The sequence below is a fragment of the Gavia stellata genome, chromosome 1 (assembly GCF_030936135.1).
Source record: "Gavia stellata isolate bGavSte3 chromosome 1, bGavSte3.hap2, whole genome shotgun sequence".
In the NCBI taxonomy this organism is placed as follows: domain Eukaryota; kingdom Metazoa; phylum Chordata; class Aves; order Gaviiformes; family Gaviidae; genus Gavia; species Gavia stellata.
Window position 1 is genome coordinate 132,737,985 of NC_082594.1, and position 104,869 is coordinate 132,842,853.

General features: G+C 43.2%; 2 protein-coding genes across 2 annotated transcripts; both read right to left on the reverse strand.

Annotated features, from left to right (window-relative positions):
* Positions 1-13,218: 13,218 nt before the first annotated feature.
* CLCN1 (chloride voltage-gated channel 1) lies at positions 13,219-85,342 on the reverse strand. The gene is made up of 25 exons (XM_059823958.1): positions 85,330-85,342; positions 83,308-83,395; positions 55,385-55,616; positions 48,699-48,852; positions 48,048-48,179; positions 46,269-46,397; positions 46,033-46,166; positions 45,612-45,689; positions 41,043-41,121; positions 38,102-38,227; positions 31,144-31,228; positions 28,574-28,675; positions 26,698-26,782; positions 26,123-26,272; positions 23,357-23,426; positions 21,634-21,744; positions 21,291-21,504; positions 20,424-20,557; positions 19,675-19,901; positions 19,448-19,553; positions 17,669-17,751; positions 16,879-16,917; positions 16,114-16,218; positions 14,106-14,192; positions 13,219-13,617 (listed from the first exon to the last, which is right to left on the reverse strand). The coding sequence occupies exons 1-25, from the start codon at positions 85,340-85,342 to the stop codon at positions 13,219-13,221; spliced, it is 3,162 nt and encodes a 1,053-aa protein (XP_059679941.1).
* Positions 85,343-87,328: 1,986 nt separating this feature from the next.
* On the reverse strand, positions 87,329-104,533 carry CASP2 (caspase 2). The gene is made up of 10 exons (XM_059818683.1): positions 104,384-104,533; positions 98,781-98,948; positions 97,655-97,730; positions 96,077-96,171; positions 94,393-94,569; positions 93,049-93,177; positions 92,494-92,584; positions 88,673-88,822; positions 88,475-88,584; positions 87,329-87,861 (listed from the first exon to the last, which is right to left on the reverse strand). The coding sequence occupies exons 1-10, from the start codon at positions 104,531-104,533 to the stop codon at positions 87,727-87,729; spliced, it is 1,281 nt and encodes a 426-aa protein (XP_059674666.1). The 3' UTR covers positions 87,329-87,726.
* Between the last annotated feature and the right edge of the window lie 336 nt (positions 104,534-104,869).

Sequence of the window (104,869 nt, forward strand, 5' to 3'; positions counted from 1 at the left end):
AGTAATATCATCAAGTGTCAGAGTTCAGACAGCTCCGGGCAAGCAAAGCAGATGATGTCCAGGATTTACGAAAAGTACAAATGGGACTCTCAGGTAGAACTTTACCCCACTCAGCTTTCTCCCACTTACACAGGCAGCTGCATGAAGAGGGTCCTCTGTGAACGCCCAAGTCTTTCCAGCCAAGTCCACTTCAAGCGGATCTGTCTTCCCTCTCCATTGCACCTCTAAAGGAAAGACCTTTGGGATATTTAAGTAAGACTGGTAATTTGGTGTAGGTAAGAGATAAAAATTTTTGTGACCACCTTTTTTTTACCCATTTGCTTGGGCTTGCTTACATCTCTCTAAGGAGGTGGCTCTTCTCCTGAATGATGCCCTTTCAAAATCTCTTTAAAGATGTTTACGCATTCAGGTGCTAACCTCCCCTGGGCAGGAGGGCTTGATAAAGATGATCTCCTACAGTTCTTGCAGGGCCAGTGCTAGCTCATTGTCCTGAACTGGTTTGGGTCTAGCCATGGAGCAGGGCCTAGGAAATCACACTAGCCAGAACAGGGAGACGGGGCAAGTGCCAAGAGCACCTCAGCAGATGATTAATGAGTAAGTGTTAACCTTTTCTTATTTCTTTTTTAAAAAGCCTTCAGGGAAACAAAAATGGTCAGTTATGTTCCTTTGTGGGAGAAGATTTGGGTGGCTTGTTGCTTTTTTCTCCAAACCGTTTTGTTCCCACGTGCCTCTCCAGGACCAGTCTGGATGTTTACAATAACTTTCAGAGTGGCTTTGAATGATCCCTCCATCTTGTTTACAGGATTGGGACAAGTGGGTCAACTTGTCCAGGGCTTCTTTTTCTTTTAATGTGGACATGTGATACATTTACTAAGATGTCCATTCGATGTCTAAAAGATGTACATTATCTCCATGCAAGGCAGTGACATGGAATTATCTACATGGGAAAAAGTGTGAAAAAAAATTGACTTTGCAGAAAAATCTATAGAGTTCAACAGGAAAAGAAAATGTATATCTGTAGAGTTTTCTAACCTCTGTGGAATGGGATAGAGAATTATACCCTGCTTTATAATTCCATAGCCTGATCTCTAGAAACCTGGAGATAGACTCTCACTCCCTGTGAATTCTGACTGGTTTGAAGACTACTCTCTATATAAACTTTCAAGCTTACTAAGTTCTATAAAACTTTTTCATAAAGGTCTTGACTTTCTGTGAACAATAAAAATTCAGCCTTTTTCTGAAAAAAAGAAAAAGGCTAATTTCCATGACCTCTCCACAATCCAAAAGAGAAATGTATCTGTCTCTACAGTTGCCAGGAGCTTGACTGGAGAGAACAGGTCTGCCCATCAACACTTCCGACCTGAGTGAGCATCCTGAGCTGAACTGGAAAGGCAGTTTGAATCTCTTTGAAAATGGAAAATGGTTTGTATAACCTGGCCTTTTCTTATGTAACAGGCCTGCTGCTTGTGTGTATCCAATATCAGAGAGAGGGACCTGGAACCTACTGTACTTTTCCCAGAAAAGCTGTTACTATATAGCTACACCTATTCAAGCATACGGACAGCACAGGTGCTCTGTGAGCAAAATTTGGCCTGCAGTTCCTTTATCCTGGTGAGGAGGGATGAGTAGGAGAGAGGCCAGCCAAATACTCAGAGCCCAAATTGAATTTGTAAAGCTGAAAATAAGCAGGAAAGGTAAGCTCAGTATCCCTGATCTACAGTTACTAAGAAACGGAGCCCTGCTGTTCATTTACACAAATCCTTTGTAGAGCAGAGCTGCACTACATAAAAATTTTGGATTTTCTTGAAGCAGCGGAGGTAGAAGATTCCCATCTTCCCCCCTGCCGCCAGCCTGTGTCTTCAATAGGAACTTGTTGAAGTTAGTGTGCTGAACACGTATGAAAGCTTAAACACAAATGACCCTAATTGAAAAAGATCTCAGATTCCACTGCAAGAAAATTCTTTCTTGGCCCTTTCCCCATGATTGCTCATATGTGATTAGTTACACTATTTCATAAGTTTTTCTTTTATATAAATGTTAAGCTTTCTTTACAAGCCTTGTGAGTTCTCTTCAACTCCATTACCTCAGGCTCTGGGATGGAGAAGTCAATCTGCTTCTTTCAGTTTCTGTGCCTCTAAATCATCTTCTTCTGGGAAGCTGCTGACAAGTCACCCACTTGTTTTTCTCCACTGAAAACTTTAACATCGCCGTTCATGATAGGCTTGCAGCAGAGAACAGAGTTTAGCCATACCTCTAAGCTGATCGAATGGTGAGGTGCTGTGAAGGAGGCAGCCCTCTGCCCTGACCGTGCTCACCTCCCACAATCCTTGTGCAGATGCTGACGCACAGCCGACCCTACAGCAGGCCAGTGCACTTTCACCCTACTATAAAAGTGAAGAGAGAACAGTTGTGAGCAGAGGGAGGGAGAGCACTATTCTTAGCAGCTGGCCTTCATATCAGGTTAGGGAAACTGTGAAAGTGCACTTCGAAATGGCATCTTCATGATGAGTCTAAGCTGCTAAAAGGAGCTGCCATGCCTCCTCCCTTCCGTGACCACCAGCTGTATGCTGCTTCTGCCTAAGAAGCGCCAGTGCTAACACTCATTTGGCTGCACAGGAACTGGCCCCATTGAAAACTAAGCCAGTCGCCTATCAAAATAAGGGTTTCCGTGGGATCAGCTCCTTGCATTGTTTCACCTGGTGAGGCAAGCATCACTGAGGGCTGGTGAAACATGCAGATGGTCACACTGAAGAATATTTCTTTTGTTGCAGACGCAACTTAAATTGGCTTAAGCTGATTGTGAGATAACTGTCTGAGTAGAATAAACCCAGCTGGGGTACCAGGGAGGATATATTCCCCCCCTTCCTTCCCGAGTGTTTTCCTTAGAATTTCTAGTATGCTCTTAGCTGATTTGGCTTTTGTTGTTACTTAATGCCCTGTTATTTCCCTCACTATTCCCTCCCCTTCCACAGGCTCCTTTGAGATAATCCCTTCCAATCAGGCAGGAGGAGATGAGTAACTTGATATATGCATGGAATTAGTAAAACTAACATGTACAAATCTCATATGCACTCAGTGATTACACTCCACGGCAGCTAAGGATACTAATAACTCTTCTTCTGTAATTGCAAGAGGCAGAGCCTTGTGCAGGAGTGAAGCACACAGCTGTTGAAGTGAGGTTTATCTCTGTCTTTAAGCCAGTTCCAATCTAGCGTGAGATCCAGAATGGCACTTCAGACCTAGGCAGAGTCTGTGCATGATGTACTGTGTACAACAACAACTGAAAAATACTAGTTGTAGGCCCAGAGAAGAGAACTGGAGAGAAGGAAACTGTTCTCTTCATTTGACAGAGGTATGAGGCATGGTGGTGAGGCAAGGCAGTGTGCGACAGTACAGGCTTGTGGACAGCTGTGTACGCTCTATGCAGTAGCAAGGAGAAGTCTAGCTAGAGGGGGAAAGATGTTGAGAAAGGCTTGGGAAAAAGATCAAGAAAAGCTTGAAGTCTTATGTTCACACAACACAGGTAGGAAACTTCATGGCAGACTCCAGGCAGAATGGGCTCAGGCAGAGAATTGCTACACAAGCTGTACCGCCAGGATTGGTGCAGCTTATGGTACTCCTTAGTCCCAGCCACACTTCTTTCTGTAAGACAGAGTGATAGGAAAGAGACCTCCCTGAATTCGGGCACCTGCTGGCTGCTGCTTCATCATCTTCAGACGACAGTTCACAATAGGCTTAATTCTTCAGGGGAATCATATAAGAAATATGTCAAATGAGAACTTAGTCATTGTCCAGATGAACTTAATGTGAGTTCTGTTCTCATTGGAAACCCAAAATACCTAAATTTAGTTCAGTTTGCCTTAACTGTTGTATTGGTAATTGCCTAGAAAGAGAAACAAACTAAAATAAATCCATGTTGTTGTGGAGAGCAGAGCAACGTTGGCATACTCTAAGCTCTTCCTTCTAACTTCTCCCAGATGGAATTTCCCTTGTTCAGACAACTCTAAACAATCTGGCATTTCCCTTAAACTAACTGTTTGACTTTTTTCCAAAAGAAAAAGGAAAAGAAAGGAAAGAAATCCATTCTAATATAGAGATTGTCACCCGCTGGTACCCTTACATCTAGAATAATATAAATAAGTAACAGTTTCATCTTTGATTTCCTTCTCCTGTAGCAACCTGACAGGGAAAGATTTCTATGCCATGGCTCAGGTAAAGGAAAAATAAACAGGGAAAATGTGAGTAAAGTAGTGCCTATCAGAACTAAATATATGGGTAGCACAGCCTACAGTCATTAAAGCACAGTCTCACATATGAATGCAAGCTGTAATGTCAATGTCAGATGCCTCTTTTGTATCGTAGGCTTTTCCCAGGCTAAGTAGTAAACCTGCACAGGAGCAGAAGAGAACAGCTGGACGTTGGTGCCAGAACAATGTCTCTCTTCATCTCAGAACGCATCATGGAGCCTGGGCAAGACTGTTGGGGACACTATGCTCTCTCAGCAGCACAGCCAGCTTCATGAATTGACTGGGGTTAGGGATGGAGACAAGTCATCGTTATGCTAACAAATGGACATGGAGGACCTGCACTTAGAACATTAGGGTCTGTTTGCATCCTTGCACCGACTTTTTTCCCCAGCACAGACAGAACAAAGAGTTATCTTTTCCTTGGAAATCAAGAGCAGCTCTGTGATTGTCAGTGTTGGTCTGTGCAAAAGAAAATATGTGATATATTTTTCCAGTGCAGCCACACATTGTTGGAAGAGGAAAAATTTAGTCCGGCCAGGACTCTCTGAGACAGAGTATGTTTACTAAAACTGTAGAGACTTGTTCAGGAATGTTCTCAGTGCAGATATCAGAGAATCATAGAATGGTTTGGGTTGGAAGGGACCTTAAAGATCATGTAGTTCCAACCCCCCTGCCACAGGCAGGACTTACCTACTGATGAGTAGTAGCTGCTGTCTTCTAGGAAGAGAGGGGTTGCAGTGCTCTGTGGAGAGAATGCTACTGAGGATCTTCCTTATCTCCTTTGACTGGGGACATTTTAAATGCCCTCTGAAAGCTAGTCTTGCTTTTGCTTTCCCATAAGGGATCAAATGTCCATGCTAGCAAGACAAAAACATCTAAAAATGCTTTTCTCCAAAAAGGAGACAAGACTGTGCACCAAGATTTACTTCTAATAAGATAAAAGCATCTAGTCCAAATTCACTGGCCTTCTGTATTCATTTTCATTGGGCATGGAAATCCAGTCATGAGTTGGAGGTCCAAAGGTTAAGAAGCCTCTTCCAGAGCTCCGCTAAGCTCCCAGGAGGCAAGTACCCGTGGACTTCCCTTCTTTTCAGATACTGCATGTGTGAGCAATGTAGCAAACCAAAAGCTCTTTTGCAGGTATATGTTCTTGTTTGGCTTCAATTTTTTCTTCTCTGATTTGTGGACGTTGTGCATGATTGGAGGTCTCTGGGAATCCCTACACTCTAAAATTGGGACTCAAAAGTAATTTTACAGTGAACAGCATTTCTCTTGTTTCAGCTCTTTTCAGATGGGCGGGGGGGTACAGACTGAGGATTTGGGAGGTACAAGGGTGGTGGATGGGAGTCTCAGGGGTGGCATGCGGAATGGATTCCTGCAGCATGTTTAAAAGTAACTAAAGGCTCGGGTCTTCAAATGTTGTATTCTCAGTATCTGAAACTGCTTTAGCATAAGCGTATGGGACAACAGAGGTTGCCACAAAGCAATTTTAAAGAGCTTCCCCCAAGCCTGTACACATTTTCTGTAGGGGGAGGCTGCATGGTGATTATATGTATTCTTTCAAGCTAGAGGTGCATTGATGTTTGGGGGAAAGTACTGAATGGAAGTAAAACAAAAAGGGAAAGGGACCCACTATTGAAAGCTTTCATCCTTACCGTGTCCCACACTAGCCCTTAATAACTAAAATGAGTCTGATTTGCCTTTGGTCTTCCAGCTCCAAAACATGTTTGCCTGAAAATTTTTGTTGGATATACTTCGCATGTTTTGATAATGTGACTTATGAGATAACACTTCTACAAAGATATATATAAATACATACATGTACAACCACATACATACATGTACACACATTACATATAGTCTTAGGAAACTATATGGCACTATACACCTCCATGCCTGTATGTGGCAGCAACCACAATAAAGGAGGGGAGGTAGCTAAAAATAGCATGTACAGTCCTTTATGGAGTTGTTATTAAACAGAATGTGGTCTTGCCGTTCTGGCTGGTGGAAGTGTTTTATTTCTGTGGGACTGGTTCCAGGGGAGTTGCGTCTGAGGAAGGAGGATCCTAGGAAGAGGGGGTGGGTCTCAATGAGATAGTCTGATGGAGGACATTGAAAAGGATCCACGGTGGCTTGGAGAAGCATCCCAGCGTAGAAAGTATATGATATGCTATTTCTCGTTAAGAAAATAAGAACATCACATGTTCGACTATACAGGGCTAAAATCTTGGGTGTGCCTTTGGCAACCACGACACAAATCCCAGGCCATTGTGGCAGATTTGATGATAGACAGCATCACATCCACAGGACCCTCTAGTTTAGTGTAGAGTGAGTTTTCCTGTTCCACTGAAACAGCATTTTCTGGATGATACATGCAAGTCTTGTCCCGAGATCGGTGCCATGCAAACACATCTGGTATGGAGTTGCACAGAAGTTTCATAACAGCAGATGGGGACACAAAGAGGAGTCTGATGCTGGCGTTGTAAAAGGCACTGACACTGGGTAGCAAGACTCCGGTTTCACGTTGCAGTTTTAAATCGGCACTTCTCAGCCTGCTGTCCTCATAGCAGGTTCGGGAATTGGTTGACCCAGAGGGAAAGGAGCATCTCTGCACTTCCAACATTGTTGTATCATCTGCTTCTGATTTAGGACCTTAGGCCAAATCCCGTAGCGCTTTGTTTACCATGTGAGAATTTTAAGTTCTAGACATAAAAGATACCTATCTCCTTGTGAAGATACTTGCACTTTTCCAATGGTTCTTACAGGGGCTAAGCAGTGTCACTTGCCCTGCTTAAGGCATAGTGTATTTCACAATCAGGGCTATTTACCTGGTCTTCGCTTTCCGTGTTCTATTTGAAGTTAATCTGCTTCCTTCCAGTTTACCTGCATTGCTTCTGAATAGATTCCCACCCACCCCTTGGTATGTATGTCTGTATAACTATGTTCATATAATTAGTTGTGACTTACAGAAGACACACATATTTAACTCCTTTAGGTTTTGCGGTCTTTTTGTTAATCCTGTAAGTCCCCTAGTACTTGCTCCTGTTTGGTTCCCCCCCCCCCCCCCCCCCCCAAATGGCCTCTAAATTGCCACTGTTTTTTTTTGAAATATAGCATGTCAGATGAAATCAGTTATTCCACATATGTGGAATTCCATATATGGAAAAATAACATGTCTCTGTGCCTGGAAGTCGTAAATAGGAAAATATCTTTTTTTCTTAATTTTACATTGTGCTGCAAAGATGGTGTTCAGCTGCTGAGTGCTTCATGTAACAGAACTCTTTTACCATCATACTAGTCTAGATTTATCCCTCAGCTAAGTACATCTCCTCTGGACTTAGCTGCTTAGCCTCAACATGACCCTCATTCTGTGGTATCTGCCCCAGTCTCTGATCTCCACTTTCTGCTTATTTCTCTGTTTAGACTAGATGGCAAACCTACCATATGTTTCTCCCATGTTACTGTCTTACAAGCTCTCATATGTTACTTCCTTATTCAAGTCACTAATGAAAACAGTACATAAAAAGGGCATAAGACCATTCTTGCTGCACACCTCACTGGCTCTGCACTTTGCCTGCTGCAAGGGTATTTTCTATACAGTCAGTTTGTATCTTCTGTGCTAGAGAAACTGCAAATTTGATTTAAGCATAAGATTTTGTGACATGTTTGGTCATAATCCAGCCATCTCACAGCTCCCATTGCCTTTCACAGCCCATTTGCTTAAGTGCACTATAGAAGTTTGAGGGGGAGAAAAAAGCAGATGAATATTTTTTGGCAAATGTATTCCTCATAAACCTTCCATTACTGTCTTTTGCACTTGTTTCTGTGTGGAAAAGCTGAAAAGCTTCTAACTTGAGTTTGTGTGACTTTAATTCTGAACATATCTTAGTAGGTCTTGTACTTTTACCTTCTGTTCTTCAAACTAAGTAAGTAGCTATTCAGTAAATAGATAGATAGAGGTAGATATTAGCAGTCTTTAGAGTGTTGTTCTTATAAAGCAGCCAATTCACGTTTTCATTTCTCTACATTCTGTTTCCTTTGTAAATTTCCTACTGGACTTTTCTTCAACATACTTTGTTGTCCATATCAGGTGCAATCCTTCAAGTTGGCTAGATACGTTTCAGTAACTGGTTTTACTTCAGAGCACAAGGTGTTTGCACAGGCAGCACACCAAAACTACTGGGATGTGAGAAAATGCTTGTTTGAAATGCCAACGCTTGAACTAGTAACAGGTTTGGCTGAGACTGGTTTCGTTTAGCTAGCACACTTATCCCAGCAGTGTCCACAGCAGAGTCTTTAGCACCGTGAGGCTGCATCAGGACTCACTGACTTCCAGCAAGCTGAGGGAGGGGGAGATGGGGCTCAAAGCACAGGCAACACGATTGCAGACCTATCTACTATGGCACACCCGTGATCTGAAAAAGGTGATGCTTGTGTGTGTCTGTGAGTACATGTGCACAGGGTTGTCTGTCCAGTATGGGGGGCACACAATGAGAGCCTGCGGCTTACGGTCAGGACCAGTTCAAGCTTGCCTCCTGCAAATAAAGCCTTAAAAAGTTTTGCATCACATGGCTTAAGATAAAAAAAGTATTTTTCTCTATTTGAGAATACTAATGCTCAGGCATGACTTTTGTGCAGAAATATTAATTATGGGTCTTCAGTGTTGATTAAATTGTTACGAGAGCTGTGCCCAGATCATTGCTTATGTGGCCATGAACAACTTTGTGCTTGTTGTGACAGTATTTTTAATAGTGTGTTTTTAATTATAACCTTCCTGGGATTGGACTAATCTGGCAAAGAGGCATCTTTACTTGCTCAGCTGGTTATTGCTCTGTCTTGTACTCTTTGGCCACAAAACACACACTTTATACCGTGTTTGCGTAACTGGGGAGAGGGGGGAGCTATTTTTTATGAACTCCTGATTCTGTCTGTCTCTCTATTCCTTCTTGTACTAAGTGGTTTTGTCCATAGAGTTAGGAAACTAAATTTTTTTTTAGTCTGAAATAATTTGCCAACCAAAAAAAGTTACATTGTCAAGGCAAATTTTTCTCGTTGTCCAGTAGTCCATCTCTATGTGTTTTCTCCATCATCCAAATCATGACCAAGTCTCTTAGCCTTGTCATAACGACCCAAAACCCTATCTGTTGTCTTGTCAATCTTAAGCCTTCCTTATTTTTTCACTTCTTTATATTGGTGAGTTTAAAAATAAGACTTCTGCTTTCACATTTAAATGCTATGTAAAAGGAAGAGTTCAACTTTGTGCTAGATGAAAATTTAATAGATAACTTCTTACTTTCATTAACTGAATATCAGTAAACTGGCCATTAGTTGAGATTAAGACTACATTTATCTTGAGAATACAAGGTCAAAGGAATTTTTTTTAGGGTTTTTTTGTTGTTGTTGTTGTTGATAGTGGTGTTCTCCCAAAATTTTCTGCTCTGATGGAAATTTTTCACTATCGTGTTCTTCTCAGAGTATTTCCTAACATGTTGGGTACCAAATGTAGTTCAGCAGGTGCTTGGAGTTGAAAATGCTGAACAAGATCAGCTCTATTTTAGTGCTTTGAGTGGTAGTGACAAGCCTGGTGTGACATGAATCTCTGCCCAAAACAATGATTCTAAGCAACTGCACATGCTACTTAGGAGAAAATCAAGCTTCTGTGGTTCAAAACAGCCTCAGAGCTTCTTGGTTCTCAAGGCTTGTGCTTGGATTTTTGGGGGCAGATCTGGGGTTTGACTTTCTAGCTGAATAGGAAGGCCTCAGTGCTGATAGAAATTCTGGGTATATTTTGGGTTGGGGAAAAAATTATTTTTGTGTGTAGGTAGCCAAGTCTGTGCTACTTGGCTAGGATGAGAGATGCAGGTTTTAGAATGCCAGATCAGTGTGACTTTGTTTGCCGGACAAAGGTTTCAAGTTTAAACTTTGAGGGGGGCATACTGGGATTACCTGAGAGGGTGCAAGCTTAGAGTTCTCTTGACAAAGGTTCAGTGTCAGTTTACTGCACGTTTCACACCTACTAAAGTACTTGGCATCAGCGCAGAGAAGATTTTATTGGTAAAATGGAAGTGGAAACATCTTCAGCCATTGCAAACCATCTTTGCAGTATGTTTTTTTGTCCCCTCCTGGCTTCCTATACACATTCATGTATGCATACTTTTTCCCTGGTGAGAAAATGGTGCAGATGAATGCTGCTTCGGCTCAAAGGGTGGGGTCATACCTGGAATGGCTCTTGAGTAATCCCTCCGGAGAGCAGCAGTAACACCCACCTTTCTGCTTCCCCACAGAGAGCAGTCCAGCTCCTCATGGTAACTCTGGGACAGCTAAAGGCACTAGGAATGGAGAGATACATGTGTGCATGTGTGGGCACACGTGTGTGCGCTTTTGTACCCTCAGGTGACAAACCTCAAGAAACTTTCCGTGTTAGCTTGTGTCTTACTCTGAGCCCCCCAAGCCTCGCCATGTGCATCAGTCTTGTTCCAGCTTCATCTCCCCCAGCTCACAATCTGTCTGTCATGACTCACACGCTCTCTGGCTTTGGTTTAGACTCCATCTGCTTTCTCAGCCAGTCAGATCGCCGTTCTTCTGTAACACACCGTAGGAGAAGTGTGGGACTGGAGCAGAACATATATCTGTATTCGGGAGAGAGGAGGGGGAGGCGTATTGACTCCAGCCTCAAAGTTTCTCCCTGTCTCATCTGTCTCAGTGCAAGCGTTTGGCTAAGCTGCAAAATGTAAGTCTGTACTTGCCAGTAATAAGGCTGGGGCTGACTTGGAGAAACTTGTCTTTCCTGAGGGTGTGTGGACCCTCAGATCAGATTTGGTCTCAGTGTTGCCACTCACCGCACATTTGTGGGATTTTAAAAGGAATGTCCTTTCTCCTCTGCTTATTTAAAGGACTATCACAGTTCCTTGAGAAAAAATAGCAGTTGTTTTGCCTCTTCTCTGCAGGTAGGGCAAGGTGACACAAAGGTAGCAGGCAGGCTGTGTGCTAATGCCTGGCAGCCAGAAATGTGCCACAAGCCTCTGGTGGAGGCAAGCAGCTGGTGTGCGCAAGAGACTCACCCTCAGATCACCACTGTCTTCTCACAAGGACAGGGTGACCTTCGGAGGACTGAAGATCACTTTGGCAGGGAAAGGCTGTCCCCAGTTAGCTTATAGAGGGCAATCACCTGTCAAAGACAATACGGAGCTGGTGGGGTCTGAATTCCTGACAACAAAAATCTCTCCCTCTTCAAGAGACTAGCTGGGGAGATTTCCCTCTGCTATTAGCTTGTCACAGACTCCTCCACCCATGAGCACGATCAGAGAGGAATTGGTGCAAGGTCAATCCTTGGAATGAAAGCCAGGAGGGAATTTTCCTAGGGAGACTGGGTTAGAGGCAACCATATTTTTGACTTGCTCCTGAGACAGCTTATGGAAAAGCACCTGTTAAGGTGAAACTGGTCACTCAAAGTTAGATAATGCTTTACGAGTATCAGGAAGGGGCATGTGGACCAACATCTGGGAGAATACCCCCCAGCACATATTCTCAGAGCCTGGATTTCTTCTCTGTTGCTGATAAATGGAAACACATCCAATAGGCTGCTTGGATCAAAAATATGATAGAAAGGGATGTAGAATGTTAGAGGAAAGCTGCAGAATACACAGAATTTGATTTTGCCTATTTACTGAGAAAACCTCACAAGGACAGTGAGTTAAACAGAGCAGCATCTTATCTTCGGATGCTAAGGTTTTGCATGCATGACACGAACTGACAAGACATCTTTTTGCAAGATACAGATCGAGATCTGCTCCAGATTTAGAACTGGAATAGAGAGGGATGCTGCAGACAAGGGTTGAGGTCTCTACTGTTAGTCACAACGGAGACAAGCTGGCAAAAGTGAGAGCTGGAATTCTCAGATCTGAGGTATGCAGAAATACGTGGAAAGTGGGCAGGGTAGAATTACCAGGAAGGAGAGCAGCAGTTTTCAGAGAGAAACCTGTTTTTCAAAGTGTAGAAAATGTGCCTTCCCTCTGCTGTATTTCTTGGCAGCCTGCTAACACTCCATGAGTTGTTATATTTTAAGACTATAACTTTGTAAAAATTGTGAACAGTGATGCAGAGACAAACACAAGTACTTGAAATACAGGTGCATACATGCTGTTTTACTCCTCTCCTTCCAACACTGAGGATGCCCCCACTTAAGATTTTCCCATTCTATTTAAAAATTCCAGAGATGATGGGAAAACAAAGAGGCTTTCCTCCCTTCCAGTGCTTTTCTTAGAGCCCTAGCTAAATTCAAGACAGGAGACATAGACCGAATATTTTCCTCCCACCTGGTTTTAGGGCACGGCTCAGCTAAAGAGGAGAAGCTCCTAATTGCACCCCCATCCAGGAAAATCCCAGAGTAAAAATTGAGAAAGAGGAAAAATATTCTACATGGGAATGTTGGGGGGGGGATGCAAGACAAGAGCTAATGAAAAGGAGCTGCAGCAACATGGACAGGACTGTAGTCAGAAGCAGCAATATGCCTCTAGGCTGGAGGTCTGGCTGGGTTTATGCTGGTGCACGCCGGCCAGGTGTGACTGGAAGGATGACACCAATGGAGAATGAGAAGAGCTGCTCCTTCTCCGCTTTCCATGTGGCAGATTGACCCAGAGCATCCTGACTGTGTCCAGCAGTATTCACGTCCTGTTATAATCCCTTCTGCCACGTTACGTAGACATGGCAGAAGCCGAAGCATTATGAGCCTGCCCTTAGTCACCTTGCAGTCCACATCTGACTCCTGCACACACCCGTATTGTCCAACAGCCTAACAGTCTTTGCACAGAAAGAAAGCAGCAGAAGAAAGGGTCAGTCAGATGCCCCTTCTCCCAGCTGAATCAATCCTCTGTGGGGATTGCAAAGAACATCCAAAAGCTTCTCTTTGAGGAGCAAACACAAGAAGACTGGCTCAACTGAAGAGTGTGATGGACTTCTCCCCTCACACCAGCTATAGAGGGACATCCTCATCCTCATCTTCATCCTCATCCAGGTCAGTGGAGCGTAGGCTTATGTCCTTGAGGATGTCTGAGATGTTTTCAGCAACTGGCCCTGTCAGCTCCATCTCTTCCAACTCAGTATCAGTGGCGTAAGTGGAGCACAGGACTTCCCCCTCTGCATGCAAGCGTGAGGGCTGGGGGGAGTGTGAGCAGGGAGGCAGTGGGCTCTCTCTGCCCAAGTCCGCTGCTTGCTGTGCTGCCACCATGCAGTTGTCCTGCCGGCTCCACACCTGAGTGGCCTGGCTGACCTTGTCACTGCTGATGGAAGTCCGGTTGGTGTCGCGGAAACTGGCAAGGGGTGGGCGGAGCCGAACCCCCGAGCGTGTGGAGCCCTCTATTGCCTTCTGAAGCTATGAGAAGAGAAAAAGTTCAGAAAAAACGGATGAAAGGGAGGCTGACCCAGCCCCACCCAGCAGAAGTTCATCTACTCTCCAGGGTAAAGGGATCACAAATAGAGAGAGAGTCAGGGCTCTACAGCTGGGGCCTGTGGAGATCATCTTTTACACTGCTGTTGTAATTTTCCATTCCACGGTAAATAACAAATTCCACACCACTTTCAGAGACAGTAACAGCCACTCAGTTAAGAGCCCTACGTTCATGGAAAGGACGAACCATCTAACATCCCTGTAAACAACACCTGCTGCCTCCTCTGAAATGCGGTCATCCATTCCTCTACATGGCTTCCAAAGAGTTGACTCAGAATTCAACACCAGATTGAAAATGTAGTGATTGCAGTTATATATATTCCCAGCTGGATCCTCCAACACCCATAAGTTATTGCAATGATCCACAGGACATTTGCAGTTGATTAGGAGGAGATGAAAGGATTTGTACTTACCTCTTCCAAAGCCAACACTCCCTTCAGCTTCCCCATACTGGTTACATAGGCATGGCTGAGGCCCAGTAATGAGAACAATGTATGTGTCTGTGAGCAAAAACACCAAAGACCATGTCAGGGACTTCGGAAACTGGTAACATGATACTTGTTGCTAGAGCTGGGACTTGGGATTTAGAAATGGGAAGCACAAAGGCGCACAAGTCTGCAGTCATCCCAGTGAGAAACTACCTCTTCCCTTCCCCTTTTGTAGCTAGCAAACACTACCCCTTGGTCCTTCTGCTGTGCAGCCATAGTTGGGAGCGTGTTGATGATGGAGAGCACATTCTCAAGGTCACTCCCATCCTGCATCTGGCAAACAGAGATTCACAGGCATCGCCCTGTGTATTCGGGGACTTAGGCAGATCCTATTTCATTTTGGTGCTGGAAATTGAACTACCATATAGTAATGTGCAAAGTCAGAACCTGCTTAGGTTATTATTTATTCCAGTGCGTTCCTTAACACTAGAAGATTTCTTTTTTCCTGTTCCAGAATATTTCCTGTCAAAACTTAAGCTTGTTGCTGCTTATCCAGTGCAGTGGGAACACTGAGAAAAAGTTATTCCCTTTCTCTTACAAAGCCTTCTTAAAAGGACAGTTATCACATCATTGCTATCAGTCTTTTCTTCAGCCTAAATATACCACATTATTTTACTGTTCTTCATAGATCAGGTTTTCAAAAACTTTCAGCGTTCTCAGTGCTCATCTGTGGGGTATTTCCAGCCTCCAAGTTCTTTAAGCTGAGCTCTAGCTGCACTTTACCTGTGGCCTTACAATAAGTCATTCTTTCACAGCTGGTGCTTGACTTTTTTTTAACATCACATGAGATAGTGAATGTGATGGTCAAGTGTAAACTAAGGAAAATATCATTTCTCAGGAACAAGACACTTTATCCTAATGTAAAAGAAAATCAGACTGGTTAAATAAAATTTGATCATGGTAAGTTGTGATAGTCTTGCCATTGTCAGTAGTCTCACATTTAACGCTAACTATGCATACCTCAGATAGTTTGATTATTTATTGCTGCATTTTTTGTGTATCCAAGTTAAGTTGACTTTTCTGTTACTTCAGAGTTTCTCATTTGTTATTTTTTACAAGAAGTATGAAACTTACCCATATGCAATCTTCAGGTATAATTTCTTGTAACCGCTATATTCTCAAAGATAAATGCTAGTGGTTTTCAGATTCCTTCAGCCAGCCTTTTAGAAAACACCAAACTCATCTGAAGTATATGCTAACCTGTTCTTATTTTGCTCAAGGCTGAGATCTTACCCCTTTGATAACAGTAATTAATTAACTTTGTGCAAGCCATATGCTGACCATTTATGTTGAATGAGTATTGATAAAAACATGCGCCGTGCACTTTTGCTTCAGTAGACTGCTTTCCGTTTCCATTGAGTGAAAGTCTGGTCCTCTCTTACTCCTGATAGACAATGATTGCTTTTATCCCCAGTCATCCTGTGCTAACTCTAGAAGTTTTATGATCCAACTTCCTCTTTCCTTGTGCTTCAGTTCGATGAAGAGCTTACGATACAGGGTGGTTTCAGGCAACTCTTCTCATGCACTGAGGCAGACTCCACAGCCTGACAGAAACACCCTGAGAAATCCAAGAATACTCATGCCGGTGCTGCACACTGACAAAGCAGGGTGTAAATCTCAGTGTAATGCCCCAGCAGCAAGGCATACAATGCTTCTGTTAATGCAGTGGCAGGAAAATCCTATGCGGTGTCCAAAAGCTATTTTAATAAAAGCACTTAGACGTCTTATCATGTAGCCTTTCATTTTGCAGGAGGTTGGAGGTACATGCAGAAGGTTATAGGAACAAACTGACTTATGTAGCTGGATGTGAAAGTAGCAGGTGATAGTAGTTGTAGGTGAAGACAAGGAGAAGAAATAAGTCATAGACTAGACTTGGAATGATAGATAGGGTGGAGAAAAACAGTGTATGCCTCAGAGAGACATATGGACCCACCTTGTGCAGGGGAGTTCTCTCCACCAGTTGGAAAGGGGACGGGTCTATGCGGCAGCTGTCAAAGCACACATTCTTGTTCAGCTCTTCCTGTTCCCAAGCATCTATCTGACACAGGAAAGAAGAGGAATCACTCTTACAGTAATCAGCAGTATTGCTGTCTTGTGTACCCAAACTAGTCCCATTCTCCTGTTAATGCTTCTTCCTTCCTATGTAGATCATTCATCTTGCCTGTTATATCACACCCCTCAGGTTTCCCATCCCTTCCTTGCCAGATGTCAAGTCCTTATGGAAACAGAGCAGTTCCAGTACCTCAGGGGTTTTCTGAGAAGATGAGGTTTTGCTCCTTCCTGCTTAAAGAGGGAGTGAATATCTTAGCTTTCCTTTCTGAGTGCATCTTCCCCTTATCGTTGCAAGATCATAGTTGCTTTGTGTGTAAAGAATGAAGGAACAACATAGACCCACAGAAAGATTTAGGTGAGGGGGGACCTGTGGAGGTCTCGAGTCCAAAACCCTGCTCACAGCAGGGCTGACTTCAAAGCTAGATCAGATTAGTCAGAGACTTAGTCAGCACATCTAGCAGAACAGTCTCTTCTCTTATTGGGTGAGACTTGCCTACTGTGCAACTCTTAAGAAGAAAATGGCTTTAACTATGGCTTTATGTGGCAATCACTGAGGCTGTCGGAGTTCAGGAAGTATTGCAAGTGATAGGAAACGGGCAAAAGAAGCACTCAGTTAACCTCCCTCCCTTTCTGCACCCTGTCTTACCTCTTCTGGCCTCATTGTGTCAACAACTTCCACCGGATCCTGTAGGAGAAAACACTGTTCAGGACAGACAAAGAACCCACAGTTTCACAGAGTACAGAAAGGAAAAATTTGCACAGCCTCCTCACCCCATGTGGTCCCCTTTTTGTTCCAAATAGTATATTACTGAGTGTTTAGATTTTCTTCGTACTCATGCATTATAAGGTGTACTCTGTACTTGCTGTGCTTCCCTTGCCAATGAAGATGGAAGGCTGGTGGAGCAATTCAGGGGCCTAAACATGGTCATCTAGTACTGCTTTAGATGCTCTCAGATATCCCACATGGGGTCCAACCACTGCCCTAGAGTGGATGGGTCTCCCATAGGCTCAGTATGATATCCACCAACCCTGTGCAGATATGTCAGATACCCAAGGGCATCTAACAGGGCACAAGGCAAAAGCATTTTTTCATTTTTATCAGGCCAAAACTGTTTGCCAAATGGACTAGAACTACACTTTATTCCAGGTTAGCTAAAATAGCATTAAGTTATTCACTGAGAAAAAGATGTCCACACTCAGTCACGATGGTAGCCTTGACACCTGAGCACAGATGGCTCCTTAGGAAGATGCACACTCCTTTACAGTAATCACACCCTTTCTCCTTGGAGAGAGTTCCCCACTGATGCTGTCAGAGTTCAGGACCATAAGCGTGTCCACACTTTGGCCAAATGCTGAATGGCTCTGAGTAGTAGGTTCTATTTCCATTGCGTTCCCTTCCCTCTTCAGGGTACTACTGGGCTCTCTGTATCCCTAACCTGGACGGCACTCTCTGTTTCAAGTGGACGGTTGTAATGGCACAAGAGGTGCTGGATCAGTTGCCTCAAACTCCTGAAATTGCCTGAAGGATGAAAACAAACACATGGATAAGAGAGAAGAACAAGCGAGAGACAAAAATACAAAGCCTCGTGCCCAATCTCCCTGCCCGAGGCAGCCTGGGAAATAACATGAGGGACATAGTAGATGGTATATGAGAGGGCCGAGCCAGTCACAGTCCAGCATTCACTTTGTAAAGCAGTGTCTGGGACATGCCAGAATAAATATTCCCATGTAATATCTTTTCCTCAAGGAGAGGAAACAAACCATTACAAAGTAGCCCTTGCAGATAATATTCATAGATCAGTGTCCCTGAAGAAAAAAACCCACCAAAACCAGAAGCAAGACTACTAACACAGCAAACAATCTGATAGAAGGGATAAACTGCTGTGACTAGAGGTTTCTGCAGCCCACAAAGAGAATGCGGTTTGGAGGATGAGTATGGAAAGGGGAGGTGAGAATTTGGAAATTACTTCAAAGACGAAACATATCAACAGCCTGAATGTGACAGGTACAAAGGGCTGAGGAGTCCATGGGTTGTACCAGCAGTGTAATGGTGGGAATGAAAAAGACTGCAGAATTATTCTCCCAGGCAGGGCAGTCAGGAATTAGCAAAGAGGAGGAGATAGGGTTTGGTGCTGTTGTGAAGTGAACAAGTCTCTGGAGGAAGGTTGGTCAGAAACAATGACATCTGTGAGCCAAACCAAAAACTATGGCAGGGAAAGCCTCGTGAAGTCACCCCTGCTCCGCTTCCTCTTGTCGCTCCTGGATCACTCAGTACTAGCTTCATGTAGAATGTCTCACACACTGTCCTTGTTTTGATGTGATTCTTCTGATTTGGTAAGGAAGGTGGATGGCTGTCCCACCACTCTACTGCCCTGGAAGCGTAAAGTGGATTTTCCTATGCCTTAGAGGTTTAGTCATACGTGTGGTGTTAAGCAACCAGAATGTGCTCTATGCTATATTGCATGCTAACCTTTGAGTGCCTAAAAGCACGAGCCAGAGTCCTATCCTCTGTGTTCATTCTCAAGATTGGGTTACACCTCTGTGCTTACTCACTCTCTGCATATTTCAAGACATGTAAAGGAAAAAAAACCCCACCATCCTGCATCAAATATACATGGTATATGTATCAGAAATGAGCTATGAGTACAGTCTTGGAAGCAAAGCTAATATGGGCTGGGGTGGCACACAAAGAACACAATACCTCAGTATTTGTCCATCATATTAATGTAGCTGCATCAGAGAGATGCGTGTGCAGGGGAGGAGCTGTTCAGTTTTGGAGATGGCTGAGCAACAGCCTAAGCTACTCAAAACCCAAGTACGGATGTTTAGCTCTTGGGCTGCTTTTCCCAGAGAAATTCATTCACGGGGTGAAGGAGGCCAGAGATGGGACCCTTCCATGCAGACTCTCCAGAAAACGCCTGAGGACATGTTATTGCAAAGGATGGAGTGGGGAGTAGTGACAGAGAGAGAGCAGCCCGAGCAGGCCTACTTTTGCCATGCTGTCTGAGGTGTCACAACAAGAAGATATGTCCAGGTACGTTACACTGATGTTGAGGTGCATGAACAAAGTTCCTTTAATGCAGGAACAGCAGAGAAAGCGCCTTCTCTCAGTCTCTGGGAAATCAGCACCTTGCACAGGCATGTACACACAGTTAGCATGAAAGCTTCCACAAGCTGGCGAGGATGTGGCTGAGGCATGCCAGAAATTACCATACCTGGGAGCTGCTGTGGCTCCGAAGTTTCAGGCATTTGTTTGAGAGGACTTGTTGGGCCATTGGGCTCCTCTGCGTAACTGGGAGTGGGACTTGGGGGCCGAGGCAGCTGCTAGGGAAAGGAGAGAAAATAAAGTCTACCCTGTGCCATTTCTTTCTCAGCCTCTCCAGATGCCTTACTGATTCTCAAGCAGACTCTGTGTTGCAGTCTCTCCATTTCTCTCCCTCACCTCTCCCTTCTCATCTGTATCCTCATCCTCATCAACATAAGCAAAAGATTCATGCTTCAGCTTTGGCAGGGTTGCCCATGGGCCCTTGCTGTGCCCGTCGTAGGGTGCTTCAGACAGTTTCTGCTGCATTTCTCTGTTGAGGAGCCGTCGCCGTTCTGGGCTTATATGTCTCTGGAGGAGAGCCTGCAGTTCAGATCGTTCTACAGACCCCAGAAGGATCATGGTCTCTGCATAACACAGAGCAGAGAAGCCATTAAGCTGCTTCAAGGTTTTGAATGTCCCCTGCCACACACCCTCCCTTCCTCCCTCCAACCTCTTGAAAGCGCTCGGACTCACACTATCCAGAGCTATACAAGAGTTGTTGACCAGCCCTGCGAGTTGCTGCTAATACACTGTGGGGCTGTGGGAAGCTCACCGTCCCTGAGTTGTGCCTCTCTTCAGCACCATGTCATAAGCAGGCTCTTCAGTTATGCAAGACGCCTCCCTGTTGTCACAGTTCAGACCTCAGAATTCCCACACACCTCCCTTACCTGCTACATCTGCTTCACTGCCCACACTCCAGCTTACCTGTCTGACCAGCTGAAACAGCCTTCTGTCATACATCACCCGCAGTGGAAGGTTTTTAGGGTGATTTTTTTATGTAGTGGGTCACACCGTCTCCTTCACGGCATGTAATTTGAAAGCTAGTTTCTCCGGCTCTTTAAGCCAAGACAGTCTTCAGGAAGGACAAGTTTCTCCCCATTGCTTACCTGGTGAGTCCACCAAAGGCAAAGTCTTAACAGTGGTGCTTTGGAGTAGAGTTTGCAAGTCTCGGTATTTACAGTTGGAGGAGACAAATTTCACATCTTGGACCATGATATCCTCAACAAAGATATTGTATTTGCTGTGAATTTATGGACAATAGGGTGAGGAGTTAGCATATTAAAAATGTCTAGCAGATAAGTTCCTTAAAGAAATACATAAATGACCACTTCTTTAAGAAGTGTTCTCAGTACAGTTACTAAATATAATCTTCTGTGAGAGTAACCAAAGAGGGCTTTCCAACAGGATCAGCACAGATTAACTGGATTTTCATTACAGTTGTATTCCACTCCATTACCCCTCACCATAAAAATACACTCTCATATAAACATATATGTATAGATGTTTAATATTTACATACCTATGTATATTCTATATACTAGAGAGAGGAAGAAATGTATTTGATTAGCTGAATTTTGTTTTAAGCAAAATATCCAAATAAAATGGTATTTCAAACATTTGCTGGAGGAAAAAATCCAAACCCCACTGAATTCAGGAAAAAAGTGGAAAATGAGACACTTGATTTTTAAATTTTAAACTGAAGCAATTTGGTAATATTAATACAAATTCAGTAACATTGCAGATTATTCAAACCTGTCCTTTCAGTGAAAAAAAGAAGAGGACTTTTCTCCATTTCTGCGTATGAACCCTAATTCTACTCCACCACTTGTTTTTTCTCGCTCCAGGCCTATTCTGCCTTTTTTTTCTTTGTGGTACTATCCCCTTTTCATGACGTTTTATTCTGCCATGGTCTCATCCTCTTCTGCTTTATTTCTTTGCTACTCCCCACTTCCACCTCTGTTTTACTGCTATACCTTATGTGATTCCAGCCCAGGTCTGGCAGGTAGGGCAACTTCTTCACCTGGATGATGCTATCGTAGAGGCTGGGCTGCAGGCTCTGGGCCACCATGTTGGCAAGAATGACAGCCACCATCATGGGGAGGATGTGAGAGATCTGGCCTGTCAGCTCGAAGCAGATCACAGCAGTGGAGACGGTGTGGCTCACTGCTCCTGTCAGAGCTGCTGCACCTTTCCCAGGTAGGGTGGAAAAGGAATAGGGAGAGAAGACGACTGTCATATACAAACAGCATGTCATGTCAACCAGGAAAGTCACGGGGATGGGACCAGGCGAAGAAGAAGAAAGCCCTGGAGACTCACCAATGACAGCATACCCTCCAGGTAAGATTTGATAAACCATACCATCAAAGACGATCCCGTTGGGAAAAAGGGATGCCATGATTTCCCCAATAAGACGCCCAAATGCAGCACCTGGAAAATATCACTGACAATTATGGAATTAACACCTAAGGGACACCCAGCCTGTGCTGTGCAGCTATGCTGGGCAATCACTTGAGTATTTTCTAAGAGAAACAAAATGAGACCTTACATTAAAATGACACTGGGGACTAAAGAGTAGTTCTCAGTTACAAAATGTAGAAGTTAGACTCCAAGAGGAGAAAAAGGCACTAAGATATGTAAACACAGTTGACCCCTCATTCTTCCACTTAGGCACACCAGGCACAGTGGTTATTTGTGATTCCCAGGTAGGAGGAAATATTTTCAGAGTATGTACAATGTCAGTCCGGATCACAGTTGAGGCCCTTCACGCACTCCTTCGATGAATGTCCAGACACTAGACTCACAGCTTGCAGAAGAGTTTAGGCGGGAAGGGATTTTTGGAGGCCTTGTTCTGACCCCTGCTCACAACAGGGCTAATTTCAAAGTCCTATCAAGTCACCCAGGGCCTTGTCCAGACAAGCTTTAAAAATCTGCTAGGATGGAGATTCTCCAGCCTTTCTGAGCACCTTAACCAAGGAAACAATTTTTTTCTTATGTCCCATCAGAATTTCCCCTGCTGCAACTTGTGCCTTTACCTGCTATTTACTCTGTGTCTCTAAGGGGAGTCTTTCTATCCTCTCTATCTACTGCCACATGAGGTGGTGAAGGCCACGGTTAGAGCCCCTCTTGGCCTTCTCTTCTGCTGGCAGAACAACCCCAGCTTCCTCAGGGTCTCCTTGTTTGTGCTGTGCTCCAGCTCCCCAACAATCTCGGTGTCCTCCACTGGACTCCTCGCTCTTTGTCAAAATCTCTTGTATTGGTGGACATGGAATGGCACAATATTCCAGACTTGTGTCCAAAATGCTGAATGCAGGGAAATAACCAATTTCTTTGCCTTGCTGGCTAGGATTTTCCTAATATGGCCTTGTTTGCGGTTAGCCTTCATCACTGCAAGGGTGTGCTACTGACTCATGTTTAGTCGCTGCCTACCAGAACCCCGAGGTCCTCAGCGCACACCATCTCATTTAAGAGCTGTGGATACTTCATGCTGAACTTCATGAGCTCGTATGCTTTAATCTAACGTAGCCTCTCTTTCTTAACATTAGCATCATATTCTTTTTATTTTTTGGTCTTGGAATTAAAACCGGTTAAAGAAAAATGAACTCCCATATGTTACCATATTTCAGTCAGAAGAAATGAGTAAGTGATGGATCACATTGCAGGTACTAGTTTTGAGGTTTTCTCTTCCAGTTGGCCTTCAAGGGCAAAAGGAGCAACTACTACTAATTGTAGAATGAGAGTTTCTTTGTAGGTGAAGAGGCAGAGAAATTAGAAGGCCATGGCTCAGCATGCCTCCCCACAGCATGGCTTTCCTCATGCAAAAGGACAGGGATTTCCTCCTCAGCATTTGGGTTTGAGGGGTGGGAAAATAACAAAAGCAGAGCCTCAGAGGCTGGTATATGGACTGTTAACCAAGCTTGTCATAGACGTCAAGTGATGACTCCTCATCCACTAGAAGAAACCTACCGGGTCCGTACGCAACGTCTCTCTCCTCCTCTGCACCTGTCAGACCTATATACTGCAATAAAAAATTGAAACTCACCTAGAACAAAAACAGGCATGAAGCCTCCACAGGGGATTGGCATCGTGGTAGCAATGACAGACATCCAGAACTAGAACAGAGCAGAGGGTGCGGTTGTTACTTAGCAGCGACAACATTTCCTGCGGCCCCACTCTACTGCCCAGCCCGTGAATCCGTGAGGAGACATGTTCTGAGGGATCTGGTAGTTCAGCCAGAAAGTGAAGGGTAAAGGAGCCGTGGGGTGTGAGGGAGAGCTGGAGGAACTCTGGCACCACACCAACACTGACGCAGAGGACCTCTGGGCATCTGCTGTGGTGGCAGGGAAGCTGAATCACCACGGGGATGGATGAACACGAGAACTCCTTTGCCTTGGACCTCAGAAGTTGGGATTTCCTACTGCTCCAAACAGCTTAGCTTTTCATAGAGCAAAGTTACCAAAATTTCACAGACTCAGAAAGATTTCAGTACGAAGGGAAGTCCGGAGGTCTCTCCCCCAACTCCCTGCTCCCAGAAGGGCTAGTTCCTAAGTTAGATCAGGTTGCTCAGGGCCTTGTCCAGGTGTGTTCTGACCATCTCGAAGGGCGGAGATTCCCCAGCTTTTCTGGGCATTTGTGCCACTGCTGGCCCACGCTCCTGGGAGAATTTTTCCTGAAGTCCAACTGTCATAAGTTTCCTTTATTATAGCTTGTGTCTGTTGCTTCTTGTCCTATCGTATGTTGGGCAAAATGATGAAATCCGTCCTGGTAGTGCTAAGGCCAATTCAAATGCTGACTTAGCCCAGCACATACAGACTTCTTCTGCAGGCAACAGCCTAATCTTACAAACACCTCAAAGGCCAATATGCTCAGACTTTCTCAGGCAATGTGACAAGAGATTTCCACAGTTGAGGGAAACACAGAGAATGCTGCTGCTGTTTCAAAAGCTGATACAAAGAAGTGTATGGCAAGATGTCTCTTGCTGCAGCAGTGTCATCCACAGGAGAGAGACAACCATGGTCCAGAACATCAAGAGCAATACTTGCAGGTATTTCAGGACCATATTCTCCTCAGACTGGGCAAATCCTTCCTGTTCAAGGTCCACCTCTGAGGAGGTGATGCCTCTGCAGACATTGTTGTAGCTGTAGACGAGATACTAATCTGTAGACAGTCAGTTTGGTGAGGGGAAATTCACCCAAGACAGTTTTTCTGCTGTAACTCTCATAGGATGGTTGGCATAAAGGGGAAAATGAAGCCAGGATGTAGCCTTCCATTTAGGAAATCCCTCTACAAAGGTAAGAAAGAGCCAGCAGAACAGCATCTCTCAGCCCCTGGTAGAGGAACATGCTGTTAGGATGGGTTGGACCATCCTGGCTTGGAGCCATCCTGGGTTGGACCATCATACTGGCTGTCGCTCTTCCTTCCATAAGCCATTTGAATATTCCAGAGGAGAAGTTCCTGGCTGGCTAGAGGCCAGCAAGCTGCAGAAGCAGAGTACTGCTAACTCAGCTCTGCCTTTGCAGTACCGAACCCAGGCCAAATACAGCTGAGAATTGGGACTACAGTGCAGTGGAGAATCAGGCCAAGTCTTTGCCCAGAGTCGAAACAGCAGTTTCTTTTTTATGTGGCCTATCCCAACTCTGAATATATCCAGAAGAAAATAAACTGCTTGGAGCAGTTATCTAGTGAGCTGAGAAAACCTTTAGTTAATGAAAAAGGTCAATGAATCTAGTGTCTGAGGATACTACTCTTCCAAAGGAGAACAGATGGACTCAGGAGAGATACACCATGTAGTCCATCCCCCTTTTATTCAGGTAAATGAGACCTTATCTGCTTGGTACAGTATAATCAGAATTATCACAAAAGCAGAAAAGCAGAACCCTTAACTGCCTGTCAGAAGTTCGATATAGTGTTTTACTTTAGGTGCAATCAGCTGTGTCAATCAATCACTGATGTCCATTCCTGATTTACTGAAATGTGCAACTGATATTGCAAGGTGGCCTCAGCTCTTTTGCTCCTTTGCAGCAACAAAAAAAAAAAATCAACATTTCTATGATATTTTTACACTTTTATCTTTTTTCTTCCCCCCCCTTAGGAAAACCTCTTTCTTGCTACTTGCATTTTGAACACTGGAATATAGTGTTTTCTTCTTTCAAATCTCTTCTCTTGCTCAGTCATGTATCAGTTACACAGCTGATCCTTTCAGAGGCTGAACAGTTGCTGACCACGTCAGCTCAGAACATTTAATCCGCTGTTGCTTTCCAAGAAGTGAGCAAAACTGTTTTAAGCTGCATATCTCCATCAAGTTACGGTACTGCTAACAAATCCTTGAGCCTCACGCAACTATAGATTGTGCTTGCATATTCTTATTTGTCTCCTATCTGTAGTCCGGAATATCAAGTAGACTGTATCAGACCTTATTTAGACCAAATATAAATTATCTGAGAGCTTTTTACTCAATTACTTATTTTTCTGGAACTTGAGAAATCTTTCCTGACATAGTCCTGCCTACCAACTACTACACAGTGGGTACCGAAGGTCATTCAGCAGGTTGCATGAGGAAGATGACCTAGGGAGCAGTGAAGGAGGTCACTATATTAAGGCCAGGAAACTGTCCCCTAATAATTTTTGTTAATCTTGCATTCAAGGTGGGAAAAAAAAAAAACTTCAAAAGATATAAGGCCCCATTTCAGTTGTAGTGCTTCATTCAATATCCAGCAAGTCCTCACTGGCAGTTCACAAACTATTTTACAAAGGATCAAGAACATTCACTCCTGAGTGGAGAAGGGTTATGGTGAGCTGGGTTTCCTACCTTCATGAGGAAGAAAAGCAGGATGATGATGAAGACACTGACTTTGGGATGGATCCAGGCAGCAGATTTCCCTAGGATCTGAGGGTCACCCGTGTATTTTGCCCAGGTATAGTTATCAAAGAGAGAGCTGATGGCTTCCCGTGGCATCAACTAAATAGCAAAAAAACCAGGCATGAGCCATGAGATTAGATGGAGTAAATATTCTACCTCTGTTCCAAGAAAGCAGAGGAGATTTTTACTTCGGTAATTCATGATTATGAGACTTAATTCACATTTTTAATATTCAGGAAGAGAGACGGGTCTTTACCTGAACTGGTGAAAGGAAAACTACTTTCACACATGGGGTAACATCTTCCTTGTTACTTGCTTAAGAGAGTGGACCTTTTTCAAATTTTACGTGAAGGAGATCGCAGAGATCGTAAGTCTCAGAATACAGTCCCTGCTCAGTACAACCCCCTCCCACATCTTTCTTCCCCTTTCCTTGACATAAAACCTTATGGTTTACTGGGGCACAGTGTAAGGGGAGGCTGTTTTACAGAACTGCACAGAATTACAAATACACATCCCACTCTCACCTCTCCTGCCATGAACTGCCCAAATCCTGGAGGAAAGGTCACAGTTGCTATAAGGAAGGTTATAATCCCAGGGTATATGAGGCGGCTGAAAAGAAAGAAAAGTTTTTTAAAATACAACCTCACATTCTTTTCTTGTAGCACTATCACTTCAGGACTATGAATGCTATTTTGGTGAAAGCCCTCTGCCACATCTGTAACCATTGCTTTGGAGTTCTGTTTCTGTCAACTGAATGCCCTACTCCACTGATCATCATCATTCATAGAGAGTTCAACTGTCAGCAAAGCCATTTTCCCCATCAGAATTAATGTAATGGGAGGGATGGAGGGGGAGAGGGATGTGCAAGAGGCACGGACTTGAATACACAAGGGGGATGTGTATTTACAGTGATGTGTTGACCTATTGTCAAAAGGCAGCACCTCCTCCATTTGTCCTGATTATACCAGTCCTACCTCTTCATCCCCCATGCAATGCATCCTGTCCTAGTTTATGTAAATGTAGGGGTTTTTTATACATTTTTGCATGCATCCCCCATTGCATTAATTCTTACGCGAAAAACTGCTTTTCTTTCCGCTGAATTGTGGACCGTCACGATTTTTGGGAAGATGTCCTTGGTGGCTAGTGGGTCTAGCTGTGCTGGGCCAGTGGGGCATAGCTGGACAGCAGACTGAAGCCACCTGGGTTTTCCTGCTGCTGTGTCCAATCCCAGGATGGGTTTCTGGGTACACTGTGACACTTCATGAGCCTAAGCTGCTGCCACATGCTGGACTAATCCTGTCAGGCTTTCCCTGACAAATTGCTGTGTTTCCTACAGGAAGTTCTGGCTGAGATGCTGTGGTATTCAGGAAGACAAAACACGACCTTTAATTTCTTTCAGTCTAAGGACCTACAAAATTCTGAGAAATTAGTCAAAAGTTTAAAGTAAATTCCTGCTTCTCAGGCTTTGCTCCATTAACTTTTGCTTTATTAACTTTCTCTGATGGCTCTGCTGGTGCTTGTGGCTAATGCTACATAATGAAGAAAGACAATATTTCTTCCACATAATAAATTAAGTTAGTTTGACCTTCTTTTTAACTAGTAGTTTTCTTCTGCTCAGATCTGCAACTTGCTAAGAAATGTTCCTCTCAAGTTAAAAATTTCTCATAGCACCAGATTTCTTCTGTAAAGAGACTGAAGACATTTACAGTTAGCCACCTTTTCTTCAGGTTATAACTTTGGAGGTTATAACTTTATTAGAGAGGGAAAAAAAGTATCTTCAAGTGCTCTGTAAAACCTTTATTGCTAAGATTTCTATTTTGTTTTGCGTTTTTCTTCCATGCTGCAATTCACACCATTTGGTTACTATCAGTTTCAGCTTCTGGTTCGTAAGTATGCAGTAATTGCAATACTGCAGCACATTCTTTACGGTTTTGCCTACATTTTGGTTAAAAAATGCTAGATTTTAAAGACATAGTTAGATTTCGGTTGTATTTAATTTTCTTAAATATAAATGATGTTGAATTTATTCTTTACAGATTCTAAAAACAATAGTCAGAAGCAGCATGATCTTAAGAAGCATGATCATTGATTTTCTAATTAGAAACATTTTCTGTCCAACCAGTAGCTTCCCTTGTCCTCTTAATGAATATTACAGAGTCTCCCTCTTAAATCAAGAAGCTATTTGAAACTATTGGGGCTCGTCAAGAAGAAAATCCAGCTCAGAACAAATTCTCTTGATGTTTGCAGATATCTTATTCTCACATAATTTCAGTTTCTCATATTCTTGCTATCTTACACCTGAAATAGTTCTACTAGCTTCCAGAAAGCATTTGTTACTATCCAATACCAGTAGGGTATAAAAATCTGGTCCCTAAAGAGAATATCTTCAAAGGCACTCACTATTTGGTGAGAAACTGGCTCAGAGCTGTGTGACGTCGGATGCATAGGACCACTTGGCGATTGAGATAAACAAAAAATGCTCCAAGGAATCCAGAACATATCCTAAAGTGGGGAAAATGAAATAAAATGATACTAAACAACACACAAACCATCAACCAAGAAACTGAGTTTAAGTGTTTTTCATCTTCAGCTGTTTATGAAGTCTTTTAAATGTCACCCGGAGGGTTAGCCCTACAGCAACTCACTTGAAGACATTGACTCCCTGATGAAAGGGGAGAGATTATTTTGGACATCTTTGTCACACACACTGATGTTCTACCACTTAAATTTTCTCTTGCTTAGAGGGGGAAATCTCATCTATAAAAACTTATAAAATAATCTATAAAAAAGGACTGACAGACCTCAGCGGGGGCTGGAGAAGAGCAACTGGATGAAAACCAGTATTGCCAGAACTTAGACATCAGGTTGGAACAGGAAATAGTAAAAATGAAGGGAGTTTAACTCTGATTCTATTCCTACATGAAATATTAAAAGTAATAGCAACTCTTGTGCCTAAAGCAAAGTATGTCGTCTCTATGATCCTAATCACTTAGGCCTATGTTCCTGATCCTAATAATGCCAAAAAAGTAGAGCTGTCTAAGGACTGGCCTTGATCCTTGTGCTCTCCAGCTTAATAAGACCTGGGTAAATAGGGCCTCATACTCAAACGTGAAGTAAAATAAAAAAGAGCAAAAAAAGAGTGCATTTAGAATTGGAAAGGGGAAGTATTGTTTTATGTGGCAAATAATTAACTCACAGAATACTCAGGATAAACAGATAATGTTTTCATTGTATTAATTTTTAAAATTAATGGTATTTTCCTTTGTTATATGTTAAGCAGGCCTTTGCCAAATCTCATTCAAAGGTTAATTTAGCTTACTTAAAAGGTTGTATGTTGAAAAAATTCTGCTTGATCATTTAAAAATTGCATAGAAACAAGTTTAAACTCAATATAAAGCTGTTCACAGAAAAACATGTTCAATGGGTTTCTCATAAATATTTTAAGCCAGCACTGTTTAGCACTACTGTTAAAATAGACCAGTCCCTTAGGCAATATAACCCTAAGAGCTGCACAGTAAACTGAGTTTCTTTATGATACTTTGTATTAAAAACCAGATTCCTCCGTTCCTGCCTATCAATTGTCAATAAAATAGAAGTGCTCCTCCTGTATACTTTTTGCAAATTAACAACATTTGCGGACCCAGAAGAACAAGATCTACCTGTTGATAGTACTTGGGCTGGCTCAGTTTTTTTGTCCTATCTGAAAGTGAAGAAATATTTGGATAGAAAGAGGTTCAACTTTGAGACTTAATGCTAAGAGAATCTGGAGCATTCCAAGTTGGCATCAGGACTTTATCCAAGACTATCCAAGTCTTTAGTTGTTTTTTTTAAACTACCACATTGGGCACCCAGGCATTTGAGAACATTTCACAGTTGTCATATACTCCTTTCCTAGCCTATGCGCAGTACTGCAAAAAACCAGCTCTGCCAACTCCGTTCAAAACAGGATGACAAGAAGTTTTGCATTCTATCAGCTGTAAATCATAAGGATTACCTTTGTCCTTGCCAGTTTAAACAAATAGATTCCCCCCGAGTTCAGCATGCAAGTCTATTTAAGGAGAAGAACAAAGTGGACACATAACACTAGCAAAAGCTCCTCTATATTAATAGATTTACAACATATTTGATGTCTTCAAAAAAATCACATAGTCAAGTAAATGAATATGAGAGCAGCCTTCTAAAAGGAACTGGAAAACCTCAACTATCTTTCTGGTCTTGGATCCAGGGTTTGCAACCGAATACGTTCACAGTGCCAGCACAGGTATTGGTTCCTACGGTGTATTCCCCTCTACTGCTCTGCAGTGATTTCCCTGGAGACTCTCTAAAGCTCTAGACTTTTCACAGCAGTTCCAAACTCAGTTTTTCTCTAGTATCTCCCAATTCTCTTCTCATTTTTCTTAAGGTCATTCTTTCTTTTCCCAAAATTTCCTCCACAAATGAAACCAACTCAGATATCTCCATAAATACAATAAAACTGACACTAATCTTAATAAATTAACTGTTTTTCTCACTGGATCCAATTACGGTTCAGTTACCCTTGCCACCATGTCGAGTGTACCAACCTCTCTTGAAAAGGATAACCATTCTGACCTTGTAAAAGGGAAACTTCCTGGTTAAATCTTTTGTCCCATTTTTGTCAAGTGAAAAGGCCATACTTGTTGGGTCAGTTCATTTGGGGATGCCATCAATGTGGTTAAAGGGCCACTCAGTAAATCTGTACCCAGAACCCAGACCAAGTTAGACTTACTTTTTTTTCCAGAACTTAATTTCTGAAAAACGTATAGGGAAAGGAAATAACGAACAGCTTGATAATACCCACATTTCCTTCCTTACCCATTGCGCTACATGGGCACCATTTCTGAAGGAGGAATCCCAACAAGCAGAGGCCTTAATTGTGACAATCACTCTGTTTAAAAGAGCTGTAACTGATAACCTTTGTAGAGCAAGGAGCCAGACTCCTGGAAACTTACCCTATCACAGCAAATGCCGGCAGCTCTTGTAGATCAAAGGGGAAATCCATGCGAAAGTTCGTTCTGAACAGGGCTGTGATGGTAACTGTGAGAGAAGAAAGAGGTAGAGGAGGAAAGAAAATAATGAGGTGAGAAGTTAAATGCCATAAAAGCTAGGGGTACGGACAGGGGAACTAGTTATATACATGCTCCTGTGTGGTTTCATGACATTATATGCAATATTGCAGATTGGCAGCCTGCTCTGATTTTAGTAGTGCTTATTTTTGAGCACTTGCAACCCTAGCACTCTAGATGGTATAGGTTTGTTTTGAGAGAATGTCTGTATTTCTTTAGCTACAATCCCAGATTTTTAAAGGGTTTTCTTTTCTTTCTTTTCTTCTACCATCTGCTCTTTAGGAAATATAAACTCTTCCCACTATACTCACTGACTCTCAAAGCTCCCTTTGCCGAAGCAGGCAGCGCTTACATATCTGGAGAAGCTGTGTCACGCACAGTTGCGATTGCCTTCTAGAAAGAAAACTCAGATTGTCTCTGAAGTTATATCTGCAAAATTTTTGACTGGTACCAAAAGAATGGAAGTCTTAGAAATCAGAGATGGAAAAGATCAGCTAAGCCCCATCTTCTCCAGCTCATCTCTCCTGGTAGTGTTGCACTGCTAAAATGACTCAGATGTTGAAACTTGTCCTGCTTTTACCTGGAGGTACCTAATTATGTGGAAACAGTAAATATCTGTATGCCAATAGGTGAAGTACAAATTACCTATCTAGTCCAGCGTGGAAATGCAGCTGAAAGAGAATGGATATAAACCCTAACTTGCCCTGGATGAAGGAATTATTTACACAACAAGGAAAGAAAAGAAACAGTGAAAATCTAGCATTAATGACAATTACAGGAGGCATTAATTACTTGTTAGCTGGTCAGACAGGACCAGGTTTAGAGCAATGATTTAATCAGATCTCTGTGGGTTACATTACCTAAGATAGCTAAGCCTGTCTAACAGCATGCTACTATCCAAAATGGGAAGATCTTACTCCCTGTCTCTTCACCCCATTCCTTCTCTCCTGGCTGCACTGTTCTCCCCTCCTGTCAGGCCCACTCTGAGACATGTCAAAGCCTTCATGGAGTTCTTTCACCTCATTAACACCTACCAGAAAACCTATCCGCTCTTTTCCTGGATTAGCCCTCTGCCAGGGAAGTGAGTTCAATGTAGGGGTCCAATGAACACAGAGATAGTCCAAGGGATGGGTGGAAGAACAGTCGGGGAGGGAAGATGGTGAAAAGTGGGTTGAAAAAAGGAAGAAAAGCTTTTTTGTTAGATCAGCCCAAGAAAGGGATCATCTCAATTTAGTTTTAGGAAACAGATAGTCCAAGCCACTAAATGACAATGCATTAACTGTGTAGTAGGGCTCACTTTCAAAGAGTTTTGCCACAGGGCAGCAAAGGTGACCAGAGCAAAGGGAAACAGTCACAGCACTTAGTCTGACGCTTTCTAGGTTCCCTCTCTATTCCCCCAAGACAGAAAGATTCATCCCACCTATCTTCGTCCTATTTCCTGAGTGACTAAGCCATCCTGAAACTGCATGGCTAAGCCCTTTTCTCTCCATTGGCTATAAACTCTACTAGTTCAGAGTAGTGTCCAACTCTTACAAGGTGAAAGTTAAAAGAAATGAGAAAGTCTAGTTAATGGGGAAGTCTACTTAAAAAGGCTTTGAACTGTAAAATACCACCGAGCCATGTGTAAAAGTGATCAGAAAGAGCAGGAGGATGGCAATGAAGATGAAAGCTCAGGACATGGTAAAACAGAAATCCTGCAAATTGAAGAACTCCAGTCTTCCGTGATTAGCAAACAGGGGCCTAAGTTGCAGCAGCCAACCAGAATGGGCCAGATGTTATTTGGAAAGTACAGATAATGGTGTGAAGCCAGCCAACAAAGCCATCAGTATCCAGAAGCCAGCAAACATTTTTGCGGATCTAAGAAAGAAAAGAATTTTGGTGAGATGCTACACAACTCATTTGCACCTGTCTACTCTGATGTGATTTCTTCCCTACCTGTGACTTCCTGGTAGCAGGACCCCTTCCTGCAGCTTGGAGGTAAAAAATGACAATAAATGAGGTGTTAAACAAGCTGCAGACTTGAAAAGCATTAAGATCTGAGGCAGATTAGGAATGAGGTGGATGAGCTATTTAAAAAAATAATTCACCCTCTCTAACAAGCACGAGGGCTTCCAGAGACTGGAGGGGGACTGATGGGTAGCTTATGTGTTTAAGAATGTTGTGGAGCAATGTGGTACAGTGCAAAGAGAGTTGTGCATTAGTACCTGGCAAATTGGTTAAATACGTACAGATTTTTATCCTGTCAGACATGTAATGACACACGTCATAGTACACATGCATCAGGAGCTGCTGCTTGTCTTGAGGCCCTGTGGTGTTGAATGGCTTTCTTCAGAGGTCAATATTGGAGCTGTTTCTGTTTAACATCTGCATCAATGTCCTGGATGACAGGATGGAACTCACTCATCAGTGACCATACTGAACTGGGGAGGGAGAAGAAGGGGGTGGTTTGTCACCTGGAGGGCTTCATTCAGAGTGGCTTCCACAAACCAGAGGATCTGACCAGTAGGAACATCATAAATGCAACAAAGACAAATATTTAGTCCTGCACCTGGAATGGTAGGTGCGTTGGTACAGTCTGGTGGCCTAGTGAACAGGAAAAGCTCTGCTTTCGTGCCGGCTGGTCCTGGTGGATACGATGCTTAATTTGTGGGTCCTTGTGGCAATGAAAGCTAACCACATACTGTGGGCCACATCAGCAAAAGCCCAACCAGCCGGTTGATGGTGGTGATTATTTCCTTTTATATGGCACTGAAGAAGCCACGTCTAGAAAACCCAGTGCAAACGGAATGTTACAAAACTGGAGAGAGTCCAGTGGCGAGCCCCAAGGTGGTCCAGGGCATGGGCACAGGGAGAGGCTGCAGGAACTAGCTCTACTCAGCCTGGAAACGAGAGGGCCCAAGGGGGTTCTAACAGCAGTGTCCTCTACCTCATGGGGAAGTTGTAAAGACACAGTGAAAGAAACAGAAGTAATAGACACAACTTCCAACAAGGGAATTTTGCCTGTATATAATGACCAAATGCTGCTTTTTGGAAGAGTGGTTCAGCACTGGAACAGATGCCCAGAGAGGCAGTGGAAAGTTGTCCCTGCGGTAAGCAGGAGTTTGGAGTAGAGAGCTCCAGGGGTCTCTTCCAAACTAAATCTTTCTATGATTCTATGATTATGAATTTACTGAGGAAGACAGAAAAATCTGCACATGATACTGAATCCATTTACCCTGGTTGGAAGCAGAGACGACTGCATGAGAAAGGCAATGTTCTGTATTGATGAATGCAAAGTAATACGAGGGGGGGAGGTTATTGATACATTAGAAAGGAATCTAATTTAATGATAGTATTTCAAGAAAGAGAGTTGGATCAATGTAGACAGCTCTAAGAAAATGTTCTTTTTACATTTTTCCTAACTGTGGCTGCTAGAAATATGTAAAAGCCGCATAAAAATGGTATCATAATGCACAGTATTGCATTGCGGTATTGTAATGCTTTTCAATAAATCCATTTGATAGCCACATCTCCTTGGAATTCTGATCACTTTATCTCAAAAATATTCTGGAAGAAGATGACAAATGCTTGCCTAATCAGAAAAGTTAGTTCATATGTTATGTATGAATTTGCAATAGTTTACATGTTCCACATTAACATTGCAGGTAGATGTGCATAGTGCACATTAAGGGAAGCAGTTTCTTCCACTTTCAAGTACATTAACACACCTCACACAAAGGCTTCTTTACAGTGTGATAATAGTAGCCATACAGGAAACTAGCACAAAGACATCCGCTTATCTACCAAGTGCCTTACTTCTGGGAGTAGACAAGACTTTAGAGATTGTGAAGACATCAGAGAGGGAGCCTAAGAAAAAACCGTTGCATGAACAAAGACTGAAAAGACTGGGCTTGTAACTTTCAGAAGGAAATGAGCAAGAAAAGACATGAAAGACAAGTTAGAGCTGGCATGATAAAAGATCATAAAATAATGAATGACTTAGCTAGACAAAAGTTTCTAGTTCCTTAATACAAGGACAAGGAGACTAGCAACACAGACAAAGAAAATTCAGAACTATGAAAAGGAACTATTTTTCATAGCCAATTTGATCATGGAACTTTTTAACCCAGACAGTCAATGAACCAGAATGTAAGGAGCCATTAATGTGGGTATTAAAGCTGTCTGGATGATTTTGAAGCAGGGACAGCAATTAAGATGTTTCAGGATTAAGCTGATTTCTAACGATTTGAGAAATCAGCAAGGAAGCTAAGTAGGTAAAGTGAAGGATAGGAGATTTATATCCTGTCATCGGTCTTTGAATTTCTTATATTTTCCTCTGGAAAGAACAGAAAGATGTGTTTTTGTGATAGAGCTGATGGTTGAATACCCCTCAATATGAGGTACTGTTTCACAGACAAAGGTGTAGTCACTTTCTACATTTAAGAGAATATTCAAGCCAAATAATGTTTTAGCACAAAAAAAGTCCAACCCTGTGAGGTGAAGAGAGACATAAGTTATAGCAGTATTAAGTAAGGGAACTGCCCACGTGGAGCTCAGATCAATAAAATAGATAAAACTCCAAGAATAAAAGATAAAGACATTATAAGCAAGCAGTTTACAAAGAAATGGCAGTCTTCTGCCAGTATCTGAAATCAGAATAGAATAGAATAGAATAGAACAGAACAGAACAGAATAATTTCAGTTGGAACAGACCAACGAAGATGATCTAGCCCAACTGCCTGACCAACTCAGGACCGACCAAGCTAAAGCATATTATTAAGGGCATTTTCCAAATGCCTCTTAAACACTGACAGGCTTGGGGCATCAACCACCTCTCTAGGAAGCCTGTTTGAGTGTTGACCACCCTCTTGGTAAAGAAATGCTTCCTAATGTCCAGTCTAAAACTCCCCTGAGGCAGCTTTGAACCATTCCACGCATCCTATCCCTGGATCCCATGGAGAAGAGATCAGCACCTCCTTCTCCACTTCCCCTCCTCAGGAAGCTGTAGAGAGCAATGAGGTCACCCCTCAGCCTCCTTTTCTCCAAACTAGACAGACCCAGAGTCCTTGGCCGCTCCTCATAGGACATGCCTTCCAGCCCTTTCACCAGCTTTGTTGCCCTCCTCTGGATGCATTCAAGGACCTTAACATCCTTCTTCAAGTGTGAGGCAGAACAGCACACAGTGCTCAAGGTGAGGCCTCACCAATGCTGAATACAGTGGGATAATCACCTCTTTTGACCAGTTGGTTTTGCTGTGTTTGATGCACCCCAGGATGCGGTTTGCCCTGTTGGCTGCCAGGGCACACTGCTGACTCATACTGACCCTGCTGCCGACCAGCGCCCCCAGATCCCTTTCTGCAGGGCTGCTCTCCAGCCACTCCTCCCCCAGTTTATGCTTGTGTCCGGCATTCCTCCGTCCCAGGTGCAGAATCCAGCATTTGTTCTTGTTGAATTTCATCCCATTAATCATAGCCCAATGCTCCAATCTATCCAGATCTCTCTGTAAGGCCTCTTGTCCCTCAAGAGTGTCAACAGTACCTCCCAGTTTGGTATCATCAGCAAACTTGCTAATGGTGCATTCAGCTCCTGCATCCAGATAGTTGTTAAAAATATTGAACAGAACTGGCCCTAGAATTGAGCCCTGAGGAACACCACTGTTGACCGGTCACCAGCCAGATGTAGCCCCATTCACTACAACCCTTTGAGCTCTGCTGTTCAGCCAGTTCTTCACCCAGCGCACCATGTACCTGCTCATCTCACAGCTGGACAACTTGTCCAGAAGGATGTTGTGAGGGACAGTATCAACAACCTTACTAAAGTCCAGAAAAAGTATATCCACTGCCTTCCCTTCATCTACCAGGCAGGTGACCTTATCATAGAAGGATATCACATTAGCTAGACAGGACTTTCCCTTTGTGAACCCATGTTAACTGTGCTTGATGATGGCATTATTCTTTAAATGCCTTTCAGTTGTACTCAGTATAATCTTCTCCATAATTTTTCCAGGAACTGAAATTACACTAACAGGTTTGTAGTTCCCTGGGTCTTCCCTCACACCCTCTTTGTAGATTGGAATAACACTGGCTAGCTTCCAGTGAGAGGGACCTCCCCAGGCTCCCAAGACCTTTGATAGATGACCGAGAGGGGTCCTGCCATAACATCCACTAGCTCCTTCAGTACTCTGGGATAAATCCCATCAGGCCCCATGGACTTGTGAACATTCAGCTGATATAGCTGGTCCCTTGCAATTTCCACGATTGGAAAGTCACTGTTCCCACACTCAGTCCTGCTAATGGTCTCCTGAACAAGCTTGTTCTGTGCTATTTCTGTCTGCACAAATGTTGCACTCGTGCTTTTCAGGTGCTTGAGACAGTTATTTTTTTTAGGACCTTCAGTCACACCCTACCAGCCCGGTAGCCTCCTAATCATTTTATCATCTCAATTTTCTAGACTATTTGTTTTTTATGTTTCTAGTCAAGAGATGACCACAGCAGACTATGGCATTTCCAGATTGCAGCATCACACCCTATACTATGTATTACATCCCCTGGGATGGGACACCTCTATGTTTGCAGCCTTGATATTATGCTGAGTAGAGGCAAAAATCCCACCTCAGGGGCCCTCTTACTTGCCAAGGACTCACGTTCAGTCATTTTTCAGTCATATCCCCAGCACACCTATGAACAGGTTGGGTTGTACAATTGATGACATAAGATACTTCCCTGTCTCTTTCCTTCTGTACTGCTGGAAGTCACATGTCATGGCAGAAGTTTCAAACATCATACAAGGTTTTGAGGAAGATGGAAAATAATAAATTAATAGAGCAACTTCTGTACAAAGAGAGTAGGAATGGTTCTTAGCTTACCTGCATCCTTGTTCCAAACAGCAAGGACTCGGAAAATGAAGGCACTAAAGGTAGCTGCAAAGAAACCTCTCCAATAATTGCGCACAGCAAAGTACGTAGAAGTGACCTCAATGCTGAAAAGGACCCCTAGAAAGAGTTGGAAAGGGGGCAAAGTTAAAATCGGAACTGTAACACTAGAAGCATGAAAGAGGCTTCTAAATAGTCTTCTAGAGCAGTGGTCTCCAAAATTTTTTGATTGTGCACCTTTATCAATTACAAATTTTTGAGCACGTACCCCCCAATACATGTGTATTTATTTAAAAATTATATACATGTACTACTGTGCTAATATATGAGGTAAAACATAAAACATACACAAAAAATAGAAATTAAAAAAGAATGAGATAAAGAGGAAATAAACAAAATTTTAAAAATAATTTGTTTTATTTATTAATGGAACAAAAAGATTTTGTTCTCATTAAAAATATTGATATTCTTTATTTTTAGAATCTTGGTTTAACACTTTGTGATACAGTGATTCAAAGGTCCGGTTCTATGTTTGGTTTATTTCGATACTTGGTCTTAATGGCTGTCATAGCTGAAAAAGATATCTCGCAAAGATACATAGATCCAAATGCAAGAAATGCATCATTGGCTCTGCTTACTAAATCATGACACTATTTTTTTCAGTCCCATCCACCACTTATGCAAAGACTTTTGTAGAAATTTGGAAAGTAAATTTCCATCTTCCCTGATGTCAATCAGTTGTTCTTGCAAACTAATCAGAAGGTGTTGAATTTTTATATCTTTAACAAATGGGTTCAAAAGCTACTGAAACTCTTTATCTGGAAGATTTTTAAGATGTTAGAAAGTTCCAATTTTTTTAAGTGTACATGTATGAGAGTTTTTGTAGGTGACACACTTACATTGTATTTGGCAACACATTCACAAAATCTCCACAAGTTCCTTTTGACAAGCAGTTACTTTTTCACACACTGGTAGAACATCCCTTTCACCTTGAAGGGATACATCAAGTATGTTTATTTTTTTGAAAATAACTGCTAGGTAGCATGCTACTGACAGACACTTGTCATCACAGAAAATCAGTTCCTTAATACATCAGCAAATTCAGAACAATTGTCTTTTTGTAGAAGAAAAATGTGTAACTGGTCTTTAATTTCAGCAACTCTTTTAAAAGGCTGTTGCCACGAGATAACCAGCAAATGTCTGTATGGTACAAAGGATTTTCATGGTCACTCCCCATCTCGTTGTGAAGTATAGTGAAGATTCTACTATTTCAAGGTCTTGTTTTTATGAAATTAACCACATCGATGACAGCCTGTATCACTTTGTGCACGTCTGGCTCCCATGTCTTCGCTGCAATAGCTTGCCTATGAACAACGCAGTGAATGAATATCAGGTGTGGTGCTATCTGTGTATCCTTACCACGCAACCCTTTTCTTGGTCAAAGCAGCCGCTCCACTGGTCATTACACTTGCACAGCTTTTCCATAAAACGTTTTTATTAAAGAAGTAATTTACTGTTGAGAATATAGCTTCTCTGTTAGATCTTTCCTTTAGTGGCTCACAGAAAGTGGTTCTTCATGTATTTGACTACCAAAACAGAATCTAGCAAATACCATAAGCTGAGACACATTAGAAACACCTGTACTTTCATCCAGCTGCATAACAAGCCTCTCACACTGTGTAATTTGTACTGATACGTGTTTCTTCTAATCTTCAGCAATGTTTTCTATGCATCTTCCAACAGTGTTTGCTGACAAAGGAATGCATTTCGGTTTGCCGCTGTATTGCTTTCTGTGTATTATTTCAGCCATTTTTACCGTGGCAGGAAGAACAAGTGTTTCCCCAGCAGTATGTGGCTTTTTGTCTTTTGCTATGAAGTAAGAAGCCTCAAAGGAGGCTTCTACACATTTCTCGTTAAGTTGAGTGAAATTTTGTAAAGTACTGGATTGAATATCACACAGCCTGAAACATTGCTGAAAAAACTGTAGAGGTTTGCCTTCATGTTCTGGATGCTTAGTTTTTAAATGTCTTGCTAGTTCCGATGGCCTTATACCATCATTAGCTCATTTCTCAAAGCACAATATACACTTAGGGTGAGGTTCATCGTTAATGATAGCAGATGTAAATCCACACTTCACAAAGTCTTTGATAATTTTTATTTTTTTGACCAACTTCTTGTCAGACCTGATTAGCTGGTCATTGTTTTTACCTCATAATGTGGCTGTTTAAGAGCTTATACTAGGAGTAGGAGAAGTGTCAGCTCTGCCATTTTCTTGTAATTTATCTGCATTATTAGTATTATCTTCAATCCATGGTCTCTTTGCAGGAATCTTTTTAAGGCACTTTGTGAGAGTTAGTTTAGTTAACACTAGATAATGTAATCTGTAAATCCACTTAACTGGGCATACATTGATTGCAATACACTGCAATATGCTGACAGCAAGCAAATGAGTGAGGGCACACTGTCAACCCTCCACGTTGTGAGCAACTCTACACCCAGGATACTTCATGCACTGTTTGTGGCAAGAGGCCATCTGACATACAGACCGAGTGAGGGCACCAGTGCCAATACGTATACTGAATATTAGTAAAACTTAATTTATTTCTTTTCTTTTTAGATTAAAAAAAATAGAAATTCCAATATTTTCTTCCCACACCCCAATGGATCATCTTGCGCACCCCCTGGGGTATGCACACCCCGGTTTGGAGACCACTGTTCTAGAGAGCCTTCCCCTCTTGCCTCCAGAAGGCTGACAACATGTGGAAAAAAGACTGTGTCAGAGATGCTGGGGAGGTTGGTAACGTTAAAGGTAAGCTCCTTTGTTCAAGGTAGATGACAGATCAAAAATAAGGCGCAGGAAAGGGGGAGAGGAGAAGAGGACTAGGCAGGAGAGGATTTAGGTACCTGAGAGAAAGGAAACAGAACAGCCACTTGCCTCCAAGTGGTGTCCCAAAGCAGCAGCCGACTCCCACAGCGCAACCCACGGTCAGGACATCCGTGTAATAATATGGCTGCTACTGGTGAAAGAGACAAAGAGAGACAGACAAGCAGAAGAAAGAAGGAAAGAAAGCAGAGAGTGAGTAACAGAATTGGCAGGTACGGCCACATGCTGTCACCCAGCTCTGGCACCAGTCTTAGAGTTACAGCTATATTTACTTTACTTCTCCCTTCTGGATGGCTTCAGAATATTCAAAAGACAAGGCCTGGCACAAGACAGGCATATACCTGGAGTCACATTTTCAAGACATGTGAAAAAGGCAGCATCTCATCTTTCATGGAAACATGCACATTTCTGTCACTGTAGAAGAAATGTCTTGTGGAAAATGCTCCAGAGGGTGAAGGGCACATATGTATGTTTTACTCCATCTCTTTTACTTTGGCAGGGAATCTCAGGATGCACGTGTGCCAGAGAGTGCCTCAAAAAACCCACCCTGGGAGTGGACGATCACCCAGTGATCACCTGGTTGTCCTGTACGTGCCGCGTGATGGCACTCAAGATGATCTGCTCCATAACCTTCCCTGGCACCGAGGTCAGGCTGACAGGCCTGTAGTTCCCTGGATCCTCCTTCCAGCCCTTCTTGTAGATGGGTGTCACATTTGCTCACCTCCAGTCCGCTGGGACCTTCCCAGTTAGCCAGGACTGCTGGTAGATGTTGGAAAGTGGCTCGGTGAGCACTTCCGCCAGCTCCCTCAGTGCCCTTGGGTGGATCCCGTCTGGTCCCATAGACTTGTGTGTGTCTAAGTGGTGCAGCAGGTCACTAACCATTTTCCCTTGGATTGTAGGGGCTTCATTCTGCTCCCCATCCCTATCTTCCAGCTCAGGGGGCTGGGTACCCAGAGGACAACTGGTCTTACTATTAAAGACTGAAGCAAAGAAGACATGAAGTATCGCAGCCTTTTTCTCATCCTTGGTCACTATATTTCAGTTCACAGTGTCTGGAATAGTGGGAGGGTTGTGTTATAGCCCACCAGCATGGTGATTAACACCTTGAAACTTGAGGGTATATGTGACATGGCATACAGTATGGCAAGAGGTAATTAGAATTGCTTGAATGTGCAAAGCCTGATGGGACACTGCTGAAAAACAGTATGAGATAGAGAGACCTATAGCAACCACTGGGAACAGCGTGTGGCATATGGCATCTCCCAGGACCCAGCACTGTGTCAGTGCTGGCGCTGCGTAGCAGGACAGGAGTAGTCAGATAGACCAAAACAAATAGACAAGCAAAGAGTACCAGAGTGCACTCAGAAAAAGTAGTCTGGGCACCTTTTTCTTGTCAAGGGCTAAAATGGCTTTTCAAATCCTTTTTGAGGGCTCCTTATTAATACATAGGGTGGTGTTCACCAGCAACAACACCAAGAAGTTTTATACACCATGGGCACTACGATCTGAAGTTGCAAACTATATCCTGGACTAAGGTCAGCTACAAATTACATGACTCCCAGGTAATGGAAATCACATTCGGCAGTTTGGTGTGAATCCATAAAAGGAACCCAACTAGGGCTACAAAAGCTATGATAACTTTCAGTTTGTTCCCATACCATGTTATCATCGCAGACTCACAGCAAGTTTTAGTCTGGAAGGTACCTCTGTAGGATTCTTCTCCAACTCCCAGCTCAGAGCTGGGCTAAACCCAAGGCTAGATCAGGGTGTTCAGGATCTTGTTGAGGTGAGCCCTGAGCACTCCAAGTGTGGAGATTCCCCAGCCTCTCTTGACACCTGTGCCACCCTGAACCACCTTTGGGGCAAGGGGAGAATTTTTTTTAATGCATAGATAGAATTTCCATTCTTGCAAGCTGTGCCTGTTGTCTCTTGTCGTTTCACTGTTCTCTGAGAAGAGTTTGGTATTTTGACTAACATCTCCTTTAGCTACAGAAGCAATTAGACTACTCCCCTTTTAGCCTTCTTTTTTCTTCTCTAGCCTCTCCTAGTGAACTATATATAATGTGTCCTGCAGTCTCTGAGACTATATTAATTCCAGGTACAGAAAAAGAAACAAGAACTCTAGACTGTGTTATGGAAGGTTTTTCGGTTTTGTTTTTTTTGCATTTTTTTTTTTTACCATTAAGAGAGATACACTGTTCTCCTGTATACTACCGATGGTTCCACCTGACTATGGTCTAATCCTGGGTTCTGAACCTGCTTTCTCTCAAGGTTTTTGGCAGACTTACAAGTTTTGCCTTGAAGCCTCAGGCTTCAGCTCAGGCTGCCTCCATCTTGCTATATTGCCCACATATACACAGCTCTCAGCCTGTCTCCTACTGAATCTGATTTTCTTCCTGGCACATCTTTTCTCAGGTTATCAACTGAAGAACCTCTGATTTGTAGCTGACAAACTATGTTCCTTCCTTTTTTTTAATAGCAAACCAGAGCAAAGATCATTATTATTGTTGATGCAAGACCATGCTGTATTTGTCAGCTAACTAATCCATTTGAAGACTAACAGGGAAGTAGTGCATGGAAAAAATAAAGTCAACATAGAAAAAACATCACATTTCAAAAACTCCTTAAACTTCTGGGCACAATAACCATGGAGAGAGGTTTGGGGCAGTGCATGGGGGGAAAGTGAAATGAAGGCACAAAAAAGAATGCAGAGCATTTTAAGACAAGTGATTTATGAATACATTTCCACTGCTTTAGGAGGAAGTTACCATGTGCCTCTGGCACATGGTCTGTTTAAAGGAATTCTGTGAATCAGAAGACTAGTATAAATGTGAGGGGACAGAGATAAATTTCCACATTTCTCCTCCCAGCAGGATCATAGAAATTTGGGAAGGGACCACTGGAGGTGTCTCCTCCAACTCCCTGCTCAGATTTGTGCTAATTCCAAGGCTAGATCAGGTTCTTGTCCAGGTGAGTCCTGAACATTTCCAAGGGTGGAGATTCCACGAACTCTCTGGGCATCTGTGCCAGTGCTGAACCACCCTTGGGTGAGGGGGACATATTTTCCTTATACACGGTCAGAATTTCCCTTGTGCAAGTTGTGCCCGTTGCCTCTTGCACTGTGCCCCTCTGAAAAGAGCCTGGATCAATCTTCACTAAAATCCCCCTTTAGATGATTGATGACATCAGTTAGACCATCCCCCTTTAGCCTGTTCTGCCTTAGGCTGAGCAAACGCAGCCTCCTCAGCCTCTCCTCATATACCATTACTCCAACCTCCCAACCATCTTACTGGCCCTTCGCATCTCTCATATGGGGAGCCCAAAACTTCACACACTGTTATTTCTGTTCTCCAGTCCACTAATGAAGTATTCATATAGTAGTTTCCTGTTCACATTGTCAATTCCTGTCATACTTGCCATCATCTCCTGCCCTTAGATGTTGCTACTCCTTACATGATGTTTTTTTAACTTCTGTCTGCTACTTGATCCTTATGGATTTTCTGGACAGACCTTGGTGCTCTCCAGGTTGAACAATGTCTATGGCCGGCAGGGACTGAGCAAGCTGCATCATTAGAAATCAGCACATGAATAGGTGTCACTTTCCCTATGACCTTCCCTTTCTTTCACTGCCACCAGTTACACGAGGGAAAAAAGAACTCGTGTTGCTAGAGTGGAGAGGTATCTGTGGAGAACCTGCTTGAGAGCAGGAGATCTCACAGCAAGAGGCTAAATGAGTCGTACATTAAATGTCACATATAGGAAGACACTTGCCTCCAAGAGGAGCCCCGAAGCAACATCCAACTCCAACTGCGCAAGCCGCCACCAGGAGGTCGAACTGCCTATGCACATTCTGGAACAGAGAGTGCAGCCAGAGAAGGGCATGCTGGGGTTAGAGGGAGCAAAGCCAAGGGGTTAGGATCCAGAACAATGAAACAAAGCAACAGCCAGCAGCAGATTCAGCCCTTGCTATTACAAATAGCAGGCTCTACACACTTTAGTGCGGTCTTTAGTACTGTCAGCTGGTCTTCAGCAGTGACATCTGGCCCTTACGCACAGGCAGGATCTACTCAAGTAGAACAGCACCTCCCATTGTTGTATTACACAGCCAGTTTCTGCTAGGAGCCTGCATGTAAAGCAGTCCCTACATTTAGCTATATACGCAGTTAATAGATTTTTTTATACAACCAGTCAATACAGTGATCAGCCTGCAGAGGCTGTTCTGCAACAGCAAAAGCCTAGAGACAGTGTCAGTGTCTATAATTAGCAATGCTGTATAAATCTGGCTTGAAGACAAGTTGATCTTTGTCTGCAGCTACTGTTTTATACAGGCAATGATCACGGTGGAAAGGTATCGGCATCATGAGATTGAAAACTTGTCAAATGCATATTCCTAACCAGCCTCTGTGTAATTGGTAGGTAACATTGGTGGTCCTGCACAGTTATTTGACTATATATCTGGCCTCCCACTATCGTTTTCTTTGGCTTGTATTTTACTGCTCTACAGCGGTACGGTGAACTTTGATCCATGTTTCCTCTGTGTTGTGTGGCCTACCAATACTATCCTATGTGTCTTAGGAGTTCAACCTGTAGAATAGGTGTATGCAGAGACATGTGCCTTACCTCATACACACCACAGAAGATTGACATGAACTTGCTGAGTACTGCAGCACAGATACTGGCAATATGCACGAAAGGACCCTGCAAGAGAAGAGGAGGAGAAAATCAGAGAGGGTTACTGACAACCATTGAGCCATTGCAGATCTCATAATTTCTCTTCGGCCATCTCAGCCAGTCCTCCAATCGGTTTTTTTTTTGTTGTTGTTTTTTTTCCCCTCTTAGCGACTACCTGGCTTGAGTTCTTTGATATTTTCTATATCAAGCCTTTCAAAGTAGAAGGAAAATGGCCAATGGAAAGATCAGAGCTTTGAGAAGAGGAATGGTGGCAAAAGAAAGAAAACGTTTATAGACTCTTCTTCCACAGACAACTCCTCTCACCTCCCAGACCCTGGCCACTATTGCACATAAAACCAGCAACATTTACCTCTTTCCCTACAGGCATGCCACTTCCAAGCCCAGCTGTGAGGCCCACAACTTTGGCCACAAAAGCTTTGAGGGTGAGATATTCCTTGAGGACCACTCCCCTCATAATGGTCTTGAGCTCTGGGATCCCAGACCCTGAAAACAACAGCAGAGCAGAGGATGTACAAAACCTGCAGGCAAATGGAATAAGAAAAAGAGACAGACAGAAACAGATCTTGCCATGCCTTCTGCCCTCACCAACAGCCTGTGGAGAGACGAGGTGGCAGAAAATGGCCGCAAACAGAATAAGAACAAGTGGGTATGTGACCCACGCCAGATACTGCATAGGAACATTCGGGTGCAGCGCTCTGTACATCCACTTGTAGGCTGTAGACAGACAAACAAAGAAGTTGTCAGTAACCACAGCTGCTCCAGACAGGTTGGCAGACATCAAAGAATCACAGACTTGCTAAACCTGCCCATACTAAATCTCCGTGAGACATGCTATCCTAAAAAGCCCTAATTTCCTAAGACAAGCCTTATTACATTTTGAGTATGAGTTCCCAAATAAAACAGGCATTCTGCAGGAATGGATAGAAGTGGTTCTCTGTTCTTAGACACTATTAATACCTGTGCCCAAATGTGGTGTAAGAAAAGGTGTGCTACGTGCAGTTGTGAGGATGAATTACTGTATGGGGTCTTTTCATTTGACAGCCTGAGGGCCTTATGCGGGTTCTGAAGGAAAATAAAGTGGTCCACCAACAGCTAGTGCCCTCTCCTCCATCTCAATCACACGGAAAATTGTTCCTTCTTAAAAACTCGCTTAAAATCTCTGCTTATGATTTGCCTTTTAGAGCAGCAGCATGAAGGGAGCTGTGCCAACTGTTAAAAGAGCAGCGGTACCATTGCTCAGCCAGGTACAACAGCACGAGCTGCCGAGAATCCAAACTGAAGTGCAGCTCTTGTGCAGTTCATCTTTGGTGCCTGAGCTGGCTCCCCACAGAGCAGGAGGCTGAGACTTGGTGGAGGGAAAGAAAAAAACCCAAAGAACTTAGCTGCAGGGCGTGTGAAGGACAGGGGCCCTCTGAGACTGGCAGGGTAAGCCAGATGCCCGGTAGATAGGGAAGCTCTAGAGGGAGGAACAGTGGGCTGCAGGAATACTGGGAGCTTTGAGGAACTGCAGTGTCTGGTGGACAACAGCAGCCAAGAGCACCGAGAGGAAAGGATTGGTGTGCGTGTGCAGGTCAGGACTGGAACACTGAGGGTGAGGACAAAGGAACAGTGCAGTCAACAGGATGTGGGCGATGTTGTGTGTGTGCACCGAGATGGGGGGGCAAGGGGACTGAAAGATCTTGCAGTTGTTATAGCTGCCAAAGGGGAGAGGGACCACAGAAAAAATGCAGGGAAGATGTCCCTGGTAATTGCACGGGGGTTGGGCTAGAGGACCTTTAAAGGTCTCTTCCAACCCAAACTGTTCTATGATTCTGTGACACAAGACAGTGATTAGGAGATCTTTGTGAAAGGAGCCAAAGGAGAGAGCACTATGTGGCCAGGTAGCAGGAAACTGCAGGGCACTGTATAAAAAAAAAATTGGGAAGAACGGTAATGAGGTAAAAAGCAGAAACAGTGTTAGAAGGGCATCCAAGAGCCCCTTCCCCTCCCCACCTGCCATGTGCTCAATAGACCTGGGAGGATGGGAACCAGTATAATGGGAAGGACCACAGTACCACTTCCCTGTGCCCCTGCATATTCAAGGGAGCAGGAGGGAAGGGGAGTCAAAATAATGGTTTGTCTTTGACTCATACACATATCCTTTGTTTCTGCCCACTTACTTCCAAATTTTCCCTGCCATCCCTTTAAAGAACCTCTCCCTAGTTAACCTTTTCTCTACTAGGTTGCAAGTACCTCAAACTTCCCAGGCAGCGAGGGGTGAGGATGGGACACTGACGTTAAAGGAGGAGGAACATTGGTCACTGGACTTTGTAAAACATTCATATCATTTACGATGTGCTTTTGCAACACCTGAATGGGACCCACCCTGTAGGCTCTTCGCACTGGCATAATCCATTCCCCAGCTCACCAACGCCATGACCAGACCCAACAGAACCAAGAAAATCCAGTCCTCTCCAAGCTTCTTGGTAACATATTTCTGGATGCGTCTAGCACAGTCTGTGGAGGGAAGAGTGAACCAGAAAAATTGAGGGAACGTAGATGAAGCCTGCATCTGTCTCTCCTTCCCTATGCTGAGAACTGACTACAATAAGGACTTATTTGGAAGCGTCACGGGCTTAGTGTTGAAGGACCGGTACCCAACCCTATCCTACACAGTCCTGCAAAATCTGATGCAGTTTTAAAAAAAATAAATAAAGGGGAGTCGGGAATTTAACATCTTGTACACTAGCAGCAAAACTCTGACACAAGAAAGTCCTTTTCCTCCTGTTACAGAGATCTATTGCGGAAAAAAATGGTTAACTTGGGAGTGGTCTTTTTTCCAAACAGATCTTGGTTCTTCCTAGGGTGAAAGCTGGCATTAAAAAGCCTTTTGGATCCACTGTGATTCCTTTTCCTTCCTTCTCTGCTTCTCCCTAGTCACAACATTTTTGTCCTTTCGCCTTGCTTAAATTCTGTCTCTCTGGCTGGCCTGCCCAATATCTGGTCATAGGGTCATGAAAGATGAATGGTCCCTACCTTGACATTTGGAATAGTGCTCTTCTTTGATCTCTACTTGACTCTCACGTTTCAGGGGTCTTTCATTGTTCTTTTGGGCCTGCTTCTTATTCAGTAGTTTTGCTGCTTCCTTCTCTGCAAAGTCGGTTACCTGGTCTGTGTATTGGCCATAAAGCTAGGGGAGCAGAAAGCAAGAGACATCAAAAGGAAAAGGTAAGGCAAATGTTCCTTCACAAATAGCATTAAAGATGAAAAGGCAGATCTACTAACAGTCAGGGGTGCAGACCCAAATGTACCCAGGCAGGGAGATAAAGACACAGAAACTCTCAGATGCAGCTCTACTTCTTTTTCCTTTTTCCTTTCTGGTTCTCTCTTCCCAGTCTCTCAAAAATCTTTTCATCTCCTTTTTGGGGGTACAATATATGATCACAGAATACTAAATGCTTTCTAACATCCTGAGAAAGAGCCAGCTCTGGTCTGAAGAGACTGAGCAGGCTTTCTGGAGGTACAAAAGAAGGTCAAAATAGTTCACATGAGGCTGCCACCCTCAGGGCTGTCTCATAGACTTCAGCAGCACTGTGAAACATCTCTGAAGGTTTTGAGAAGTATTACACTATCAAACAGGCTGCAGGAATGTCCTGCATCTGTTGCTCCTGCTGCCAAGGAATGCTTAACGTGACGGTGCCTGTGGAGGAAAAGAAGCAGCATCTGCTCAGAAATATCACAGGGTTCTGTGCGCGTCCTCCCATTGTTTACCCAAATCATCATGCTAAGTCCTTACACATCTCCAACTCCTCTGAATTTCCTAACTACCTAATCTAGTCTTCGTCTTCAGATACCAGTCTTGAAATGCAGTTGGTTATATGCAATTCACAAGTAGCTACACACCAATGACATTTCACACATGGATCTGTAGTAAACTTGGCAGTTGCGCCATCTTGTCAACGAGACCTCAAGGGAGTTTGAAGGATCCTGACTGTGCCCCCTTGTTTGTTTATCAGATTCCCTCAAGAGCAGCTATCCTACCTCACTCTTTCAGAGTACAAGTGGGGAATGTGTGCATTTGAGATGCAGAGAATAAGCCTCTCCTCTTCACATGCCCTCCAATGAACCAGTTTGACTTTACTTGAGGTCAAGTTATCACCTGATGCATGGCCTGTGATCTTGGCACTTTCCACCTGCAAGAACGTGACCCTTTGCTTTCTCCCCAGCCCAACATCTGCTTCTCCATGATTTTCTGAGTGGCAGGAGGAGAGTGAGCAATGCTTCGATCAGCAAAATCAGACACTTCAGCTGGAGAATGACAAGACGTCAGAGAGATATAAAGCACTACCACGCACTGAGAAGACATTTCTATTTGACAGCTTTGCGTCTCCTCCTTCTGAAGTGACACAGGAGATGTTGCTTCTCTTTCCTGGGGATCTCCATGAACTGAAACATCATCTGTACAACGGGGATAATGCAGCTGACCTACTTGTAAGAGAATTGAGATCAAACAGATTCAGAGATTCACAGAAAGATTTGCACTGGAAGGCACCTCTGGAGGTTTCTAGTCCAAGCCTCTGCCTACAGCACACAAACTCCAAAGCCAGATCAGGCTGCTCGAGACCTTGTCCAGGCAACTCCTAAACATCTCCAAGGGTGGAAGTTCCCCAGCTTCTCTGAGCACCTGTTTCATGCTCTACCAATTTATATTTCCAGATAACAAATACAACTGAAGGTCCTAAGTAGATTGTTTATTTGCATATATTCCTCAAGAGACACCTGAACCGTGTGCAATAGGTCCCTTCAAAATCCCTGGTGTTTTTTTTTCACAGAACGCACACCTAGGCTTTTTAAAATCATCCTGTTCTTAAGGTGGCTTACCTGCTGTCTCTTAAACAAATTGATCCTATCGGAACATCTGAAAGTATTCTTCCATTCATCACTGCATGGGAAGCTGACAAATTTAATGTAATTATTAACCCCACGATTATCAACACACTCTAGGCAAATTAAGCATTGCAGACTCTTCGCAGTGAGGAATGGCCATGCTCTGACCTCCATAATACAGACAGGACAGTGAAACATCAGGCTGAAGGACTTGCCAGACTTCATACACAAGGTAAGCTGTCACATACAGAATCCAGTCCTAAATAGTAGACTGCTCCTTTTTTTCTCTAACTGTATCAATTTCAGCCAGAAATGCCAAGTACCAGCAGATTTTAGACAAATGCATCTTCACATCACCTCAGATAATGTTTCATTGCCTTTACATGGTCATGAGGAATGGGTTTATATCAAATACGGCTTAATCCAAACTATGAACTCAAACCCGTGCCAAGTATGATGTTCAAGTTAGAGTCTTCCATCTGCCCAGGTGGAACAGCATGACAGTATAATAGTATGAATGCTAAAAGTCCTCATACGGTATCCTAGTTCACTGCTTCTATCTGGCTGGAAATTGGGGCACTCAGGATGTGGGGAAAAAAGGAGTTAGTCTCCAGACACAAAAATGAAGGCTCTGTCCTGGAGAACAAGTTAGTCACCTAAAGAATGCTTCATACACGTGCTTTGCTTCTCCAGGACTCTGGCACTATTTAAAATGGCAGGAGATTGTGGGACAGAGAAAGACTCTGGAAATCAAAGAATAACCTTAAAGCAAAATTAGGTTAGGCAAGAAATACCCACTCCATTAAAAGACATGTAAAATTAAAAATATAACACAGTATGACTTAGACTGTTCCTTCTTCTGATGCTCCCTCTCTAACACAAGGAACACAGGGTTTCTGAGCACCAGGAAAGCTGGAGAGAATTTTAAAAGATATCAATTACCACCTAAAAGGTTGAGCCAGAAAAGGTACTATCATGCCTAGCTTGGCTAAATACTGAGTGAGAACATGATAATGGCGCAAAAACAGCTGAAGGTATAAATAGCGCTAAAGGTGGGGCAGGGGGAAACCCAAAAAAAACCATCCAGGGAGAAAGCACAACCAGGCAAAGGTTCATTTTCAGGGAGGAAGCATTTATTACTGTTTAACTGTAAACCAGCAGGGTTTGTCTTTCCAAAGAAGATGGGGAAGTTTCATTGCTTGAGTAATGGAGGAAAAGCTGCACAGAATCTCAGGGGTAAAAATATGCACAGCACCACCATCTCAAGACTTTTCTGGGAGCTATTTTCTGAGTGCTCAGCACCTGCATAAAACTGCCCTCTTCACACAGTCCAAAGCCTAAGCTATTTCCCGTGCCATTCAGACCGAATAATATGTTCTCCACAACATACTCCAGTCCTGAAATCCCTTCCCCCAGGACTGCCAGTGCTTACTGTTTTTAATCTGCTGCTCCTGGCCATTGAGGCAGCCTTGGGCTCTACTTCTCATACCCTCACACCCATCTTGTAACCATCCTGCTATTCCTGAAATGATCTTCCTTAGGTTTTTTTTCTGATGGATCACAAAAGAGTAGCCCTATTTGGTCTCGGAGGAGAAACCACCCAAAACTCACTTCATAAGTAAATTTAAATGTCAGTAAAAAGTCTACGCTCAACTGCTTAGACATAGAGACAATGAGGCACATGTGAGGGGCGGGGGGCAGCAACAGAATAATAGTTCCTCCTGAAGAACAGGAGGCCAAGGGGAGATCCAACAACAGTCCCGCCACCTGAAGGGAAAGGGGGGTTGGAGAGAAACGTCAGAAGGAGACTTCTCGGAGGGACACAGTGAAGGATGAAAGGACAAAGGCATAACTTGCAAGAAAGGAAAGTCTATGCAAAAGGAAAACATGTCCCCATCCACCCCCTCTTGAGGGTCGTTCAGCACAGGAACAGGTGCCCAGAGGGGCTGGGGAATCTTCAGTCTTGGAGATGTTCAGAACTTGCCCGGACAAGGCCCTGGACAACCCGACCTGGCTTTGGAGTCAGCCCTGCTGTGAGCAGGGGCTTGGGCTGGAGGTGTCCAGAGGTCCCCTCCCACCTACATCCCTCTGTGAGTCTCTTATCCCGTATTACTGCATTGTTAATTACTTATTATACATCCCCCCCCTACACCCGTCTGTGTATTGCTGAGGGAGCTCTCTGCCATGAACTCCCTTTCTATAGTCACGAATAACACAGCTTCTAAATCCTCACCAGCTGGAGCTGCTTTCTCATGCAGAAAGAAAACAATACAAAAATCCTACAATGTACGGGAATGCGTATTTTTATCAATGTATATTACATCATCTATCATATATCTGTTATATTAATTGTCCAAAATTATGCATATATTACTATTATTATCCTACTACTATTATTATTATCTATTAACCACTGTATGTTTTTTAACTCTCAATTGTCTGAAGGTCCCAGGCCAAAGACCAAGACTCCGCTGTTCTGGGCCCTGTTTAAAGCCAATCAAATCACAGAGCCGGTCTGAAATGGCTTCCAACCCACATATAAAACAGAAGGCAACGGCCAGCGAAAGAAACAGCGCAACAGAATCAAAATCTCTCTCTGCCAACCGTTTTTTCACATGACAGCAGGGAAAGAAATCTCAATGGTTACTTTGCATGGAAATGGATGACAACATGTGCAGCAGGTTGTTTTTCATGCTACTAACTAAGTGTGCATGTTTGTACAAGACATGTACATTAGCATGCATATTTATACTTTAGCTGCATATGCATGAATGGCTAGCAAAATATACATACACACAGCAAGCCTGGGTTTGCCAGAATATGTCTGCATACAAAGTTTCATACATAAACGTACATGCATACAGGTGTATGCAATTGTTTAGTAAAAGTATTTCTAGGGCATATTTTTCAGTAAATCTATAATTATGTCTGGCTGTTTTTAAGACTGCAAATTGTGTTCACAAATGCGTGCTTGCCTGGGGACATTACTGCCTGAAGATACGCATGGGAATGCATTTGATGGTCTGCTTGTTTGTGCATGAGGTTGTCTGTCTACATGCACTGACCAGCATGCCTCTGGAGCTGAGAACAGAGACTCCAGCACCGGGTAGCAAGAGCAGGGACGTAGGTTGTATTGCCTCACTGTGTCATCTGCGCTTGCTTGTGAGAGTGGCTTTAGATGCGTGGGAACAGCATACTGGGTGGATACATGTGAACTGGGATGTTTTTGGTGGACTTGGCAGTGTTAGGTTTACGGTTGGGCTTGATGACCTTAAAGGTCTTTTCCAACCTAAGCGGTTCTATGATTCTATTCTATGGATGTGCTTTTCTGGAGAAACAATTCGCATCCCACAGCACCGTCCCGCCCCCAACTCACTAACAGTTCATGTAGCACAAGGTGCATCTCGTCAGCTCACCTCAGCCCTCCGCCTGGCTCCACTCACACCCCACGGGCACGGCTGAGGCGGGCGGGACATCTCCTTCCTGCCAGTGGCCCCCGCCCTGGCTCCACGGCACACTCCATCCTGTCCCAGCCCCTGCTCACACCATTAGTGTGGCTGCTGCAGCCAAACCGCTGCCTTGCATTAGAGTAAATAAAGCATGAACTGCTCCAGTCAGACCTCTGTCTGGACACCTTCCTGTTTGGGCTACTGCTTCCAAATCAGCCAGGGAGTGGTTTTGGAAGAGTTTAGCGTAGGAGACATTTGCAAACTCTCATACGTTTTAGACAGTTTCAGAGGAGAAATTCCTGGATATGGCCACGGGACTGATTCTCTAATCTTTTGCAATGTGGCACGTACAATCCTCACTGGGATGCTTGTCTACTGGAAGAGATTTTCTTGCTGGCAAATGTGGCTTTTTCCCTATCAGCAAAACACAAAAGTCTTCAGGAGCTGAGGAATGCATCCCCTCCCTCATCCCCCGATCATTCACCAAAGTATTCATGTAAGGTGATTTGCATTCATGTAAGGAGAAACTTCCACTCTGTCTGAATTTTACATTCACACGCTCTCTCCCTCATCATTTGACTGGATCCTTCATTGCTCTAAAGCCCCCTTATGTCAGCTTAGCCTGAGCAGAGTGGTAGGAAATAAGACACCAGGACTCTGCTGTAAAACCTCCCCTTTGCAGGAGGCTGTCCCAAAAGAAGAGGTAGAGGAGATACAGAGAGTAATGGAACAAGAAGCCACAAGCAGAGTACATCTATGCCTCAGGTGTCTTTCTGAACCGCTTCATGTATGAACCAGAGCAAGAGTCAGGTCAAGTTTAAGGGATAGAAAATCCCTCACTTACAGCTTCCCTAAGAGCAACCAAAACTACCAATGCACATGTATGGGTCTATGATGATGAATTGCTTTTTGGTCAGAGAAAAGTCAGAACAGAGCTCTGTGTGACTTCGTCTATACAGCTGTGCACATAGATACCCATCCGTATACATCACCGTTCTCTTTGTTTTTATTCGCTCTTCTGCTCTACTTAATATCAGTACTTAATATATTATGCAGCTGAAGGCAGCTGCGGTTTCTCTTTGCTGTCACGCGTACATTAATGGTCTGGATGATTTTCCCCATCCCAACTTGCCCATTCCAACTCTCTTTGTGTCCGTGGCAGCTGAAAATGACCCCTGACTCGAAATGCTGATAGCCCTCCTGGATATAAGTACAACCGTGAAAGTCAATGCCTGACCTGGGAGTCAACAGGCGAAGGGGAGAGTTGGTAGGATTGGGAACGGAGCGGGACGTGTGCTCTACAGCACCGTTCCGGGAGCCCCAAGAGCCTGTGCGATTCCCAGGGAGACCTGTGCTGCCACAAACCTCCCAGTTGTCCAGCCCTACCTGTGGGTAGCTGAGGGAGTTCTCCAGGTAGTGCAGGTCGTCCCCTGTCCCCCCGGCCTCGCGTCCTGCCTCCAAAGGTATCCCGTAACGGGCGCATTTCTCAAAGCAGACATAGTCGTATTGCGGTGTGCCCCCCCACAAAGCTGACTTCGATCTGGCTTCCTGTGTCATGGTCTCTGAGCTCTCCATGCCTCTACTCTTCCTCACGCTCAGTTGTAATGGAGCCGCCACCCTGGGCCTTACCTAGAACCACCTCATGTTCTGGCCGAGAGCATGGCCTCCGCACTTTCTTCTGCTCCCTCCTTTTCTTTCTCTCCTCAGACCACTCTGACTTGTCCTGTTCCTGCACTCGCTTTCTCCCTGCCCCTCCTCCTCCTTGTGCCTCTCTCACTTTCTCCCCTTCCTGCGCAAAGGCAGCGATTGCAGGGTTTAACTATATTTATAGCAACCTTCCTCTGCCACATGATTCCCCAGTGCCGTGTCTGATCTCAGCAAAAGGCACTAACTCTGCTGGGATTGAATATCAGGTGTGGGCAGGAGGGGAACTCCTGAAGGAGAGGGAAGGGGGGGAGGCGGAAAGCAGATGGTAAGACAGACAGAGCTAGAAGTACAGAGACAGAAAGCAGGCAGGAGGAGGCAGAAATTGTTATCCAGCAGATCTTCTTTCACACCTCCCCATCCTGCGCAAGCTGTATTTGCAACGAGAACAAAACTCAGTGGGCTTCCTCCTTCCCTCCCCAGATAGCAGGTCTGCTAAAGATTGGGTGACAGTCATAAGGATGCCAGCAACTACGGTGGGACAGAACAAGATGGGTGCACATTCAGTGTCCCAAGACAATTTTTCTATGTCCATGGTCCCCAGGAGAACGGCAAGCCCTAATGGAGAAGTCAGTCATCCCTGTAAACTGCTGAGCATTACAGCTTAATCTCAGCCTTTCCATGTGCCCTTATGGGGAACACTTTACACTTTTGAAGGATGTCACCAAGCTTCTCTGTGGGTATATGCAGAAATTTATTCTTCTTAATGCTCACTTTTCCATGGGCTAGAGCATTCAACAGCGTCTCCTCTCTACTCTACCACTTGTTTCTCAGTCAGGCAAAAAAAGTAATGAGCTCAGCCAACACCAGTGAGTTACCAGCCAGGGACAGGAATGAGAAGCATATTCCAGCAACACAGTCTAGAGACACCTCCCAGGGCTGTCAGTGTGCTGCCTGTAACCATATGTCTTTTGATGGCTATTAATCATGAAAAGCAGTGAGTTCAAGAGCCTAGAAATTGTGTACAAGAAAAGAAGACCCCCCACATGCCTCAAACACAGTCACCAAAGATCTGCTATTAACTCCTTCTTCCTCTTCTTGCACACTATTACCTCTCCGGAATAATGGTTTCCAAGCTTCTCACACTGCAGGATAAGCGATTTGCAAGCAGGATGGGAGGGGGAGAGAGAGAGAGAGAGAGAAGCAAAACACACTTCTTTTTGGTCCAGAACAGCAGTCTCATTATTTCATTTTGCAGACCCCTGTAAAACATTTCTCCTGGAGGCTCATTTTGCTCTTTCTCAGTCTGCATGGTCCTCCATGGTACAAAGAAAGTTTCCAAGAGGAAGACATACTTGATTTTCTCCATAAACAACCTCCTCACATCCTCCAGTGTTGCTGCTAACAATATCCATATGGATATCCATTAGCAGTAATATCCATATGGATATCCATTAGCAGTAATGTCCTCATGGATATTGTTAGTCTGTACAGTCCACACTTGGTGGCATACCAGGCAAGCTCTGAATATTTACAAAAGCAAGATCAGTGCTGCCCCAAAGCACATAAGCTCATTGGTTTCATTCTCACCAGCACTCACTTCACTGTCAATAAGCAATGTTCCCTAGAGGAAGACTGTGGCCCATCAGTAGGGCAAAACCTGTAATGAACCACCTTAAAGAGGATTTTCTAAGTGACCATGTATATCATACAGAGAAGAACATTTGGATATCCTCAAAGATTTCCATCTTAAAGGCATTATTTGCTCCCAACATACTGAGATGCTTTTGGAAGACCAATGTCGCTATGACTTACATAAAAAATGATGCAGAGCATATACTATACAGTGCATAAAATATAAAGAAGTGTATAAAATATAAGTGTACATCATATATAGAAAACATAAAGACCAACCACAGTAAGCCCCAGCAAACATCAAAGCTGTAATACAGCACCAGATCTTCAGTTGCTGTTACATTTACTGGAGGACAACACTCATCACAGCCACCAGAGAAAACTAATGGGAACCTTTATCCAAAGACGCACTCTTCAAGCTCTTGTTTTTTGAGACGCACAAGAATAGCACATCAGGAATTGCTTCAGTATGAAAAAGAACCTCGTACTGCCAGCGAATCAAACTCTACTGTCTGTCTTGTATGATACTGTTGTGGAATTTCCATGGAAAACAATTATATAATTATAGCCTAAAATAACATGATCCTCCCGTGAAACGTAATTTCCAGCAACTCTCCATCTGAGCCTCCAGATTGGCCCCAGCCTCACTCACCTCATCAATAAAACCATGAAGGACCCCAAGGTCAACATTCACCACATGGCTCTAGATGCTACTCGAACAAGAAACCTTTACTATCCTCATGAGGAGGACAACTCACAAAACCCCTGCACCCTCACTCGTACTTTCCACAATGTAACGCCCCTCATCCAGTGCACCAAATGGTAGACTGATAACTGTGCAGATGAAACTGAACAATCATTAAGCACACAGTGGTACACATGCACACTCTAAGGACCCAGCTCTAAGGACATCTGCAGCTAAGGACCTAGCATTTAGCTAATTCCCAGTGGGAGAGCACTTCTCATCAAACAATCTCCCTACCTCTGATCCCTATACCCAGATATTGTCTACAAAGGAAAGGACTGAGGACTGAAATTCACCATCCCAGTGCATGACAAAATATATGCCATCTGCAGAGATCCTGGGTTTATGTCACATTATTTCCTGCGTCCTGAACACTAATCTTAGCATGCTCCACAGCTTATAAATCATCCCTCTCCCTCTTTCCCTAGGAGAAAAGCACTTTGTCAGCTCTCTGGGCACTATTAATGTCCTCTCTACTCCACAAGGTACCAATAATCTTTTGTCACAGCCTCACTGACGCTAGTCTAGTTAAATTCAAAGCAGTGACTCTCAACTTGTATTTGCTTTGAGATCTGCTGCTTCTATTTCAGACTCAAAGAAGAACTTGTAGACCCAATAGCTTGTCCACGTTTTCCAGCTGGCACAGCTGACCGAATGAAGGGCATTGTTCCAGCTCTACCCATTGTCTTGTCCATGTTTTCAGATCAGCAGGGTCCCAAAAGTACAGAATACTGAGCACACCCTGAAAAGGTCTGCCTTTCTGCACTGCTGCTGCCCGGCAACTGCTGCCACATCTCCCCTATCATTTTTCCTGTAATTTCTTGCCACAGTTCTTTATATTTTTTTTATCACTCATCTGTCCTGCTTTCTACTACCAAGGCCTAGCTCTGCCCTTCTACCAAGACACAGCGACGTAGTACTGCTGTTGCTGGAGAGGTTACCCACAGACTCAGGAGACTAGCACAGAAGTGGAGGAAGATGCCAAAAAAGAGGAAGATGTAATAACCGTTTTGCACTAGTCACAAAAATGGATGACCTGTACGTATGACCTGGCTCCTCAGGTGCACCTAAGCCTCTTGAAAGGGCTCACAAAAGTTTCTAGACTGCCCCACAGCACACGAGAGGAAAAGTATACAACCTGCTCATACACCAGTTTTTTCTTTGCATATTACAGGCCTTAGAGGGACTCCAAAGTGTGTTTCTGTCGTAATTCCTTCAAGCAGGACACCTTCAAGAGAGATGGAACTACAGCTACAGCCCAAATTAGGGTCTTAGGTGAGGAAAAGAAAGGGAGAGAAGTCAGAAGAACTCTCACCCAAGATGGGTCTCTTCTCCGGTCAGCCATCTATCTTTCTCCCTCCTCTTCCCAGTTTTCTCTCAAGTCTCCCTTTCTCTGCCTTTATTTTTTTCTCCTGAATGCTTTTCAGGATGCAGAAATATAATTCCCAGCCTTCCCATCTTACTGCCTTTATAGTGAAAGCTCTGATAGTCTGGGGGGAGGGATGATTGAAGACTCACGCTTCTCTCATGGTCCTGTCCCAGGAGATTTATCACCTGGAATCCCAGTGCTATTAATCAACAGTGACAAGCTTAATGTTGTTCCCTGTGCCTCACCCACACAATTATCAGACATCATACTAACTTCTGAGCCTTCTACTTGTACTAGAGCTTTTTTTTTTTTTGTTTCTCTAGCAGATTCATCCTAAAAGACCTAGACCACTTCTTGACCTTACTGTATACAAACCTTATGGCCCACCACCAGACTGCAGCCTCCTCTGGAATGAAACATGACGTCTGTTTTTCAGCTGCCACCAATACTGCATACACAGACATTATAGCAGATGGTGATGCAGAGCCCTCTACCACTCCAGACTGAAAGGAGATGAATTTGTGGAAGCAGTTATTGTTACTCAGAACCATGCATGCGGAATAGAAAAGCCGTCATTTAAGAATAAGGAAAATATAACATCTGTGCTTAAGAGAACTCAGTCCAAGAGGTCCATAAGGCTGTGAAGGAGATAATATAAAAGATAGGCTACGAGGCGAAAGAAACTGTAATGATGAAGGGGAAAAAGGGAGTTTTGAAGGAGGAAGAGGAGAAAGGTTACAAAAGGAGGACTGCTTAACAGTAACAGAGGCTCTAAGAGCTAAACACAGAGCCAGTAAGAGACAAAGAAAGCACAGAAAGTCTCAGCAAGTCTACCTTGCCTCAAGCAATAGCTTCGGATGGAGCAAAAAAGAGTGAAAAGGCAGGAAAAAGACTTCAGTAGACATAAGATAAGGCAATGTCTTGTAGATGAGAACAAGGTGCTTGAATGGGACGTTTTATTAGACAAGATACCCATGGAGGCTTCAAAGAGCTACAGGAGGCAATTGGAGCTTAGGGAGAGAAAGAATGCTGTGAAAAGGGTTAGGAAGAGGGAGGGAGACTGGGAAAAACAGCTTTGATAGTGAAAGAAAGAAATAGACGATGGACTAAGGCTTGAACAGTAGAAAAAAAAAAAATTTAGGCCGTGCAGTAACATATTGCAAGCAAGGCTGAATATGGAGAGACGATGACAGAAAACTCTCAGAGACCACTTGAAAGAAGGGTTGAGTTCACAGTAAAAAGTAGAAATAAAAAGTCCAGAAAGTTTAAGGGCTTTCATCATAGAGAAATAACAAGATAGTATAATGATATTCAAGAGGACATGTACTGCCTAATAGTAGACTGAATAGAGCAGAATTGACAGAAACAGGACAGATTTTGAGAATCATCAGCTTTTGATAACTCAAGTAGGGAGATGGTGATGTTACCAGAGGAGAGGCAGAATGGAAAAAAAAAAAATAGATCTCACAATTGAGATCAGATAAATACTTATAGGAACACAGGGACATGAAGGAGCCATTGAAGTAGACGTTGGAATAGATGAACTTGGAAGGAAACTTGAACAGATCATGATATGACATGATGACATTGGGGTATGACATGATATAAGATTATGATATGCCATAACTTGCCAAAAACCAAATGAGCTTTAAAGGGGCAGGGTTATGTCCCAGTTCCAGAAACAACCCAGCTGTCTGCACAGTCTGCACAGAGCACCTTGTGAATTCACCCCAAAATCAAATGAAACAAAACCATATCTATGTTGATTCTGGTACCTAAGGTAAGTTACTTGTTAATTTGAGGTTCTCTTATCTTAGATCACATTGTGGTCACAGTTTGGAACTGAGAGCAAAAAGAACAAGCAGAGAGAACTTAAACAAACCCAGGAGCAAGAGCAAGACACAGAAAATCAAATGAAAGAGAAGATAGCAAAATTAGATTTTATTAATGGCTCCCAACTCATCCAGAACTTTAAGGCAGATCTGACTAGATCTTACTAGATGTCCTGGTAAGCCCTCCGGTCAAGACCAGCAGGCTTCAAAACTCAAAACAGAACAGTCTTTACTAGAATAAAAATAAGATTCTTTGATTTTTTTAAATAGAGAAAACTTCAAGCGTGTAAGTCAGGAAGCAGAGAAATAAATATGTAGTTTATACACAACTCTCCCCCACTCACTGTGACCTTGTTTGCAATTAACTCAGTGACCTTCTGAGCTGCTAAAATTTTGTGCTTACACTCCATTGCCTAGGAGATTGTTTCCGCACCTCCACAGCTTGGATGGCTCCTCCCCTACAGCTGCCCCTCTTCTTAAATTGCAACCCTCAGTTCCCTCAGTGACTCTCTACCCTACATCACTCTGTAGCCTCTATTAAATCACTTCTTCCCTGCATATGCTCAACAGCTTTCCAAAGGAAGGGGTGTCTTACTGGTGGGGTAGAGATCTGATTGTCTTGCCTTAGAATAAACTGAGAACAAACCAAATAGGCACAGTGTGTATATAAGTATCAAGAAGTTAAAGCAAAGAAAAAAAGGGAGATAAAAAACAAAATTAGACTGCTGAGAGACAGAATACTTTTTATAACTGCATTATGCATCCAAAAGCAGCTAAAGTCAATAAGAACTAGCAAACACTAAATGAACTGTTTGAAGTGGGTTCAGTGAATTTCTTATTTTCTAGGAGAATAATGTTGCACCACAAACATTCTCTGAAGTAATCAGCTTGAAAACATTTTTAGCAAGAGAGACTAAGGAACATCTAGGAAATAGAGAGTCATCCCTAGTGATCAAAACATACTAAGGATGCTTCTAAGCTTGTGAATTTGTTATTATTCCAGGACAGAGAATCTATAGACTCTCTGGGAAATTGCTTTTTACCTGTGTATCTAGATGATGAGCTCTGATTCCAAATGGTGAATGTTCCCTAGTAAGTCACCTGCACCACAACATGTATTTTGCTGTCAGCTAAAACCATCCTTGAGAGATGGTAGGCAGTGCATGATAGATGATTTGCACCTTTCTTCCCCTCCTCCCTGCAGATTGCTTGTTGCACAGGTGCGATTAATAATTGCACATTCAGTCAATCATGCAATTACACAGCAGCATGACTGACATAAGGAAAGAAAATGCAGTGATGAACTGTGTGGAGCTGGGCTGGTGCAGGCTGTGCTAGGGCTCCTGGGTTTGTATTGGACTTGGCTAATTTCAAGAGAAGAACGCTGCCTCTTATGTAAGCCGTGGCCAACTAGGAAAAAATGTGGTCATAGCTGAAAAGTTTAGGACTGGCTTTTGAAGCAAAATTATTTGGACTGAGATGAAAAGGGAAGGTTTCAAGGACATGTTAGGTGTATGCTTGAGCTGGGGTTGGGCAAGAAGGGACCTTGAGTATGGACAGATCTCTCCAGGAGGCCATGGCTAGGATTAGAGGTATGCAAGGAAAGCAATAATTTGTTTCATTTTACTGATACATGTTCAACTTTCAAATGCTTGAAAAGTCCCTTCTTCAAGGCCCTGGAAACTATTGATCTTTCTGAGAGGGTGATGACACTATTGGTTTAGAGGACTTAAGGAGCAGACTGGTTGAAAAGGACAGTCCTAATTTGTTAGGTGCTGGAACTACTGATCAAGAAGCTTGATGCAACAAAAAATTAATTTTCAGCCAGCTCAGCTCTCCGTTGCATGGAGATTGCATTGCATCTCATGGCCACATAACTGTTAGAAAAGAGGGGGTCAGGAACACACCTAGAAATAAGGAAAGGGACTGTCTTTTGATTGCAGCAGAGACATAAGCGACCATAAACCTTTTCTCAGTAACCCTTGGGCCTTGCTTACATTTCAGACTTTCACCATTATTAAAGCAAACAGTATAAACCACTCATATGAAGTCCATGGTTGCCCAGTACTAGTTGCTGACTGTACTACCGTGTCCTGTCCTGTCTCAGCTAACTGAGATAAATGATGTCAATATAAAAGTTGTAGCACAGACGTGTTATCACTACCATTAAAGATTTTTTAAATCCCTTATTTACTACCAAAGTTACACTAGTAAATCTTGTACAGTTTTGACTAAGCTTCCTGTTTTCCTCCTTCTTCCCCCATCCAAATGCTGATACCTGTACAAAAAGACCTAAACCTCCTGCACAGCAGAGGTCTTGCCTGTTTCCCATGAAACAATCCCTGGTAGTAATATGCGATAAAGATGAAGGTAAACAGAGGGAAGATAGCAGTTCTCTTGGCAGCCAGAATAATAAAACCATCACAAACAAGGGCAAAGCAATTCCCCTGTGGCAACAACCTTTCCTGTTATCACTGGCTGCTGATAACAGGGATGATAGTGAGAGTCAGCATGACATTCACTGGACTCCCTCCCTCTTCTATCAGTCCCCTGCTTTGACTTGTAGGAAAGTGTTGAGGGGGGAGGGAAGAACTGCATCCAGAAAGTGCATCCAGGTTGAAGTACTGGATCACACTTTGGCATGAAGTCTGCAGAAAGACTTTTCTCTGTGGAACTCATTACACTAAAGCTGCTGTATACTTACAGCAAGAGCCAATTTTGACAGTGACAAGGGGAAAAAGGTGCAAAAAGTACCCCAGAGCCACGAGGAAGCAACAATCTCCAGATGTCAAAGAGACAGGTAGCCTAGTATTTCAAGCCCAGGACAAGATACGTCAGCAGAAGAAAGTGCAGGAAGTGCCCCACAAATGGCGCTGTGTCCCAGGGCTGACATTTAGTGTCCATGCCATCTAAAAATGTTAAACCTCAAAGAGGAATCCAGGGAGTGGCTGTAGATTGACATTAGAAGCTATTGACCAAAGTCAGGAGTGGCGGAGGGGTAATGGGCCAATGATAAAGAAGGTGCAGAGGATAAATGATGGGAACTGTTCTAATTTTCATTTGAGAACTGAAATAAGTTCCAGAAGCTGCTAACTCAGATTGTTTCTGAGAAATTACTGATTTTTGGATGTCGTGTTTGTGTGTTTAATAACATTGCTCACAGTCTTGCCCATGTGCATTATTTGGTGTTCAGAGTCAGCAAAAATCACTGAGAGTATTTGTGGTATGTTGTTCAGACACTGCCCTTGGTCTGGGGTGTAACTCAATTTTTGCCTATCTGTATCAGAGTCATATTCCATTCCACAAGTAGGATTATGTCTATAGCATATTTTGATAGGGATCAGTCAGAAAACAGAAAAAATAGCACAGATGGTCCTTGCGAAATTTTTCAAATCCCACTCCCTCTGTTGCTTGTCCTTGCGTCAGGGGGAGAGTCGCTGCTCTCTGCCAGGTGCACTGGCTGGGCTGGGCTGGGCTGGGGAACCTTTACTTAGCAGAAGAGGGGCAGAAATGTCCCAGCCCACAGGCTTTTGGGCACTACAAGGACCGTGGGCTCACACAAGTCTGCAGGCTCCTCAGACGCATCATGCTGAGGGACAAGCCATGCCACCTGCTGAAGACTCCTTGCTCTGGGAAGAAGATGCAGCTGACATTTGCCATGGCAGATTATAACCTCATCTTCATCAGTGAGGGCCCTGTTCAAGGAGGGAAGGGGACCCAGAGGGCAGAGCGCTCCCCTATACCACGGGGACCACAGCTCTGGCTACAGAACTTGCTGGTATACAGCACTGTTGGTACCACTGGCACCACCACTGTTGGCTGGCAGGTTCCTCACTGCCCTTCTCTCTCCCTCCAAGTGAAACAGCTCAAAATCCCATCATTAAACCCCACGGAATGGAGGGAAGGTCTCTGCAAGGGTGGTGTACTCTCCTTGCTTTGGGCAGGGGGGTTCTCCATTGTGTTTCTGCAGAAGACCTTCTCTTTGGCAATCTAACTGTACTTTGTGGCAAGACCACTTGGACAGACATGTCTGTCTATACAATTTTATTCTGAGTTTTGCCACACTGATCATTACAACCCCGTCCTCTCTTGACCTATAGTCTTGAATGCTGGGGAACATGATCGTTGCACTAAATCAGCTGCTGCACATTCAGATCTGCTTGGAAGTGCATTAATGTCTTTAATATCTGTGTTCTGATACCAGGTCTGCAATGTCATTTTTATCAAGATGCCTTCCTCAGCAGTATCAGTCCACAGGAGTGTCTGGCCCTGGCTGTGAATTTTGCTGCTGCCCTGCTCACAGAGCTGCATTGGAAACAAGAGGCAGATGTCGTCAGGAAGGCAGGAGGTCAGCACTCCCTAAAGGACACCTGGTACCACCTCCAAGCAGATAATAGTACTTCTTTCGCCTATATCCAAGTGGAAGAGATCAGGCTGAGCCACTCCTGACTAGACAGAATCTGCATCTTCCACCGGAACATCTCACAGCCAGCCTCTGACACTGAACTGTTGTCCTTCCCAGACAACCATCTACTCTCCATGAGGGCTGTGGTCACTTCGTGCTGGCCTACTGGCCATTTTGACATGGGCATTGTAGGACCCGCGGAAAGACAGGGCCAAAGGCTTTGAGAAATGGTGATGCGCCTGGCTATCTTGCCACAGCCACACAGAGAGATGGCTGCCAGCAGAAGAGTGTGGCAACAGGGCAGCTGTAACAGGAGGTTTTGGAGCTGGATGGGTGTTTGTCTGTCTTGTGATCCATCTTTCTATAGTGAGTGCTGGGAGAAGCAGGATAAGCTGTAGGATTTGGAAGTTTGCTTGTCCTGGCATGGTTTTTTTTCTGGTCATTCACTCCTTTGGGAGACAGATCATACCACGCATTTCCTCTACAGCGTGGAGAAAAAGAGGGTTCTAGGAAGCGTATCATCTGCAGGACTCCTTTTAAGGATCTGAAGCAGATGAAAGAAGGACTGAGGGCTTTCTGTGTGGACCTGTTCTCTTTAGATACCAATATGGTGTCCCTCAGTAACTTCCATGTCTTCTGGAAATATTTCCTTTTTTTTGTCACATCTCTTAATTGATTAAAAGGCTTCTTCATTTTTATGTGGTTTTCTGTTTGATACAGTCTAGTGGATTTTTTGACCCTTGTTGCTTCCACAAGGATATTGACTCCAAGAACGTTGTGGTCGCTATGAAGTAGTAGTTTCAACTAAGAAGTTGAATTGTTTAGCACAGTATTTAGTCATAACCTTTTGTGGACTTCCTAGCTGACTATTTCACAATCACCAATTGCGTCTACTTCACACCCCAATGTGATGTTTGCCCAGCCTATATGGGGGTCATTGCAGTTTTTTTGTTACTGCTTTAGTTTCTGCACTGGCTGGTTCTCTGATCTCAATCAACATATCACAGTGTTGCAATCTAAGTTCAGAAGGTGGTGATGCAGAGCCGACACTATCCACTTCGTATTTAGGTCTGAAATGTCAATGTATTCTGACCCTGAGTTTGTTAGTTTGATCCAGGTTCTTATCAGCGTACAGTACTACTCTATCACTAGTATGGTTTACCTTATCTTTCTGCATATTTTTTATTCTGGTATTACAATTTGCCATTGATTGCCTGCCACAAACTTCTTAATGTGCCTGGTGTATCTCCTGTTAGGACAAGAGACTGGTCCTACATGTCATTTTTCATAATTCTAGTATTTGCATAGAGGTAGGTATACCACTACTTTGGTTCTTGTTTTGGTACTCTATTTAAATTGAACCATATTTGCTTTCTATGTCTAATTTGATTGTTCACAGACTCTGATCTGCCCTGCACTTGAGGATACAGAATTTCTGTCACTTTACTACCCTTCATAGCAACGACCTGAAGAAAATAACATTATACTGTGTACTTGTGATAGGGATATCAGGTTCTATAAGGTATGAGGAGTTAGGTGGCTGCGTAGAGTGTAAAACAAACAAGACTGGAAGAAACAGCACATCAAGAAATAATAAGCAAGCTATACTCAGAGAACCTCTTGCTACCAACTGAGCATATATAAATTCCCTCCCTTTCTTTCCCAGGACTGGCACTTTTGAAGGAAAAGGTCAATTCATTACTTGTCCAGCCCCTGGGGTTCTGTTCCCTAAGATGCTGCTGAGATGAAGGAGCGGGGCAGAGGTCACAAGGGTTGGCTCAGCAGGGCACTTTGGGCAGTCATTGGTACTGCCTCGCAAGTTTAAACCATTGCGATTCATGCTTCAAGGGTGGTGGTTCTTTAATATAGCTATGCCTACGTGTAGCCTACGTAGCATTTGAGCAGTTTCTCGCAGTGGTGGAACAATAAAAGGGTGGAATAAGGGTGACATGAGGTAGCTCAAGGATAGAACTGAATGGAGAGTGAAAGGTGCTAAGGGGGAGGACTACTTCTTGCAGATATTCTGACTCTCTCTTTCTGTGCGCTTGCGGTGAAGGCTGGAATAGGCCACGCTACCCGAGCCCTACGCAGAACAGGCTGCCTGTCACACTGTGCACCTGCCTAATCAAAAGGCAGTAATCTATCAGGCCTTGAAATTCTTAGTCTCCCTTATTCCACTTTTCCAGACAAAGTCTCAAGTCTGGTCTTTTATCTTTTGGTATACGGGCAATTAAAAAAAAAAAAAAAGGAACTCTTGAGGGGTCATGAGGTAAGAGTAGTAGTAGAAGAGGCTGGATTAAAGAAGAGAGAACACACAGTAGTTCATGATTTTCCAGTGTTGGCCTGAACCTTCACAGCTGCCTCAAAATTGTGAGCGGCATAAAGAAAGGACAGTCACATTCCCTTCCTTGCACCAGCTCTGATATGTCTGCCCTTAGCGTTGTGAAAGGTAAACTGATGGAAAAACATTCATGTCTTTATGTGGTTAACTGCTCAGTGTCGTGCTCTGAATGAGTTCACCATAGGTCAGGGAAGCAGCACTCAAGTAAGAAGCTGTTACACATGGCAGTTGATAGATCATCTCAGCTGCAATGTACACCCTCACACCAAGCGTTCAAACACATGTTTAGGCAAGAGGAGAACTCTACTTAGCCCTCGCTTAATCTTCCCAACAGAAAGATTTTCATGTACCTCTGGAATAAAGTTCCTACGCCATGCTGGCTGTTTCTTCTGTCACTGCTATGTTGCACCGCTGCGATGTGTTTGCATTTGCCTGGAAAGCTTAGGTGAGCCAGCAGTGTACCCAGGTGGCCAAGAAGGCCAACAGCATCCTGGCTTGTATCAGAAATAGCGTGGCCAGCAGGAGCAGGGAGGTGATCGTGCCCCTGTACTCGGCGCTGGTGAGGCCGTACCTCAAATGCTGTGTTCAGTTTTGGGTCCCTCACTACAAGAAGGACGTTGAGGTGCTGGAGCGTGTCCAGAGAAGGGCGACGAAGCTGGTGAGGGGTCTGGAGCACAAGTCTTATGAGGAGCAGCTGAGGGAACTGAGGTTGTTCAGTCTGGAGAAGAGGAGGCTGAGGGGAGACCTCATCGCTCTCTACAATTACCTGAAAGGGGGTTGTGGTGAGGTGGGTGTTGGTCTCTTCTCCCAAGTGACAAGTGATAGGACAAGAGGAAATGGCCTCAAGTTGCGTCAGGAGAGGTTTAGACTAGATACTAGGAAAAATTTCTTTCCTGAGAGAGTGGTGAAGCACTGGAAGAGGCTGCCCAGGGAGGTGGTGGAGTCACCATCACTGGAGGTGTTCAAGGAACATGTAGACGTAGCACTGCAGGACATGGTTTAGTGGGCATGGTGGGGTTGGGTTGATGGTTGGACTTGATGATCTTACAGGTCTTTTCCAACTTTAATGGTTCTGTGATTCTTTTACCCTATGGGACTGGAGCATTATGGACTTCCAATTAATGGAAATGAGATTTCTAACATGCCCTATTTCCACATGGAAATGGAACTAAAAGCCACGTACACTCAGTGTATTGTCCTCTGCCGCTGATAATAAACTTGATGCCAAGCAGTGTAATATCAAATACCTCTCTGGTCTGGAAAAGGGCTCACAGTTTGTTGGTAAGTTATTCAGAGGAGTAAAAACAAAGGCTGACTGAAGAATTGTATAAGGACCTTAACAAGATGACTAAGTGATAAAATGACAGATGAAACAGTCACAATAAATGTAAAGTGATGACGGGGAGGAGGAATAGATGTTTTAGCTTTGCATACACAAGAATCACTCAACTGTTATGATTTAGCTGACTTTTACTATTTAAGAATAGGTCTTTGGGTTAAACAAAATGGTCATAATAATGACTCCCTCAGTATATTTTTAGAACCATGAGTTAAGAAGCAGGAAAATAAGACTAGATAAAATGCAATGTGCACCTACATCTTGAGTAATATTTGCATTTCTGCTTCCTCAAATCTCAGAACAAATATAGTAGAACTGGAAGAGTTTCAGAGGATGGTCAAAATTATGCAATAGCTTCTGTATGGGGAACAGCTAAGCAGACTTAAACCTCCCAGGCTGGAAAGGGCAACGAGGGCTGAGCATGAATAAAAGCATGAGTGATACGGAGAAAGTGAACTGAGAAGGTTTGTTTTGCTGTATCTCGGGAGGTAGGCAGTGGGTTCAGAACCAAAAAAAATTGTTGATCAGACAACATGCATCTTATTCTATTAAAGTCACTTCTTGGAATTTAGATGCAGTCAAACAGTTCTAATTTGCTTTTCCATAATAGAAGTAAATGCCAGTTTTTTGTGAGTCCTTTAAAAATAAGTGTAGATAAGAGAGTTCATTACAGATGAGGAATTAAAAATACGTTCTGTGTCATATTTAGAAGACAACAATCTTGTTGATTAGGTAACTTGCACTGCTGTTCCTCTGAGTACTTCAGTTAACTACAGAATCACAGAATATTTGAGTTTTGGATGGGACACCTGCTCAAGCAGTGTCAACTGGAGCAGGTTGCTTTGGACAGCTTTTGAATATCTCTCCAATGGTGCAAATTCTACAGCCTCTCCAGGCAACCTGTGCCAGTGCTCAGGCACAGCAAAAAACCTCTTTCCTTATGTTCAGACAGAATTTCCTGTGTTTCAGTTGTGCCCATTCTATCTTGTCCTGTCACTGGGCACCACTGAAAAGAGTCTGGCTTCATCATCTTCAGTCTCCCAACAGATGACAAGATCCCCCCTGAGCCTTCTCTTCTCCAGGCTAAACAGTCCCAGCTCTCTCAGCTTTTCCTCATACGAGAGATGCTCCAGTCCCTTCATCATCTTTGTGGCCCTTTGCAGAACTCTCTCCAGTAGCTGCATATGTCTTTTGACCGGGGGAGCTCAGAACTGGACGCAGGACTCCAGCCGTGGCCTCGCTGCAGCTAGGTGGAGGGGAAGGATCACCTCCCACAACCTACTGGCAACGGTCCTCCTAATGCAGCCCAGGGTACCATTAGCCTTCTTTGCAGCAAAGGCACACTGCTGATTCATGTTCGACTTGGTGTCCACCAGGACCCCCAGGCCTTTCTCTGCCAAGCTGCTTTCCAGCCAGTTAGTCCCCAGCATGTACTGGTGCATTGGCTTATTCCTCTCCAGGTGTAGAACTCTACATTTCCCTTTGCTGAACTTCATGAGGTTCTTCTCTGCCCATTCCTCCAGCCTGTCAAGGTCCCTCTGAAAGGCAGTGCAACCCTCTGGTGCACGAACTACTCATCCCAGTTTTGTATTATCTGCAGATTTGCTGAAAGTTTACTCAGCTCCATCATCTAGATAATTAACAAAGAAGTTAAACAGCATTGGATCCAGTATTGACCCGTGGGGTACACCGCTAATGACTGGCCTCCAGCTGGCCTTTGGGCTACTGATCACAACTTTTTGACCCCTGCAGTTCAGCCAGTTTTCAATCCACTTCGAGACCCCATTTGTACCTTAATCAGCCTGTACTTAATCAGTTTGCTATGAGGATGTTGTGGGAGACAGTGTCAAAAGCCTTGCTAAAGTAAACAAAATCCACTGCTCTCCCTTCATCCACCAAGCTGTTGTCTGATCGCAGAAGGCTATCAGGTTGGTTAGGTGTGATTTTTCCCTTCATAAATCCATGCTGGCTACTCCCAATCACCTTCCTGTCCTTCATGTGTCTGGAAATGGTTCCCAAGACGAGTTGCTCCATCACCTTTCTGGGGATTGAGGTGGGGTGGACCAGCCTGTAGTTTGCTGGACTTCTTCCCCTTTTTGAAGATAGGAGTGACATCTGTTTTCTTCCAGTCCTCAGTAACCGCTCCCGACCCCCACGATCTTTGAGAGATACCTGAGAGTGGCCTTGCAATGAAATTCACAAACTCCCTCAGTACTTGTGGGTGCATCCCATCAGGTTCCATGGTCTTGTGTATATCTACTCTGTTCATATGTTCCCTGACCTCATCTTCTTGCAATGAGGGTCCTTGCTCTTTGTCACCCAGTCCCCTGCCCCTTTAGCAGAGGGCCCACATTTTCCATCACCTTCATTTTGCTGCTGATATACCTGTAGAACCATTCTTGTCGCCCTTCATGTCCCTCATCACATTAAACTCCAGATGAGCTTTGGCTTTCTTAACCTCATCCTTGCACGCTTGGCCGGTGTTGCTGTATTCCTCACAGGTCACACGACCCTGCTTACACCTTTTTATGTCTGAGCTTAGCCAGGAGCTCCTTGTGCATTCATGCAGACCTCCTGCTGCCTTTGCTTGATTTGCTGCTCATCAGGATGGATCATTCCTGAGCTTGGAGGAGACGATTCCTGTACATCAGCCAGCTCTCTTGGACTCCTCTCCAGGGCCACTTCCCATGGGATTCTTCCAAGCCGATCCCTGAAGAGCCAAAGACTGCTCTCCTGAACTCAAGGATTGTGATCTTGTTTTTAGCCCTTCTCCCTCCTCAGATCCTAAGGCTGTCCTGGATCTTCACCCCCCCAACCAGTCCTTCCTTGTTTGTAAGTATTGGGTCCAGCAGAGCACCTCCCCTTGCTGTCTCCTTGATTATCTGTGTTAAGGAGTTGTTGTCGATGCATTCCAGAAACTTCCTGGATTGCTTGTGCCCAGCTGTGTTGTTGCTCCAGCAGCTTGCTTCCAGGGACTGTGAACATGAGGCCCTTTCAGTCGTCTGAAGAAAGCCTCATCTAAATTCTTAAGTCTCTTTGGAGGACTGTGGTCTGTACGTAGGCTGACTACACACTCAAAAATGGATAGTTATTTTTCTGCAGCTGTTAAAAGCAGTAATTTCTTTTTAACAGTGAAACATTTTTTCAGCTTCTGCGAGTGACCTTCAGGCAAACTTGGTTCTCTTCAGTGTCCCAGTAGAGCTTTGGGTAGCTCTGAGCCTCAGGTTATACACATCCGTAGTCACTATTACACAGGATCAAAGAATGCATATACTAGACTATGCACAGTTAAGACTAATTGGCCTAACTTAAATTTGAAACAAACTTGAGCGTCCACAAGGTAATGTACTTAAACACTGTGTTTCCTCACATCATCAAATCAGAAGAGAACATACTGCATGTAATTTGTCAGAGTTTTTAGAGCTGCAGGTAATGGCTTTTTTTGAAAATGTGTAGGTGCCACTCACACTTGCATTAGCACTGTGCAGTAAGTACGGTGAAGTTGCTTTGTATTCTTATGTACTTTTAGAATCTACCCTCAGTGCCAATAGCTGACAGGCAAACATTCCTGATCCATGACCTTTTATAAATACTTTGTGGAAATGGATGACTGTCAATCCCAACAGTCACTTGGTTCCTTTAAGGACACATAAGAAACAATTACTTCACCAGGAGGCAGGAATTTGTCATAGAGATATATGGCTCAGCTTTAACAATGTGAGCAAATCCTTTAACCCTCCCTATATCCTTAGCAATGCCCAGAGACTGAAGTGTCTGTTGCAGTAACAACTTGTGGAGGATCTCTTTGCTACTCCCATGTTCAGCGCGGAGACTTGTACCGTTATCAAATACAAAAGCATAGAATGCCTTCACATGCAGATAACCAGCAATGAAATCTGGTTCCTCAAGTAGCTCTAAGTCACTTAATAGTAAACGAAAACGCTTTAAATAAGCGGGTTCTGATAAGGTAGTCTCCAACATGAGTAGCCTACGTCTGTCCTCCCTCCGAGTTAACACGGTGAGTTAACAGAGTTACCATTGTATCACACGGGTACGTGGAAGCTGTTCCAGCAACACGAACAGCAGCAACTTCAGCAGCGACTTCCTGCTACTGCACTAGGGCAAGCATCGGCAAAATAACTTATTTTTGTGTAGCGTTTACCTTCTCTCCAGCACGCCCCCGTTCTTTGCTGTGGTTTTGTGGAGATTCCAACAGTAGCCGAGTTTCCCTTCGGGATTCGCGTTTGCTGTACGGTTCGGTATTGACGCATTACCCTGCACATCCTGCCCTTCGCGTGCCACCTGCCACACAGCTCGGGCACTAACCCCTGTGTTCCACTCGCCCCTCTACCACCCTTGTTTGAAATTTTGCTAGCAACAGGTCTAACTTTTTGAAATACCAGGAATGGTCTTTCCTTCCCCCCCGCCCCAAACTTGTCTGAAATAATTTAATCATCTGCTATACTGCCAAATCAGCATGCAAGTATCAGCTGTCAAAACAGTGGTGTACTTTCTTTGTTCACATAAAAAAGCTTATAGCATGCAGCTACCCTATTAGGTTTCAAACAAACATGGGATGCCCCCTTACGCCGTTTACACACAAGCAGGTTATTTCACTTTTTACAGCACAAGATCAATGGCAAGGGTCAGATTGATCAGCATGCTGCCAGCCCTGGCATTTATTTGCTTGGACGGGAGGTCTGTACAATTCGTGGAAAAGCTTAAATTTTATAGCATTATAAGTAAGGGACATGTAGCTGGGCTATCTCACTGAAGTATCAAGACGTTCTTATTGCTACTGGGCTAAAGTTGTGACAGCTTTCTCAGGAACAGACAACTGCAGTGCTGAGAGACAACACCGCTGCTGGTCAGCTAGCTCCCGGTGTGCAAGATCTCCACGTTGTACCTGGGCACCTCGGATTGTTTGGAAATAATGCATTAAAACATCCAATTCCAGACACCTTCATGACAGAACCCAGTACCTGAATGACACTAGAAATGGGTGAAAAAAAAGTTTTTCTGCAAGTAGCAGAAAAAGCCCCTTGCACCTTGCTAAGACCATGCCATCTAGGGTAAGGTGCCTGCAGGCAACCTGCACCCATGGGGCTGCAACCGCTCCGGCAGTTCGGTACAAGGAGAACATGGGCAACAGCCAGGCAAGGTAGTGCTAAGTGGGAGGCAAAGTCTTTAGAGCCATTTGTGCTGCAGGTGTTACTATTAAATCAAACTTTCTCCATGGGAAAAGCTTTCAGGTCAGTAATAAACAGCACTGGTATGCAGCTGTGGGTGTCACCTTGGGAAGTCCTGCCCGAGTCGTTGACTGGAGAGGCTGAACGCGGTGGGTTTATTCACCCTGGAGGAGAGGAGGCTGAGGGGGGTCTATTTGCTGTGTGCCACTACCTAGAGAGAGGGTATAGACAAGATGGAGCCAGGCTCTTCTCAAAGAGGCACAGGGAAAGCGCAAGAGGCAATAGACATCACGTGCAACAAGGGAAAGTAATGCCTAAGCATTACTGGGTTGGACTGGATACTGCCAGATGTCCCTTCCCATCTAAATTTTTCTGTGATGCTCTTTTTTTCTCTTTGAAAGAGACAAAACCAAAACACTGGCAGACAATCTTAGATTACTAATAGAACTATGAAGAGCAGGTCTGCTAGCAATACAAACTGAAAATGAGAAAATTTCTTCAAGAAGCTGCTAGGTCTCACAGTGGAGCTTATGGCCACCACAAAATATATGAGAATTTCCTATCCCCATGTTTTAAAGAGGCAGGGCAGCTCTGAACATCTCTCCCACGCAGTGATGGGCAGAGCACTACTTTGCTGTTTGGGGAAGAGGTTCTTACATAAATTATTTGCAAACAGAGTAGATAGGACAGCTATGAACTCATGATTTGTCTCTAGGGCCTGGCACACTGGAGAAGTAAATCTATACTCAAACCACCCTTTAACCTGCTCCTAATCAATGAATGCCATGTATATTCCACCTTACTAAAATCTTAAAAATAAAATCCATGTTACTTTAAGAAAAAGCTAGTTGTTAGTAGGCCTGTTCTCATTTTTCTTTTCCTCCGCCTTCCTCCTGGCATGCCGGGTGGCACTGGAAACATGCTGTTACTCACCAGGATTCTGAAACTGGCCCGTCCCTCAGCTAGGAAAGGTCCAGGCACAAGCCCACAGCACAAAAGCAGGAGGTCTGTTTGCCCAGTGACTGGCTGACGGTTACAGAAGAGGAGCACTACTATGTGTAGATCGCAGGGGAATGCCTTTCGGCTCCCCAGGCATTTGTATCATGCAGCCAGGACAAGACCCTATTACTGATTTCTGCAGCGAATTTCTGACAAGGCAAGGCATTAGTTCTGTGATCCCACTAATGGGAAGTGGGGAGGGAAATGAATGCAGATCTTCAAATATGCCTACAGAGCTGAGTCAGTATATGCCAAAGCAAGGGGAAGTAGACGGCAAGGTGGATTTGGTGGGTAAGTGAATAGGAAGCCGTTAGCTTCAGTCGATATTAAATTCCGGTCTGACTGATGGGAAGATGGGCAATGGACCTCTTCTTTTCGCCTCTGATAGTTTCAGCAGAGGCCGGCCTGTGAGCCAACAAATACTGCCAGTATACAAGAGGTGACTCTCTCCCCCCAAAGACTAAATATGATAAGCTAAAAATTGTTCCCCAACAGCAGTAGGTGATGCTCCTAAATGCCTGCACTTCTAATCAGACAGCAAGAAGCTGAAGAATTCCTTGCTTTCTTTTCTATTGTCATTGTTGGCAAGCCGACATCTTGCCCTGTAGAGCCTGGCCCTGTATTCATCCGCATCTTTTGTCCTCTCCAGCTTTGTTGGAATTAGCAGTAGAAATCTCCACAAGTGATCTTTCTCATGACCTCAGTTCTCCAGGTCTCTCCTGCCTTCTAACATTACTTTCTGTATGATTGACAACATCTTCAAAGAGAAAAAGAGGAGAGGGGGGCTGTGGAGAATCCCCCCACTGTCTTGGGACAGCACAGGGAAAGGGTCACATGGGATATTTTTAGAACAGAATCCAATGCCAGTGATGTGAGGAAGGCACAGAGAAAAACACAGCTGTGAAACCTAACACTTGGCTTCGTATATACTGAGAGCAGGAACAGCAGAGAAACAAACTGAGGAGACGCAGCAGACGACAAGAGTGAGAAAAAGGTATGTGAGGATAACAAGAGAATGGTGAAAGAGTAAGTGACAAAGAGGCAATGAACAACTGGGAAAGAAATGGCTAAAAGAGAATATGGGAGAGAAATGGCAAAAGACTGAGCCAGGAGGAGAAAAACTTAACAAAGTGGCCATGAAATATAAATAAGCAGAGATACTTTAATCACAGAAGGGATCGAAGGACAAGAAATGGCCAGCTGACTCATCAGCACTCTCATGTAGATGATTTGTGACCTTGAAGGCTGACCAGCAACTACAGAGTCTACCATCTCTCCTCATCCCAAGGTATAAGGGCTTCATAAGTGACTTAGGTTTTGGATTGTGACACTGCAATAGATTTTCTAAATCAGAGGAAAATAGCAGGCATTCCCACAGTCTTTGAAGCCAGGTGATGACCCACCGTCTCTCTTTTACTACAGACCAGCATGCCCAGAGAGCAGTGACTGCTTTATGTATGAAAACCGGTGTATGTAGCATTAGTTTTGAAGTGCTCTCTTCTGCTGTTCACCCACTAAAGAAGAAAGAACTAACATGATTGACTATATGGAGTGGATAGCGGTAATGACAATACTTGATAAGAGTGTTCTCGTAAAGATCGCATTTTAAGGTGTAACTTGCTAAGACACTCCAGTCCCAAAAGCATCTGGGATTCACTTGAGGCACCTACGTCCAGAATTATAGCCCCTCGTTCACTTGCTACCTAATCCTTATAACTGTTCTTAATTTTTCATGCTTTGAGGAATAATTCATCCTTCATCAAGATTAGTGATTCAGCACCTACTTAGCACTGATGCCCGGATTAGATCCAGCAACTAGCTGCTCTCAGTAACTAGCTGCTACTCTGCCTGTGATCCCTAAGCACTCAAGTATATGGTCATCCTAGAAGAATGCCTAAATTTATAGCCACCTCTTTAATGAAATAGGTTGTAGCATAGTTGCCTCCTTATCATAAAGCTTATCTGGCATGTGGGTGACTTGAATTCATTTAAAGAACTAAGTGGTTTGGGTTTAACCATGCAGATATTTGAGGGATCAAACAGCTACCATTTATTACACAATCCTGTCCTGTCCAGAAGCCAAAAAAGCTCTCAGTGGCAAATATTTGGGATAAATTTATGAATAAATGAAGATCATGCAGTAAATTGTCTTGCTTTCTCTCCTGAATAGCCATTTAGTAATGTACAAATGTTTTGTCAAAGATGTTCCTTAGCTCATGTTATACAGATTATGCTCTTTGAACTCAAGAAATCTAATACCAGTTCCCACAAGCATTCAAGAAAAATATCATTAGTCTAAATACTCTGACTAGTCTAGTTCTAAAGAATCTAAACCTGAAAATTGTAGAGATTCGTGAGTTTGTCACAGTTACAGAAGAAATACAGCCGTTTTCCCCAAGTAGCATAGTCACTATTTCCGCATCTTTTGCTGTCTCATGCTCTCTTCTTTACCACTGCTTTTGCTCAGTTTTGTAGTATTTCCTTACAGTTCAGTACCTCACGCAATTTAATCAACTCAGAAACCAACTCAGTTTGAATTTTTGATCTCAGAACCCAATTCTTGTTCTCCCTCCACAAACCCTACGTGTTCGTACACTGTGCAAATAGGCCACTGCAATCCATTATGTCGTATATTAGCCCCGGTCTCAATGCTCTAGTGTTGGCGCTACTCGATCCTGACGCTGAGGATGCTACTTTTTTGTATTGGACTGCAGAAAGCCAGGGCAACAGAGATGAAATATTTCATAATCCAGCCTTTCCACTGTAATGATTGGCTCCTTCAGCAATGTTAATACTTGACAAGTGATAAATAGCGTTCTTAGTAAAACACTGTTGAGTTGAGGATGCGTGCTTGTGATGTGCCTATGTGGAGCACTAAGAAATTTACATTCGTCACATAAGTCTTAATTTGAAATCCAGCTTTCAGTCATAAAGGGCTATATGGTCACACTAAAGATCATACAATTCTTCATTCATCTGTAAGGCACGACATCATACACAAGAGCAGGGCTTAGCAGCAGAAAATGTTGGACTGAAAGCTACTCTCCTGGTCTTCACCTCAGCCTTCTGTTCCCAAAGGCAACCATACCCTTAGTAAACCAAGTGTTCTCTTTCTATAAAGAGTCTCTCCATCTTTCTTTACAGTAGCTCAAAGAAGATGAGATCTCGTGTTTTCCTCATCCCCAACACAGCCTTATTTGTCTCCAAATGCTGCTACCAAGACTTTGCATGCTCAGGTACAAACAGGCCACCCTTCACTTTTAGAGGCTGAGATTCCATTCACGCTGTTCCTTAGGCAATCTGGAGCGTACGATGCCAATTCTCACTTCAACTACCAAAAGAAGTGTCTTTTTAGATACAGTACAAACTGCTACCTCAGCTTGTCCAGAGAAGTGTGAGGAGTCATGAGATGGAATAAATCTTAGTTCTCCTAGTTGGCAGTAATCTCTTAAAGTACTTAAAGCAGAAAGTGGGGCAACGGCCCGCATCCAAATACCTATAAAATAAAGCAGTGCAAGACCCCACTGGGGTGTGCCCAAAAGATGCCATAGAGCAACACTCTCTGCACTCTCACAGCACCCATTAACACCCAGCATGGCAGAATCCTAACCACCTCTTCTGGGAGCTGTAGCAAAGGGCAGGGAAAGGTTTCAGTGCCTTATCTGTGGTTGTCTGGAAAAAGGAAATCCATTCACAACCAGGAGTTGCATTTCTATACAGCTCTGCAGACTGGGTGTCCCTACAGACTCAGCCCTGAGTCCCTCCAGCATTTTTTTCCTTGTCTGGTGAATTCAGTGATGTAAATTTTTCACCCACGGGGATTAGGAACGATTCCCATTTTCATACTGAGAAAAGGAGAATATGGCCTCATTCCCTCTTGGAGGAAGACACTACTGGGGCATGTGCTCAGGCAGAACTCTGACAGGTTCTTCCGAATACAAACGGGGAAGAATATTTGTAGGCAAAGAAAACGTTTAGCTCCTTAAGCAGCAAAGGGAACAGCTATCGTGTGGGAAACATTCTGTCCTCCTGTAGGTATTGTACTCACCAGAGTTTGTTGGTATCGGAAGGCTTTTGTTGGAGAGGCATCCCCAGTCATATCCCCAGAGGCAACGTCCTGTGGAGTAGGGGTTGTTCAGGGCAATGTCTTCCCGTCTCCTCCCACGGCAAAACCATGGAGTGAGACAGACGCAAGGCTTCAGCTAAAATCCCACAGAGCACCCTGGGAGAGAAGGTTACTGGTGAGGGAAAGACAGAGAGGGAGAGTGTAACCAGAGACTCCCTGCCCCCTCCTGTTCACTCTGTGCTTGGGCACAGCAGCCACTTCCCTGCTTTAATATCTCTCTGCTGCCCTGGCACCAGGACAGCCCAGTAAATTAACAGGAGGTAAGGTTTCCCTCTGCTCTCTCGGGCAGTATCATTCTTCACTGCATTTGGAAGGGGTCAACAGCGGGACTGTAGAAAGAACGGGGGCTGATGACAGAAAGATACTAGGGAAAAAGAGGATGGAAATAAAAAATTAGCAAAATTGGAGACAAGAGGACCATCCTACAACTTGAGCAGGATTATTCCTACAACCTGTTTCAGGGACAACTTTGTGAAGTGTCAGCATCTGAGAGGGCAAGTTCTCCTAGCAGGCCTTGCAAGACTATTCTTTATATAAATTACAGTGTCCTCACATTTAACATAATTTTTCTTAAAGCATACCTATTATCGCTGATTCCCTGGCCACAATACCTCGCCACAAATAAACAGCCTTCCTCACAGTCTTTGTACCTTCACGAACCTTCATCCACTGGCATAACCAACGCTCGGTATCTTTTGCATACAGGATCAGGTTGAGGTTGGAAGGGAGCTCTGGAGGTCATCTGGTCCAACCCCCCTGCTCAAGAAGGGCCACCCAGAACCAGTTGCCTAGGAACATGTCCAAACAGCTTTTGAGTATCTCCAAGAATGGAGACTCCGCAACCTCTCTGGGCAACCTCCTCCAGTGCTTGGTCACTCTCACGGTAAAAAAAGTGTTTCCTGATGTTCAGAGGGAGGCTCCATGTTCCAGTTTGTGCCCATTGCCCTGGTCCTGTCACTGGGCACCGCTGAGAAGAGCCTGGCTCTGTCCTCTTGGCAGCCTCTCTTCAGGTGTTTATGTACACTGATAAGATCCCCCTGAGCCTTCTCTTCTCCAGGCTGAACAGTTCCAGCTCTCTCAGCCTTTCCTCATGTGTGAGGTGCTCCAGTCCTTTCATCATCTTTGTGGCCCGCTGTCGGGCCATCTCCAGCATGTCCTTATCTCCCGCGTACAGAGGAGCCCAGAACTGGACACAGGACTCCAGGTGCAGCCTTGCCAGAGCTGAGTAGAGGGGAAGGATCGTCTCCCTTGATCTGACCTGCTGGCAACACCCCTCCTAATGCAGCCCAGGATACCATTAGCCTTGTTTGTGGCAAGGGCACGTTGCTGGCTCATGCTCAACTTGGTGTCCGCCAGGTTCCCCAGGACCTTTTCTGCCAAGCTGGTGGCCCCCAGCATGTACTGGTGCAGGGGGTTGCTCCTCCCCAGGTGCAGGACTCCAAACTTCATGAGGTTGACTTCATGAGGCTTCAACTCTTAATGATCCTTTTTTCCATTTTCTTTCTGTTATTTTTCCCCATCATTCTCAGAAGTGAACTTCAAGTTTTGAAACATTTTGTGATAGACAGACCAAAAGAATGCATATTCTAACATCTAAATACATGTCATTTCATTCCTGAGAACTACCCTGAAGAGACCTAATATTTTCCTCTTGTGTTATTGTTGGGGTTTTTTTCTTAATGTCTGACTAGAAATGACATAAGAACATAGAAGACAACAGAAAAGCTATGCGTAACCCAATTTGTTACATCTAAAACCAGTCAAAGCTGCTCAACAGCACAGTCAGGAAGGATTCGTGGGATGTTCAGGATCCTGGAACATCAGCAGGGGTGCAAATTTCGGAGGTCCTGCCTCCTGCCCTTCTGTGCATTCTGAGCCTTCGCCACAAGAAAAGCAAGGAGGAACTAATAGGGTAGAAAGGGCAAAATCAGGGTGCTGCTCTGCACTACTGCCTTGAGAATCAGAGCACTAAGCAGCCGTGGTAACTGCATCGTCCTCCTCTGAGTCATAGCTACTGCATGCTGTATCCCGAGGCCACAGCAAGCCCAGAGGTCTGTGGGGAATGGAGCAGATAATACAGGCTACAGCTTTTTTGGCAGACACCTGCTGGTTTTTCCCTCTGTTATCTGTAAAGCTTTTCAATCAGGGCAATTGATAAATTAAATATATATTGAGGCAAAGCAGACAGTTACTTAGGGCAACTTCATGACTTCCTAAGCTGTTTCTCCCACTAAATAAAAACGGGTTATTTAAGGGTATGTGAAAGGTGAAAGCATCTCCTTTATTGAAAGTTATCCAGTCAAGGACCTTTTCAATGCAGAAGGTGATGATAAATAAAGGGGGAAGCCACAAACAAAACCACGCAGAGACTCATACCTGAGAGACAAGGGATAACAGATGATGGAAAAGACCAAATGTCTCCAGTCACTATTTGATGGGCCATTAAGAAACTACAGGCACAACTTTGGAGAGGGCCAGCCCAGACTTTGTAACTAATAAGGGAGAAACAAGAGGAGCGTAAGAATTTGAGGTATTTGAACTGGGTCTGTGGGACTATGCAAAACTTGTTAAGGAAAAGGGTTGGGGAGGAATAAAGTACAGAATAGACCAAAAGGGGCCAGTTTTGTGAAAAACCAAGGCTGGTCAGCATGTTAGTCTGACTGAGCGCTGGTCCTGATCACCAGAGTCTGTCCTATCTTCTTATTAAATCTTTTCTTAACCATCTTCCCGTGTAATCTCACTATCCCACGTATGTAAGGGCTGTAAGGCTGAGGTGCCAGCAACTGGTGAGACTGGTGCGAGTGAATTTGGGGGCAGCAACTACAGCCAGACCAGGGGTCTTGGGGCTCTGGGACTGCAGTGCCAGCAACCGGAGCAAGTGGGGCCTCGGCATCGGTAGCTGGAGCAGCCATAGCTCTCCAGATCATCTCACAGGGTGGCCGGAGTGCTAGCTACAGGTGAGGCCCATGTGAGGGGACTTGGTGCCAGCAACTGGAGTCAGCCCAGGGGTGTAGGCACCCCAGGCCTGTGGCGTCAGCAACAGCAGTGGGTGAGTGTCCGCTGCAGCCTCCGGGATGGGACCAGCGTGTGTCCTGGGCGCAGCTGCTGAGAGGACCAGCACGAGCGAGGCGCGGCAGGGGCTCAGCACCAGCAGCTGGAGCAGGACTGCGGGTCACAGCCCCTGCGCCACGTACCAGCAGCTGCGGGGAGCGTCTGCGCCTTCCCCAACCTGGGACCTGTGCGTGTTATTTGGTGGCAAACTTCAGTCTGAACTAACCAGCAAGTAGGAGGCCATGGGTCTGGGTCAGGGCTATTGGGCAGGCAGAGGGGTCACGTTGATATTCAGTGGGACCCACGAGCGTGAGGTGCCTGTGGGATGAGCATGTGAGTGCACCTGTTCGTTAGCAAGCATCAAGCTGGACTAGCCAGCATGTAGGAAGACCTGTGGAGCAGGTAAGAAGGCCCAAGATTTCGGCAGGGGTATGGGAGAGACAGAAGGGCCGTACTCTCTGGGTACTCTGGGTCCATGAATGTGTTTGTGAATCTAGAGAGTGGGGGTGCGAGTGCTTTCACTACTGAACTTCAATCCTTACCAGCTGAAGAAAGGAAAGGGGAGGTGGCCGTCTATCTTTATGCTTCAGTCCTGGTAGCACTAAGCTAGGTGCTGTTGAAGGCAGCGCCTTACCTGTTGCGGTCCGTGTAGCTGGCCACGTCAGCGTCCTCCGTACGTCTGTCTGTTTCCAAGATGCACTCAGCCTTGCTGTTGTTTGAACCTGCAAATGGAAAATCAGCCTGGGATGGAAAGCCCGGTGTTTCTGGGCTGGGCAGGAGGAATATCCAGGCCACAGAGCTGCTAGAGGCAGTGGCAGCTTATAACATCCCTTAACTGTTTATTTCTATGTAAAATAAATTTAGAAAAGTTAAGCCTATGCTCAGTGTGACCTCTTCCCCTCACCCTTTAAACCACTTTACAAGTGACTGAACACCAACACCTAGTTTGTATTTTTCTTTACAACCTGAACATAACAGATCCAAATCTAAGTATTCTCAATGCAGCATGATGCTCACCCTTGTCAAAGCATGGTTTCTATGAGAGCTGTTACTGTTTCTCCTTATTTTGCAGCTGAAAATCAGAACATTTAGGAGTGACAAAGGAAAAAAAAAGTTAAAAAAAAAAATCAACAGCCTAAAACACAGCAATTCCAGCTATTTTTCTTAAGTTCGAGAAGTCTGAATACAACTCTGAGCTCTTTGAAAGATGTAGTGAATTACACGCAAGATGTCTTCTTAAGAATTTATGCGCGCAGGCATAACAGTTTATACAAAACTACAGTCCGGAGACTAAGTTATACATAACAGTGACCATAAACAAGGTACCAAGTGCAGATGAATAGAAACAAAAGAATACCAAACCTTCACAAGAGAGGATTCTGCAAGTAGAATTGGCAAAAGCAGCAACGCTAGACCAAACTGCGTTGAGTAGGACTTAGTACTCGTGCCTAGTGAAACAGCCTCACCAAGGCTGCTGACCCTGTGACTATGGTTGATTATAACTTCTCTGGAGATTGTTTCATTCCTTTCCTTTAAAATAAACTGTTTTCTGTATGCATACGCTAATGACATCATCACTGTGTAATGAAGATGATCTATTACTTAACAATATCTTCTTTTCTTGCATTTCCTTCTCCTAACTTAATTTTCAGTGTCGTGATGTAGAGAAGCATTTACAGAATCACAGAATTCTGTAATTCTCATACCCTGAAGACAAGGGTAAGAACACATTGCACAACACAGGTACAGTGTATGTTAGGAATCTCAGCTTGGCACAAATTTTATTTTACAAGATGTTTTATAGATGTTTTGCAAAATCTTTTGATGTTTTGGAAGGCATGCTCTCTTTCAATACCATTCTGTACATCCTAATTTTTAAGGACATCAGTGACTATTTCTACAAAGTCAAATCCTCCGAGTACCTTACTTTTCATAATGGCAAATAGGGAGACAAAACCAGTTTAGAATTACAATTTTATTAACTTACTGAACTGTTCTACTAATAAATACAATGATTTTCATACAACTCAAGATTTGTTAAATACCTTGTCTACATCCTCTTCGCTGTTTTCACTCCCTGTCCCACAAAACAGAACTTTTGACCTTACCATTCTTCTAGTTTTGAGCCAAAATGTGAACCAGTTACCACTTTCCTGCTAACCCAGCTGTTAAATTCCTTAAAATATGATAGTAGCTCAAAACTTATTTCTCTGAAAATACAAACATGTCGTTTACCTCATCTTCTGTACCACTGGAAACACTTTCCTCACAGGTAGATGTTGGTAATTCCACCGCTAATGTTACTACTAGATTTCCTGTACTAGAATTTGGTATTATTGAAAAAGCAACGTACTCTTTCCATAAAAAAAAAAAAAAAAAAAAAAAAAAGAGAGAACTCAGAGGACAGGAAACACTCTTCTAGGTGTCACGGATGAGACAGAGTAAATGGCAACCTCTAGTGGAACTGGATACTAGGGTTTATTTTAGAACTAATTAGACTAGAGCTTTTACCTTCTTATTTCACACTCCCTCACTGGCTCTCTCCCACGTGCATTACCGAGGTCTCAGCTTCCCTTCCCAGCAGTGAGATCACTGCCGGTCTGTGAAGGTGGAGCAAGAAGTTGTACTGGTCTGTGCTGTGCAGCTGCTCAGTTACCAGTCTTGGCCATTACAGGTCAAGGCCTCCGGGCATCCCCTGGCACTCATTTCCATGCAGCTCTCTGATCCCCTGAATCTGCCCCCACTTCCAGGATCTTTCCTCCAGCTGGTATCTTCACCTTCTTTCTGGACCCCTCCTCCTTTCAAGACTCCTCCTTTTTTTTTTTTTCCAGGAAACCCTTTTTTTTGGCACCAACTCTTCTTTCAAGAATACCAAGCCCACAATTTTCCCAGTCTAAATATTTTATGTGCTGAAACACAACATTGGCCTCCTAATCGGTGGTTCTGCCTCCTATTTCTTTATTAAAAATGTATTAACTTTAGTTTAGTCCAGGTGTTATCAAAATTCACAAGCAGCCCATACTGGTTGTGGCTAGCAAGTAAGCAGGCTTCTGCCTGAGAGTTCATAAGCACCTCTGGGAGGTACTATCTCAAGAAATTATGCAAAATTCTCTTTATATAGAAGCTCCATTTCTGCACAGAGGTATAACTCTCCAAAAGGAAGATACTGCACAGATTAATCAAACAAGAATTCTTTATTTTGACACCTCAAGGCAGTAAAATACAAAAAGTATATACGAAAGTGGCAGTGATAATGCAACTTGATGCAATCCTACAGAAATCTAATCCATCAGAGTGGACTGCTTCATGAATATACGTATTGCACCATTTCAAAGAGGGAGCACTCGGGAAGAAAGTGTTTATACTCCAGGGAGGTACAACAGCCCCTAAACTGGTATCTTAAACTTCAGGTAAGGCACCAATTGGCAATTATGATCCTTGTTCTGTTTATCACATGTTGTGTGCAAGATAAGTGCAAGATCCATGTTAATGCTGCACCTTTGTCAGCTGGAGGAAACACAGCCTTCATTTTCTTAGGCAGAACAATAAAAAAAGCACATGCCTAATTTTCCAGCCTCCCTCCATATCCCTTTGGGCTTCCTATTCATAATTCTATCCTGAAAAAATATTTAAAAAGCCACACTTACATAAAAAGAGTAAGCCAGGAACTATGCCAACTTACTGCTACAAAATGGAGAAAATCGAGACTCAAGTGAACAGACTGTAGCCCATATGTAACCCAGTATATCAGGATTTAGGCTTTAGCTCAAAAAGAGAACAATGCCCACCTCCCACGTCACATCAAATGGGAGTAACTGCAACTGGACACAAGCAAGAGACAAATTACAGCATGAAGAGACTGTGTAGGAAATTTCCAAAGAAGTGATGGATTATGCCCTAACCTTTCTTATTGACCAGTTGAAATGACACTTTGCAAACAATATTAGCTAAATAAACAGCTTTAAATGATCACGGCTGAAGAAAAAACCTCACATAACAGGGTAATAATGTGAAACTCTTCCCTTTCATTTAAAAGGGAAACAAACTGCAGTAATAAATAATCCAAGCAACACACTTAGACTGTAAAGAGCTGCCTTGAATATTTTTGTTAATTAAACAAAAGACAAAAGACCCTTTTGTACAAGGCTGTAGGGTTTCAGGGATTCAGTTGTACAGTGCAATTTATAGACTCCTGAGAAGTTGGTGGATTGAGTGCCATGCCTGTTGTGACACACAGGTACTATGGCAAACAAATTCCTCAAAAGTAGTATTACATGCAGTTGTTCACTCTTGAGACTAAGGGAAGCGAATCTAGAATTTCTAGATTCAAAACTATTTTGTGGGCAGTTTATGGAGGCTTATTCATCTGTATGAGAAATCCCAGATCTCTATTTGTTTTGCAGATAACCTGGGATGTCTGGTAGTTCTCTTGATAACTTGGCTACAGAAGGAATGTTCAAAAATAGACTTTTAAATGCTCAAGATGGATAGGAAAGTGTCAAGTACTGGAAACAATAACCCTCCATTTTAGAGGGGCAGGATTCTCCTTCACAAGGGAGCCCTTTTCTAACGTGCACAGGAGCTGACTGTCCTGCACGAAGAACCAGGCAGAACGTATTTAAAAATTTTAAAATACAAGCATAAGATAAGTAGCATTTTATGAATAATTTTCCTTTCACAAAGGCTTAACTTTTAAAAAAATTGTACCAACGGTCTGTTTCCCTTTTCACTTTCACTTTGCTTACAATGTCCTTATGTGTCCTTCCAAAGGATGCTGCCACTTCTTCCCAGTTCCAGTGCTGATCCTCTTTCCATACATTTCTATACATATGGAGTAAGTCAGGGTATTAGAATTTTAAACCCTGAACTGAATCAAACTGCAAAGAGAGTTGCCAGATTATTTTAGAAAGACATCAAGAATTGGACTGGCCAGATATAAACAAGCATTCCTTGCTTGCACACCTAATGTCACAGCCTGTAAGAATGAAAATGTAGACATCCATCCTCAAAATTCAGCTTTGGCAGTATCTCTCTTCCAACAGAGCTGGCAGGGTTATTTTCCTGGCAGATAGCCAGGAAACAGGTAAAGGTCCCGACAAAGCGTGCTACAATATTCTGACATTTCCTTGCAGCGGTGAAATTCTGTGCCTGGGGCATAACCTTCTCGTTGCTTGATTTGCCTATTCACCTACATATGAGATTGAAAAAAAAAAAAATGACTGGAAGGATTAAGAAGACAGAAGTAAGAAAAATGTCATTGCTTTCTGTACTCATAGATTATTCTGTTTAACTTATTAAATAGTCCCCTACGTATTGTCTTTCTAAATTATAAGAAGGATAAACAACCAGGGTGCAGTTCCACAGCAGCTCAAGTCGCCATGGGTCACGCTGCTGTCTTCACTCCCTCTTACCCCATTTTCTTCACCTTTCCCTTATGTAAGTGCAAGCACTTGTGCAGCTAAGTGGTGAGCCCATTCAGGGAATGAGTCCACCTGAAAAAAAGCTATTTCTATAGAAGAAACATAATTCTTGGCAAGCTGCATTAATTATTCTCATAAGTTCATCATGTGACTGCAGAAATGAAATGGAAGGAGTCAAAGAAACAGCATTTTTACTGTCGTTAAACTGCTGTGGAACTGTGCGTGTGTGTGTGTATATATAAAAGTTAAAAAAAACGGGGAAAGACGTAATAATTTTGCTCCAAACAAGGCAGGAACAAGTGCTAAACCTAGCAATTTGAAGCACTGGAAGGCTCTTCAGAAACCAGGTACGTGTGGGAGAGTAAAGACACTCCAGCTCACCTTCACCAACATGTCAGCCACATGAGTGTCTCGGGAGTCCTCTGCAAACACAGAGGTGACAGCCTCGATATACCAGGATCCACGCTTGGTGTTTCGCATGGCTGCTGTGCCTAAGAAAGAGTGTACGATGAAGTTTCTGCGGAACTCGGACACAGAAAACCTCCCTATGCCCTAACAATTAGGGCCTCTCCCCAGTACCTTTCAGACAAGCATATCCACAGATCATATCAGAGCATGTAGGCAGACGCAGCTTGAGATTTTCTTCCTTGTTTGCATCACTTTCCTCACAGCCTGGGGAACCTGACCATTCTTTCCCATCTCTCTGATCCACTCCCCGGTCCGTCTCATCTGGGGGGGCAACAAACAAGGAGGGGGAGGCAGGGAGAAGAAAGAAAAAAAAAAAAAAGAAATTATCCTGAATTACTGGATGTAATTTTCCCGTACTTCCTTAGTTTGGGGCTCTGGTCAGCAATGCCACAACTGCTGTCAAGCAGAAAGCTTTTGCATGAACTTTAAGCTTTTTCAGCTGTTTTTAAAATTAATCTGAAAGTTCTTCTGCATGAACTGACGCAGATACCAACACGTGCTGAACCTACTCAACCTAACGTGACTGTTAGTCCGCATGCCGATTGATTGGGTTTTTTTTTTTCCTTCTCCTTTCCTATGTAGATCATGGGATAACCGGAAAGCAAAGAAGTTTCTGATAGTTCTTCACCATGCATGGAAGGATTTGATGCCTAGCCCTAAGAGTTCCTATTTTCCACTTTTACCTACCTTAGAATGTCCAAAAATGTCTAGTCTAGTTTGCAATGCTAACTACCTACTTATTAGAGAACTCAAATGAGAGCTCTAATTTTAGTTGCTAAGGTCTACCTCCAAGACATCAAGAAAACATGGACCAAATCTCTCACCTAGTTCTAAATCCTGCTTATAATATCACTTGTCTCAATCAAAAGCATAAATTGTGCGATAATAAAATGCAAAATAATTTGACCCCAAACACAAGAGAGAACTCCAATACATGGAGATCAGTTTAAAACCTGGAGAACATTTAATGTCCTTTCCAGAATTCAATAGTATGTATTATAACAAGTGTTGATATTTGAAATTTGCTGTTTACATGATGCAGAGTTTCCATTGTAATCTAGACTAATGGCTTAATGGCAATAACTTTAATAGACCAGCTCTGTTGTAAGAAAAATAAAACTACATTTTACAGGTTTTCTATATAATTTTGCCCTTCCGTTCTTTTGTTGTAAGATGAGAATCTACTATTCTACTTACTTCCTAGCAGCATGGGTCAGATTATACTCTTAGGAGGCGTTAAGTGTCCACTTCAGAGGCCTTCCTGTTATGATGGCTCTAGGTTTTTGTTGCCAGGTCATGCCTAAGAAATGCATTTGGATTTCTAGCCCTTTTACAGGCAGTGGCACTGGTGGCATCTCATAATTATGCACAGGAAATGGTCAGTTTGTAAGTCAACAACGTTGTTCTTTTCCTTCAAAACGAAAGCAGCAGGGGGAGGGGTGTGATTGTCTGGCAGGCTAGAGATACAGCCTATAATTAAGGCTCCAAAGCTCAAAATTTCATGATTACTTCCATCAGGTTCCTTCATCATCTCTTTAAGGTAGCAATGCAAATTCTTCCACTTTTAACCACACTTTTTTCATGTCTTTTATCACACTTCTCCAAATCCTTTTAGCTCTGTATCTTCTTAAAATTTAGTGTACTGTTCATGGTGTATGTTATTTCAGACAAGACTCAGGTAATTTTACAGTCAAGCTATATTATTCATGCTGTCATCATCCCATAACGTACAAAGTCAAAACCTTTTTGATTAAAGCTTCAGAATTAGATGTCTTCCTATGCATTTGTCTTCAAACACCATTCCAGTCAACTTACCAACGTAACCAAAAAATGTAAAGCACTAACCCTGTCTGGATATTCCTCTGCATACTTAACCTCTAATTTATATCACCAATAACTGCCACCCAGATTGATCCAATCTGTTTAAGTTTTACTGAAGCTCCCAGATCACTGTTTTCCCAAATGATTTAAATAACTGCTAACTACCTATTTGTCTTTATTTACCACAGTTCTTCCCTTTTCTGGATCAACTGCTATATTAAACACAGATGTTAAGCAGCTTCAAAGTCTCATTTTACATCACAGTGAAATCTGACTATTTGTCTTTTCCCACTGCTTTCTGTTGCCACCGGTTTTTGACCCATGACTATAGGTGGACTACTTCAATTCTTTAGCAGACTCCTGCCAAAGGCCCTTTGGAAATCAAGTAGACTGTACCGACTATTCTTTATCTACATTTTTAATGTGTCATTAATAGAAGATAGATAAGGTGTGTTAGATAAACTTAGGGAAAAAGAATAACCTATGCATTTCTCATTTTGTTCCAACTAGTTCCAGCTAACTTGCATGGCATAGAGAGACTGACTACTAATCTAAAGTTGTCCACACTATTTATACAGTCTTTTAAATGCTGCTTTTTAAAAAAAAATAATTATATTGGCTAGCCTAACTTTTAAATGCCAACATGAAAAGGTACACATTTTTGTTGACAGCTCAATTACTTTGTAACTGGCTTTCCCCTCCAACTATTAATCAAGGTTTAAAAGAGGTTAAAAAAGGTAGTTTTGTGGTTTTTTTTTAATTAAAAAAAGATTTTTCCCTTTCAGTTGCTCAAGTCTCAAAATCCTTCGTCTATTGCAGTATCCCAGTTCTGCAGCATTTTGCATAGCTTTCTTAACTGAAACCTTTTTGGGAATAGGAAGGCCAAGCCTGATATGTTGATGTGCACAGACCCATTATGGTAACATTAGAGTCAAATAAACCTAATTAGGACAGCTGCCACTCTGGCTTACTACACTTATCTCCACACTGTTATGAGTCTGCATATTCACATTTGGTCAAGAGTATCTAAAGGTTCAATGACACATGGAAAGCAATCACATTCAATTCATATTGTAAACATGCATGTTACAATATCTCCAAATGTTTAAAGGATCGAATATTTTTGATATCCAAAATAGTTCACGTAGACTAGGTTTTTCTCTGCATTGGGATTAAACATGAGTAGGTAACAGGTGAAGGAAACATTCTCTTGACTAGAGGACAAACTATAAAGCTCAGCTAAAAATAAAAAGAAGGTAGACAATTGCAAGGAACAAGGGAAAAGAAGGGCAAAAAGCATACATGCTACAAAAGCTTCTCTATCACAAGGGAAAAAAACAAAGATTTTTAAGACAGAACTTCTCTCTGGAGTAACTGCAGTTTCGGAGCGATCTCAGAAAGTCCAAACACTTTAGTGAAAAATTTGGCCATTAGCAGTTCTGAAAGGTAGTTAGCTGCAGACATGCGTTTAGTTACAAAAGGAGGGAAAACAAATAGCAGAATTAAAAAAAAAACAGGAACAGAAAGAGTGGAAAAGGAACAAGTCTATGAGAATCAAGAAAATAATTCTGTGACTACAATAGCATGTGGAAAAGGGTGTAAGGAAAGGTCTTTTGGAGGTTGAAAGCAGGATAAGGTAAAGGGGGGGAAAAAAAAAAGACGACTTGGAGCCTGAGAGCTCGAGAGAAACACCACCAGAGACATAACACATCCTGGACCCATAGGAAGAGAGGACCTCAGGCAAGACTCCAGTGCTAGTGTACCACTCCATGCTGTGCTGCAGTTTGATGCACCATGTGCCCCACTCCCCCTACTGCAGGCATAGCAACAGAAAGCCTCAATATATGAGTGGGATATGATATTTTTTTTATCACTAAGGTGCTCTGGGGTCTGCAAGTCAATGCACACACCTCATGCAGAGCAAAAGACACTTACAGAGCAACAGATGCAGTGGCAGCAGCAGGGCAGAGGGAGGTGAATATGGGTCCCACTTACACCTGAGAGAAGCAAAGAGGAGAGTTGACAGCAAGTTGAATGTGAGGGTGTATATGTGTGTAAGATGAGCCTTAATGGCATGCCAAATACATGGCTTTTAGTATTTGGGAACTCACCTCCCCGGCAGGCCTGAATAAAGAACATTTTGGGCTTATTCTGGAGATCTGGACAGTTTGCATTGTCAAAGAGCCGGAAAGCCTCCTGCAACTGAGAGAAGAAAGAACATGAATATTCTTCACTGCAGCCTTCTGTGAGCCAAACCCAGTCTCACCTTGCTTCCCTGTATTTTGGTTATTACCTCACCAGTCTTGATATTTTCTCCTTTATCTCCGAACTCACTGTGTGACAAACACATCCCTTCCCCCCCCAGCTCCTACTAGTTTGAGTTCATGCACTCTACCTAGTACTTGTACAGAAAGAGAGAATGAAACAACTTCTCCTACCTGCCCCATTTCTATGCCATTTTTTTATCTTGTAGACCTCTCATAGATAGAACCCTGCCCTTTTCTTCCCACAAGCCCTTATTTTTTTAAAAAACATAAATCCTCAGTCTCCCATCACTTCACCTTCTCTCTCACTTTCTTTTTTTATTTTACTTTTTTCCTCTTTCCATTGTTACTTTCCAAGATATAACCTACAACACCACCTCACATCAGGACACAGGAACATACCTGTAGTAGTTTGCCATCACTGCCGTAAATCCCACCCTCCACACCGTGGGAAAGTAAAGCTACAATACAGGAATCCACATCCCGATGATCTGGCAGCTTAGAGAATCTCTCCAATGCATTCTGCATCTCCTGAAAGAGAGAAGAAAAAAAAAAATGCTTTCCAGACTTGCACAGGGAAAGTGGGTCAATGTACTGGGAAAAACACAGATGTACAGGAAAAACACAAATGGTCCTCCTGTTATGAAATAAACCCTACGTACATCAAATTTACAGGACAAAAGACACGTGTTCCATAAAATAACCAGCAAAACGTTCTTGTTCTCCTAAGTATAACATTATGAAGCAGGAATCACTTAGGACATCTACATTTCTACATAGCCAACAGGGGGATGCAGCAAGTATCTGAGTTGGTACACACGGATTTAACGTAAGAGAAATCAACTGATATATTATAGAGGTTTTACATTGACACTTGAGTCTGGCTGGGATATTGGAGCAACTTAACAGATACATACTCTGGTACTTCAGGCATCGAAACACTAGTGATTAAAACACAACAATTTAAAGTGGAAAATTTTAGGAACTCTGACAACATGCAAGTGCAGAAGTCTTATTATAATGTTGCAAAAGCTGCCTTCTTGAATAAAGCACTCTTTAACAAGTTCTGTACCACCTGGTTTCATAGGGATCTAAAAGGAATAAAAACAAATGAGGCTGGAGAAGGCAGCAATTGCATTCCTAGGGAAAGAGAGTGGCTTGATTCAGTCAGTCATGGAACATTGCCAATTTTCCTATGTGAAGCACAGCCACTCCTCTAGCACGCAAAAGGTGAAAGAGTGAAACTTAACTTCATAGTTACTGGAAGACTGATAAATAGGATGGCAATTAACTCCATCAGTGAAAGGATATGAAAACATCACTTATACTTGCAAAGACTAGGTCAAATATTTGCAACACTTAACTTTTAGGATAGCAGATCACTGGAAAAGTCTAGATAGAGTAAACTGGAGACTTTATTCATTTGTGGTTTTAACACACATGCCAGATGTGGTCTAGAAATTCTTGCTCCTTGCACTACAAGGGGTCAGACTAGAGTAGTACCTCTTATGGTCCTTTGTGATCCTACTTTCCATCGTAAAGTCCTCTGCTTTCCAAGCTTCTTCATATTTGTCAGTATGCTAGCAGACATCATCCCATTTAGCCTTATCTTCTATTCCTAAGCAACCATTCACATCTTCCTGTTCAAGCTTAGTTATACCAAAGGGAAGCTCTTGAGATGTTTATGTAACAGTTACAAACTCTCATCCATGTTGGTTGTGAAGTACTGGGATGCATCCCCCTTACCTGTGCAGTTTGATCATGAAAGACAGTCACTTGATACCCAAGATGCTTGAAAAGCAACTCCAGGGAAGTACAGTCCACATCTCCCCCTGCACGATACTCCAAGTCCTTCTCACTGCTGAAATGGACATTGCTGAGAATAAGTGCAAAGCCTCGGGGCTCTGATATCAGTTTATATGCCTGAGAAGAAGATGTAAAATTGGTAAATTTAGACTACACAAGGAAATAGAGTGTTAGAGTAGAACAGCAATCCCTACATACCAGCCTGATATGATATGCAGGGTTCCTCAACTGAGAAGGCACAAAAACAGCAGAGGTCAAATTTCTGAAGGGTTTTTTTTTCTTAATAAATAAAACAAATGTTTGTATTGCAAAGGGTCCCAAAGACAACTGTATTTGCAAGTCTCCATAACTGATGATCCTACAGCACTATTATTAAGCTGTTACACTAGCTTGCCTTATTTCTCATTTTAAAAGAAACACAGCTTACACATTTCAAACTGTGAATTAGGTCTTGCTAACTTTTTCCCCTTCCCCACCCTCACCCCAGCACAGCCCCACGTATTTCCGTCATTCCCATCACAGGCCTTAGGACGACGCTATGTAAAATTTAGCTAACATTTCTTAATTGCTGTTGGGAGCAGACAGAGATGTAAAATAGCATGTGAACGCAATTTTAACAGCAAGGGACTGTCAGTCACTGATCCTGAAAGTTATGTGGCTGGCAAAAAAGGTTAATAGGGAAAGAACTAATTTAAGAGCGGTATCTTCAAAATAAGTTCCCTCTGCCCCTGCCACTCTAACAACAACAAATCGATAGTAAATCAGTTACTAACACTCCTGCAAATTCAAGTGAAATTTAATACCAAAGGAGCGTATCAAAAAGGGTGTAACCCAGGAGCAAATGTAAAAGGAGGCAAGTCAAGCTCACACTGACACTGCCTAATTAGGTCTCCCCAATAGATAGTTAAAAAAAAATAAATCTGTTTTGCTGTACACAGAGCCTGTGACAGAAGTGTTACGGGTTAGCACATCATGTAACTCTAGTAAGTGCCCCATTACACGAAATGGTTTTTCTTCCTTAAGCCCACCTCACCAGAACCTATGCTTTACAAACAGAATAGACAAAAAGTAATTAGACTACCTACATAACTTGTAACACTGGAGAAGAACAGAAATTCAGGTTGTTCTACCCAGTACTACCCAGCACAGAATCCTGATCTGGTTCTTGAGCCTAAGGAGAGACTCTTCCAGGTACAAGTTGGCCATTGAAACAGCCAAAACTGTAACTACTAGTTGAAACACAGTTCTAATATCTTACAGTCATGTGCAGAGTGTGTCATCACACAGAAGGAGATGAGGATGCAGACAAATGAACGAGGCAGTAGCACTGATAGCTTACACAGAGCAACAGAACAGAAGGCATTTCATGAAGCTTTTCATGAACCAAAAACAGAGGCAGAGATTTGTATAGAGTTACAGAACTTCTCAGAATTTCTTGACACTTGTAAATGAGAATCAAACATGACTAGTAACACTTTTCAGTTGCACAAATAGCACAAGACTGATCTGCATCGCAATGAAGCATGCATTTCGACTCAGTTTTAAGTAGCATGTGTCCAGCTGATATATCCAAACACCTCACATGTTTCTCATCTTAAGGAGATTTTCTCTGTCAACTACTTACCAAGTGCTGATGATCCTGATAAAATTCAGGAGTGCAGTACTTCACTGGAGGAATCGGGGGACCATCTCCATTATCCAAGGAATGCTCCATTGGTTCTGTGCAAAACAAACATCAATAACAATAAAAAATTCCAACTACAAAGTCTCTGCATTAAGGTGTTAACTTGCAAAGTCTGAAGTATGCAGTCTTAGGCATATTCCTGTATTATAATATTCATACCTCTAAAAATTTTGCTTGATCAAGGACTACAGACACACAATGAAACACAGCAGAAAAAACAAAAGTACTGGAACGGTACACCTTTTTTTTTTTTTTTAATAATTTTAATTGGCAACCTTTTTTTTTTTTGTCTTGTATGTGGCTTAGCCTTATCTAAGGCCTTGTAAATTTTGTTCTACTCAGTATGAAAACAGAATTCTCATCTAAAATTAGAGCCGTACACTTTCTGTCATTTTGTACAGTATGTTATTCCTTTCACAGTTAGGCTGACAAACCATTGCTAAAAATATTCAAACAGAATAGTGGTTTTCCTTTCATAAAAGGCTTCCCGTGCTCACTGGATGCAATTACTTACTTTTTGCTGAACACATGCAAAAGTGATCAAACTAGACGTTTCTAACTTCCATAGAGTGCAATGCCCTTTTTTGTTTATCTGCCTCTGAACAACCCTTTCCTCTGGATAACAGCAGATGAAGGGAAGGATAATCAACTATTTGCCATTTGCAGACACTCACTCACTCCCCTGTCCTGAAGAAATGGAGCTGACATTCACGATCTCCTTTGAAATCCTTTTTCAGCCTTTTGAGACATGGCTCTCCTGGATGAAGGAACATATGCTCTAAAAAACCAACCCAACCCTAAAACCTTTGCACCTAAATTAAAAAAAAAACCCACCTTCAAAATCTAGACACTTGTTCTTTAACACCAGAGAGAGCTCCTAGTAACCAGCAAACAGTTAAAGCTGCGGTTAGCGAACATGAGTACTCCAGGCAATACCAGAGGCAACATGAGACCTAGCAAGGAGATTCATTCCAACAACTAGTTCCCTGATCTAAGTCACAAATGCTTGCTAAAGAAAAGCTGATTTGCTGCACTTGACAGAAGCTACAGAAATCTACGTTGGGCCCATGTAACATACATAAGGCCTTGTACTTAAACTTATTTGCTAAGAAGGAAGTCTAAGTTAAGGAATACTGCCCCAAATCAGTATCTTTTCACAGCTCCAGTTCAATAAAACTCTATTAAAAATCTTAAACAAAGAAGAAAATCTTCAAAAAAATCTAAAATTTTACTGACATGTACTGTTTAAGCAACAAAATTTGCTGTAAGAATAAATGAAGCTGACTAGAAACTGATTGGGTTTTCTCTTCCAATACAGTATTTCACTTTCATTTTCCAGCCTAATTCTGCCTCCTGCATCTGATCATAATATAGTCAGTTCACTGTCAAGTTTGTATTCCTGGGATGAGCAAAGTGATGGCAAGCTTATTTCTAGAATTGAATTAAGAGAGTATTAAGAAACTAGAAGCAACCAACCAGATAGCAAGTCAAGTATTCGTGATGTCATGTGTGACTCACCAATCCAGCGCGGCCTCTTTGAATTACATGATTCACTGGCAGGGAATGGAAGATTTGATCCATAACAGTGTTCAAGCTACAAGACAGCCAATAAATCCATCAGAAAAAATAGCATAAACCAGCTACTTTTTTTCTCTATGATACGGAACAAATGGTTCACATACAAATGAAACATCGTGACAAGATAGCAGCAACACTTTCCTGTCCATGCAAAATGTCTTCCCTTCTTTGCACATCTCTACTTCTACCCAAATCCCCACTTTGGAAACCTTACACTGAGGTCATATCCTTCCCATTTTTGCCAAAACTTGATTTGTCCAGTGATTCCTATCTTTTTGTTTGCTTTCAAGATTTCATTGTTTGTATAGTAAAGCACAATTGAAAACAAGAAAATAGAAAGGGTAGTCTAAAAAAATCCTACATTTTAATAAGGGAACGTCTGGTCTTCCTTCCTTTGTATAAAATGTTTACTGTGAGATTCCATGCTTGTCAACACACTGAGAATATTGAATCTCTATATTAAATTCTTCCTCTAGTCCAATGCTGACAACTGCAGATAGTGAAAAGGTGAAAATAAAACCAAAGAAGAGTCCCTCTCTCCTCAACAGACAAGACTAGCTTTTAGTAGCTTTCTACTCAGAGAATCATTGAACACTAAATTTAATGATTGCAGAGAAAATATTTTCTTTGCAGCTTTTGGGTTCTTGATGACACATCAATCAATTAAGAACATGCTGTATGCAAGAACATCTGGGAGCCTTGTGCAGTTCAACAAAGAGAAGTCCTGCACCTGGGGAGGAACAACCCCCTGCACCAGTATATGCTGGGTGTGGTCCTGGGCAACCTGCTCAAGGTGGCCCTTCTTGAGCAGGGGAGTTGGACCAGATGACCTCCAGAGCTCCCTTCCAATCTCTACCATCCTGTGATTCTGTGTGAAAATTCTCTTCTTCCCAAATTTCTTCCCCTCTGCTTTTACTAAGGCTACTACAAGTTTGAATTTGCAACAAAAACCTATCCTGTCCTTTTAAACAATTATTTTTTTTTCTCATTTGTAAAAGATCACTTTGTGCCCAAACCCGATCTGAAATGCAGTCCCTCCATTTTATTTTTTTTAAAACTGTTGTACCCTTGCAATCCCATGGCTCAGGTTGGATGTTGTCTTCAAGATCACTGCCTCCAGATGCTGCTGTTTGGTTTCTCGTAAAGCTTCACAGAAGGCTGAGAAAGCATTGGGGCCTCTCTTGGGCAGCAAATTGAGGAATTCCACATTTTGGCTGAAGCTCCCAGACTTGGCCTAGATCCAGAGAAAAATCAAAATCCGCACTCAAAGTAACACCCCAACACGATCCATTTTGAATGAAGCTTCAGAACAGCTCAACTTTTTTCTTCCATGTAAATGTTTCATCACTATGTTTTGCTGTGCTAGATCCATTTTTATAGCTTTTCCTAGTTGATTTCACTCCCACTCCTCTGCTCCTATTAGCTCAAGGGCGAGAGTACATGAATTGTTGGCTTGCTGTGTTGTCATACATTACCACACGCAGTAATACACCCTCTTCTCTCTAAAAACTTTTACTTCCAGCTACTGTTGGAATAGTATCTATTTCCCCTCACTGAATACACAAAGTCCAGAACATGTTTTCACTACTGCCCAGTGGTTTATAGTCTCATGCACCGGTAATGCAAACCCCTCAGAAAGCATTAAGTAAAATACTTATTTTACGCAGACAATTCTGAAAAGATACTACATACATACAGACTGTAACATTTAGACCAATGAAGCAATATATAGTAGTATATGAGAAAAAGTAACAATCAAAAATTAAATTTATCCCTCTGTGAAAGAGTCCCAGGAAGTCCTAATTGTTAGAATATTAACAGGACATTTTCTAACAAACTGTATAATTTATACAGTAATAGCCTTCACTGTGAAATCTAAAACATACCAAAATGTTACATACTAAAATATTGGGTATAAAAAGTAAATTTTATCATCAATTCCATGGAATTCATCCTGTATTTTTTGAATTACCACTTAGATCCAAGCTCTCTTCTTTTGGTGCATGGTAAGAAGTGATTGGTGAGTTAGACAGAATCAAGGCCTAACACTACCTTTGCAATCACAGGAAAACCAGAAAAAAGTCTCGAGTCACTTGTGTAAATCCTCTGCTACAGAAGATTTCACATCATCTGGTTTCTTTCATGAAATTTATCAAGCTTGGTGTTAAAAGTAGTTTGGCTTTTGTCCCATCACATTGTTTGGAAGGATATTGCAAAATCCTGTTGATCTAATGCTTATGAAACTATTCTGAAATTTCAGACCTATGTTTGTTCGTGACTGACTAATAAAATTTATTTTTGTATCGACGATGTCCCTTGACTTCAGTGTTCTCCTGTCCTTTCCCTTATTTATCAAACTTCTTTCTATAAATAGGTCTCCATTTGCTACAGTAAGCAAGCCTCTATCTTTCAGCCTGCTCATAAATGGCCTCTTCCCCTTGACAATGCGAGTACCCTTTCCTATTCCCACAGGAACCTCAACTTCCAGAGCATTCTTGACTAGAAGCGCATACAGCCATGTCACCTGTGCCTTTCCAGAAGTATGAAAACATTTGGCCCTTTCTCCTGATGACACTTCTCCATTAGTTCGTAGAAGATAACCAGCTCCATATACTTGTATCTTGCTGTAAGCCCACTGAATTTTATTTTACCTAATAACGTAAATTGACAGCTGATATTCTAAAGCACCTATTAATTGTTTCTTCCTCTCCAGTAGACCTGCAGCTGTTTATGACAAGCTTAGCATCATTAATCTTCTTCACTTTATATGTGTTCATAGTCTATGACTCTAAGCCATAAATCATAATTAAGAACACAAGCTGACCTCAAGTTTTATTGAAAAGTTAAGAAATTTCCATAATGTTCATATTCTGCCACTTTGACAAGACTTCTTCCTTAATGCTTCCTTAAACACCTGAAGTGCTGTACCGCTTCAGGTAACTTCCACATCAACACCACATTTAGGTTATACTAAAAAATGTTCAGCAAACATTCAGAAGTAAAACTCATAAGACAGACTTCTTTCATTTTACTGCCTAATACATCCTTAATTTACTGTTATACCCTCACAGATGAGTTTGATAATCTGCATAACAGGAACTGGTTGCACAATGAACTCTGAATTCCTGTCAAAATCCCATAGTATTAGTCTTCTTATGGAGCCTGAATATACATGCAGAATCTGTGGAGAGAGCATATATACTTGACAAATATCCTAATCAAATTTATGTCACGTTGTCAAAGCCAGCATTCCCTTCACTCCTGTCTAGCGATCAACACAGAGCATTTAAATCTCTATATCTGCACCATCTGATAGTCTTCGATTACAGTACAACATATTCAACTTGTTTAAAAAGCAAGAGAAAGCTCTTGCTATCATATCTGCAATTTTGAAGGTCCATCCCAGAGCTCTGGAAGAACATCTGATGCTCTGACAAGAGGGCATTAATGAAGTGGATTTTGAACTTCATCTTAAAAATGGCTGTTTTCACTGTCCCACTTTATTCCCACTATCATTTTTGCTCTGTGTTTGAAATCCCTCTCTTCTGGGCCTTCATCTAGATAATTATATTTACATCATCTTTGCTATACAGTAAACACAATTTTTTTTCTTTATTCTTTCTTAGAAGTGTATATAATTGAAAAAACTCTAATTGTTTAGTATCTTTTTGAATGACCCAATTTAAATTCATTCCTGTCAGTTCCTACTCTCTCTCCCTGTTTTGGACATAAAAGGAAGCTGCTCCTATTTATTAATTCTTCTCCAGTGAACACCTATAAACTCTTACTTACTCTTCATATTCCTTGTGAGCTCTTAATCCAGCTCAACACCATTGTCTTCAGTGGCTCTTCCTGCAATATCCTCCCCTCACACCTTTTTCTTACTTGTGGTAAAGTTTCAGTACTGGTTTAGCACCTCACACTTGAGGAAATGTCATCCCTCCTTCACCTCCCTGAGCTCCTCGGTTTATTTCACTTTCCTTAGATTACAAAAGTTTATTTAAGTGAAGTGCCCTATTTCCAGAACCAATTTGTTTATTCTTCTGTTTAGTCTAAATCAAAGTATAATTCTTGTGTTTTTAAGTCAAAATGATTTAAAACATAATTATTTATCCAGATCTTCTCGAGTTACTGACTTTTTAGGGGAGCAGGGGGATATATAGAACCAGTCAGTTACAATATCCAGGAAAATCTAAGCTGTATCATCAGACACAATGGCATGTCTCCTCTTATTTCCACTAAGGTACCTGATGATTAGCGTCACAGTACACTTTCAACAATAGGCTACCTCACAGCACAGACCTTTGTCCACATTTGAGCCAGAGAGTAGAAGACTACTACAAATTCACACACCTACTATAGAAAAATGAAAGGTAAGACAAAGCATTTTTGACTCAAGTGATGATCTGGTTTTTTATCCACATTACTTTTTGTTTATCTATAGCACTGTTATGATTAGTACTATCCTGCAACTGTTCCCTTCACTTCAGCCCTTCTAGTGCAATGCATATTTTGCAGTACTACCATCCCAGTTGTGAATGCTTTCCTCCTATCCCTCCCATATTTCTATTTTTGCTGCAATTTCCAGATTCATACCCTGCAACACTAGTTCAAGTCACTTTGTTCTATTGCTCAGGCTGCTATTGCTATTTATATACGTTTAAGCTCTTATGTATGTGTGTATGTTGTATTAGGCACAATTCTTCCACTAAGCTATTACTATTTACCCGACTTATCCATCATAACACCTTTCTCCTTACTGATAATCTGTTAGTAAGTATTGTTGCATCTCCTTTTACCCAGTTACACCTGGAAGAGAAGATTCCCTTAGTCTTCTTCCCTTCTGCCTCAGTTTAAAACTTAAGTACAGTAGCATTTTCCCAAAAAGATTGTTTTCTCTGGCATTATCCTACCTTTGAGAGGGCTTTTTTTAATTCCTTTTTTTCCTTCCTTTTCTTACCCTCCCCTGCCCCTTCAGTGACTAACCACAGGCCAGCAACTGAACATCCCTACTAACGACCCATACATCAGCAGTGTCATTGTTTAATCCTGGTGGGCTGCTAAGCTTCTGCTCAGTCACTTCTTACCCAGCGGGATGGCAGGGAGAACTGGAAAGGTAAAAGTGAGAAAACTCGTGGCTTGAGGTAAAGACCGTAATAAAGGTAAAGCAAAATTTGCGCATGCAGGCAAAGCAAAATAAGGAATTCATTCCCTACTTCCCATCAGCAGGCAGATGTTCAGCCATCTCCGCGATAGCAGGGCTCCATCACGCGTAATGGTTACTTGGGAAGACAAATGCCATCACTCCAAACATCCCCCCTTTCCTTCTTCTTCCCCCAGCTTTTATTTCTGAGCATGATGTTATATGGTATGGAATATCCCTTTGGTCAGTTGGGGTCAGCTGTCCCGGCTGTGTCCCCTCCCAACTTCTTGTGCACCCCCAGCCTACTCGCTGGTGGGGCGGTGTGAGAAGCAGAAAAGGCCTTGATGCTGTGAAGAACTGCTCAGCAATAACTAAAACATCCCTGTGTTATCAACACTGTTTTCATGACAAATCCAAAACATAGCCCCATACAAGCTACTGTGAAGAAATTAACACTATCCCAGCCAAAACCAGTATAATCAGTTCTTGATTTATTCTCTGATTTTCACTGTCTTCCTCTTCTTTGTCCTCTTTCACTAGGGATTGGAGCTATTTAAGGTAAGACTGCCTGCATCTCCCGCAACTTATCACAGGTATCCTTGACGGGTCCCATGAGGAATTTCATGTTATCTTTGACACACAATGAGTCAAAATTCATCAGGAAGTTATTTCCTCATTGCTTTCAAAAACCTTACCAGTCTCAGGTTTATACCTCCTGCACTGGTGCCCAGCAAATAGCTCATAATTCTATTTTCCAGCATCTGCTCTTATGACAGGACCATCAGCCTTACTAAGGGACTAAAAAGTCCCTCAATTGCTTACTTGAGTCTTGAGATGCCCTTGCATCTTCAGTCATGTCCTTTCCAGTTTGATTTCTCTTTGAAGATCTGTATCTCTGTTCTGCACAGTCTTCAGTGCATTACCATACCTCTGGGAGCAATCCCAAGCTATTTCCAATGTCTTCTCTTCACAGCACCCACTGCTCAGGATAAGTAACAAAACCCCATGAATGGCATTTGTCATCTGAGGGCGAGTCTTGAATCATGTAAGGTTCTTCACCCAATTTACAAAAACACATACGAAATACAAATTCTTCAAGTGAAAGGAGAACAAGTGCCACAACGAGCTGTTTTATAATATATTCATTTACTTACATTCACAGTGTTCTTTTGGAAATGGGTATTACTCCTACTTTCACAAATGGAGGGAAAAAAAAAAAGGAGGCACAAAACAACAACAAAGGACTGGAGATACCGCCTGACTGATGAAGCACAGCCTGCTGCAACTGCGTACCAGCATGCAAGCCAACGCTCTAGTAAGTTTCAGACAAAATCCATATTGCCAGAAGGAGCTGACAGTTCTCCTGCATGTTGCAAGCAAACCCTGTACTGCTTCGCATGCTCTCCAAACAGAAGCACATTAAAATACGCAGGTAACGCACAGATGAGTTTTACCCCGCTGCTGAGAACGACAGCGAGCTTAACCAGAACTAAGGCTCACGCTGCAGCGGAGCGTAACCCGCGTACCTGCACCATCTCCATCATCTCCGTGGTGATGATGTCCTTCTCTATCATGTGCTCCATCAGTTCTTTCAAAACCAGCTGCTTCGCCAGCATCACCCGGTTCTTCTTTAGCGCTTCCTGGTGACATCGCTGCATGCCGCACGCCACCAGCATCCTGCCGGAGGGGAGACCACAGCCACGCTCAGCGGCCGGCGCCACCCTCGCCCCGCCCGACTTCCCGCGCAGGAGGAGGGAGGCCGCCTGCGCGGGCAGCCGCCGCCCGGCAACGGGCGGAAGAGGCCTCCTCCGCGCCCGCCCCGCCGGCGATCGGCGGCCGAGGGCGCGCTCCGCGCCACCCCCGGCTCCCGCGGGGGCCAGGCGGCGGCGGGCCGCGGGCGGGTGCCGGGCGCGCTCCCGGGACCAGCTCCCGCCGCTCACCCCTCGCTCCGCCGCGCGCGCGCGCACCGCCCTTCCCGGCGGCCCCAGCGATTCAAACCTCGAGACGCGCTT

Bases quoted from the DNA above. Each gene is read 5' to 3' on its own strand.
- CLCN1 (XM_059823958.1), bottom strand. The intron at 48,853-55,384 runs GTAGGGCTGGAC...CTGCTCCCCTAG, and splicing joins ACTCCCTCAGCTACCCACAG to CTTTATGGCCAATACACAGA. The intron at 17,752-19,447 runs GTATGGTAATTT...TTCATCCTTCAG, and splicing joins GGAGCCACAGCAGCTCCCAG to GCAATTTCAGGAGTTTGAGG.
- CASP2 (XM_059818683.1), bottom strand. From the start codon at position 104,533: ATGCTGGTGGCGTGCGGCATGCAGCGATGTCACCAGGAAGCGCTAAAG. The intron at 88,823-92,493 runs GTGAGTTCCCAA...TTGCCCCCCCAG, and splicing joins TATTCAGGCCTGCCGGGGAG to ATGAGACGGACCGGGGAGTG. The intron at 87,862-88,474 runs GTGAGCTGGAGT...TCTCATATGTAG, and splicing joins TGGCTGACATGTTGGTGAAG to GTGAATAGGCAAATCAAGCA.